General features: G+C 42.4%; 4 protein-coding genes across 5 annotated transcripts; 3 read left to right on the forward strand and 1 right to left on the reverse strand.

The window, feature by feature from the left end:
• Positions 1-2,594: 2,594 nt before the first annotated feature.
• LOC124142957 (metal cation symporter ZIP14-like) lies at positions 2,595-23,050 on the forward strand. The gene is made up of 7 exons (XM_046511725.2): positions 2,595-2,908; positions 10,845-11,022; positions 13,045-13,214; positions 16,095-16,217; positions 20,759-21,083; positions 22,050-22,237; positions 22,751-23,050. Exons 1-7 carry the CDS (start codon positions 2,630-2,632, stop codon positions 22,895-22,897), a joined length of 1,410 nt encoding a protein of 469 aa, XP_046367681.1. The 5' UTR covers positions 2,595-2,629; the 3' UTR covers positions 22,898-23,050.
• Positions 23,051-28,110: 5,060 nt separating this feature from the next.
• Positions 28,111-68,950, reverse strand: LOC124142954 (actin-like protein 6A). 2 transcript variants are annotated; one of them, XM_046511722.2, is made up of 15 exons: positions 68,807-68,950; positions 66,655-66,731; positions 57,449-57,620; positions 51,292-51,392; positions 50,742-50,839; positions 38,376-38,470; positions 36,326-36,432; positions 35,309-35,395; positions 33,953-34,014; positions 33,100-33,214; positions 32,197-32,280; positions 31,329-31,409; positions 30,815-30,910; positions 29,426-29,512; positions 28,111-28,299 (listed from the first exon to the last, which is right to left on the reverse strand). In XM_046511722.2, the coding sequence occupies exons 1-15, from the start codon at positions 68,829-68,831 to the stop codon at positions 28,219-28,221; spliced, it is 1,368 nt and encodes a 455-aa protein (XP_046367678.1). In that variant the 5' UTR covers positions 68,832-68,950; the 3' UTR covers positions 28,111-28,218. The 2 variants fall into 2 exon arrangements, with proteins under 2 accessions (XP_046367678.1, XP_046367679.1); XM_046511723.2 differs by lacking the exon at positions 32,197-32,280.
• On the forward strand, positions 68,939-91,448 carry LOC124142955 (glutamine amidotransferase-like class 1 domain-containing protein 1). The gene is made up of 7 exons (XM_046511724.2): positions 68,939-69,035; positions 74,668-74,744; positions 82,765-82,870; positions 87,029-87,136; positions 87,804-87,901; positions 89,648-89,741; positions 91,221-91,448. The coding sequence occupies exons 1-7, from the start codon at positions 68,981-68,983 to the stop codon at positions 91,334-91,336; spliced, it is 654 nt and encodes a 217-aa protein (XP_046367680.1). The 5' UTR covers positions 68,939-68,980; the 3' UTR covers positions 91,337-91,448.
• Positions 91,449-118,989: 27,541 nt separating this feature from the next.
• LOC124142953 (metal cation symporter ZIP14-like) lies at positions 118,990-126,418 on the forward strand. The gene is made up of 7 exons (XM_046511721.2): positions 118,990-119,408; positions 122,901-123,087; positions 123,401-123,570; positions 123,724-123,852; positions 124,029-124,428; positions 125,125-125,312; positions 125,491-126,418. Exons 1-7 carry the CDS (start codon positions 119,124-119,126, stop codon positions 125,635-125,637), a joined length of 1,506 nt encoding a protein of 501 aa, XP_046367677.2. The 5' UTR covers positions 118,990-119,123; the 3' UTR covers positions 125,638-126,418.
• The last annotated feature ends 4,506 nt before the right edge of the window (positions 126,419-130,924 follow it).

Consider the following 130,924-nt stretch of genomic DNA (forward strand, 5'->3'; position numbering starts at 1 on the left):
ACCTAATGCACTCTATTATGTGCTCTACAATTATTGGAGGAAATAAAGCATGTCTGTCTGTCTGTAAGTTAGCCTAGTCTATATTTGTGCAACACACGTATTGCTATTGAGTTATGAAAAGACATATACGACCCACCTGAAGAAAGGGGACTTTATGGGTGCAAGGATACAATTGCAATGTTAACGTTAACTTTCTTCAGTGAAGATCGCCATGTGTGCAGACTGTAAACAAATATCTTATTTTTCTCTCGTTAGTTCATAATGTAATAAAAACATTATTTCAAAACTTTTCAGCATACATGTCTACTTTTAATTTATCAGACTTTAGGTCTGCAATTATTACATAAACAGTTATGAGTCCAAATGTTTGATGTCATGTATCGCTGTAAATAATTCAATTTTCGTTGTTTTCATTGTAATTCCTGCATTCTGATTAGCTGAACTGGTCACGTGTTAAGCCACGCCCACCGAAGCGGACTACTTTTATTACTACGGAATGTCGGGGAATCCCAATATTACAGTCGAGGTAATTCCCTTTCTGCTCATGTGTTTCGTCATGCACAGGACATTTAGCGACATTCATGCATATTCATTATCCAAACTACCCTTTGAGGCCGGAGGCCGCGAAGGAATGAAACAGCAAACGTGCTGTTGTCGTTGTCGAATTTAATGATAAGGTTATCACTCGAGTGTGTTTTGAGATGGTAAATATCCTGTATAAGGACACAAAAATGGTATTCGGCGAACTCTGGTGAGCTAAATACATAGTGTTTATTCCTAAAACCGGATTTACCATCCAAAAATCTCAAGCGCAATAACCATGGACGGTCATTCGGGTAAAAATACATCAGTTGAAATAAAGGTACCTTTACCAGTACCGGTAGTACATAATAATAGTTAAATGTTTACGAATTAATAACTGGTATTTAATGTTACGAATAATCAAATACCAATTAGAAACGCATAGACCCCATATGCAAGAAAGATCAAAGTGTACTAAAGAACGTTAGTGCACGCAAAAGGACACTAAAGTCCAAAGGACAACATTTACAATAAAGAAAGCCAGATGGCGTTAAATTTGTACAACATTCAGAGTTTAATCGGCTTGTTTCGTTGTGTACGTGGTAAATGCATGCAATGAGCTACACGACGCGGAGGTGCACTGAATAATGAGAGAGAGAGGGGGAGAGAGAGAGAAAGAGAGAGAGGAGAGGGAGAGAGAGAGAATGAGAAAAAGGAACATATAGTGAACATGCAGATATTTACATTTTCTATATAGATATACATTTGTTGAGACAGTTTAAATAGTTGTGGGACATTTCTTTGCAAATTTAGCAATCTTACATAATAAGGGGACGTATTCAGACATTAGTACGTATCTACATCGGTAGGTAATATATTCGAGAAGTGTACAGCTCGCTCTCTCGCTCTCTCGCTCTCTCTCTCTCTCTCTCTCTCTCTCTCTCTCTCTCACACACACCTAGAAATCTACATCGGTAGGTAATATATTCGAGAAGTGTACAGCTCGCTCTCGCTCTCTCTCTCTCTCTCTCTCTCTCTCTCTCTCTCTCTCACCTCTCTCTCTCTCTCTCTCTCACACACCACACACACACACACACACCTAGAAATCTATATCGGTAGGTAATATATTCGAGAAGTGTACAGCTCTCTCTCTCTCTCTCTCTCTCTCTCTCTCTCTCTCTCTCTCTCTCTCTCTCTCTCTCTCTCTCTCTCTCTCTCCTCCCTTCTTTCACACACACACACACACACACACACACACACCTAGAAATCTATATCGGTAGGTAATATATTCGAGAAGTGTACAGCTCTCTCTCTCTCTCTCTCTCTCTCTCTCTCTCTCTCTCTCTCTCTCTCTCTCTCTCTCTCTCTCTCTCTCTCTCTCTCTCTCTCACACACACACACACACACCTAGAAATCTACATCGGTAGGTAATATATTCGAGAAGTGTACAGCTCGCTCTCTCGCTCTCTCGCTCTCTCTCTCTCTCTCTCTCTCTCTCTCCTCTCTCTCTCTCTCACACACACACACCTAGAAATCTACATCGGTAGGTAATATATTCGAGAAGTGCACAGCTCGCTCTCGCTCTCTCTCTCTCTCTCTCTCTCTCTCTCTCTCTCTCTCTCACACACACCTAGAAATCTATATCGGTAGGTAATATATCGAGAAGTGTACAGCTCTCTCTCTCTCTCTCTCTCTCTCTCTCTCTCTCTCTCGTCTCTCTCTCCTCTCTCTCTCTCTCTCTCTTTCTCTCCCTTCTTTCACACACACACACACACACACACACACACACACACACCTAGAAATCTATATCGGTAGGTAATATATTCGAGAAGTGTACAGCTCGCTCTCCTCGCTCTCTCTCGCTCTCTCTGTCTCTCTCTCTCTCTCTCTCTCTCCCTCTCCTCCTCTCTGGGTGGGTTTACGATGACGTACAATGTACAATCTGAGATTCATTCATGTGCGTGACTTTTAATACATGCCTCAAGTAGTGTGACGATATGTTTGACACTTGCAAAAAGCCAGGACATGATTTGAATAAATTACTTAATTAAGAAGGCAGTGGGGAAGTTGGAACCAGCAGAGTTCGACTTGCCACCTACAGGGCAACATGTGGAGGGAACACCTACCTGCCTGCACCCTGTATCTACTGTGTGTAGTCTGCACAGCTGAAGACCGTCACCGGAGCGATGGGGAAACTAGCTCTCTCATGTACTTGGAGAACCTTATCTCTAAGTACACCTCCGGCACTGCTCTCTCCAGGGGTGGGTTCTTGGCCATGTATGCTAGTCTCCAAGTAAAGGACCTGGCGCCAGATCATGTCGAACATGGCCACGATGAAGCGCAATGGTGCCAACAGATGTTTCTTAACTCCTCATGCACTGACAAGGTAGGAACATATACACAGGTGAACTATCTGCGCTCAGAGAACTCGTTTTGTCTTATAGTGCTCTTTGGCTAAGAAGCTTAACTTAAGCTAAGGTGTATTGGTGGTCTGATATCGTTCAATAATGGTAAAATCGCAAATTCCCTTCCACTGATGTACCCCGCTAGAATTATAAGAGACCTCATTTGTTTTATATTTAGGTATATGCGTAAATATATACGATGAAAGTAAAACCAGCCACAAGGCTGTACGATGGGGGTGACTTCAAACTTTCCAATAGCCAGCTCTCAATTTAGGGGCGGACCATTTGATTTCTAGGGGGGGGGGGGGGGGGGGGGGGGGGTGGGGTAAAAAAACCACAATAGCCCATAATACTGTGCAAATAAAAAACTCCATCTGCTAAATAAAAATCGCATCCTCAATAAAAAAGTCTCTACCAAAATATGGCCATCCTCATCAATACAAAATATGTCGTGAGAAATACCATAATCTTCGACATCGAGACAAGACGGACAGTATGCATGTAACATATATCTATTAATCATAACAGCACCAGTGTCAAGGATGTTACATATATTGTCAACAGACATGTATTATCAACATCGTTACAAGGAGTGCCGTGAATGAGAGCAAAAACTATGATATTGGAGGTGGCGTCAGCTGTTCAGTAATCGATCAACCATTAAGACTAAAACCAGCATATGAAACTCCATTTCACACTTCTGAATGTGACAATTGTCAGTCAGTACGATGTATGCCCACCACGGGCATCAGTGCACGCCCCAACTCGGCAACGGAAGAAGATGTTAGACGTCTGATGACAGGGTTACAGATACCGCCTTGACAGGGCTACAGATACCGATTGACAGGGCTACAGATAACGCCTTGACAGGGCTACAGATACCGCCTTGACAGGGCTACAGATACCGCTTGACAGGGCTAAAGATACCGCTTGACAGGGATACAGATACCGCTTGACAGGGATACAGATACAGCCTTGACAGGGCAAAAGATACCGCCTTGACGGGGCTACAGATACCACCTTGACGGGGCTACAAATACCACCTTGACGGGGCTACAAATACCGTCTTGACAGGTCTAAAGATACCGCCTTGACGGGGCTACAGATACCGCCTTGATAGGGCTACAGATACGGCCTTGACAGGGCTACAGATACCGCCTTGACAGGTCTAAAGATTCCGCCTTGACAGGGCTAAAGATACAGCCTTGACAGGGCAAAAGATACCGCCTTGACGGGGCTACAAATACCGTCTTGACAGGTCTAAAGATACCGCCTTGACGGGGCTACAGATACCGCCTTGACAGGGCTACAGATACGGCCTTGACAGGGCTACAGATACCGCCTTGACAGGTCTAAAGATTCCGCCTTGACAGGGCTAAAGATACCGCCTTGACAGGATTACAGATACCGCCTTGACAGGTCTACAGATACCGCCTTGACAGGTCTACAGATACCGCCTTGATAGGTCTACAGATACCGCCTTGACAGGGCTACAGATACCGCCTTGACAGGGCTACAGATACTGCCTTGACAGGGCTACAGATACCGCCTTTACAGGTCTAAAGATACCGCCTTGACGGCGCTACAGATACCGCCTTGACAGGTCTAAAGATACCGCCTCAACAGGGCAACAGATGCTACCTTGACGGGGCTACAGATACCGCATGCCTTAGTTACAGATACCGCCTTGACGGGGCTACAGAAACCGCCTTGACGGCGCTACAGATACCGCCTTGACAGGGCTACAGATACCGCCTTGACGGGGCTACAGATACCGCCTTGAAAGGTCTAAAGATACCGCCTTAACAGGGCTACATATACCGCCTTGATAGGGCTACAGATACGGCCTTGACAGGGCTACAGATACCGCATGGACTTAGTTACAGATACCGCCTTGACGGGGCTACAGATACCACCTTGACAGGGCTACAGATACCGCCTTGATGGGGCTACAGATACCGCCTTGACAGGGCTACAGATAACGCCTTGACGGGGCTACAGATACCGCCTTGACGGGGCTACAAATACCGTCTTGACAGGTCTACAGATACCGCCTTGATAGGGCTACATATACCGCCTTGACAGGGCTACAGATACGGCCTTGACAGGGCTAAAGATACCGCCTTGACAGGGCTAAAGATACCGCCTTGACAGGATTACAGATACGGCCTTGACAGGTCTACAGATACCGCCTTGACATGTCTACAGATACCGCCTTGATAGGTCTACAGATACCGCCTTGACAGGGCTACAGATACGGACTTGACAGGGCTACAGATACTGCCTTGACAGGGCTACAGATACCGCCTTTACAGGTCTAAAGATACCGCCTTGACGGCGCTACAGATACCGCCTTGACAGGGCTACAGATACCGCCTTGACGGGGCTACAGATACCGCCTTGACAGGTCTAAAGATACCGCCTTAACAGGGCTACAGATGCTACCTTGACAGGGCTACAATACCGCATGGACTTAGTTACAGATACCGCCTTGACAGGGCTACAGATACCGCCTTGACGGGGCTAAAGATACCGCCTTGACGTCGCTACAGATACCGCCTTGACAGGGCTACAGATATCGCCTTGACGGGGCTACAGATACCTCCTTGACAGGGCTACAGATACCGCCTTGACGGGGCTACAGATACCGCCTTGACGGCGCTACAGATACTGCCTTGACAGGGCTACAGATACCGCCTTGATGGGGCTACAGATACCGCCTTGACAGGGCTACAGATAACGCCTTGACAGGTGTAAAGATACCGCCTTGACAGGGCTACAGATGCTACCTTGACAGGGCTACAGATACCGCATTGACTTAGTTACAGATACCGGTTCGACATCTTGAACGCAACAACGTCACGTGACACAAATTCGCCTATCTGCTTGGAAAAGCTGGAAATCTGCCCTCTCCTGTGAACGTTACTCTTTGCTAGTTTCTCCCCACCGATGTTGGTGTTCTGGTGTCAGCGTTACGTCTCGTAGTGGTCTGCAAGCTCTGTCCAGTGGCTGACTGAGGCCGTCACCGTGATGGTGCGATTACTCAGATGGAGGATACGTATCTAGATTTTTCCTGGATATCGAATGAACTATCGTGTTCCTTTTATACGCATATCTTTGTGGGTTGTCATGCTGTAAGTGCAGTCAAAGTTTCACTTCAAACTCAAGTTCCACTGAGCTTCTGTAGCAGGAGTATTACTCAGCTGCACGTTTTGGTTGTGTTTGGCGATTGATTCTCAGTTAGTCATTTTGTAACACTACTCGGGGTTTGGACCCAACGTGTCCAAATTTCAGTTTCTTCGTCAGTTTACATCAAAGGTTATGCTATTTATATCCATCATCCACAATCTTAGTAATTGCAAAGTACATTCCTCGAGCAGTTGTGAGTACAAACACGTTAGGTTGACCAGTTTTCTGCCAATCTAAAGAAAACTGCACACTTGGCTCTTCGTACACATGGTGTTGTGTAATATGGTCTTTCATATTTTATCAATAGATATAATTTGAAATTTTACGTAAAAGAATCTCAGCTCTCTTTTATGAACCAAAAAAACATATCAGCCCCTAAAAATGAGAAACAAACCATGACGCTTCCCAAACCACGCCCCAACCCTTAAATAGCAAATGGTCCGCCCCTTATGTCGAGCAATATTTGAGCAGCTCCAGCCCTTGGTGCCACCATTTCACAAATTTTGGGGAACAATCGAACATGTTCTTTCTTCGAAGATTTCAAAGGACATCATACGACTTTGGATCAAAAGTTGTTAATCATGGACACAACATTCATGGCCTCAGTAAAACTTTCAAAAACTTTTATGTTATGCATGTGGATGACATTTTCAAATTTGACACAAAAGTGAATATTAAAAACGTCAACTCAGGGGTTTAATCAGTCTCCATTATCTGCCCAAGAAGATTCCATTGGGCGTAAAAGGCAAAATAGTTGTACAAATTATATGAATGGATCTCTAAAAACCAGCCATGACACCAGGTGTTCCCGAAAAGGGTAAGCATGTCTTGTTTTGACGCTAGCACACGCCACTTATAAAAACAAAACAAAAAACAATAATTCACTATTTTGACATTTGGCTTTTTCAGGTGAACAATTGACTTGCCTTTTCATGTGTTTATGACAGTTACAAACGATGAGACAGGTTTCGACCACCTTTCGCGGTCACCTTGTATCTTCTCCATTTAAACATGATTCAAAAACACATATTCGTCCTGGTACAATGAACTCTTTGATTTCTCATGATTATGGAAAGGCTTTGTCGCTATGATTGGTGTCTAATTCCTACAACTTGCCTATCACTTACACGTTTCAATGTTTGGTTTTCGGTACACACGTGGTCAAAGACTTCCAGAAGATTACGGAATCGTGGGTGTCGCCTACACCGTATCGGTATTGATCACAGTTGAGAAGCGTTTGACTTTTTCACGGCAAGCACAATATCACATGGTATTTTATAGAAAGTATAGAAGACCTTATTTACAAAGTGAAACTCTGCTACATTTTTTAATTGTTAAAATTTCAAAGTTGTCACATTAAGTTTGGTTCTACAAACCTTTAATACATATTCTGGCACAGATCAATTACATACGATTATGTGTTTCTGAGTTAATTTCCCTGAGAGAAGAAATGCCAAGATGTGCAAATGTGGTGCACACAATGATAAGAAATTGTCGATGGGAAAGTAGGTTAAGGGGATACAAAGACGAATAGTAGCTTGAGGAAGCATGCATAAAGATACATGCTGGCTAAATGCCAAATGACGTCAGGCCATCATCTAATCTTTAGTTTGGACACAGTTGGACGATGGTGAAGGCTCTTGTAGACATTCGGGTAACAATTGACACTTGACATGACAGGGTTTGCAGGGGAGTGAGTGACATGTTTCACATTGACACGCATCTTCAACAGTTCTGCATTGACACAACACCAACAGGGCCATAGAAAGACTAAATCTGTCAGTGTGAAAAATGTTCACGTACGTATTAGACTCCGTGGATAAAGAACATCAGACTACTACAGAGTTCCCCTAAGCAGACGCTGCCCATGAGATGCCCCAGGCTCTCAATTGGAAGTAACAAAGCGCTCAGTCAGCACAACTTGATACTGGACCAGCGCAACTGACCAACTGATCCGGTCAGAATGTATTGACCACCCTTACGTCATGTGGTCATTTATCATGAATCACGTTCCACATAAACTAGCCTACTTTTAAATTACCGGGCGTGACTTGATTTCTATTTGTAATGTTCATTTTGACGGTATCGGGTTGCAATAGATGTTGTCAAACGTCACACAGCCGTCTTTAAATGGTCAAAGAAGTCCTGTGTATTGGGTGTGCATGCACACTGTCTGATCAGTTAAACCTGTCCTGTGTTCACCAATAGCGATTTGAGAAATGAAAGGGAAACAATCCAGGTGATATCTGAGAGTCATGGCGCGGATGTCATTACTCCGGCTGTTCTGCAAAGCCGCTTTCTCGGATCCGTGAGATGAAATTGATACTTGTATCCATCACGTTTCGGAACGTTTTAGACAGGAAATAACAGAACTTAAATAAAGACATAACCACAGCCTTTATTTTGGCAATTTCAGGACACAAATATAAGTTAGGGCTATTTAAACTTTGTTTTTGCATGATGCAACTAAATAAACTGACGTCCAAAAGAAACATTACCAGAGTTTGAAATCACTCTTGCTCAAAAACAACAAAACATACATGCATGAAGTAAAGTGTATTGAGAAGATACATATATCAACATAATCAACACTGAAAATGACAATCATACCGCGACCGAGAATGACGTCAGAGCCCCCCAAAGTTGGGTGTGGTACAAAACTCGAGCTTTCAGAATCATGGACAATAGGCAGAGTACATAAACAATCGCTCACGTTCAATAACAAGTCATTAGTAGCGTGTGTGACCACCAAATGCCTTAATACACGCAAAAACTCTTCGACGCACAGAAAAAGTCAGTCGTCTGATGAGGTCATTCTTCTTGGAGGGCCAAGATCAGTTCTTGCCGGTTGGCTGGAGAGTGTGGTCGTTGTCGAACACGACGATCCATCAAGTCCCAGAGGTGTTCTATGGGGGACATGTCGGATGAGCGTGCAGGCCACGGCAGGACGTTGACGTTGTTGGCTGCGAGGAAGTTAGTGACAATTCTGGCTGTATGGGCTCTAGCGTTGTCATGCTGATAAATGACACCACGTGGCTGCTGTTGGAGAAATAGTAGGACAACTGGACGAAGAATGTTATCCATGTTACGCTGAGCTGTCAAGTTTCCGTCAACGATGACCAGCGGTGTCCTCTCCTGCTCACAGATCCCTCCCCACACCATGACACTCCCTCCACCATATGGTACGACCTCCTGCACGCAACACGCCGCCGTTCGTTCACCCCTTCGGCGGTAAACACGTTGTCTTCCATCAGCCCTAAACATACAGAATCGACTTTCGTCAGTGAAGACAACCCTCTGCCAGTCACGTCGTTGTCAACGTCGTACAGTCCGGGCCCATCTCAATCGCAGACGACGATGTTGCGCTGTCAATAGCTGTCCTCTGTATGGTCTAAAAGCCCTGATTCCATGAGCCCTGAGTCTCATGGCCACTGTCTGTCGACTAACCCTGTGACCTAAGGCATTTGTCGCCGATGACGTCACTGTCAGGAAGCGATTTCGGAGGTGCAAGGTACGCAAGTACCGGTCATCATGGGGCGTGGTCACCCTGGGTCTGCCTGTTCTTGGCCTGTCAGCGGTCCGCCCTGTCTGTCTGTAACGTTGCATCAAGTTGGTAACGGCAACACGGGAGCAACCGAAGGTTCGTGCAATATGGGCGTGGGTCGCTCCCATCTGTACCATACCCAAGGCTCGTTCACGTTGTTCGACTGTGAGTCGTGGCATTTCTTTTGTGTTTTTTTTTATCACTGTAGATGTCTTACTTGCCGTTGCAATCGTTTTATACCCTTACACGCACGTGCATTTGCAGTTGTCCGTGGTGCACGTGTTTTTCACTTTTTCGCGTGTTATCTCGCAAACATGTAACAGACGATTAACATTTTCTGCATACACTATTGTTGTATTTAGGTTATGTGTTTTAGATAGACTTCATCGGGAAAAAAATTATACTTTGTCTGAAATTTATATTTTCAGTTGGTAAAGTTTCTGCCAGAAAAAAAGGGTTTTTTTGCATATTAACAGTGTAATCTAAATTATTAAGATGAAACTATGTTCAATGTGTAAATGTTAATTATGCATAAAGTATAAATATTAAATATGCACAATGTATAAAAAGTAATTATACGTTATGTATAAATATTAATTATGAGTAATGTATAAATGTTAATTATCCACAATGTATAAATGTTATATATGTACAATGTATAATACAGTAGAACATGAATATAACGAACTACAAGAGGCCGGAGAAATCAGTTCGTTATATACGTTGTTCGTTATATTCGGAAACGTCCGCCATCTTGGATAAAAGTAAAACACAATACACGTAATTGCAGCATTGACTTGTATTAAAAGTGATTACTTCATAGCATTCAATGAATTACATTTCATAATATTATTTTTATAAAATTAAATCATTCATCATATTTTTGGAACATTGTTCATGAAATATGTATAAAGCATTTTACGATTTACATACGGGAAGATATGTAGTCGGTGATTTTGCTCTGGCCTCGTTTTGCTGACTGCACTCGTGAAACTGCCACAACGAGATCATCCAAAGTATCGAATGATGTGTGTTTCTTTATTTCACTTTGCGGGTAGGTAGGGTAGCATAGTGGGTACAGCGTTGGCTCGTCACGCCAAAGACCTGGGTTCGAGTCTCCATGAGGGTACACTATGTGACCCCTGAAGAGAGTACAACTGATACGTGTTTATTGTCTCCTTCAGTGTGGCACTGGCGAAGATGTATTCACCACGTACGCAGTGGATTCTCACCTGAACGCGTCGATGCTGCTTGACGCACTTCCAGCAGTGGTCATGTCCCTGGAGGCGGACCACTGCAGACACATGGGAGTCCATGGTTTGGGGGAATCCAGACATCGTAAGAAGCCATCGCGAAAGGAAGGTGAGAGCCGTCTGAATGATTCGTGTTTTTCCGTAGTTGTATGCGTCATCTATGAACATTGTTTAGTTTACGAGATGAGAACAGATAGACGGGCGGGCGGCAGGCCGGACAGACAGACTGACAGCTTGCTTTAACATTTATAACATTGATAAGGATATCTCCATGCCTCCATTTTCAATAGTTTTAACAAATATTTCAATAACTTGACCGAAAAGAAACAATAGATATCAACCCGTTTCACCCAGAACAGCCTCATTTGAAACATATATTTACCTTCATCCATAGAACAAATGTACCTTTTCATGACGTCATAATCCTTCATTCCCCAAATTTTTAGAACATACAATAAAATAAGTGCACTTTTACAGTTCACAAAAGTGAACAGGCTCTTGAAAACGTTATTTACATATTTTGTTAAAGAACAACAACCTGTTCACTTTTGTGACTGTAAACTTGTACTTATTTTATGTTCTGAAATTTGGTGAATGAAGTATTTTGATGTCATGGAAAGGTATGTTTATAAAGAAATACACACACCCAGTACAAACCACCATCCAGCCACTACTCTCCAACCCCCAGTGCACACCAACATCCAGCCAAAATTCTCAAACCCCCAGTACACACCAACACCCGGCCAATACTCTCAAACCCCCAGTACACACCAACACCCGGCCAATACTCTCCAACCCCTAAGACACACCAACATCCAGCCACGACTACTCTCCAACCCCTAGTGCACACCAAAATGTAGCCACTACTCTCCAAACCTTAGTGCACACCAACATCAATACACTAGTCTCCAACCCCCAGTGCACACAAACATCCAGCCACTACTCTCCAACCCCAAGCACACACAAACACCCAGCCAATACTCTCTAACCTCCAGTGCACACCAACATCCACATTCGTCGCCACTCGCCTCTTTCCGTAACCTGCAAGAAGAATCGTCCCCTTATCGATGAATGTTATGTACGAAAATACGACAAACCAATCAGAATGCGCGTATGATTTCAAGTTCTTCATCAAAGAATCCCTCAAAAATAATTTCTGTTTTTACATATGTCTTACATCTAAAGATATACCCAAGACACAGTTAAATGTGTTCAATCATACTATATAATTTCGCATGTCCTGATGTGCTTTTAATTGCATCTGAAATATAAATGATATATGGGGAAATGTATGTGAACCATTGTGCAACGAGTTGACAATTGTTTCAGGTATGCCCGTTTGCGCTCAGACGGAACCCGGTCGCAAAAATTGCCACGAGAGGGGCACGAGTCGCTATTCGGCTGGTCCCGGAATAACACGAGTTGGTCACGAATGCAACATCCAGACACTACTACTCTCCAACCCCAAGTGCACACCAACATCCAGACACTACTCTCCAACCCCTAGTTGTCACCAACATCCAGTCACTACTCTCCAACACCAAGTGCACACCAACATCCAGTCACTACTCTCCAACACCAAGTGCACATCAACATCCAGTCACTACTCTCCAACACCAAGTGCGCACCAACCTCGAGCCACTATTTTCCAACCACAAATACGCACCAACAAACAGCAACTACTCTCGAACACAAGTCCAATTAAACAAAACGGTAGTATTTAAATCAAGCCACAATCATTATAACCAAGAACGAACTACAACAACCAAGCAAACCTTTGGCAACCTCATTCCACCAAACACTCCACCCCAAAACACTACGATTACACCCTGTTTAACAATTTACTAACTATCTTATTACCATCTCATCAACACTTAAATAACTTTGTAGGGTGCTCTGTTGCAATTTATCTTATTCTCGACTGTCAATATATTTTTACATGGGGCATTCCTTGTACTAAAGCATTCGTCAACACTGAATACTTAAGGGAACTTTGAAATAGCAAATAATGTTCAGAATTGTACTCCAACCTTTAATTAATAATATCACGATTATACATATTGTGAAAGCAAACATATGAATTAGTATCACGAAACACATTCAGCTCAAATAAAAGCAAATTTGTTTTTAGTTTGGGCATATGGGGTTGGCTTTGTGGTCCTCATCTGCTTCGTTTCCAACCTGGGTGCCTGCCTAGCTCCACTGATGAACTCATCCTTCTTCAAAAAGTTGCTCATGTTCCTGGTGTCTACAGCAGTCGGCACGTTAGCCGCAACAGGGCTACTAGTCCTCATCCCAGAGGTTGGTATGTAAGCCGCAACAAGGCTACTAGTCCTCAGCCGCAACAAGGTTACTAGTCCTCATCCCAGAGGTTGGTATGTTAGCCGCAACAGGGCTACTAGTCCTCATCCAAGAGGTTGGTATGTTAGCCGCAACAAGGCTACTAGTCCTCATCCAAGGGGTATGTGTGAGCCGCAACAAGGCTACTAGTCCTCATCCCAGAGGTAGGTCTGTTACCCGCAACAAGGCTACTAGTCCTCATCCCAGGGGAAGGTATGTTAGCCGCAACAAGGCTACTAGTCCTCATCCCAGGGGTAGGTCTGTTAGCCGCAACAAGGTTACTAGTCCTCATCCCAGAGGTTGGTATGTTAGCCGCAACAAAGTTACTAGTCCTCATCCCACAGGTAGGTCTGTTAGCCGCAACAAGGTTACTAGTCCTCATACCAGAGGTTGGTATGCTAGCCGCAACAAGGCTACTAGTCCTCATCCCAGAGGTAGGTCTGTTAGCCGCAACAAGGCTACTAGTCCTCATCCAAGATGTAGGTCTGTTATCCGCAACAAGGTTACTAGTCCTCATCCCAGAGGTTGGTATGTTAGCCGCAACAAGGTTACTAGTCCTCATCCCAGAGGTTGGTATGTTAGCCGCAACAAGGCTACTGGTCCTCATCCCAGAGGTAGGTCTGTTAGCCGCAACAGGGCTACTAGGCCTCTTCACAGAGTTTGGTATGTTAGCCAAAACAGGGTTACTAGTCCTCATCCCAGAGGTAGGTCTGTTAGCCGCAACAGGGCTACTAGGCCTCATCACAGAGTTTGGTATGTTAGCCACAACAGGGTTACTAGTCCTCATCCCAGGGGTAGGTCTGTTACCTGCAACAAGGTTACTAGTCCTCATCCCAGGGGTAGGTCTCTTAGCCGCAACAAGGCTACTAGTCCTCATCCCAGAGGTAGGTATGTTAGCCGCAACAAGGCTAATAGTCCTCATCCCAGAGGTTGGTATGTTAGCCGCAACAAGGCTACTAGTCCTCATCCCAGAGGTTGGTATGTTAGCCGCAACAAGGCTACTAGTCCTCATCCCAGAGGTAGGTCTGTTAGCCGCAAAGGCTACTATTCCTCATCCCAGAGGTTGGTATGTTAGCCGCAACAAGGTTACTAGTCCTCATCCCAGAGGTAGGTCTGTTAGCCGCAACAAGTCTACTAGTCCTCATCCCAGGGGTAGGTCTGTTAGCCGCAACAAGGCTACAAGTCCTCATCCCAGAGGTAGGTATGTTAGCCGCAACAAGGCTACTAGTCCTCATCCCAGAGGTAGGTATGTTAGCCGCAACAAGGTTACTAGTCCTCATCCCAGAGGTAGGTATGTTAGCCGCAACAAGGCTACTAGTCCTCATCCAAGAGGTAGGTCTGGTAGCCGCAACAGGGCTACTAGTCCTCATCCCAGAGGTTGGTATGTTAGCCGCAACAAGGTTACTAGTCCTCATCCCAGAGGTTGGTATATTAGCCGCAACAAGGCTACTAATCCTCATCCCAGAGGTAGGTCTGTTAGCCGCAACAAGGTTACTAGTCCTCACCCCAGTGGTAGGTCTGTTATCCGCAACAAGGTTACTAGTCCTCATCCCAGGGGTAGGTCTATTACCCGCAACAAGGTTACTAGTCCTCATCCCAGAGGTAGGTCTGTTAGCCGCAACAAGGCTACTAGTCCTCATCCCAGAGGTAGGTCTGTTAGCCGCAACAAGGCTACTAGGCCTCATCACAGAGTTTGGTATGTTAGCCACAACAGGGTTACTAGTCCTCATCCCAGGGGTAGGTCTGTTACCTGCAACAAGGTTACTAGTCCTCATCCCAGGGGTAGGTCTGTTACCCGCAACAAGGCTACTAGTCCTCATCCCAGAGGTAGGTATGTTAGCCGCAACAAGGCTAATAGTCCTCATCCCAGAGGTTGGTATGTTAGCCGCAACAAGGCTACTAGTCCTCATCCCAGAGGTTGGTATGTTAGCCGCAACAAGGCTACTAGTCCTCATCCCAGAGGTAGGTCTGTTAGCCGCAAAGGCTACTATTCCTCATCCCAGAGGTTGGTATGTTAGCCGCAACAAGGTTACTAGTCCTCATCCCAGAGGTAGGTATGTTAGCCGCAACAAGTCTACTAGTCCTCATCCCAGGGGTAGGTCTGTTAGCCGCAACAAGGCTACAAGTCCTCATCCCAGAGGTAGGTATGTTAGCCGCAACAAGGCTACTAGTCCTCATCCCAGAGGTAGGTATGTTAGCCGCAACAAGGTTACTAGTCCTCATCCCAGAGGTAGGTATGTTAGCCGCAACAAGGCTACTAGTCCTCATCCAAGAGGTAGGTCTGGTAGCCGCAACAGGGCTACTAGTCCTCATCCCAGAGGTTGGTATGTTAGCCGCAACAAGGTTACTAGTCCTCATCCCAGAGGTTGGTATGTTAGCCGCAACAAGGCTACTAATCCTCATCCCAGAGGTAGGTCTGTTAGCCGCAACAAGGTTACTAGTCCTCACCCCAGTGGTAGGTCTGTTATCCGCAACAAGGTTACTAGTCCTCATCCCAGGGGTAGGTCTATTACCCGCAACAAGGTTACTAGTCCTCATCCCAGAGGTAGGTCTGTTAGCCGCAACAAGGCTACTAGTCCTCATCCCAGAGGTAGGTCTGTTAGCCGCAACAAGGCTACTAGTCCTCATCCAACAGGTAGGTCTGTTAGCCGCAACAAGGTTACTAGTCCTCATCCCAGAGGTAGGTCTGTTAGCCGCAACAGGGCTACTAGTCCTCATCCCAGGGGTAGGTCTGTTACCCGCAACAAGTTTACTAATCCTCATCCCAGATGTAGGTCTGTAAGAAGCATTGCCTTGCGCATCCTGTGCCCTGTGCTCATCTCAAGTGTTCTGTGTTCACAGGCTCTTGATCTGATGTCTATAGAAGAGACGGCTGATGACTATATCTGGAAAACATCTACAGTGTTAGGCGGTCTTTTCTTCTTTTACATGTCTGAGCGGTTGTTAAAAGTTGCATTCCAAAGAGTGAGTCCTTGCTCCATATAACATCAATATGTTGTATTATAGAGGTGATCTTGTAATGATGCCAGAATACACCTGCGCTGAGTACATTTGTGTGTTTCTTTGTTGCTCTCCGTGAGTGACTGCGCGTCTGTGAGGGTCTCTGTGAGTGACTGTGTCTCTGTGTGCTTCTGTGAGTGATTACGGGTCTGCGTGGGTCTCTGTGAGTGACTGTGTGTCTCTGTGCGCATCTGTGAGTGACTGCGCGTCTGCGTGGGTCTCTGTGAGTGACCGTGGGTCCCTGTGTGCATCTGTGAGTAATTGCGGGTCTGTGACTGTCTCTGTGAGTGACTGTGGGCCTGTGTAGATCTCTGTGAGTGACTGCGGGTCTGTGAGGGTCTCCGTGAGTGACTGTGTGTCTATGTGTGCTTCTGTGAGTGATTGCGGGTCTGTGTGGGTCTCTGTGAGTGACTGTGTGTCTCTGTGTGCCCCTGTGAGTAATTACGGGTCTGCGTGGGTCTCTGTGAGTGACTGCGGGTCTCTGTAGGTCTCTGTGAGTGATTTCGGATCTCTGTAGGTCTCTGTTAGTGACTTCAGGTCTCTGTAGGTCTCTGTGAGTGACTGCTGGTCTGTGTGAGTGCATACTGCTGAGTAATTATGTAAGTGACTGTAGGTTTCTGTTTGTGTCTGTGTGTTACTGAGGGTCTTTATGTATCTGGTTCTGTGTTTATCGCTCTGTGAGTGACTGCTGGTCTGTGTGGGTCTATGTGAGTGACTGCTGGTCTGTTTAGGTATAGTGAGTGTATGTGGTCCTGTGTTGGTCTCTGTGAGTGACTGCTGGTCTTTGTAGTTATAGTGAGTGACTCCTGGTCTGTGTTGGCCTCTGTGAGTGACTGCTGGTCTGTGTAGCTATAGTGAGTGACTGCTGGTCTGGGTAGGTCTCTGTGAGTGACTGCTGGTCTGTGTAGCTATAGTGAGTGACTGCTGGTCTGGGTAGGTCTATGTGAGTGACTGCTGGTCTGTGTAGGTCTGTGTGAGTGACTGCAGGTCTCTGTAGGTCTCTGTGAGTGACTGCGGGTCTCTGTGAGTGCATACTGCTGAGTAATTCTGTAAGTGACTGTAGGTTTCTGTTTGTGTCTGTGTGTGAACGTGACTCTTTGTGTCTGTGTGTCTGTGTTTATCGCTCTGTGAGTGACTGCTGGTCTGTGTGGGTCTATGTGAGTGACTGCTGGTCTGTTTAGCTATAGTGAAACGTGTTGGTCTCTGTGAGTGACTGCTGGTCTGTGTAGTTAAAGTGAGTGACTCCTGGTCTGTGTTGGTCTCTGTGAGTGACTGCTGGTCTGTGTAGCTACAGTGAGTGACTGCTGGTCTGTTTTGGTCTCTGTGAGTGACTGCTGGTCTGGGTGGGTCTATGTGAGTGACTGCTGGTCTGTTTAGCTATAGTGAAACGTGTTGGTCTCTGTGAGTGACTGCTGGTCTGTGTAGTTATAGTGAGTGACTCCTGGTCTGTTTTGGTCTCTGTGAGTGACTGCTGGTCTGTGTAGCTATAGTGAGTGACTGCTGGTCTGTTTTGGTCTCTGTGAGTGACTGCTGGTCTGTGTAGCTATAGTGAGTGACTGTTGGTGTAGGTAGGTCTCTGTGAGTGACTCCTGGTCTGTGTGGGTCTCTGTGAGTGACTGCTGGTCTGGTTGGGTCCCTCTGAGTGACTGCTAGTCTATGAAGCTATAGTGAGTGACTCCTGGTCTGGGTGGGTCTCTGTGAATGACTGCTGGTATGTGTAGGTATAGCGAGTGTCTGCTGGTCTGGGTGGGTCTCTGTGAGTGACTGCTGGTCTGTGTAGCTATAGTGAGTGACTCCTGGTCTGAGTGGGTCTCTGTGAGTGACTGCTAGTCTATGAAGCTATAGTGAGGGACTGCTGGTCTATTTTGGTCTCTGTGAGTGACTGCTGGTCTGGGTGGGTCTCTGTGAGTGACTGCTCGTCTATGAAGCTATAGTGAGCGACTGCTGGTCTGTTTAGGTCTCTGTGAGTGACTGCTGGTCTGGGTGGGTCCCTCTGAGTGACTGCTGGTCTGTGTAGCTATAGTGAGTGACTGCTGGTCTGGGTTGGTCTCTGTGAGTGACTGCTGGTCTGTGTGGGTCTATGTGAGTGACTGCTGGTCTGTTTAGCTATAGTGAAACGTGTTGGTCTCTGTGAGTGACTGCTGGTCTGTGTAGTTATAGTGAGTGACTCCTGGTCTGTGTTGGTCTCTGTGAGTGACTGCTGGTCTGTGTAGCTATAGTGAGTGACTGCTGGTCTGTTTTGGTCTCTGTGAGTGACTGCTGGTCTGTGTAGCTATAGTGAGTGACTGTTGGTGTAGGTAGGTCTCTGTGAGTGACTCCTGGTCTGTGTAGGTATAGCGAGTGTCTGCTGGTCTGGGTTGGTCTCTGTGAGTGACTGCTGGTCTGTGTAGCTATAGTGAGTGACTCCTGGTCTGAGTGGGTCTCTGTGAATGACTGCTGGTCTGTGTAGGTATAGCGAGTGTCTGCTGGTCTGGGTTGGTCTCTGTGAGTGACTGCTGGTCTGTGTAGCTATAGTGAGTGACTCCTGGTCTGGGTGGGTCTCTGTGAGTGACTGCTAGTCTATGAAGCTATAGTGAGGGACTGCTGGTCTATTTTGGTCTCTGTGAGTGACTGCTGGTCTGGGTGGGTCTCTGTGAGTGACTGCTCGTCTATGAAGCTATAGTGAGCGACTGCTGGTCTGTTTTGGTCTCTGTGAGTGACTGCTGGTCTGGGTGGGTCCCTCTGAGTGACTGCTAGTCTATGAAGCTATAGTGAGTGACTGCTGGTCTGTTTAGGTCTCTGTGAGTGACTGCTGGTCTGTGTAGCTATAGTGAGTGTCTGCTGGTCTGTGTTGGTCTCTGCGAGTGTCTGCTGGTCTGTGTAACTGTAGTGAGTCACTGCTGGTCTGGGTTGGTCTCTGTGAGTGACTGCTGGTCTGGGTGTGTCTCTGTGAGTGACTGCTGGTCTGGGTGGGTCTCAGTGAGTGACTGCTGGTCTGTGTAACTGTAGTGAGTGACTGCTGGTCTGTGTTGGTCTCTGTGAGTGACTGCTGGTCTGTGTGACTGTAGTGAGTGACTGCTGTTCTGTGTTGGTCTCTGCGAGTGACTGCTGGTCTGTGTAACTGTAGTGAGTGACTGCTGGTCTGGGTGGGACTCTGTGAGTGACTGCTGGTCTGTAAAGCTATAGTGAGTGACTCCTGGTCTGGGTAGGTCTCTGTGAGTGACTGCTAGTCTATGAAGCTATAATGAGTGACTGCTGGTCTGTTTTGGTCTCTATGAGTGACTGCTGGTCTGGGTGGGTCTCTGTGAGTGACTGCTAGTCTATGAAGCTATAGTGAGTATCTGTGGATCTGTATTGGTCTCTGTGAGTGACTGCTGGTCTGTGTAGGTATAGTGAGTGTCTGCTGGTCTGTGTTGGTCTCTGCGAGTGACTGCTGGTCTGTGTAACTGTAGTGAGTGACTGCTGGTCTGGGTGGGTCTCTGTTAGTGACTGCTAGTCTATGAAGCTATAGTGAAGGACTGCTGGTCTGTTTTGGTCTCTGTGAGTGACTGCTGGTCTGGGTGGGTCTCTGTGAGTGACTCCTGGTCTGGGTGAGTCTCTGTTAGTGACTGCTCGTCTATGAAGCTGTAGTGAGGAACTGCTGGTCTGTTGTGGTCTCTGTGAGTGACTGCTGGTCTGGGTTGGTCTCTGTGAGTGACTGCTGGTCTGGGTGGGTCTCTGTGAGTGACTGCTGGTCTGTTTTGGTCTCTGTGAGTGACTGCTGGTCTGTGTGACTGTAGTGAGTGACTGCTGTTCTGTGTTGGTCTCTGCGAGTGACTGCTGGTCTGTGTAACTGTAGTGAGTGACTGCTTGTCTGGGTGGGTCTCTGTGAGTGACTGCTGGTCTGTAAAGCTATAATGAGTGACTGCTGGTCTGGGTTGGTCTCTGTGAGTGACTGCTGGTCTGGGTGGGTCTCTGTGAGTGACTGCTGGTCTGGGTGGGTCTCTGTGAGTGACTGCTTGTCTGGGTGGGTCTATGTGAGTGACTGCTGGTCTGGGTGGGTCTCTGGGAGTGACTGCTGGTCTGTGTAGCAATAGTGAGTGACTCCTGATGTGATGGGTCTCTGTGAGTGACTGCTAGTCTATGAAGCTATAGTGAGTGACTGCTGGTCTGGGTGGGTCTCTGTGAGTGACTGCTGGTCTGTGCAGCTATAGTGAGTGACTCCTGGTGTGGTGGGTCTCTGTGAGTGACTGCTAGTCTATGAAGCTATAGTGAGTGCCTGTGGATCAAGGTCACATAGTAGCAGCACAAATACATCGACACATTACCGATCTTTACTTTGTCATTTTGGGTTGGAATGAATATATTCAGAATGGAGAATAGCATGGATACGTTTTAGTTGCATTTTGAAATAATTCAAGGACAGGTGATGCTAACAGACAGTGTTCTTTGAATGTCTAATGTTAACACTCACAACTCAATCTCATTACGATCAAATCTAAACCGATTCTATACCTCTCTCTGTTCAGTAAGATTAACTGTTTCAGTCTGGAAAAAAAGAGAATGTTGCTGCTAGTGAAGTGGTGGTGGAGGAGGGTGACCTAGGGACTGAGCTGACTACACTGCAACCTGCTGCTAATGGAACAAGCGACATTGAAGACAAGCAATTACCACCACTCCCAAGTAATCAACCAGGTCCGATCAAGAAAGATAAGAAGCAAGTTCAGACAGTGGCATGGATAATGTTACTTGGAGATGGAATTCACAAGGCTGTAGATGGACTGGCCATTGGTGCTGCCTACTCTAAAAACATTAAAACCGGACTTAGTCTTTCCATTGCCATACTCTGTGAGGAGCTACCCCACGAACTGGGTAAGGCATTGCTAGTGTCTCTAACTGGTTGCAAGTGTCTCTAACTGGTTGCTAGTATCTCTAACTGGTTGCAAGAGTCTCTAACTGGTTGCTAGTATCTCTAACTGGTTGCTAGTATCTCTAACTGGTTGCAAGTGTCTCTAACTGGTTGCAAGAGTCTCTAACTGGTTGCTAGTATCGCTAACTGGTTGCAAGAGTCTCTAACTGGTTGCTAGTATCGCTAACTGGTTGCAAGAGTCTCTAACTGGTTGCTAGTGTCGCTAACTGGTTGCAAGAGTCTCTAACTGGTTGCTAGTGTCTCTAACTGTATCGTCGTGCTATCTGTACTATTGCCGCTGCAGTGCGTCAGAATGGACGGTCTCTAACGGAATGGTAGTTTCCCTAATTGGATGGTAGTGCCTCTAACTGGACGTTCGATTCCTGTTAATGTCATTCGAAACCAAACGCGATAGCGTTCTAAATTCAAACCTATAATAGAAACCACATAGGGTTTATCTCCTAATTCTACCATGCAATTGGGAAATACTCGATTGTGATTGGTCAATCTGACGTTTTACAATATATAGTCCCGTGGCACTGAGGGGGTTGCACATATTCTTGACAGGAAATGTGGATGGAATACACATGTATTCTGTGTGATTCTACAACGAGTTTGGAAATAACTCGCGGTGATGAGGCCGTAAAATCTGAGGTGTTTATTGTGAATCGATACCTCTGGCTGAAACACACTGTGTACACTGTGTACGATCTTTGTGACACTATGTGTACATTGTGTACGATCTGTGTGACACTATGTGGAACACTCCAATCAACCTCCACTCACTCGGAACAATCCCGTAGCCGTTCTGTATGTTGTCTGCGACAATGACCAAGGTTCTGTCTGGCTCACACGAGTAGGACAGAAATACAGCAAATGTGGCCCAATATATTGTGACGTGCGTCTAAAACATAATTATATGTTTACAGGCGACATCGCCATCCTCTTGCATTCGGGAATGTCGATGAAGAAAGCCCTGTTTTACAACACACTGTCAGCTGCTTGTGGAATTCTTGGTCTTGTTGGTGGCATTTCCCTTGGAGAAAACCCGGCAGCAAACCAATGGATATTTGCTATTGCAGGTGGAATATTTCTCTATGTACCACTTGTAGACATGGTAAGTTTGAAGTCAATGATTAATCCAGTTACACATGGATTTGTGTCTTGGATAAAAGCCAGGCCACGCTAGTGGGAAACACTGTAGATAATGAATAAATATTCTATTTCACAATGATACATGCATAACTGAAAATCCGAAATTCTGATTGTGGTACATCAATCTGTATTTTTTAGGAAACGATCAGAAACAAAATAATCTGTTTATCATATACAAATACATCCACGGCATTCCACGAATCATACAAATGGTTGAGGGTGATAATTCTCAAGCACAAAGTGATGCAGACCTTAAACGTTTATCACTTTGTCAAAATCCACGGGCAAGGGTATGGTGCTGAAAAACCTAAACGGGGATTCGAACCAACGACCATTTGTTTCTGGCGAGTTGAAAGCCCTCCACGGCAAACTGTGAGGACTTTAGATGATTGGGCCACTGGTGCCTCAATGTGTAAAGTGAGAGACCTCCTGTTAACACACTAATGTGATGTTGTTAACGTGTGCTATGTTACAGCTTCCCGAGATGAGTGAGGCAGCAGACAAGGCAATCAAGAATGGAGCGAGCGCGTTCGGTATCACACTGATTCAACTTCTTGGTTTGTGCACGGGATTTGGCATTATTCTAATAGTTGCCCTATATGCTGGTGACATACAGGTGTAGATGGACAAGACACACATACGATGGAATATTCAAAAACACATATAATGACTACTATCTAGGACAATTACTTACATAGAATTTAACATTGGTTAGTGTGTATTTGTTCAGTGATGGTCCAGTCAGTTATATGTTTATAGGTTTATTGTGATATGAAGAGCTTAGAGCTAAAAGGGGCCAAAGGCACTTTGGCCCTTTTCGCTTATTATTGAATAAATAACATCTATGAGTTCTTGTCTACCTGTAGAAAAAAATAGAGTATTTTTTCATTGATGCGTTTTTTAAATAAAGCCACTTAAAATTCTATAAAAGGGCCAAAGTCATGTTCCAAAAGGGCCAAAGTCACTTTGCTAGATTTTGGCCCTTTTGGTTCGCATTTTCGTGTGTGGTTGAAACTGGTTGTCTGAGAGAGATTTTGAAAGTTTGGACACCTTATTATTATATTTGAACTATTACAACAATGTTAGTTTAGTTTAAATCAATCAAAAGTACTTTAATAGTATGTGTTTGTACTTTCAGTAGTAGTTATCAATCTCACATGTTAAATCCCATGCAAATACCTGAGGGTCAAAAAGGGCCAAAATATAGACACTGGCCCTTTCCACCCTTACACAAATTAAAACGTAGGTTTATTGGCTTTTTAATTATTTTTTTATAACAACATTTCTATCTCTGCTGTCGGAATGCTTTAATGTTTAGGAATTTATCATAAAAAAAGAAAGTTCAATAACATGCATTATATTATGTGCTTTCATCACTTTCCTCAAAACAAACTCCACATGACATTGGCCCTTATGGCTCTAAGCTCTTCATATGTTCATGCTTGTGTTGTTACTCGAGTTTATTTGGGGCCCACCTTTTAATATTCTGGGGAGGTGACCTGGGGTTTTCTGAAAAATAGATCATCTTTTCCGGAAAATCCTTGGGACAATGATTAAAGCCATTCACAGAACATGCTGAAGAGAAATAATGTATTGATAGTGAAAAAATATGTGTCCCCTTTCAGAGAAAATACTTTGCATGTCTGGAAATCCTGACAGACTTAAAAACTCCCCAGATATTAATTGGTCCGTACATACATTTACATTCATCAAATGTCATGTTACAACCAGATTGTCAGTCATGTTGTATCAAGTCTCATGTTATGATGATTCAGAGCAAGCAGTTCCCCAAACTGAATGTATAGTATCAATGTGACCAGAACATCAGATGCCTGCTGGGTTTCCTTAGTCACGCTGGTCCTGAACTGCAGTTTAACTTGGAGGCGAGTGAATCGGGGAATGTCAACAACCAAGTTTATCAAATTTATGTAGCAGTGAAATAAGTTAAAACATAAAAACAGTTTCTTATTTGTGATGCTTCTAAAGACACCAACAATCTATCATGATAAATATGTGTCAAGATACTGAAGTACTTCTGAACTTAGCTAAGTCGTTACACCATACATACATTACGTGTAAGCAACTTCTATCTACAAAAGAATAAGTACAAGAAGCAATAAACAGAACTGCTTTATTAACTGGCTTTGTTCCTGAACTACAGTTATGATTTCTCATCCACAGTTGTGCTCACAGTTTGTTGTTCACCTCCAGTCATTTGCTAACGAGGTGTGGTAATGTCATTGGAAAATCCTGGACAAATATTTACACAAAACATGTAACCATGGTTGTCATGAGTCGTGTGATCTTGACATGAGTACAAGTTTATGTTCCACTCCCATTGCAATGTCAGGTCAAAGGCATTCAGTATGGAGACAGTTATCGATAGTGCTGGGTAAAATATTGAGTAAAACAGCAAGACTGTCTTAGTGTGGCTTTCAAGCGTGCCAGCTAAAAGTCACAGCAACGTGGGTCTCAGATGTTTACCGTTTTGGTGAACCCACAAGCACCGACATGGTGCTGACAAAGAATCATGACCAGGTCGAAACTGGGATTTGAACCAGTATAGTCATTGGATCCTGGCATGTCTGGGGGACATAACTCTGCACAGCTAATTTCAGGCCACAAGTGACCCATTTAGAAAAGTAGTTGGGGTTGATGAAATGCATCTTTTGTTGCAGTGTTCGAACCTTTGTGACTCGATTATTGTACAAAACACCAGAGGATAATGCATGAAGTGGTTAGCTACATCCAAATCAGAACAAAAACACCTTAAATCACACATACAGTACTAATATTCACACACCTTCCTGAAGATCAAACAGGACATTAAGCTAGGATATCACAAAGTGGTTATATCTTCCCCAGTGTGCTATATGGATATCCCCAGACAGACTACCATTAGAGACATCTGCCCGCACAGAAGAGTGAACAAGGGCATCAACCTAAAACTGACTGTTTCTATTCACGAAAAACAAAATCATGGTCATTACATCCATATTTCTGCGATGCCAAAACAAAAATCTCTTCAACCTTGATGTGGCTTAGGGGATGCCGGACATTGGCTCTGTTTGCTGTCATAGGACCATATTGATAGCATGAGCAACAACCACACAGTTTGTGCCAAAATGTGCCAGGTCAAACAGTAACGACCTGATCCTCCTCCCCAGTTATGTCTGAGACAACCACACATGGCCCTGTGGGCTACACCGTCCTTGGATCCCCACACAGACAAGCACATGGCCCTGTGGACTACACCATCCTTGGCTCCCCACACAGACAAGCACATGGCCTGTGGGCTACACCATCCTTGGATCCCCACACAGACAAGCACATGGCCCTGTGGGCTACATCATCCTTGGATCCCCACACAGACAAGCACATGGCCTGTGGGCTACACTATCCTTGGATCCCCACACAGACAAGCACATGGCCTGTGGGCTACCCCAATCATGGATCCCCACACAGACAAGCACATGGCCCTGTGGGCTACATCATCCTTGGATCCCCACACAGACAAGCACATGGCCTGTGGGCTACACTATCCTTGGATCCCCACACAGACAAGCACATGGCCTGTGGGCTACCCCAATCATGGATCCCCACACAGACAAGCACATGGCTTGTGGGCTACACCATCCTTGGATCCCCACACAGACAAGCACATGGCCTGTGGGCTACACCATTCATGGATCCCCACACAGACAAGCACATGGCCATGTGGACTACACCATCCTTGGCTCCCCACACAGACAAGCACATGGCCTGTGGGCTACACCATCCTTGGATCCCCAAACAAACAAGCACATGGCCCTGTGGGCTACACCATCCTTGGATCCCCACACAAACAAGCACATGGCCCTGTGGGCTACACCGTCCTTGGATCCCCACACAGACAAGCTTGTGGACCTGTGGGCTACCCCATTCGTGGATCCCCACACAAACAAGCACATGGACCTGTGGGCTACACCAGCCTTTGATCCCCACACAGACAAGCACATGGCCCTGTGGGCTACACCATCCTTGGCTCCCCACACAGACAAGCACATGGCCTGTGGGCTACACCATCCTTGGATCCCCAAACAAACAAGCACATGGCCCTGTGGGCTACACCATCCTTGGATCCCCACACAAACAAGCACATGGCCCTGTGGGCTACACCGTCCTTGGCTCCCAACACAGACAAGCTTGTGGACCTGTGGGCTACCCCATTCGTGGATCCCCACACAAACAAGCACGTGGACCTGTGGGCTACACCAGCCTTTGATCCCCACACAGACAAGCACATGGCCCTGTGGGCTACATCGTCCTCGGATGAGGTATATGAATCTGTACTTTTGAATGTTGTGTTACGTCTTGCCACGAACCCTTTACACTTAGCCAAGACAAGCACAACAGGGTTGAGCTCACAGTGTCTGAACGTAAGACAATTTGACCGTGTTGTGCCAGCACATATGTCTTGTACTTTATTGGTTTCTTATTCAGCCGAATTTTCTCCATGAGTTGAACTTTCGTTTCAGATGGTCTGAAGTCGACAATGTCATATATTCCGGTATGGTCGCCTTCATACTACTGATGGTTGGGGCGACAGTATCTGATTCCTGGGCGTTATTCATGACAATAACACTGACGTTGTTTAAAATGGGCAATAGCTGATGTTCTAACCAGTCTGTGAACTCATCACCTCCTGTAATTTCCTTATGAAAATCACCAGGTTTTTTTTTCGCCTCGAAAATTAGCACACATCCACAAATAAGCCCCATGTCATGGTTGGCGGCATGCAAAACAATGACACGATTACCTTTACCCGATGGTCTATGGGTGCTTTTTGTCCACCTGCCGATAGCCACATGTAGTCAGTGGAATGATTCATCAAGGTAAAAATTATTGTGACGCCCTGACAGTAATAGTTATGAATAGTCCAGAGATAATGTGACCTCATAGACAAGATGGAAAATTTTACTGTGAAAACTGCTGTATCAAAATCCTATCTCATGGAGAGCAATAGTTAGTGCAGTCAGGGAAACATTAATTGTATCTTTAATTTCCTCCCTAATTCTACTACATGTCAAGGTTACCTTCTGCTCACAAAGCTTGTACACTATACGCCTAATCACCCAGTATCAAAGCTGTCTAATATCCTTTTACGCCAGGTTTTCTTTATTTTAATACCACCCATATTCTTGTTTTTCATACTGAAGACTTGATGGTATGAATTGAAAACCCCTTAGCTTGGGCAGTTTGGTAATTCACCCTATCCAAATTAATAAATGGTTTCCCCCCTTCTCTCTAAAGTGTGAAGAACTTGTATACATTTCCTAGTACAGACTCCATGTCGTGTACCTTGGTTATGGCTATGCAAGTGTAATGTAACATGCATCATGGGAGCAGTGTTGACAAAACAAACACATTGTCATTTTGTCATTTTAGGTGATGCACGTCTAGAATTTTCTCCAAATGATTTTTGTGTGTGGAGTAGATGTTTCATGAAGACTACATTATTATCATTATAACGGAGACACATGCACATATTTCTATAGTCCGTTTCGGACTGCGATCATTGGACGTAGAATAAATGTTAACTTCCTGGGTTTTTTCGAATTTGACTCCTGTAAACTTGTTGATAGGACTCCTTGTGACTGAAATACTTCAAACCACAGGTAGGTCTATCGGTAGTTACTCGATAATTCAATAACAACAGTCTGTGAAAAATTCTATCCATTTTTAACAGGCAAAAAGCATTTTGCTAGCATTTCCGACAGTATTTTAGACACTCACTACAAAACTTCAATATTCCTTTCCAATTCTGCTGTCAGCAATCAATTAAAAGACAACAACTTTGATGAGCTATTGTGTTTATTCAATGAGTAATGATACAATACTTGATGACAGTGGCTTATAACATGATGTGTTATGGTTCAGTTTCTTCAGTTCTTGTGGTTATAGCTAGGGACATTTCCGCTCCACACAACCTTTGCCCCCTTCATCATACTCTTGCTTGGAGATCCACATCTGCTGGAAGGAGCCCTGCAATGACACATGCTTAGATAATCATCAAAATACTAGACACGAGGAATTAGTTTGTGGATACACACTTTATTTCTTTGGAAAGTGGTTAACTTTCTTCCTAAATATAGTTCCAGCAGAAAAAGTTTGATTGTGTAAAACCTTGGGCAAGGTTAACGCCCACATGCTGCATGCAGGCAACCGAAGTCATGACATGTAAGATTGAACACCCTTTCATCACCTGCCCCTGCTCAGTGGGAAAACAGTAGGTTACAATACTAAACATGGTATGTGAGGTTGCAGGTCATGAAATTTTCATGTGAAAAAACCTTGCTACTTTTAATCAACATTAGATGCATATCAAAAGGCTACTTATACAATATTGTAAAAAAATGTTTTATTATTCAAATGTAAAACCTCTCAGCAGGTCTCACCTATGAGATAGCAAGATACCTACAATACTACACGCAAAAGTGGCAGTTTATAAGCATGTAAGATGTCTATTTCACAATGGCCATCGACAGCCACATGATTAGCCTGTCCCCCTCTGCTGTATCTGGGCTTCAAGGTTGGACTATTGCAAGATGAGATAAATCACTGTTCTTAGAAGCAAGTTGAGTAGTTTCAATATTCAATATTGTTTTGCCTGCAATCACATTAAAATCAGATCTAAGTTCTCGATACTGCAAAATAAAGACCTGAGGTCACTTCAGACAAGTTTTCGCGAACATTGACCATCCAATGAAATGATTAAAAAGGTGTCGACATTAGCCAATCAGAAAGCAGCTTTCTCAAGTCTTATGGCACTAGTTTCAAACTGGCAACTTCCATTCCAGACTACGCTTGAGAAATGTGTTGACAAGGTTCTCGATTAAAAATGTGGAAACTGAACAAAGGACTTTCGCGAATGTTCGAAAGAATCAGTGGTACAGACCGTAACTGTCATTTGGAATACTGTGTGTTCACCTTTTCGGATTGCATGATTCGAAAACATATTCTGACTGTCACTTTCCTTATCTGGTAAGCGATGCTCTGATTGGTCAGATGAAAGGTCGTTCTGACATGACCTGTAATGGGATGTCCTCAGGTCATAGTTTAGCATAAGTGAGAACTAAGATCTGATTGTTTTGCCTGTGACTTGCCGTACCAGAGATGCTAATATTGATCCTCCAATCCAACTGCTAAACCTCCTCTCTGATGAACTGGATGCAGCAATGATCTTCAGACGCATGCTCTGTAAGGAAATATTTTCAATAAACAAAAGATATTGGTCTAAATGATTCACACACGTCTTTCATGGTCATAAATTTTATCTTAATGAAATTGCTGAATTCTTATCGTGCACATATATCAACCTCAACCTAGCATTGTCTTTCCTTGTGTAAAATATGCACCATCCTTTTTCTGGGGAAACATTCTATCTTATTAAAGTGCACAGTCATAAACTACATCGTTTTGCTTTAGCTGGAGCAAACAGGTAATATGAATAATATCAAAGGATGAAATATCAATGTAATTGTTAGTTAAACAGAAAAAAAGTTTGATAATAATAATAGTATTTCCCATTACCATAGGCAAAACTCAAAATCCAGAAATACAGAGAACCCTTTTGATTACAAAATAGTGTGAAAACTGGACTTCAATAAGGATTTAATGACATGCTATATCCGGTGTTACATGCTATCAATGATGTTTTGGCTTTGGGGATAAAAGAAAAATCGAGATATAAATGCATAAAATGCGAGCGGTCTTTGCTTGCATTAATTAAAATTTTGCATTTATATCTCCAAAATGAATCAACAATAAAAAACACATCACTGCACAATTTGTATTGCGGAAATACCGTCCTGAATATATACACAAACATAGTAACAAGTATATAACAATATCAATCAAAGAATAGAAATTACACAATAGGTATCTGGGGAGTTATCACTGCTGGGGTCAAGAGTTCTACCCACTCATGTCAAACTAGGCTTTATTGACCACTCCAGCAGTCCAGACAGACACCACCCATGCAACACTGTGTCAAAGGCCGGCACAACCCAGTGCTTACTGACAGGCTTCATCACACTTATCCTCAGATCTACAGCGTTTGTCCTGTCATCTTTTTTTCTAGTTTGTTGACACCTTCTCTACATACCAATCAGTGAACTGTTGTTGGTTCAATTATTTTATTGCCTTTGAACTTTCTTAATGCCAGTCAACAGAATAAATGTATTAACTGTGTGTTGTTTTTAAGAAAACACTGTTTATTGTCTTTACTGAAGCACTCTACTCAGTGCTAATAAGCAGTTCTATTTGCTGTTTGATTGGATTAAGACAAGGTTGGATTCAGGTAAGGATATGTATCATTCCACTGGGGAGGGGGGGAGAGCGTTGCATGAATATTGAGTTACATTTTTGGCTGGGGGTCAAGGTCGTGTTAATTTGGAGACACATTCATTTCAAGATGTACAGTGTATCTATTCATGCAACTTGAGGAACCCTTCAATGACAGTAAGGAAGGTGGAACTGTTGACTACTACTCTCTTACTGGTGGTGTCTTGGAGCTGAGGTCCCTGTTGAGCCTGTCTGTGAAACCTCCGACCAGGGTGTTACCTCCCACAACTATCACACTGCTGTACAGACTCTGCCAACACAAACACATGGTTCATCACAGGGCACATAGTTTTCAATGATGGATTCAATCATATAGAATTTAATTGTACAGTGGTGAACATAGTTGTGAAAATGGAAGCTTAACTATAGGATTATTATGGATTGTAAATGATATCTGACATGACCAGTACCAAAATAATTCCAAAGAACATTTTCTGATGGCAATAGTCTCAAGAGAGAACCTACCTGCTGCATTCAAATTCTGACAAAAATCAAGATGGGTGACTTTCACAAGACTTTTTAAACCTTTACAAGCTGAATCTATCACTTGCATGTATGACTACAGATATGGCAATGTTTCACTTCATCAGTGTCGACACAATGATCCCTGGTGATATGATCTGTGATGGAGATAAAGTTTAGTTTTGGGACGACGGAGCAGCACGTACCGGCCTGATGTCGATGTCACACATGCCAACGCTAGTGGTGACCACATGACCAACACCAAGCATAGTATTCCCCGGGACATCCTGCAACAAAAGCAACAATATAACCTGTTCTTGTCAGGTGGAGTGAAAACAAAACAAATCAAAACAGGTTTGTGTACTGAAATAACACTATTACTTGATAAATAATTACTTATTTCACTGAGATAGAAATAGATTAACGAAGGAATAAAATCTACATAATATCCCCTTTGTCTGGGGATGTAATGATTGATGTAGCGATAAGTTTTGACAGACAATGAAAAATAAACATATATAATCACCTGCAATAGCTAAGTCAGGTTAAATATAGAGGTACCTGTTACTCTCCAAGTTTGCCAAGTAATCTCCAAAGGAGATGATAATGCAACTATTACATTTCCATCCTCCACACCTCTCTACCAAGCACCCTGTGATAGTCAGTGGCAGTGGCAAATGACTCAAACGCTCCTAAAGATCACATGCTGTAGTGACCAGATTTTAACAGGAAGTGTGATTTACAGTTCCCCCCGCCCCTTGTTTGTTGACAAACACAGTACTGCCAAATGGTTCCAGAAGTAATGCGATGTGACAGTTCCGAGCAGGCTGGCTGTATCTGTATACAAACAATCCCAGAGTGATGTTACAACCTGAGTTGCATTGTCTCTACTCTTCAGCTGGAATGCATTATTCCAGATTCAAGAATTGACCACATGCCTCTTTCAAGACTTTCGACAGTACCCTTACATTGGCCTGTTACTTGTTGCTGCTGCCACATATTAGACCAATTGTTTTGCCTAATACAAGAGTGCTACACGATAAATCGCAAAGAACAATGACAAAACGACTTTACTTTTGAGAGGGAAGTGTCTTGTGACTTCTTCCCCATAGATGTAGCTGGGCAACGTAGATAAACGTAATGGCCAAATGATGGCATCTAAAGGTGGAATACATATGACAATCAGTATTGGGAAAAAGGTACAGATAATCAATGGGAAAATTGTGAGAATACACAGGAAATACCAAACGTAACCCTCCTGTTCATAAAATGGCTTGTCCAATATTGTTGAGGTCGGATTGTATTCAGGTACTCATCATTATTTAAATACAGGTGAAATTTTTTAAAGCTTGTACATTTTATAACATCCTTCAAGAGGCTGTACATAATGCTGAAATCTCATATAAGAAATAAACGACTCTTGGTCGTTTTTTATAGTACTATAAAACACTGCAGGGAGATAAAAAAATGCTCCTCATGATTTATTCTCCCTGTAGGGTTTGATTGTACAATAAACAACAACTATGAGTGGTTAATTGATCACAAACCTAAAACAGTGTCTTTCAATATAATTAATTAATTACTCATTGGTCTTGTGTGGTTTCACTGATTTCACAATCTAGTTCTGTACAAACTGGTTTCTGGGGGTAACCTTTCAAGTTCAGTTTGGAAATCACCTCATAACAATGTTTCCCATATATTTTAATAAAATCACTTTGGAAGAAATATCTGATAATCAATTTATTGTAACCTAAACTAGGCATTCAGCTTCAACAAATATAATTAATAACTGATAGCCAGGTAACTTGAACTCAAATGGTCATCATGACAATCTGGGATTCAAACCCACATCCATCGGATTCCGGCACAGCCAAATGCAGCACCTTTGGCATCTGGGCTACATGTGTCTGAAATGTGTTAAAGAGTGATTGATCCTATTTTATTTTGTTCAGAATGTACTATGCTTCTTTCGGCTACCTTTATAACTGAAGGGTCGAACAGTCCTTCACACACTCGGAATCTCTCTGCTCCAAAATCCTGGTTGTAGCCATTAGGAAACTCGTAGTGCATTGTTGGCATGCTCTCTGCAGTACTGGAAGAACATAGCAGTAGAATGGTAAAACACTGGATGAGAGTCTGGGTCATGGACATTTATTATTAATGTGTGTCTATATTTAAATATTATTAATATTTGCTTCCTGTTTCTTGGCATGTGAGCTAGTGAGTGAGCTAGAGCGTAAGAACTTAGTGAGTTGGGTGTAACCCTTTGATCAGTGTTCCAGTTATATTACAGCAGAGTAAGAACGTAAAATAAAATATGAGAGAGAATATATGCTATGCCCAAGCCCTAGCAGTCGTAGTGATAAAAACTGGAAAAAAAATGAGCAAACTTGAGAAACACCCTTGGTAGGATCATCCATATAGAAGGTTGTCCACACCATAAAGTCCAGAAATGGAGGGACAGCCAGCTGGATGCTGGTAAGAGGCAAGGTGAGCTTGACATCTGTGAACATACCTGTGGTGATGGGGTGTATCAGATGCTTGTATAACAGACTGAACTTATTACCTGGTTAGGTCATAGGGAGTATCAGACACTTGTATAACAGACTGAACTTATTACCTGGTGTCATAGGGAGTATCAGACACTTGTATAACAGACTGAACTTATTACCTGGTTAGGTCATAGGGAGTATCAGACAATTGTATAACAGACTGAACTTATTACCTGGTTAGGTCATAGGGAGTATCAGACAATTGTATAACAGACTGAACTTATTACCTGGTGTCATAGGGTGTATCAGACACTTGTATAACAGACTGAACTTATTACCTGGTATCATAGGGTGTATCAGACACTTGTATAACTGATGCAGCAAAGTCCTGGAACACATCCTGGAATGAAAAACTCTAAGTCTTTTACAGGAACTAAAGTGGGATTGGTCAATCTGTGTCAATGCCTTACCTGAGGCCTGGTGGTGTTACCCCTGTGGCCTGGTGGTGTTACCCGTGTGGCCTGGTGGTGTTACAAGTGTGGCCTGGTGGTGTTATCCCTGTGGTCTGGTGATGTTACACGTGTGGCATGGTGGTGTTACAAGTGTGGCCTGGTGGTGTTACAAGTGTGGCCTGGTGGGGTTAGATGTGTGGCCTGGTGGTGTTACCCCTGTGGCCTGGTGGTGTTACATGTGTGGCCTGGTGGTGTTACCCGTGTGGCCTGGTGGTGTTACCCGTGTGGCCTGGTTGTGTTACCCCTGTGGGCTGGTTGTGTTACACATATGGCCTGGTGGGATTACCCCTGTGGCCTGGTGGTGTTACCCCTGTGACCTGTAGGTGTTACCCCTGTGGCCTGGTTGGGTTACCCTTGTGGCCTGGTGGTGTTACCCATGTGGCCTGGTGGTGTTAACCCTGTGGCCTGGTGGTGTTACCCCTGTGACCTGGTGGTATTACCCCTGTGGCCTGGTGGTGTTACCCATGTGGCCTGGTGGTGTTACCCATGTGGCCTGGTGGTGTTACCCCTGTGGCCTGGTGGTGTTACCCCTGTGGCCTGGTGGTGTTACCCATGTGGCCTGGTGGTGTTACCCATGTGGCCTGGTGGTGTTACCCATGTGGCCTGGTGGTGTTACCCATGTGCCCTGGTGGTGATACCCATGTGGCCTGGTGGTGTTACCCATGTGGCCTGGTGGGGTTACCCATGTGGCCTGGTGGTGTTACCCCTGTGGCCTGGTAGTGTTACCCATGTGGCCTGGTGGTGTTACACCTGTGGCCTGGTGGTGTTACCCCTGTGGCCTGGTAGTGTTACCCATGTGGCCTGGTAGTGTTACCCATGTGGCCTGGTGGTGTTACCGCTGTGGCCTGGTGGTGTTACCCCTGTGGCCTGGTGCTGTTATGCCTGTGGCCTGGTGGTGTTACACATGTGGCCTGGTGGCGTTACCTTGAGCAGTTGTTCATGCATACAGGAATAGACATGGCCATAAGTCTGAGCCTTGTAAAAATCAAGAGGGACTAGTTGTTTTACCCCAATATCTAGTTACACTGCATTAATCTCTTGTCCGAAATGAGCTGCAGGCTGGCCAGGCACACATTCAGTTTGGTCAAATTCAGAAACCAAATGCACTTGTGTGACATCAAGATGGAAATGAATGCCTTAGTGGGATGTTTGTTCCCATATTCCCCAGCCGACTTCACTCACCTTGACCATGTAGTTGTGAAAAGACTTGGTGACACTTGGCACTTCCCTTTTCTGCCAGTTAGCCTTACTCATCTCTTTCACTTCTTCCTGAAATGTCCACACCCAAACAGGTTTAGTAGGCAGAGATAATTTTGTGCCACTGATGCCACATAAAGCCAAATAAACTGTAATTCATTGCCTGTTTCCAAACTGGGTTGAATAGATAGCTTGAAAAACAGGATTTCAGGAGTAAGTCTGAAACCCTTCTTGACTCAGGCCAACCTGAATTTCTGGATTAGGCAGCGATTTAAATCAAGTTAATTAAATGTAGATTAAGATTGAGAACATCTCTACCTGTGTAAACCTCAACCATACAATAGGGAGTAACGTGGACATGGCAAACAAGTGCTTTTACCAACAGAACAAGCCTAATGGCATAAAAAGTATGAGTGAGTGAGTGAGTGAGTGATTGAGTGTGCTTTTACGCCACTTTTAGCAATATTCCAGTAATATCATGGCATGGGACACCAGAAATAGGCGTCACACATTGTACCCATGTAGGGAATCAAACCGGGTCTTTGGCGTGACAAGTGTTCGATTTAACTACCCACCAAAACTATGAACAGAAAATGTACCAGTTTTGCTACTCATGCAAATAACATTTAGCTACATACAAATGCACAGTGTCATCCTCTATATCTCCTGGGATCACATTTCGCAAACCCTCCACTAATCCATGGATCCATTCCCGTGGTTCTCACCATCTCAAATAACCCACACTTGATTTTCTTTAGAATTCTGGATACATTTTTTAAAATTTCTTTTGATCAAGATGACAGTGTTATATTTTCCTCAGAAAAAACAAAGCTTTTATCAAACAATGTTTTCAAATCAGCATCCCGTTCATATTAATCCAAGTATTTTAGACTTTCATTTCAAAACATGCAAAGTTTAGAGTAGGCACATCTGTGAGAAACCAGGAAAATCCCTTTCCTCGTTGAATAAAGCATACTAAACGGTACGAGTTAGTCTTCTCACCTTAGACTTGATCATATAAGGCGGCACAACTTCAATGTCTAGTTCTTCCATTAGTTTCTTGCATTCTATTGTGATGAAGTCTCCTGCTAAGGGGGACTTTACTATACCTGAAAGAAATTAAAGCTAAGCATAAACTGATAACGTCAAGCCTTATTAATCAAAAACATTTGTTTTCCTTCACATGAAGAATGTAAGGCTTATATAATTATGATCCTAACTATGGGTCCCTGGAAATACTTTGCTTTTTAACAAATAAACGACTTGTGGTTGTTTATTGTATAATAAATCATTGCAGGGAGAATAAACCACGAGGGGCACACTGTGCAATAAAACACTGCAGGGAGAATAAACCACGAGGGGCACACTTTGCAATAAAACACTGCAGGGAGAATAAACCACAAGGGGCACACTGTACAATAAAACACTGCAGGGAGAATAAACCACGAGGGGCACACTGTGCAATAAAACACTGCAGGGAGAATAAACCACAAGGGGCACACTGTGCAATAAAACACTGCAGGGAGAATAATCCACAAGGGGCACACTGTGCAATAAAACACTGCAGGGAGAATAAACCACGAGGGGCACACTGTGCAATAAAACACTGCAGGGAGAATAAACCACAAGGGGCACATCACGCAATAAAACACTGCAGGGAGATTAAACCACAAGGGGCACACTGTGCAATAAAACACTGCAGGGAGAATAAACCACGAGGGGCACACTGTGCAATAAAACACTGCAGGGAGAATAAACCACGAGGGGCACACTGTGCAATAAAACACTGCAGGGAGAATAAACCACGAGGGGCACGCTGTGCAATAAAACACTGCAGGGAGAATAAACCACGAGGGGCACACTGTGCAATAAAACACTGCAGGGAGAATAAACCACGAGGGGCACACTGTGCAATAAAACACTGCAGGGAGATTAAACCACAAGGGGCACATCACGCAATAAAACACTGCAGGGAGAATAAACCACGAGGGGCACATCACGCAAAAAAACACTGCAGGGAGAATAAACCACGAGGGGCACGCTGTGCAATAAAACACTGCAGGGAGAATAAACCACGAGGGGCACATCACACAATAAAACCCAACAGGGAGATTAAACCACTGCAGGTATAATCTCCCTGCAGTGTTTTATTTATGATAAACAACAGTCGTTTATTTCTTTTATGAAATATCAACATTAATTACAGCCTCTTTAAGGATGGTAATAAAAGGTACAAGTTTCAAATATATTTGCTCATATTTACTTAATGACTCCTCCCTGAAAACAATCCGTTCCCAGCAATTCATTTCATGAACAGGGGGGTTAGGTTTGGTATTTCATGAGTCAAGACATTTAACAGTAAAAAGAGAAAATGTGCCAAGTGGATAAATGACAGCCATTATATGTACCTTTTTTCCATTATAGATAGCCATATCTCCCCCACTTTTGGATGCAAGTTGTGAGCGTATGTATGAAGCTTAACAAATGACGGACAAGATGATAGAACAATGTTTAAAGTGAAATAAACCATGTCTTGTTCTTCATTGTTCTTCGCAATTTAACAAGTATCTATCTGGTATGTATATAGTAATAATAATGCATAATAATCTTGGGACCCCCTTAATCTTGCCTTTTTATATAAGGGTCATATTACAAAACCCTTTGACTCAGATAATAAATTTCAAACAATATCTAATAATGACATATTAAGAGGAGACCATGCAGACATGGTAAATGGCTCAAACATGGTCTACATTTAGATGTAACAAACTTCTCTACAACTTGAAAAGGCCATTATCGTTATGATGTAATCGAGTGATGTGACGTAGGTCTTACACATAAAACACTTAATCTGGCGATACAGATTAGAAAGGTTGTAGTGGCTATATATGATAATCAGAGCATATCAGGGATTCATTCCCACAATTACCGAACCCCTGCAACCCTAAGGGATGCAACTCTCCATCAAGGAATGCAGCATCTGAAACAACTGGGCACCCTGGCCCCTGCATGGATGCCCGATTGATGCTGTTATATCATGATCCCCACTCACCATGCTGCAGAACATATCCATCGTACACTGGAACTGCCGATGTGTGTGTGGCACCACTGTCCAGAATTAATGCAGTTGAACGACCATTGGCAAAACTGACACCAGATAAGGATTACAAAACTGACAGACAATTTAATAAAAGGTAAATAACTAAAACATATATTATCATTTTATCACATGGATGATCTTCAGCAACTCATGCTTGTCCTAAGAGGTGACCATCAGGATCGGGTGGTCAGGCTTGGTGACATGATTGATGCATGTCATCGTATCCCAATTGTGTAGATTGATGCTCATAATGTCAAACACTGGACTGTCTGGTCCAAACCGCCGTCATACAGCTGGCTGACGTATTAAACAACAAACAAACAAAACATTGATTAGGCTACCTTTGGCTGGACAAAACTTAGATACCCAGAATGCAATATGAACAGAATTTCACCACAACAATATTTGATATCGGTGAAGATGGAAGTGGATCTTGGGGGACAATGAAATTAAGCTCATATTGATGATATCAAGGCAAACTTACAAATCAAAGATTTGAACATCATGATAGTAATCAGACATTCATCCTGTTGAATTTAAGATACGTCAATATCTGTTGCAACTATTGTTGAGAAAATACCCTGAAACAAAAATAAATTTAGTCTGACATTGATAATAGTGACCTATCAGGCTGAAGGTGGAACTACTTGACATGGCTGACATTGATAATAGTGACCTATCGGGGTGAAGGTGGAACTACTTGACATGGCTGACATTGATAATAGTGACCTATCGGGCTGAAGGTGGAACTACTTGACAGGGCTGACATTGATAATAGTGACCTATCGGGGTGAAGGTGGAACTACTTGACATGGCTGACATTGATAATAGTGACCTATCGGGCTGAAGGTGGAACTACTTGACATGGCTAACATTGATAATAGTGACCTATCGGGGTGAAGGTGGAACTACTTGACATGGCTGACATTGATAATAGTGACCTATCGGGCTGAAGGTGGAACTACTTGACAGGGCTGACATTGATAATAGTGACCTATCCGGCTGAAGGTGGAACTACTTGACATGGCTAACATTGATAATAGTGACCTATCAGGCTGAAGGTGGAACTACTTGACATGGCTAACATTGATAATAGTGACCTATCGGGGTGAAGGTGGAACTACTTGACATGGCTGACATTGATAATAGTGACCTATCGGGGTGAAGGTGGAACTACTTGACATGGCTGACATTGATAATAGTGACCTATTGGGGTGAAGGTGGAACTACTTGACATGGCTGACATTGATAATAGTGACCTATCAGGCTGAAGGTGGAACTATTTGACATGGCTGACATTGATAATAGTGACCTATCGGGCTGAAGGTGGAACTACTTGACATGGCTGACATTGATAATAGTGACCTATCGGGGTGAAGGTGGAACTACTTGACATGGCTGACATTGATAATAGTGACCTATCAGGCTGAAGGTGGAACTACTTGACATGGCTGACATTGATAATAGTGACCTATCGGGCTGAAGGTGGAACTACTTGACATGGCTGACATTGATAATAGTGACCTATCGGGGTGAAGGTGGAACTACTTGACATGGCTGACATTGATAATAGTGACCCATTGGGGTGAAGGTGGAACTACTTGACATGGCTGACATTGATAATAGTGACCTATCAGGCTGAAGGTGGAACTATTTGACATGGCTGACATTGATAATAGTGACCTATCGGGCTGAAGGTGGAACTACTTGACATGGCTGACATTGATAATAGTGACCCATTGGGGTGAAGGTGGAACTACTTGACATGGCTGACATTGATAATAGTGACCTATCAGGCTGAAGGTGGAACTATTTGACATGGCTGACATTGATAATAGTGACCTATCGGGCTGAAGGTGGAACTACTTGACATGGCTGACATTGATAATAGTGACCTATCGGGCTGAAGGTGGAACTACTTGACATGGCTGACATTGATAATAGTGACCTATCGGGCTGAAGGTGGAACTACTTGACATGGCTGACATTGATAATAGTGACCTATCGGGCTGAAGGTGGAACTACCTGACATGGCTGACATTGATAATAGTGACCTATCAGGCTGAAGGTGGAACTACTTGACATGGCTGACATTGATAATAGTGACCCATTGGGGTGAAGGTGGAACTACTTGACATGGCTGACATTGATAATAGTGACCTATCAGGCTGAAGGTGGAACTATTTGACATGGCTGACATTGATAATAGTGACCTATCGGGGTGAAGGTGGAACTACTTGACATGGCTGACATTGATAATAGTGACCTATCGGGCTGAAGGTGGAACTACTTGACAGGGCTGACATTGATAATAGTGACCTATCCGGCTGAAGGTGGAACTACTTGACATGGCTAACATTGATAATAGTGACCTATCAGGCTGAAGGTGGAACTACTTGACATGGCTAACATTGATAATAGTGACCTATCGGGGTGAAGGTGGAACTACTTGACATGGCTGACATTGATAATAGTGACCTATCGGGGTGAAGGTGGAACTACTTGACATGGCTGACATTGATAATAGTGACCTATTGGGGTGAAGGTGGAACTACTTGACATGGCTGACATTGATAATAGTGACCTATCAGGCTGAAGGTGGAACTATTTGACATGGCTGACATTGATAATAGTGACCTATCGGGCTGAAGGTGGAACTACTTGACATGGCTGACATTGATAATAGTGACCTATCGGGGTGAAGGTGGAACTACTTGACATGGCTGACATTGATAATAGTGACCTATCAGGCTGAAGGTGGAACTACTTGACATGGCTGACATTGATAATAGTGACCTATCGGGCTGAAGGTGGAACTACTTGACATGGCTGACATTGATAATAGTGACCTATCGGGGTGAAGGTGGAACTACTTGACATGGCTGACATTGATAATAGTGACCCATTGGGGTGAAGGTGGAACTACTTGACATGGCTGACATTGATAATAGTGACCTATCAGGCTGAAGGTGGAACTATTTGACATGGCTGACATTGATAATAGTGACCTATCGGGCTGAAGGTGGAACTACTTGACATGGCTGACATTGATAATAGTGACCCATTGGGGTGAAGGTGGAACTACTTGACATGGCTGACATTGATAATAGTGACCTATCAGGCTGAAGGTGGAACTATTTGACATGGCTGACATTGATAATAGTGACCTATCGGGCTGAAGGTGGAACTACTTGACATGGCTGACATTGATAATAGTGACCTATCGGGCTGAAGGTGGAACTACTTGACATGGCTGACATTGATAATAGTGACCTATCGGGCTGAAGGTGGAACTACTTGACATGGCTGACATTGATAATAGTGACCTATCGGGCTGAAGGTGGAACTACCTGACATGGCTGACATTGATAATAGTGACCTATCAGGCTGAAGGTGGAACTACTTGACATGGCTGACATTGATAATAGTGACCCATTGGGGTGAAGGTGGAACTACTTGACATGGCTGACATTGATAATAGTGACCTATCAGGCTGAAGGTGGAACTATTTGACATGGCTGACATTGATAATAGTGACCTATCGGGCTGAAGGTGGAACTACTTGACATGGCTGACATTGATAATAGTGACCTATCGGGGTGAAGGTGGAACTACTTGACATGGCTGACATTGATAATAGTGACCTATTGGGCTGAAGGTGGAACTACTTGACATGGCTGACATTGATAATAGTGACCTATCGGGCTGAAGGTGGAACTACTTGACATGGCTGACATTGATAATAGTGACCTATCGGGCTGAAGGTGGAACTACTTGACATGGCTGACATTGATAATAGTGACCTATCGGGCTGAAGGTGGAACTACTTGACATGGCTGACATTGATAATAGTGACCTATCGGGCTGAAGGTGGAACTACTTGACATGGCTGACATTGATAATAGTGACCTATCCGGCTGAAGGTGGAACTACTTGACATGGCTGACATTGATAATAGTGACCTATCAGGCTGAAGGTGGAACTACTTGACATGGCTGACATTGATAATAGTGACCTATCGGACTGTAGGTGGAACTATTTAACATGGCTGACATTGATAATAGTGACCTATCGGACTGTAGGTGGAACTACTTGACATGGCTGACATTGATAATAGTGACCTATCCGGCTGAAGGTGGAACTACTTGACATGGCTAACATTGATAATAGTGACCTATCGGGGTGAAGGTGGAACTACTTGACAGGGCTGACAGTGATAATAGTGACCTATCGGACTGAAGGTGGAACTACTTGACATGGCTGACATTGATAATAGTGACCTATCGGGGTGAAGGTGGAACTACTTGACATGGCTGACATTGATAATAGTGACCTATCGGGGTGAAGATGGAACTACTTGACATGGCTAACATTGATAATAGTGACCTATCGGGGTGAAGGTGGAACTACCTGACATGGCTGACATTGATAATAGTGACCTATCGGGCTGAAGGTGGAACTACTTGACATGGCTGACATTGATAATAGTGACCTATCCGGCTGAAGGTGGAACTACTTGACATGGCTGACATTGATAATAGTGACCTATCGGGCTGAAGGTGGAACTACTTGACAGGGCTGACATTGATAATAGTGACCTATCGGGCTGAAGGTGGAACTACTTGACATGGCTGACATTGATAATAGTGACCTATCAGGCTGAAGGTGGAACTACTTGACATGGCTGACATTGATAATAGTGACCTATCGGGGTGAAGGTGGAACTACTTGACATGGCTGACATTGATAATAGTGACCTATCGGACTGTAGGTGGAACTACTTGACATGGCTGACATTGATAATAGTGACCTATCGGACTGAAGGTGGAACTACTTGACATGGCTGACATTGATAATAGTGACCTATCGGGGTGAAGGTGGAACTACTTGACAGGGCTGACATTGATAATAGTGACCTATTGGGCTAAAGGTGGAACTACTTGACATGGCTGACATTGATAATAGTGACCTATCGGGCTGAAGGTGGAACTACTTGACAGGGCTGACATTGATAATAGTGCCCTATCGGGCTGAAGGTGGAACTACTTGACATGGCTGACATTGATAATAGTGACCTATCGGGCTGAAGGTGGAACTACTTGACATGGCTGACATTGATAATAGTGACCTATCCGGCTGAAGGTGGAACTACTTGACATGGCTAACATTGATAATAGTGACCTATCGGGGTGAAGGTGGAACTACTTGACATGGCTGACATTGATGATAGTGACCTATCGGGCTGAAGGTGGAACTACTTGACATGGCTGACATTGATAATAGTGACCTATCCGGCTGAAGGTGGAACTACTTGACATGGCTAACATTGATAATAGTGACCTATCCGGCTGAAGGTGGAACTACTTGACATGGCTGACATTGATAATAGTGACCTATCGGGGTGAAGGTGGAACTACTTGACATGGCTGACATTGATAATAGTGACCTATCGGGGTGAAGGTGGAACTACTTGACATGGCTAACATTGATAATAGTGACCTATCGGGGTGAAGGTGGAACTACCTGACATGGCTGACATTGATAATAGTGACCTATCGGGCTGAAGGTGGAACTACTTGACATGGCTGACATTGATAATAGTGACCTATCCGGCTGAAGGTGGAACTACTTGACATGGCTGACATTGATAATAGTGACCTATCGGGCTGAAGGTGGAACTACTTGACAGGGCTGACATTGATAATAGTGACCTATCGGGCTGAAGGTGGAACTACTTGACATGGCTGACATTGATAATAGTGACCTATCAGGCTGAAGGTGGAACTACTTGACATGGCTGACATTGATAATAGTGACCTATCGGGGTGAAGGTGGAACTACTTGACATGGCTGACATTGATAATAGTGACCTATCGGACTGTAGGTGGAACTACTTGACATGGCTGACATTGATAATAGTGACCTATCGGACTGAAGGTGGAACTACTTGACATGGCTGACATTGATAATAGTGACCTATCGGGGTGAAGGTGGAACTACTTGACAGGGCTGACATTGATAATAGTGACCTATTGGGCTAAAGGTGGAACTACTTGACATGGCTGACATTGATAATAGTGACCTATCGGGCTGAAGGTGGAACTACTTGACAGGGCTGACATTGATAATAGTGACCTATCGGGCTGAAGGTGGAACTACTTGACATGGCTGACATTGATAATAGTGACCTATCGGGCTGAAGGTGGAACTACTTGACATGGCTGACATTGATAATAGTGACCTATCCGGCTGAAGGTGGAACTACTTGACATGGCTAACATTGATAATAGTGACCTATCGGGGTGAAGGTGGAACTACTTGACATGGCTGACATTGATGATAGTGACCTATCGGGCTGAAGGTGGAACTACTTGACATGGCTGACATTGATAATAGTGACCTATCGGGCTGAAGGTGGAACTACTTGACATGGCTAACATTGATAATAGTGACCTATCAGGCTGAAGGTGGAACTACTTGACATGGCTAACATTGATAATAGTGACCTATCGGGGTGAAGGTGGAACTACTTGACATGGCTGACATTGATAATAGTGACCTATCGGGGTGAAGGTGGAACTACTTGACATGGCTGACAGTGATAATAGTGACCTATCGGGGTGAAGGTGGAACTACTTGACATGGCTGACATTGATAATAGTGACCTATCGGGGTGAAGGTGGAACTACTTGACATGGCTGACATTGATAATAGTGACCTATTGGGGTGAAGGTGGAACTACTTGACATGGCTGACATTGATAATAGTGACCTATCAGGCTGAAGGTGGAACTATTTGACATGGCTGACATTGATAATAGTGACCTATCGGGCTGAAGGTGGAACTACTTGACATGGCTGACATTGATAATAGTGACCTATCGGGCTGAAGGTGGAACTACTTGACATGGCTGACATTGATAATAGTGACCTATTGGGCTGAAGGTGGAACTACTTGACATGGCTGACATTGATAATAGTGACCTATCGGGCTGAAGGTGGAACTACTTGACATGGCTGACATTGATAATAGTGACCTATCGGGCTGAAGGTGGAACTACTTGACATGGCTGACATTGATAATAGTGACCTATCAGGCTGAAGGTGGAACTACTTGACATGGCTGACATTGATAATAGTGACCTATCGGACTGTAGGTGGAACTATTTGACATGGCTGACATTGATAATAGTGACCTATCGGACTGTAGGTGGAACTACTTGACATGGCTGACATTGATAATAGTGACCTATCCGGCTGAAGGTGGAACTACTTGACATGGCTAACATTGATAATAGTGACCTATCGGGGTGAAGGTGGAACTACTTGACAGGGCTGACAGTGATAATAGTGACCTATCGGACTGAAGGTGGAACTACTTGACATGGCTGACATTGATAATAGTGACCTATCGGGGTGAAGGTGGAACTACTTGACATGGCTGACATTGATAATAGTGACCTATCGGGGTGAAGGTGGAACTACTTGACATGGCTAACATTGATAATAGTGACCTATCGGGGTGAAGGTGGAACTACCTGACATGGCTGACATTGATAATAGTGACCTATCGGGCTGAAGGTGGAACTACTTGACATGGCTGACATTGATAATAGTGACCTATCGGGGTGAAGGTGGAACTACTTGACATGGCTGACATTGATAATAGTGACCTATCGGGGTGAAGGTGGAACTACTTGACATGGCTAACATTGATAATAGTGACCTATCGGGGTGAAGGTGGAACTACCTGACATGGCTGACATTGATAATAGTGACCTATCGGGCTGAAGGTGGAACTACTTGACATGGCTGACATTGATAATAGTGACCTATCCGGCTGAAGGTGGAACTACTTGACATGGCTGACATTGATAATAGTGACCTATCAAGGTGAAGGTGGAACTACTTGACATGGCTGACATTGATAATAGTGACCTATCGGACTGAAGGTGGAACTACTTGACATGGCTGACATTGATAATAGTGACTTATTGAGGTGAAGGTGGAACTACTTTACATGGCTGACATTGATAATAGTGACCTATCGGGGTGAAGGTGGAACTACTTGACATGGCTGACATTGATAATAGTGACCTATCGGGCTGAAGGTGGAACTACTTGACATGGCTGACATTGATAATAGTGACCTATCGGGCTGAAGGTGGAACTACTTGACATGGCTGACATTGATAATAGTGACCTATCAGGCTGAAGGTGGAACTACTTGACATGGCTGACATTGATAATAGTGACCTATCGGGGTGAAGGTGGAACTACTTGACATGGCTGACATTGATAATAGTGACCTATCGGACTGTAGGTGGAACTACTTGACATGGCTGACATTGATAATAGTGACCTATCGGACTGAAGGTGGAACTACTTGACATGGCTGACATTGATAATAGTGACCTATCGGGGTGAAGGTGGAACTACTTGACATGGCTGACATTGATAATAGTGACCTATCGGGCTGAAGGTGGAACTACTTGACATGGCTGACAGTGATAATAGTGACCTATCGGGGTGAAGGTGGAACTACTTGACATGGCTGACATTGATAATAGTGACCTATCGGGGTGAAGGTGGAACTACTTGACATGGCTGACATTGATAATAGTGACCTATCGGGGTGAAGGCGGAACTATTTGACATGGCTGACATTGATAATAGTGACCTATCGGGCTGAAGGTGGAACTACTTGACATGGCTGACATTGATAATAGTGACCTATCGGGCTGAAGGTGGAACTACTTGACATGGCTGACATTGATAATAGTGACCTATCGGGCTGAAGGTGGAACTACTTGACAGGGCTGACATTGATAATAGTGACCTATCGGGCTGAAGGTGGAACTACTTGACATGGCTGACATTGATAATAGTGACCTATCGGGCTGAAGGTGGAACTACTTGACATGGCTGACATTGATAATAGTGACCTATCCGGCTGAAGGTGGAACTACTTGACATGGCTGACATTGATAATAGTGACCTATCGGGGTGAAGGTGGAACTACTTGACATGGCTGACATTGATAATAGTGACCTATCGGGCTGAAGGTGGAACTACTTGACATGGCTGACATTGATAATAGTGACCTATCAGGCTGAAGGTGGAACTACTTGACATGGCTGACATTGATAATAGTGACCTATTGGGCTGAAGGTGGAGCTACTTGACATGGCTGACATTGATAATAGTGACCTATCGGGCTGAAGGTGGAACTACTTGACATGGCTGACATTGATAATAGTGACCTATCGGGCTGAAGGTGGAACTACTTGACATGGCTGACATTGATAATAGTGACCTATCGGGGTGAAGGTGGAACTACTTGACATGGCTGACATTGATAATAGTGACCTATCGGGGTGAAGGTGGAACTACTTGACATGGCTGACATTGATAATAGTGACCTATCGGGCTGAAGGTGGAACTACTTGACATGGCTGACATTGATAATAGTGACCTATCGGGGTGAAGGTGGAACTACTTGACATGGCTGACATTGATAATAGTGACCTATCGGGGTGAAGGTGGAACTACTTGACATGGCTGACATTGATAATAGTGACCTATCGGGCTGAAGGTGGAACTACTTGACATGGCTGACATTGATAATAGTGACCTATCGGGGTGAAGGTGGAACTACTTGACATGGCTGACAGTGATAATAGTGACCTATCGGGCTGAAGGTGGAACTACTTGACATGGCTGACATTGATAATAGTGACCTATCGGGCTGAAGGTGGAACTACTTGACATGGCTGACATTGATAATAGTGACCTATCGGGGTGAAGGTGGAACTACTTGACATGGCTGACATTGATAATAGTGACCTATCGGGCTGAAGGTGGAACTACTTGACATGGCTGACATTGATAATAGTGACCTATCGGGGTGAAGGCGGAACTACTTGACATGGCTGACATTGATAATAGTGACCTATTGGGCTGAAAGTGGAACTACTTGACATGGCTGACATTGATAATAGTGACCTATTGGACTGAAAGTGGAACTACTTGACATGGCTGACATTGATAATAGTGACCTATTGGGCTGAAGGTGGAACTACTTGTCAGGGCTGACATTGATAATAGTGACCTATCGGGCTGAAGGTGGAACTACTTGACATGGCTGACATTGATAATAGTGACCTATCGGGCTGAAGGTGGAACTACTTGACATGGCTGACATTGATAATAGTGACCTATCAGGCTGAAGGTGGAACTACTTGACATGGCTGACATTGATAATAGTGACCTATCGGGGTGAAGGCGGAACTATTTGACATGGCTGACATTGATAATAGTGACCTATCGGGCTGAAGGTGGAACTACTTGACATGGCTGACATTGATAATAGTGACCTATCGGGCTGAAGGTGGAACTACCTGACATGGCTGACATTGATAATAGTGACCTATCGGGGTGAAGGTGGAACTACTTGACATGGCTGACATTGATAATAGTGACCTATCGGGCTGAAGGTGGAACTACTTGACATGGCTGACCTTGATAATAGTGACCTATCGGGCTGAAGGTGGAACTACTTGACATGGCTGACATTGATAATAGTGACCTATCGGGCTGAAGGTGGAACTACTTGACATGGCTGACATTGATAATAGTGACCTATCGGGCTGAAGGTGGAACTACTTGACATGGCTGACATTGATAATAGTGACCTATCGGGCTGAAGGTGGAACTACTTGACATGGCTGACATTGATAATAGTGACCCATTGGGGTGAAGGTGGAACTACTTGACATGGCTGACATTGATAATAGTGACCTATCGGGCTGAAGGTGGAACTACTTGACATGGCTGACATTGATAATAGTGACCCATTGGGGTGAAGGTGGAACTACTTGACATGGCTGACATTGATAATAGTGACCTATCGGGCTGAAGGTGGAACTACTTGACATGGCTGACATTGATAATAGTGACCAATCGAAATGAAGGTAGAACTACTTGACATGGCTGACAAATTCAGTTTTGTGCAGTTAAATCTACAGGCTACTTAGTTCTACATTGGAAACACGTACAGTATGTTTATCTCCATTCTACCATAACAAAATTAAATGCAAACTTTATGGCGATGTTAAGATATTGAGTGAAGTGGCATGGGTTGATTTCAATGTTTTGCATGGGTTTCCAATCTGAATAAGGGAACACTGATACATTTCTATCAACAAGGTATGGAGCTGTATTTGTTCAAAGTTTATTCATGTATATTTCAGGCAGTGAAATGTGCAGCATAGCTATTTCGTAAGCTAACATAAAGTTGGTGATCCTTGAGAAAACGAAGCAAGCCTTGCAGGGTTTAGTTCTACACTGCATGTCATTAAGATGTCACATCGCTTACTGAGTCGCAAAGGATATGATGTGACAGCTGGTTGTAGAAAGGTGCCACACTATTATTCATGTTAGCCTATCACTTTAAAACGAATGTTAAACCCATGCATCTTTAGGCCTTCATCCAAACACCTACAGCACTTTTCATGTTGGTTACGTCTATGTTTTAAATGCAAATTTGTATTTGTTTAATCCCTTCTATGCATTATGTTTTGTGTAACATGAGTGATGCTCTGATGTAAAAAGAATTCTCTCACAGGCACCAAAGTATTATCTTATATCAATTTCTAGCTCATTGCTGTCCTGAAATCTTGAAATACACACTCTCTGTTTACTGCCCAACATCTATCTCTGAACATGGTACGAACCACAACTCTGCATTTTGTAACCATTACTGTACATTTAATAACCTTAAAATGCCCTACCGACAATCACTGACAGAGAAGTACATCTAAAAATATATTAGCTTCCACTATGATGCTGCCATCAAATAGGCTTTGGTTATAGCGATTTGATACATCTGATGTGACCAATCAAAATCAAGTAATTTCCAAACTCATGGTAGAATTGGCCTTGTACTTAATTTGTTCAAAAGTCATTAATAGTTTTCATAATTATCATTTGGAAAAGTTTAAGATGTTTTGAATAGTCACTGTCATGTGTCCACTGCCGGATCTAATTAAATGCAATCTCAATCCGAAATCAGTCCCAAACCAATAGAAATTACTGTCATCTCAACCTCAGCCTTCTAATACTGACAAAAGCTGCTTAAATGATAGGCTGTGTAATTTCACAGTTGGTCCAAATCCATCCTCAGAAACCAGATCATATAAAGTTATTCTCCTGTAACCAAGATGACATAGTGAGACAGACAACAGATACAGCAGGGGTGTAAATGATATAACCAAAGCGGCTGAAACTCTATAATACGAGGGTGGCACGGAAAGGATACGCTGATAAGACTGAATTTTTACACAGGAAAAACGCAGGGAGGTTGTACTTCTCAAACATCAATTCTGTCAATTTTTCTCGCTTTGCCTTGCTGTTCCACTGAAATGAAATACTACAATCAGTCATTAACCGAAACATGCAAAATGACAAAAAGCATTATAAACCAGGTTATATAATCTTAAATACCACTTGTCTTCATGCCTTGTAAATAGAGTTACAGTACTGCTTTCATAACCTTGTCAAAATACCATAACATGTTTTCATAGCTTGTCATCTTGGGAGGAATCAGCCTGATTAACTGAGACCTGAAGATCACAAAGGACAGAAACTTGAGTCTGTACTTGTATCACAAGGGAAAACAGAGAAAACCAATGATAAATGGTCACCAAAAGAGTCATTGCAATGACTTAAGTTTCAGTGAACATACATGATCACTTGTCTGAAAATAAGATGCAGATATTAACTTCTTCACACCTGTGCAGTTACAGGTGTGATTCCTGACACCAGCTTCTGGCACTGATGGGACTATGGTTATTATGTCAACTGCTTACCGCTGGCTCAGACATCATCACTGGATGGTAGTGGGACTCGGTCTTTATGTGTTTTGTATAGGCGTAGTCAACAACTTTTTCAAAAACGTCCCAATTATCAACTGAAAACAAATATGAAAACATCAAATCACAAGGCTCTGGAAAACAAAGAATTATCATGACAATAGTTCAATACTAGTAAAATCCTAGATATTTTTACATTTTATATTTGTATACTTATCCTGCATTACTCCTTAATGCATATTACTGCTTGTTCTTGACAGAGAAAAGAGCTGTGTGAGGGTCTTTGCTTGAAGAAGTTGCTCCAACTAGCTGAGAGGCCAACCCATCACGCAGCTCCCACGTGACAATAAGTGACGTCACATATCCTTACATTACTCTGTAGTCCGAAACATCGGAAGGCATCGTGGGGAGGTAGATCTGCGATGGGTGGGTCCCTTTAGACGCAGTAATACAGGATAAGTATACAAATATAAAAAATATCTAGGATTTTACTAGATTTTTTACTTATCCGGCATTACTCCTTAATGCATCTTTATCGGACGGAACCGGAGGTGGGCATACCTTCAGATGTGGATTTTCAGCTGTTATTTCCAGACTCTGTTCCCTAGCCAATCCTTGGCTGTGTGGTCGGCATCAGGTGACCACTCCATGTGTGGGAAGCTCCAATTCCCTCAACCCGTCCTCGGCTGTGTGGTCGGCATCAGGTGACCACTCCATGTATAGGAAACTCCGTCTCCTTCAGCCCGTCTTCGGCTGTATGGTGGGCCTGGATGACCATTACATGGAAGGGAAGAGTCAGGTGTGCATTGTGTCCTGGTACTGCGCAGCCTGACAATAACGCTCGATTAGGTCCAGACTGGAGCACCGAGCCAGATGCAAATGAGGCATGAACCTTCTAGTCCAGGGCTTACGCCAGGGGAGGTCGAAAGGCCGTCTCTGGACTTGGAGGCGTAGTTAATGACATGTAGTAGTGGTGACCTGCTGGGCCACTACTAACGGACCAAAGCTGTGCGTGCCTTGCACATCCTCCAATGCAACGTCTTGCAGGTAGTGACTGGCGAAGACCGTGTTTGATCACCAGAAACATCCCTCCATGATGGCGCGTAGAGAGCAGTTGCTGTGTAGTGCCATGGTGGAGGCGACCGCCCGGATCTCATGCAGGTTGTTGGAGCGTGGGGGGTCCAATCCCGCTGCCTCGTAGCCAGAAGGCGATCGTGTTGCGGCTGACTTCCGCTCACGAGGTCGCAGATACCAATATGAAGAGGCGTTGTCGTTGTCTACAGCGTTCCTTGGATCGCCGGATGTAGCAACCAAGTGCTCTAACCGGACATAAACGGAAGTCTAGTTAGTCATCCGCGCCACAATCGATGACGGGGGGGTGAGGAATGATCTATCGGGCTGGCCTGGGAGCTGATTCTTTGCAATGAAGTCCCAGCACAAGCCCAGATGCACGGCTCCTGCTCAGAACGGCCCCGTGTGACGTCTAGGGCATGTAGCTCACTGACACGGGCTGCTGTAGCGAGCGCCAGTAGGAAGACCGTCTTTTTCGTCAGATTGTAGAATGACTAGGTTTCGAGTGTCTCGAAAGCGCGTCTCTCAGCGAGATGAGAATGACGTTCAAGTCCCAGGCCGGGGGACGGAACTTCGCCTTTTGGTCTTCCAGTCTGAATGAGGGGAGCAGTGCCTGGAGTTCCAGGATTTTCGTCATGCGTCGATCTTTTGGTAACTGCCAGGACGGAGTTGAGCGCCACAAGGTAGGTCATGATGGTACTGTCCTTGAGCTTACGCTTGTGTCGCAGATGGAGCATGAACTCTGCCAAGAATTGAGGCGATGCAGATGTGGGGTCTTGGTGCTTACTGCTGCAAAAGCTCTCAAAGGATTGCCACTTGTCATCATAGAAGCTCCTGGTGGTTGGGCGATGTGCCATCGTGATGGCCCTAGCCGGTCTGTCCTAGTAGCCCTCGGCGTTCAATGCTCTCTGTAAATGGACCAGACGTAACCTGTCTGGTCCTGGGTGTGGCTGTCTGCTGTGAGGGTGGATCAGCAGATTTGGCCAATCTGGGAGTGGCAGGGGGTTGACGTAGGACAGCTCTCTGAGGTCGACAAACCAAGCCCTCGCTGGCCACCAGGGCGCGACCAAAGTCAGATCGAGGTTCTGTACATTGAGTGGATCAGACAATTTGTGAAGGCCCTAGGGATCCTCATGCACACATCCAGAGCAGCTGTGCATAGTTCATCGGCAGTTGTAGGGACTGGGTGCACATTGTGCAGACGCCTTTGAACCTCATCCCACAAGTGTTCGATGGGGTTCAGATCAGGGCTGAGGGCTGGCCACGGATGTTGTGTTGTTGCAGAAAGGCCGTGGTAGCTCTGGCAACATGGGGAAGAGCGTTGTCCTGCTGGAAAATGTGTTGTTGATGTTGTGCAAAAAATGGAACAACGTTGGGGCTGATCACTTGGTCGATAAACGGCTAAGCAGTGACGCCGCCTCCCTGACCTTGACCAACATTCAGAAAGCACATGGGTCCAAGTCTCGCGTTAAGTACAATCCCAGCCCATATCATGACACTAGGTCCACCCAATGGATCCCTTTCCACAACGTTTCTGTCAGCGAAACTATCACTTGACGCCGCCAAATTCTGCCACAGTTTTATACCGACTACAGTTCGTGACAGTTCATGCATTTTCGATTTTGCGAGAAATGGGTGCATGATACCCACATATTCATTGAAATGGTGCCTTTTGGCGATTCCTCTTTTATGTTGCGTTTTTACTCGGGGCTTCCAAAATGCAACCAAAAATATTGATAACACCATCCGGCTTCACTACATGCTAAAACTTGTATCAATTTATGGTTCTGGTATTTGTCCACTATGGGTGACGACGTCAGTGGTGGGTCGTCTATAAGCGTTAGTTTGTACCCGTGTCTGATGATGTTGGCGACGTATGGGTCCCCCAGGATCTCCCAGTTCTGCCAGAAGTGAGTCAATCTCCCACCTACTGAGGTGTCGACAACTTTGACGGCTGGGGGTGGGAGGTCCCAGTCGTGCCTGTCCAGCGGTTCACTGGAGGTCCCTGCGGTCAGCCTTACCCCCTTGGGGTAGCAGCGACAGGACTGGTATGTGCCTGAGGACTTTCCTTTCCCCTTGCCTCTGCCTTGAGAGGTTGAGGTGGAGCCCCGCCCCCGAGTCCGGAAGGTGTTGCTTCGTAGCTGGTAGGAGCCCGACTGGGACTCATTAGCAAAGACTGGCCGTGACACCCAGGCCAGGGCCTTGAGAGCCGTCTCATCATGGGCGAAGGCTGAGACCCAGGAGTGTTTCTTAGATATCTGTCCATTAAAAAGGTCAGAGCCGGACCAAGGTTGACGCAAAAGGTCTCTCTTGAACTCTGGGTCCCAACTCGACAAGGCAAGGTACCCCAGGCGTCTAGTGGTAGTGAGTTCGATCAGAGCGTCGCACATGTGGGAGCGCATCTGTTCAAATTGATGTTGGAGGTAGGATACCACGGTAGTTAGATGGTCAATCCTATGGGGGTTGTCCTCCGACAAGTCCTGCAGTATAGCCCTGGAGGACGACGCCATCAGTGAGAGAGGTTTGAGCGTATGGCGAATCTCGGTCTCCACGTAGGCGAGTTTGCTGTCGGAGACTCGGACTGAGGTGGAGCGATTCGATCCCGTCATGCGGTGCATGTCCTCATCTAAGGAGTGAGCATGGTCCGCAACTTGAAGAGAGTGGACTGGGAAGTCATCTCGTCTATAACGTGGGGCCCTGAAGGACGGAGTCAGTGACAGCTCCTTATCCAGAGCTGAGATCATGTCTCTGATCAGTGGGTCAGGAGGGATCGAGGTGGGGTCCGCACTGATGGCCATCTTGCTATTGACCTCTAGGCCAGGCGAGGGAGCGATAGCCTCCAATCTGTCTGCCAGCCAGTCTGCGACTTGGTCAAAACCCAGGTGGGATTCGCCGTCCATAGGGGTGTCATCATAGCAAGGGATGAAGGCGCCCTCCGAGGAGTCGGATCGATAACCCCTGGAGCTTCTGCTAATCGGGGAGCGGCTCCTAGATCTAAGACCCTGACTTGAAATAGAAGGCACCTGTGAGGTTGGCCGGTGCAGCGGAGGCAAAGGCGCGGGTGTCTGTAAGGGCGCTGTGCAGATAGGTGCCATCTGAAAGGACGCTTGAGAAGGCGTCTGCAGAGGGGCTATGGGAGGCGTCTGTAAAGGCGCTGGCGTCGACGGCTGTCTGGCCTGTAAGTACTGAATATACTGGAGGACATCATGGGTGTCAGTGCCATAGGCAGGGGCGCCTGTGGGAGACCGAGCGTCTGTCCAAAGGATAGTAAAGGCGCCGTCTGGTACGCGAGGGCCACGCCGGGCAACACGGGGGTCACCGCCGTAAAGATAGACGCTGTTGTGGTTGTCAAAGTGCTCTGGGTAGAGACTACAACCGTGGGGTCCAACATCAAGGTAGCAATTGAGGTCGGGGGATGGTCATCCGAGATGGCCGATCTAGAAGGTGAAACCTCAGTGTAGTCTGACATCGTGTGCCGGTGTTTCCTGGCCTGCTGTGTTCTGGGTTTTTTACACACACAGAGGTACTGTCTGAAAGCTGTGGGTGAAAGCAGTAAACAGTCTTTACATCGGTGACCCTTGAGGCATTGGATGTACAATTAAGGCACAGGGGGTGGGGATCCCACGACGACATATTACGCCGGCACTTTGAGCAGGAGGGGAATGCTATTTGCAACGAAGCAGTGTAAAATCACAATGCGTCCCCGCCCGATTATGTATGCTATATTTTGTTTATCCCACTGTGGGTTTATGAAACAAATATTACGACAAAACAAAACAAACAATACCTGCCAGGATACGCCAATCGTGGAGTACCAAGCAAAAGAATATAGAAGGCAAACCAGTTCCCTTACTGCTGACAACGCAAAATATTCAAGATGGCTACTTGGAGCAACAAGACGCCTGGCCTTATGTTTTCTTTTGAGAAAACGCCAGTAAGTGTTTAATAAAGTTATGCCCATGTTTATCAAACATAGAATTACAAAATACAAACCGTAGGCACAACACAAAGACAAAAAACATTAACTCAGATAGCAAACACGTGAGGGTTTGAATCAGTTTTATGTTAAGGCAAAGAAAAACAGGTCTTCTCTCATAAAGTGACAAGAGTAATGTGAGGATCCATGACGTCACTTCCTTTGGTCACGTGGGAGCTGCATGATGGGCTGGCCTCTCAGATAGTTGGAGCAACTTCTTCAAGCAAAAACCCTCACACAGCTCTTTTCTCTGTCAAGAACAAGCAGTAATATGCATTAAGGAGAAATGCAGGATAAGACAAAAAATTTGAAATAAGACTAAAAAAAGTTCATGCCAACATTAGACACCATTTGCAGGATCATCCATGCCAAAATTTCAGTTCCATGTCATTGAGTTCTAGTCAAGTGGTTTCCAAGATGTATACAAACACTGACCATGGTGACCATGCGAGTTATGAAGGCCAGGTGACTACAATAGTTCCCCACTGTGACTACAACAGGCCATCCATCTTTCCCCGGCTAGGGAATGAAGATAAATCCCTGGCATGACATAGGCAAATGCAGAGGGGGTTGTCCCCTGCCTGGCGCTCGGCACTGAGGGGCTAAAACAAGGACTGGTCAGCTTGGAGTCAGTATACTGTGTTTGAGTGGGGTTTTCATGCTAAACTGTGGCATGGTATCTCAGTGAGCTAGCACTATAAAAATTGACATTAGTCCGAACTAGTACACGCAGCCACACACACATGCATGCACCTTGCTAAAGAAGCACAAAAGTCTTGGACACAACGTTAAACCTCATTTCACCTCACCTCATTATGTGATGCCTTTGTACCATTATCTAGTATGTATTCTCCTCTTATCATGCTTATCACTAATTTGTTTGATTATTAGCTGTTCTTGTAAGAGAAGGGGATAATAGATGCACAGTGCTATTGTTTAAGCAACATAAAATAAATGTCCTCCTAAAGTGTGATTGAGAGTTCAAATACAATTAACAACACATTTCCAGGTCACAGAATATAGGGTGACGTCAGTCATTAAATTAAGAACATAGATTTTCTCTCACTGACAAATCAGTTTTCCCATGAATTGTCCTGAGATACTTACTCATTCCATCTTTCAGGAAGCTGACCATGTCCATGCCCTTGCGGGCCACCTTAAGGTTGACTGTGTCTATGTAATGTTTCTTATCAGCAATGCTGGGCTTGGAATCTTCTGTCTCCATTGAAGCCACAGCCTCCACTTCCTCAATGAGGCCAACATGGCTCGGGATCTCCGCCTGGTCAAACACAAATTGATTGACTGTCACTTAAATTATTTCACATTATATTTGTGAATAACTCACCATAACTTATTCCACATCATCAGAGATTTATCTAGGACTCAGGCAGACAAATTGCAAAAATACCATAATATTGTTCAAAATTGGGATTTTCCTTATTTTCTCATCTTCTGAGGCAAGGGAGTTAACTGACTGTAAAAGTCCAGTTTCCACCCATGCCAAACTAGGCTGGAATGTCACTGCTCAGTCATAGTGTCAACAGTGGCTATTATGAGTTATGTCCCTTTTATGTCCCATCTATTGACCAATCAGATTACACCTCTCGCATTTCTGACAAACAAAATGATGGCACCCAGTCAAGATGATCTGACAAATAATCCAGATCTATATTGTCATAATATGTGTCTTACCTCCGGCTCGCAAAGTGCATCAAATCACTTGAGCACTTCGATAAAAAGCATGAAAAGAATTGGAAAACATTTGTCTTCACCCAGTTGTCTGTACACGTGTTCTGCAAATTTTGCAAGCAACCAAAATCTGCACAGCAGGCACCATGTTGTTTATGAACTGGATGTTGAAATTGTCACACAATTTTGATTGGACAATGCATGGACTCGTTAGTGCAGCCAAAATATAACTTCAAAATACCAGGTAGGTTCGGCAAGGGTGGAAACTGACTTTAAATTCAATAGTCTGTTAACTCCCTTGCCTCAGAAACAAGTTGTTTTCTTAGTTCAAGGATATTTTTTAAATTTCATTCAAAGCAAAAATGTAAAACTAAACGTTAAACCCTCTTCCTTTTCACCATGTTTATTGGTCCTGTCATCAGTGAAATACCAGTCACCTCTGCATACAATACTATTAGTTATTACTATAATAATACGACTAGGGAAATATTTAATTCCAATTTGGGAATTTGTACTAACGTTTTCGTCAGACTTGGGGTCGACGATCAGCCTCTGAGCAGGTCTTGGTAAGTCCCTGATCACATAAACAAGGTCTGCACCATTTGGATGATTATAAGAATATATGTTGAAAAAGTGAGGGAGTTGGTGGGTGTAACGCCGCTTTTAATAGTATTCCAGTCATATCACGGCGTGTCAGCTTAATGTGGGAGGAAAGACCAAAGTGATGCAGGTCTCAAAATGGGTGTGCGTGCACAATATACCCAAGCAGTCGGTTTACCATGTAAGGTGTCTGAAACACAGGGGCAAGTGCACTCTGCAACCCCTATCTCAATCTGCCAGTGGAGTGAATGAGTGAGTTGGGCTTTATGCCTCTTTCTGCAATATTTCAGCAATACCACAGTGGGGTATAATGTTCTTGAATGATCCTTGCTCTGTTGATAAATGATATGATCCTTGAAGGAGTGAAACGAAGACTTTTATTTGTCATCAGTGCAATGAATACAGGGCGCCGCCATTGATACTGGCTCGCACATGGTCAATCCCAAAACGAGACCCTGACCTCTGACCCATACATATGCATCAGGGGTCCGGAAACCGTCATATGCGCCGGACATGTCCGATTGGGAATCTCAAATGTCCGTTTTAAAATATTGCTTACAGGACATTTTAAAAAGTATTGTCCGGACATTCTTAAATTTTGACCGGACATGATCAACAGTTAGGACTGAGCAGTTTCTGTCTGCAGTTGCAACACAATGAAGATTAACTACACTGACAAGCTTTTGATTGCTGTAAATACATCGTACCTACATGATAGTCCAATCGGTCATTCACTGTAATAGACAATAAACTGAGTTGACACTGATTAATCGAGGATTAATTACAGAGAACATCTTGTTAATTTGAGTGAAAGGTGTTTACAACTGTACATTAATACCTTGCATCATCGATGTACCTCATTATCCTCACAATGCTACGATACGTAACCTCAGACAAGAAGCGAAAGTGTGACGACAGCCAGTCGACCGATGCAGATCAGTCGAGCGGATCTGCCAAACCCTCAAAGTCAGGACGATCATTTTGTAAGTCGTGGCTAACGACTTTCACTTGGTTGACATACAATGAGGATTTGCAGATTTTATTGTTTTCAGTAGCTAGTCGTATATTGAATCTTGATTGACTGCCAATTTGCTTTCTCGGACGATCGATATCCAATTTTTTTTATGGTCAATAAATAAGTACAGATGAAAAAAGTATTCAAATAACTATTGCTATCAACGACATTTTAGTATTTGTGATTAAATTATCTGTCTTGTTTTTAAAAAAATCTTTAGTTTAAAAAAAGAAATTTCCTGTGAGGTCACGTGATAACCATATATGGGATAATAGTCTCGATCCAAATGTTACAACGCGTACACTTGAGCAGACTCATGAATATAACTCATGAATATTAATTAGACCGTTCACTACGTTAACAGATCGTTATTATAACAGAAATAAACGTATGTTTTCCATGTAAATCTAAAATGATATTATTTGTTATTAATTGTCCGGTGAATTAAACAATTTAAATTGAAACAATTCACAACTAGAAAGTGTTTTTACTCGTAAAAACATATGTCTCCCCCCACTCCCCTAACCCCCATTCATTTGTTTACTTCACGTTAAACCCCATCTGTTCATTCCCACAAAAATAATTCACAATATTTTAATTCTAGAATTGCTTTGAATTCAATAATATTGAAAAGATCAAATTCTTAAATTTCATTATAAGCAAAAGACACTGGAACAACAAAGCCCATCCCAATACAGAGTCTAAGTTTAACTTGTCTCCATCAACAAGAAAAAATAAAATGTGAAAAACTTCTAAATAGCAAGAAGCACCACTTCAGGACTTGGTTAATATGTTACAACTTCATGAAATAATATTGAACAGTTTTTGAGTTATGGTCCGGAAACAAAGCTTACCCCCATTCAGAGTCTATGTTCAAGATATCTCCATGGAAACGAGAAAAAATAAAAATGTCAAAAATCTCTAAATAGCAAAAGGCACCACTTCAGTGCTGGGTTAATGTGTATACAAAGTTTCGCGAAAAAATATTAAACGGTTTCTGAGTTATGGTCAGGAAACAAAGCTTACCCCCATTCAGGGCCTATGTTCAAGTTATCTCCATGGAAACGAGAAAAAATAAAAATGTCAAAAATCTCTAAATAGCAAAAGGCACCACTTCAGTGCTGGGTTAATGTGTATACAAAGTTTCGCGAAAAAATATTAAACGGTTTCCGAGTTATGGTCCGGAAAACAAGCTTACCCCCATTCAGAGTCTATGTTCAAGTTATCTCCATGGAAACGAGAAAAAATAAAAATGTCAAAAATCTCTAAATAGCAAAAGGCACCACTTCAGTGCTGGGTTAATGTGTATACAAAGGTTCGCGAAAAAATATCAAACGGTTTCTGAGTTATGGTCCGGAAACCAAGCTTACCCCCATTCAGAGTCTATGTTCAAGTTATCTCCATGGAAACGAGAAAAAATAAAAATGTCAAAAATCTCTAAATAGCAAAAGGCACCACTTCAGTGCTGGGTTAATGTGTATACAAAGGTTCGCGAAAAAATATCAAACGGTTTCTGAGTTATGGTCCGGAAACGGTGGGAACGCCGACGCCAACGCCAACGCCAACGCCAACGCCAACGCCGACGGGAACCGTGCCAAAAACAATATGTCTCCCTCCATTCTGGGGGAGACATAATTCATCATATTATGAATACGTAAACTTGTAATGTGTGTGAAAAGTCGTACTAAAATACGCTATTTGAAGGGGGCGTGGCCTAAATGCAAATGTCCGATTGGGATTTTAAATTTTCCGGACCCCTGATATGCATACAATTATAAACCTTGATTGCATATACACTACAATCCTCCTTTACTTAACATTAAAAAGTAGGGCCACACACAACTGATAAGTAATAATCTAAAGATATAAAAAAACTTACTTGTTAAGCCAGATATCCTGATTGCCTAGAAGAATATTATCTTGAAAACAATCCTATCAGATTATATAAATCACAATATTAACTTAAACTTCTTAAATGATGAACAACCTCAAAAAACTTCCTTAACACTGACATAAATCATTACTTTGCTGAATATTAAGATGATAGGGATACTTTCTTGAACAAACATTAAATCTTCTGTAAGAAATTGAAGAATATACAAATGTATTCTATCTGCATACTAATCAATAAAAGAACTAGACCACTTTTACATGAACTAACCAGTGGAATTATAAATCAACTGTTGTCAACCTTTATGTTCAACCTTTATGCTCCGGATAGAACATATCTTTGATGATCATAATATGTTCAAAAACACTTTCTAAAAGTTCTGATATAGAGATCACACTTCATGTGTACATTTGTGATTTTACATCACTAATGTTTCCGGATATAATGTATCATTTTGTAGTCCAGGAATCGAACTGGCAAAGTGATGGATCTGGTAGAACGTCTGTTTGGTAGTTTCAGGATGGAAGTAGGCGAAATATGTTCTCTTTGAACTTCATCTGATGTTTCACCTGACTGATTTGAATTATCAATTTGAGAGTCACCGTCACCATTATCCATACTATCTGCAGATCTTGCCATCTCCTCTTGTTCATAGTTAGACAGTTCTTTTAACTCAATACTGATTGGTTTGAAATGTGAGGAGTTTCGGGTTATCTTTTGTGCACTACCTACACGCTTTGCAGTTCTAATCCGTGATCACATACGGATGAACATCGAATGCAGGTGTCAGCTTGTTCTACCTCGGTTGGCGTCCAAGTACTGAGTCACCAACACTTAAACTGGATTCCTTAAGTCGATGATGTTGATTTGCGTACAGTCTCATCTTCTCCTTGTTGCTGATGTCGTCCAGTCTTATTTGAATCTCATTCTTGATCTTTGGTTGTAGATTGTGAGTATTCACCTGTGGTAATTGAGTATTCATAGATCTTCCTGTAAGTGCTTCAAATGGGCTTACATTGGTGGTTGAATGTGGAGTTGCCCTATAACTGCGAAGGAATTTGAAAATTTCCTGCTTCCAATAGAGTCCTTCTGCACCTGAAGCTTGTGTACACTTTTTGAAATTGCGCATGAAGCGTTCTGCTTCTCTGTTAGCTTCTGGTCATAGGGGGGTGATTTTGCGATGCTGAAATCCAAGGTAATTTGCGAACTGTGTAAACTCCTTACTGTTGAATGGTGGACCATTGTCTGATTTCACAATTCGAAGTATTCCTTGCCGCGAGAATATGGCATCAAGCTTTGGACAAACAGATTTTGCTGATGTTGATCGAACAAATTCCACTTCTGGATATCGACTATAATCATCTACAACCACTAGCAAGTATTCTCCAGATGGATAAGGTCCTGAGAAGTCAATCGACACATTTTCCCATGGAGATGATGGAAGAATTGTCATTTTGAGTGGTTCTCTGTGAACAGGAGTGTCAATAGTTGACTGACATGCGATGCAGCGCTTGATCTTGTCTTCAACTAGATGATCTATACCAGGAAACCAAACCTTTTCACGTAGGAGCCTCTTGGTCTTTACTATTCCTTCATGTCCCTTATGCGCAAGATCAACTGCCTGATGCTGTAGAATTTGGGGGATCACAATCCTGTGGTCTCTTAAGACTGTTCCTTGTATACAGCATATTCGTCCTTGAATCGTACAAATGGTTCAAGTTCAGGATCCAACCAGTTTTCTGTTTCGACTGCAATGATCACCTTTTGGAGTACTGGATCCAGCTTTGTAGCTGCTTGAATTTCCTGGAACTTGAGAGCCTTGGGTACTGCGTTCATGGTAACGTAGTTTACATAGTCTTCTGCTATGTTAGCTAATGATGAAACCTGGGGTGGATGACGACTTATGTAATCTGCTGGGTTGTTTTTGTCACGAACCGTTTGGTAGGCAAGTTCATACTTGTATGGCATCAGTCGGATGCGCCACCTCTCTATTCTGGCTGAAGTTGGTTTTCGGCTTTTAAAGATTCTGAGAAGCGGTTTGTGGTCTGTGATTATCTGGAACTTCTTCCCGAATGTATACAGGTGAAAGTGTTCAGCTGCCCATATGACTGCCAACGTTCCGTTTGGGAATAACGGGACTCAACATCAGATAATGCACGGCTGGCATAGCTAACAACTTGATTGTCCTGAGTGAGAATTGCACCTAAGCCTGATGGGCTAGCATCTACAAACAGCTTTACCTCCTTCTGGGGTCAAAGTAGCACATCACTTCACTGCTACTAGGAGCGGACTTGAGTTTGGGAGAAGCATTCTGCTCCTTTTCATCCCATTTCCAAATGGCTTGCTGATGTGTAAGCTTCCGGAGAGGTTCCGTGATTTGGGCGTATTTCGGAATGAATCGAGACATGTATTGGGACATGCCAAGTAGAGATTTCACTTCACTTGCCGAATTTGGAGGTTTAGCCTCTACAATTGTTTTAACTTTCTCCGGATCTGGAGCATGCCCTTTACTTGTAAAGATATGTCCATAGAATTTGATCTGAGATTTTGAGTACTCACATTTAGACTTGTTTAGGGTGATGCCATGTTCACGTAGTCTTGTGAATACAGCACAAAGAGTTTGATCATGCTTCTGCTGAGTAGCACCATGAACGATAATGTCATCTTGGATGTTTCCACATCCGGGAATCCCTTGAATAACTTCTGAAATGACATTCTGGAATATCTCTGAAGCAGAATTTATCCCAAAGGAGAGGCGTTTGTATCGTCGGAGTCCTGCATGGGTGCTAAATGTGGCCAGATAGCGACTTTCTGAGCTCAACTCCAACTGATGGAATCCTGCATTCAAGTCTAGCTTGGAGAAGACTGTCGATCCATTTAATTCTGAGATGAGGTCATCAATAGTTGGTGAAATTTGATTTTCACGTCGAATACACTTGTTGACCTCACCCATGTCAACGCATACGCGGATGCCTGATGACTTCTTAGGTACTGCAATGATTGGACTGACCCATGGAGTGGGCTCATTCGGTACTGGCTCCATGATGTCCAGATCTTCTAATCTTTTCAGTTCTTCTTCCACGTCCTTCCGTATGTGGAATGGGATTCCCTGTGTGGTTGCCGGACTGGTTGTACTGATTTGTCAACATGTAGTTTTATCTGTTTGTTCCTGATTTTGCCAATTCCATTGAACAGTTCTGGAAAATCACAAATAATGCCTTCCACCTCAGATGATTTCACATTTCTGGCAATATGAATGATACCCAAAGATTTACCAGATTGATAACTCAAAATCGACCTGATACCACATAAAATTCACAGTCCTGTTTTATGTTTCCATACTGCACAGGTAGAATGGTCTTTCCAACCACATACAGTGGGTCTTGTGATCCATATGCGAAAAAATGTCTCTTAGGGTCTCTAAGATTTCCAATTATGTGCTCTTCCTGTCTGAGGGCATCATATGTTGCTTGGTCAAGCATGTTTTCAGCTGCGCCAGAGTCTATCACACATGGGACAAATTTTCCAGCAATGTTCAGTGCCCGGACTGGAATTTTGTTGTTTCCATTGTCCATTGTCATGTTGACTGAATCCTTACGGGGCGGTCGGGTAGCCTAGTGGTTAAAGCGTTGGCTCGTCACGCCGAAGACCCGGGTTCGATTCCCGACATGGGTACAATGTGTGAAGCCCATTTCTGGTGTCCCCCGCCGTGATATTGCTGGAATACTGCTAAAAGCGGCGTAAAACCATACTCACTCACTCACTGAATCCTTACATTGGATGGAATAAACATATTCTTCATCAGTGTCAGAGTCATGATGGTATTGATTGTCAGAGCTTGTGTGTACAATGTTTATTCTTTCCTTGTTTGTGTGAGAATGTTGCTCATTGTCTCTATTCTTAGAGTGACACATTTTTTCGAAGTGATTTAAAATGCCACAATAGTTGCACTTCTTATCCTTGGCAGGACACTTTCCAACATGGGGATACAAACCTCCTCAGAAATAACAAGTTCGGTTTGACCCACTTAATTGTCTGGCTCTTGATCGTCCGTATCTTGACCTAGATTCTCCTTGCTGCTAGCGGGATCGAATTTTATCCTTCCTATTTCGGCGAGACTGTGATCGAGATTGTCTGTGTGCGGAATGATTATTCTGTGAGTGTGAATGAGATACTGCATTTATTTCTGATTTTTCCACATTACTAGCTTGAAAATTGCTAATTTCAAGAGATCTGCCTGCAGTAAGCAATCTCGTCAAATCAAGATCTTCTCGTAATGCTCGTCTTCTAAGTCTCTGAGACGTACATGTCAAGACGATCTGCAAAATATCTCTTTGTCAACATCGTGAAAGTCACAGGTTTGCGCATATTTTCTCAATCTAGTGCAGTAAGCGTCAATGCTTTCACCTACATTTTGCTTTGCTTGATGGAAGTTATAGATTTCAAAAGTCGTGTTAACGATAGGAATGAAATAGTCAGTGAGTGCTTTGACTGCCTTGTCATACTCTTTTCCATTCCCTGTGTTTGGAATAGTGTCGAATATTTCTGCAACTGTGGGGCCAGCTAGATGTAACAACCATGCACGCTTTTGAGTTGGCTCAACAATGTTCAGACCTACCATAAGTCTTTCAAAACAGGTCAACCATTGCTTCCATCACGGACCACTGTTTCCTTCGGCATGCACATCGAACGCGGGAAACACGGGTACGCTTTGTAATGAAACAGCCATGACAATGATTAGATACTTTTTTTTCTTTTCATCTGTATATCCTCGTCGCCAATATAATGTTCTTGAATGATCCTTGCTCTGTTGATAAATGATATGATCCTTGAAGGAGTGAAACGAAGACTTTTATTCGTCATCAGTGCAATGAATACAGGGTGCCACCATTGATACTGGCTCGCACATGGTCAATTCCAAAACGAGACCCTGACCCATACATATGCATACAATTATAAACCTTGATCGCATATACACTACATGGGGGAAGCCAGAAATAGGCTTCACACATTGTATTCATGTTGGGAATGGAATGTGGGCCTTCGGTGTAATGAGCGAATGCTTTATTCACTAGCTAGGCTGCCCCTCCACCAGTGTAGATTGTATTACACATTTACCTTTGGTGTGTCTTCACCAGCAAAGCCGGCACGTATAGAATAGGATCCGACATCAAACACCAAAGCTCCCACCTCATCTGAAAGACAATGACTTCCTGTTTATTTAATGTGACTGTCTTCCAAAATAATTCAATCCTATTTTCAATGAGTCACATTTGACGAAAGAAATTTCTATTAGTCTATCAGTCACTATAATTTACTAATTTTGTGTACTGTTGCTGGGCCTGCGTACTATTGCTTGGCATGCGTACTATTGCTTGTAATGTGTACTATTGCTTGAAATGTATACTATTGCTTGGCATGTGTAGTATTTCTTGGCACATGTACTATTGCTTGTAATGTGTACTATATCTTGGCATGTGTTGTATTCCTTGGCACATGTACTATTGCTTGATATGTGTACTATATCTTGGCATGTGTTGTATTTCTTGGTATGTGTAGTATTTCTTGGCAGATGTACTATTGCTTGTAATGTGCACTATATCTTGGCATGTGTTGTATTTCTTGGCACATGTACTATTGCTTGATATGTGTACTATATCTTGGCATGTGTTGTATTTCTTGGCACATGTAGTATTTCTTGGCATGTGTAGTTTATCTTGGCATGTGTTGTATTTCTTGGCATGTGTAGTATTTCTTGGCATGTGTACTATATCTTGGCATGTGTAGTATTTCTTGGCATGTGTACTATATCTTGGCATGTGTAGTATTTCTTGGCACATGTACTATTGCTTGTAATGTGTACTATATCTTGGCATGTGTAGTTTATCTTGGCATGTGTAGTATTTCTTGGCACATGTACTATTGCTTGTAATGTGTACTATTGCTTGGCATGTGTAGTATTTCTTGGCACATGTACTATTGCTTGTAATGTGTACTATATCTTGGTATGTGTAGTATTTCTTGGCATGTGTAGTTTATCTTGGCATGTGTAGTATTTCTTGGCATGTGTAGTATTTCTTGGCATGTGTACTATATCTTGGCATGTGTTGTATTTCTTGGCACATGTACTATTGCTTGTAATGTGTACTATTGCTGGGCATGTGTACTATTGCTTGGCATGTGTACTATTGCTTGGCAAGTGTAGTATTTCTTGGCACATGTACTATTGCTTGTAATGTGTACTATTGCTTGGCATGTGTAGTATTTCTTGGCACATGTACTATTGCTTGTAATGTGTACTATTGCTGGGCATGAGTGGGCACATCCATTCCACAATGCTGGTTAGGATGTGGAAACCAACCAAATCTGCAAAGGAACTGGTTCTGTCAGTTGTAGAATGAGGTGCCCTGTCTCCAATGCCATACATCGCCAAGAAAGGTATATATGTGTCTTCAGATAATGGTTGGGGTAGAGTTGACAGAGGGCTGTAGATGAACTGGTAACCCAAATAATTCATAACCATGGAGAATTTGTAGACACATCATCTTGTAGACACAATTCTACGTGGACTCGTAAACAAAACAGAAGTGGTGTCTGCATGGCCGCAGCTAGTTTCTATCACTGTATGATAAAATAAGCCTACAAATTCATTCCCAGTTTTACAACAAATTCTATGAATTCACGGCATTCCATTCAGAATACTCAGGAAACCATGAGAAAATTAAAAAAAGGATTTTCTTCAAATCAATCACTCACACAACAAAAGTTGTTTCAGACAAGGAAATCCCCATCTATAAATAAGCATAAGGCTACACCAGTACTTTATGCATTTGTTGTTTGGACAGTGGCCAACCTGGGCCACGATTTTGTGTCTGACACATTGAAAACATCATCTCCGAAACTTCATAAGACTCATAAATTAAATTAATCTTAAAAATCCCAGTACAAATCCTGACTGAAACCATTTCGCGGCATTTTCAAAACGTAGGCTAAATTAGAAAATGTGAGATAGATATCTGGGCCAATTTGAAGCATACACACCGAAATACTTATTCAGGAATATGGGGTTTATACTATTGTACAGCGAAATGATATGTAAGACTTCGATTGACTCATCACACCGTGAGTGCATGGTATGCCTGACCTGTACAATACAACAATTGTTTTTGTCTGTGAAAACAGATAGGACATAGGTTTATCTGTCTCTACATACAAGGGATTTCCGTCTTTCTCTATTCACTAACTGGTGTCCAAAGAATAAAATGCGTACCTCCTCCGTACACTCCGCCACTCATATCAAAGATCCGGATGCCGCTTCAACTTCTTTGAGATAAATAATAATATAGTGTGCTCGCGTGTGCCTGGCTTTGAATAATAAACTTCCGGTCTTCTAAAATACGCAGTCGAGTTATCCCCCTTGGACTGATCACACTAGCCCTCAAACATGTCAGCCCCCACTCGGCCAAACTTGTTGATGATCGTGAGTTCGGCAGTAGAAGGTATGCCGTATATTTATTTTGTTGTAATGTTTAGACTGAAGTACCCCCTTTCAGTCAGACCAACAAGGCTTCAGAAGATGTCCCTTGTCCCTCTGGCATTACTCCTCTCCGTGCGACGACAGCGTAGACTACCGGACACAGATACAGTAAAATGAAAAGGGGCGTGGCAAATATTACACATTACCCGATGTCCATGTACTTTAGTCAGATTAAGGGTACTTAAAATGATTATATCGGGACACCGGCCAAACACTTTATCTAGTGTATGTAGCGGAATGTAGTTCCACCATATATTTACAGAAAGTAAAATTAATACAAAATTCCAATTTTACGTATGGAAACAATCGTTAAAAGCCGTTAGGCTTTTTGGCTTGTATAAGTCCTAAAAGAAATGAATAAGATTCATCTTACCCAACCAAATTTGTCATGAGGTGCCAACCTTGAAGTATTTCCAGTTGCACTCACTATTTGTGATAGAGAGCAAAAGGGGAATATTACTTTTATTAAATTAAATGTAATTGGATTTAGACTGACAACATTATGTTTTAAGCTTAAACTGCATATGTCTATAACCATATAGCAATTAAGATGATACGTTTTATTGATTTGTATTCTATTTTTTTTATGTGTATGGTTCATGCACACAGGAAAGACGGCGGGAAAACAGTCCCCAAAGTGACTGATTTTAATTTTATTTTTCACTGCAAAATATAGTAACAAGAAAACATTTCTCAAGTGATTTATTGATTATCATCTTCTTTAGTTATTGATCAGGCCAAAATGCATATATCTCACAACCAGACACCCTGCACCTCATCAGTTTATTGACCCCAAGTGCCTGCAGTGTTCCCTTGTTTCTTTACTTGATGAGGTACACCATGTACATTGTCTTCTAAAGCATAATCATAACAGTCATGTTTCCTGTGATTCACATACAGTGACAGGTAATGTACAATGATGCATTGAAAGTTAATATGAAAAAATATTAAAAGTAACATTCTTCATGCAGCACATTTTGAAACATTTGAAGGAAAATGTAATTATTGATGTAATGTGGCCTCCACCACACAAAGACAGTGAAAACATACATGCATAGAACGCAATATAATTTGCATATCAGTTCCTGGTTGTTATAATCTTTAATGGTCTTGTCACACAAAAAAGGTTCTTTAAGGACCATATTCAAATATAAACCTAATGACCTATATGGCATCAGCCAGCCCACATATTGCCACTACCCGCTGCTTTTGGTCAGCTCTAACTGCCTTGGTGTTTTCTGGTAATAATAAGGCGGCATATGTGTACACTTTTACTATATACAGGTCAACATTTACAAGAAGCACTATGTATCTGGTCAGCACATAATTGTTGTGGTGTTGGTGCCCCAGAACACCTAGCCAGCCCTAGATAGGGATAGGGTGAGACCTTCCTCCCTCTGTGTCACAGTCAAGGCCACATGACAAGTATTATGTCTTTAGTATTGTCATGATCAGGAGCTGAGTGTTTGGACGAGGTGTTTTAGAATCGGGTAGGCAGGCGGCAGTGTGCAAACCAGATGGTGGTGGTGTGCAGACAGATAGCATGCATGTGCATCCTTCTTGCTATGTTCAATGCATCTCATATGCATCAGTATATAGTGTCCCTTTCCTGGAGTCAGCTCGGAATAGAGCTGGTTGTGTTTGGGACTGAAGCCCTGTGTTTCGGAATGTTGCCGGGCTCAGTGTTGAGGGGGTCAGTGTTGAGAGGGACAGTGTTCAGGGGGTCAGTGTTGAGAGGGCCAGCGTTCAGGGGGTCAGTGTTAAGAGGGCCAGCACTCAGGGGGTCAGTGCTCAGAGGTCCAGTGTTCAGGGGCCAAGTGTTGAGAGGGCCAGTGTTGAGAGGGCCAGCATTCAGGGGGCCAGTGTTCAGGGGCCAAGTGTTCAGAGGGCCAGTGTTCAGAGGGTCAGTGTTCAGAGGGTCAGTGTTCAGAGGGCCAGTGTTCAGGGGATCAGTGTTGAGAGGGTCAGTGTTCAGGGGGTCAGCGTTCAGTGGGTCAGTGTTTAGAGGGCCAGTGTTCATGGGGGTCAGTGTTGAGAGGGCAAGTGTTCATGGGGGTCAGTGTTGAGAGGGACAGTGTTCAGGGGGTCAGTGTTGAGGCCAGTGTGATGCAGATAATTGTTGTCATGAACAGGTCACTGTGATGCAGATAATGGTTGTCATGAACAGGTCACTGTGATGCAGATAATGGTTGTCATGAACAGGTCACTGTGATGCAGATAATGGTTGTCATGAACAGATCACTGTGATGCAGATAGTGGTTGTCATGAACAGGTCACTGTGATGCAGATTATGGTTGTCACGAACATGTCACTGTGCTGCAGATAATGGTTGTCATGAACAGGTCACTGTGCTGCAGATAATGATTGTCATGAACAGGTCACTATGATGCAGATAATGGCTGTCATGAACATGTCACTCTGCGGCAGATAATGGTTGTCATGAACAGGTCACTGTGATGCAGATAATGGTTGTCATGAACATGTCACTGTGGTGCAGATAGTGGTTGTCATGAACAGGTCACTGTGCTGCAGATAATGGTTGTCATGAACATGTCACTGTGGTGCAGATAGTGGTTGTCATGAACAGGTCACTGTGATGTAGATAATGGTTGCCATAAACAGGTCACTGTGATGTAGATAATGGTTGTCATGAACATGTCACTGTGGTGCAGATAGTGGTTGTCATGAACAGGTCACTGTGATGTAGATAATGGTTGTCATGAACATGTCACTGTGGTGCAGATAATGGTTGTCATGAACATGTCACTGTGGTGCAGATAGTGGTTGCCATGAACAGGTCACTGTGATGCAGATAATGGTTGCCATGAACAGGTCACTGTGATGTAGATAATGGTTGTCATGAACATGTCACTGTGGTGCAGATAGTGGTTGTCATGAACAGGTCACTGTGATGCAGATAATGGTTGTCATGAACATGTCACTGTGGTGCAGATAATGGTTGTCATGAACATGTCACTGTGGTGCAGATAATGGTTGTCATGAACAGGTCACTGTGATGCAGATTATGGTTGTCATGAACAGGTCACTGTGCTGCAGATAATGGTTGTCATGAACAGGTGACTGTGATGCAGATAATGGTTGTCATGAACAGGTCACTATGATGCAGATAATAGCTGTCATGAACATGTCACTCTGCGGCAGATAATGGTTGTCATGAACATGTCACTGTGATGCAGATAATGGTTGTCATGAACAGGTCACTGTGCTGCAGATAATGGTTGTCATGAACAGGTCACTGTGGTGCAGATAATGGTTGTCATGAACATGTCACTGTGATGCAGATAGTGGTTGTCATGAACAGGTCACTGTGCTGCAGATAATGGTTGTCATGAACAGGTCACTCTGTGGCAGATAATGGTTGTCATGAACATGTCACTGTGGTGCAGATAGTGGTTGTCATGAACAGGTCACTGTGCTGCAGATAATGGTTGTCATGAACATGTCACTGTGGTGCAGATAGTGGTTGTCATGAACAGGTCACTGTGATGTAGATAATGGTTGCCATGAACAGGTCACTGTGATGTAGATAATGGTTGTCATGAACATGTCACTGTGGTGCAGATAGTGGTTGTCATGAACAGGTCACTGTGATGTAGATAATGGTTGTCATGAACATGTCACTGTGGTGCAGATAATGGTTGTCATGAACATGTCACTGTGGTGCAGATAGTGGTTGCCATGAACAGGTCACTGTGATGCAGATAGTGGTTGCCATGAACAGGTCACTGTGATGTAGATAATGGTTGTCATGAACATGTCACTGTGCTGCAGATAATGGTTGTCATGAACATGTCACTGTGGTGCAGATAATGGTTGTCATGAACATGTCACTGTGGTGCAGATAGTGGTTGTCATGAACAGGTCACTGTGGTGCAGATAGTGGTTGTCATGAACAGGTCACTGTGATGCAGATAATGGTTGTCATGAACAGGTCACTGTGATGTAGATAATGGTTGCCATGAACAGGTCACTGTGATGCAGATAATGGTTGTCGAGAACAGGTCACTGTGATGCAGATAATGGCTGTCATGAACATGTCACTCTGCGGCAGATAATGGTTGTCATGAACAGGTCACTGTGATGCAGATAATGGTTGTCATGAACAGGTCACTGTGCTGCAGATAATGGTTGTCATGAACAGGTCACTGTGCTGCAGATAATGGTTGTCATGAACATGTCACTGTGGTGCAGATAATGGTTGTCATGAACATGTCACTGTGGTGCAGATAGTGGTTGTCATGAACAGGTCACTGTGGTGCAGATAGTGGTTGTCATGAACAGGTCACTGTGATGCAGATAATGGTTGTCATGAACAGGTCACTGTGATGTAGATAATGGTTGCCATGAACAGGTCACTGTGATGCAGATAATGGTTGTCGAGAACAGGTCACTGTGCTGCAGATGATGGTTGTCATGAACAGGTCACTGTGATGCAGATAATGGTTGTCATGAACAGGTCACTGTGCTGCAGATAATGGTTGTCATGAACAGGTCACTGTGCTGCAGATAATGGTTGTCATGAACATGTCACTGTGGTGCAGATAATGGTTGTCATGAACATGTCACTGTGGTGCAGATAGTGGTTGTCATGAACATGTCACTGTGGTGCAGATAGTGGTTGTCATGAACAGGTCACTGTGATGCAGATAATGGTTGTCATGAACAGGTCACTGTGATGTAGATAATGGTTGCCATGAACAGGTCACTGTGATGCAGATAATGGTTGTCGAGAACAGGTCACTGTGCTGCAGATGATGGTTGTCATGAACAGGTCACTGTGATGCAGATAGTGGTTGTCATGAACATGTCACTGTGGTGCAGATAGTGGTTGTCATGAACAGGTCACTGTGATGTAGATAATGGCTGTCATGAACAGGTCACTGTGATGTAGATAATGGTTGTCATGAACAGGTCACTGTGATGCAGATAATGGTTGTCATGAACAGGTCACTGTGATGTAGATAATGGCTGTCATGAACAGGTCACTGTGATGTAGATAATGGTTGTCATGAACAGGTCACTGTGGTGCAGATAATGGTTGTCATGAACAGGTCACTGTGATGCAGATAATGGTTTTCATGAACAGGTCACTGTGATGTAGATAATGGTTGCCATGAACACGTCACTGTGACGTAGATAATGGTTGCCATGAACAGGTCACTGTGATGCAGATAATGGTTGTCATGAACAGGTCACTGTGATGCAGATAATGGTTGTCATGAACAGGTCACTGTGATGAAGATAATGGTTGCCATGAACATGTCACTGTGGTGCAGATAGTGGTTGTCATGAACAGGTCACTGTGATGTAGATAATGGTTGTCATGAACAGGTCACTGTGATGTAGATAATGGTTGTCATGAACAGGTCACTGTGATGCACGTCAGGCCTGAGTCTCATATAGAAAGTACACTGACATGAGTAGATTGATTTCATGAGATGAAAATGAAGTTGAAAATGAAATCAATCCTGTCTTTTCAGAAATCTGTGGATGTCAATGGAATATTTGTGATGATTTACACAATTTTACCAAATGATTCCATGTAAAGATCTGCATTCTCTCCTTTGTTTCAGGTGTGTCTGCACAGTCATTTGTCCAAGCATACAATTTGGCTATTCCTACCTTCACCATACAGTTGGCTTCTCCTAATGTAAGTCTGTCTTGAACTTAGGTTGTTCACTGGTCTGCATTAAGAGTAGATTCTTTTTCCAAATTAGGTATTATTATGATCTAAATGATTTACTTTTCATTATTGATTCTTTTGCAAAAGGTGTTCTTATTAACAACCACTTTAAATTCACACGTTACTGAAGAGTCATATAGTGAACTCACTCATCTTGTAAATGGTTTTGCCCACAAGAACAACAAATAGTATTTGTCTTTATTCCACATACAGTTTATATTTATAGAAAACCCATCATAATTTATGTTAGTGTGATTTTTAGCAAACAGAAAGAAATGTGCACATTTTCATATTTCCCAAAATTTGTTATGTGCAGCAACATTGTACTGATAATATCATGCATCAAGGTTACAATGCAGTGCTGTGATGTCATGCATCAAGGTTACAATGCAGTGCTGTGATGTCACATAACAAGGTTACAATGCAGTGCTGTGATGTCACGCATCAAGGTTAAAATGCACTGCTATGATGTCACGTATCAAAGTTACAATACAGTGCTGTGATGTCATGTAACAAGGTTACAATGCACTGCTATGATGTCACGCATCAAGGTTACAATGCAGTGCTGTGATGTCACGCATCAAGGTTAAAATGCACTGCTATGATGTCACGTATCAAAGTTACAATGCAGTGCTGTGATGTCATGTAACAAGGTTACAATGCAGTGCTGTGATGTCATACATCAAGGTTACAATGCAGTGCTGTGATGTCATGTATCAAGATTACAATGCAGTGCTGTGATGTAATCCATCAAGGTTACAATGCAGTGCTGTGATGTTATGCATCAAGGTTACAATGAAGTGCTTTGATGTCTCGCATCAAGGTTACAATACAGTGCTGTGATGTCATGTATCAAGATTACAATGCACTGCTGTGATGTCACGCATCAAGGTTACAATGCAGTGCTGTGATGTCACGTAACAAGGTTACACGACAGTGCGCTGATGTCCCATAACAAGGTTACAATGCACTAGTCTGATGTCACGCATCAAGGTTACAATGCAAAGCTGTGATGTCACATAACAAGCTTCCAATGCAGTGCTGTGATGTCATGCATCAAGGAAACAATGCACTGCTGTTATGTCACCCATCAAAGTTACAATACAGTGCTGTGATGTCATGTAACAAGGTTACAATGCACTCCTGTGATGTCACGGTTCAAGGTTACAATGCAGTGCTGTGATGTCATGTAACAAGGTTACAATGTTGTGCTGTGATGTTATGCATCAAGGTTACAATGCAGTGCTGTGATGTCAAGCATCAAGGTTACAATGCAGTGCTGTGATGTCACATAACAAGGTTACAATGCAGTGCTCTGATGTCATCCATCAAGGTTACAATACAGTGTTGTGATGTCATGCATCAAGGTTACAATACAGTGCTTTGATGTCATGCATCAAGGTTACAATGCAGTGCTGTGATGTTATGCATCAAGGTTACAATGCAGTGCTGTGATGTCATCCATCAAGGTTACAATACAGTGCTGTGATGTCATGCATCAAGGTTACAATGTAGTGCTGTGATGTCATGCATCAAGGTTACAATGCGGTGCTGTGATGTCACATAACAAGGTTGCAATGCAGTGCTGTGATGTCATGAATCAAGGTAACAATGCAGTGCTGTGATGTCACATAACAAGGTAACAATGCAGTGCTGTGATGTCACATAACAAGGTTGCAATGCAGTGCTGTGATGTCACATACCAAGGTTACAATGCAGTGCTGTGATGTCATGCATCAAGGTTACAATGCAGTGCTTTGATGTCATGTAACAAGGTTACAATGCAGTGCTGTGATGTCATGCATCAAGGTTACAATGCAGTGCTGTGATGTCATGCATCAAGGTTAAAATGCAGTGCTGTGATGTCATGCATCAAGGTTACAATGCAGTGCTGTGATGTCATCAATCAAGGTTACAATGCAGTGCTGTGATGTCACGTAACAAGGTTACAATGGAGTGCTGTGATGTCATTCATCAAGGATAAATGCAGTGATGTAATGTCATGCATCAAGGTTTCAATGGACATCCACAGATTTCTGTAAAGATAGAGTTGATTTCATTTCCTTCCTAATTTTCATCTCATGATATCAATATATGCATGTTCCTGAGTTGAATCACAGTGACCTGTTCATGACAGCCATTATCTGCATCACAGTGACCTGTTCATGACAACCAATATCTGCAGCACAGTGACCTGTTCATGACAACCATTATCTGCAGCACAGTGACCTGTTCATGACAACCACTATCTGCATCACAGTGACCTGTTCATGACAACCAATATCTGCAGCACAGTGACCTGTTCATGACAACCATTATCTGCAGCACAGTGACCTGTTCATGACAGCCATTATCTGCATCATAGTGACCTGTTCATGACAACCACTATCTGCACCACAGTGACCTGTTCATGACAGCCATTATCTGCATCATAGTGACCTCTTCATGACAACCACTATCTGCACCACAGTGACATGTTCATGACAACTTTTATCTGCACCACAGTGACCTGTTCATGACAACCATTATCTGCCGCAGAGTGACCTGTTCATGACAACCATTATCTGCATCACAGTGACCTGTTCATGACAACCACTATCTGCGGCACAGTGACCTGTTCATGACAGCCATTATCTGCATCATAGTCACCTGTTCATGACAGCCATTATCTGCACCACAGTGACATGTTCATGACAACCATTATCTGCAGCACAGTGACATGTTCATGACAACCACTATCTGCATCACAGTGACATGTTCATGACAACCATTATCTGCAGCACAGTGACATGTTCATGACAACCACTATCTGCATCATAGTGACCTGTTCATGACAGCCATTATCTGCACCACAGTGACCTGTTCATGACAACCACTATCTGCACCACAGTGACCTGTTCATGACAGCCATTATCTGCATCATAGTGACCTGTTCATGACAGCCACTATCTGCACCACAGTGACCTGTTCATGACAACCACTATCTGCACCACAGTGACCTGTTCATGACAACCACTATCTGCACCACAGTGACCTGTTCATGACAACCATTATCTGCAGCACAGTGACCTGTTCATGACAGCCATTATCTGCATCATAGTGACCTGTTCATGACAGCCATTATCTACATCACAGTGACCTGTTCATGACAACCATAATCTGCAGCACAGTGACATGTTCATGACAACCACTATCTGCATCATAGTGACCTGTTCATGACAACCAATATCTGCAGCACAGTGACCTGTTCATGACAGCCATTTTCTGCACCACAGTGACCTGTTCATGACAACCACTATCTGCACCACAGTGACCTGTTCATGACAGCCATTATCTGCATCATAGTGACCTGTTCATGACAGCCACTATCTGCACCACAGTGACCTGTTCATGACAACCACTATCTGCACCACAGTGACCTGTTCATGACAACCACTATCTGCACCACAGTGACCTGTTCATGACAGCCATTATCTGCATCATAGTGACCTGTTCATGACAACCATTATCTACATCACAGTGACCTGTTCATGACAACTTTTATCTGCAGCACAATGACCTGTTCATGACAACCATTATCTGCATCACAGTGACCTGTTCATGACAACCATTAGCAACACATTCAACCACATACACATCCCTGTCAACAGGCTCACATTCAACCACACACATCCCTGTCAACAGGATCACATTCAACCACACACACATCCCTGTCAAAAGCAGCACATTCAACCACACACACATCCCTGTCAACAGCAGCACATTCAACCACACACACATTCCTGTCAACAGCAGCACATTCAACCACATACACATCCCTATCAACAGGAGCACATTCAACCACACACACATTCCTGTCCGCAGCAGCACATTCAACCACACACACATCCTTGCTTACAGGATCACATTCAACCACACACACATTCCTGTCAACAGGATCATATTCAACCACTTACACATTCCTGTCATCAGGATCACATTCAACCACACACACATTCCTGTCCACAGCAGCACATTCAACCACACAAACATTCCTGTCTACAGGATCACATTCAACCACACACACATCCCTGTCAACAGGATCACATTCAACCACAGACACATTCCTGTCAACAGGAGCACACTCAACCACACACACATTCCTGTCTACAGGATCACATTCATACACACACAAATTCCTGTCAACAGGATCACATTCAACCACGCACACATTCCTGTCAACAGCAGCACATTAAACCACACACACATCCCTGTCAACAGCAGCACATTCAACCACACACACATTCCTGTCAACAGGATCACATTCAGCCACACACACATCCCTGTCAACAGGATCACATTCAACCACACACACATCCCTGTCAAAATCATCAAATTCAAGCACACACACGTCCCTGTCAACAGCAGCACATTTAACCACACACACATCCCTGTCAACAGCAGCACATTCAACCACACACACATCCCTGTCAACAGGATCACATTCAACAACACACACATTCCTGTCAACAGCAGCACATTCAACCACATACACATTCCTGTCAAAAGGAGCACATTCAACCACACACACATTCCTGTCCGCAGCAGCACATTCAACCACACACATATCCCTGTCAAAGGGATCACATTCAACCACACACACATTCCTGTCAACAGATTCACATTTGACCACTTACACATTCCTGTCATCAGGATCACATTCATACACACACACATTCCTGTCCACAGCAGCACATTCAACCACACACATCCCTATCAATAGGATCACATTCAACCTCATACACATTCCTGTCAACAGCAGAACATTCAACCACACAGACATTCCTGTCAACAGGATCACATTCAACCACAGACACATCCCTGTCAACAGCAGCACACTCAACCACACACACATTCCTGTCGATAGAATCACATTCATACACACACAAATTCCTGTCAACAGCAGCACATTCAACCACACACACATTCCTGTCAACAGCAGCACATTCAACCGTACACACATCCCTGTCAACAGGATCACATTCAACCACACACTCATTCCTGTCAGCAGCAGCACATTCAACCACACACACATCCCTTTCAACAGCAGCAAATTCAACCACACACACATCCCTGTCAACAGCAGCACATTCAACCACACACATCCCTGTCAACAGCAGCACATTCAACCACATACACATCCCTGTCAACAGCAGCACACTCAACCACACACACACCCCTGTCAACAGGATCACATTCAACCACACACATCCCTGTCAACAGGATCACATTGAACCACACACACATCCCTGTCAAAAGCAGCACATTCAAGCACACACACATTCCTGTCAACAGCAGCACATTCAACCACACACACATTCCTGTCAACAGCAGCACATTCAGCCACATACACATCCCTGTCAACAGCAGCACATTCAACCACACACACATTCCTGACAACAGCAGCACATTCAACCACACACACATCCCTGTCAACAGCAGCACATTCAACCACACTCACATTCCTGTCAACAGCAGCACATTCAACCACACATACATCCCTGTCAACAGGATCACATTCAACCACACACACATTCCTGTCAACAGTAGCACATTCAACCACACACACATCCCTGTGAACAGGATCACATTCAACCACATACACATTCCTGTCAACAGCAGCACATTCAACCACATACACATCCCTGTCAACAGGATCACATTCAACCACACACACATTCCTGTCAACAGGATCACATTCAACCACACACACATTCCTGTCAACAGTAGCACATTCAACCACACACACATCCCTGTCAACAGGATCACATTCAACCACACACACATCCCTGTCAACAGGATCACATTCAACAACACACACATTCCTGTCAACAGCAGCACATTCAACCACATACACATTCCTGTCAAAAGGAGCACATTCAACCACACATACATTCCTGTCCGCAGCAGCACATTCAACCACACACATATCCCTGTCAAAGGGATCACATTCAACCACACACACATTCCTGTCAACAGATTCACATTCGACCACTTACACATTCCTGTCATCAGGATCACATTCATACACACACACATTCCTGTCCACAGCAGCACATTCAACCACACACATCCCTATCAATAGGATCACATTCAACCTCATACACATTCCTGTCAACAGCAGAACATTCAACCACACAGACATTCCTGTCAACAGGATCACATTCAACCACAGACACAACCCTGTCAACAGCAGCACACTCAACCACACACACATTCCTGTCGATAGAATCACATTCATACACACACAAATTCCTGTCAACAGCAGCACATTCAACCACACACACATTCCTGTCAACAGCAGCACATTCAACCGTACACACATCCCTGTCAACAGGATCACATTCAACCACACACACATTCCTGTCAACAGCAGCACATTCAACCACACACACATCCCTTTCAACAGGATCACATTCAACCACACACATATCCCTGTCAAAAGGATCACATTCAACCACATACACATTCCTGTCAACAACAGAACACTCAACCACACACATCCCTGTCAACAGGATCACATTCAACCACACACACATCCCTCTCAAAAGCAGCCGTTCAACCACACACACATCCCTTTCAACAGCAGCACAGTCAACCACACACATTCCTGTCAACAGCAGCACATTCAACCACACATGTGTACATTCCTGACAACAGCAGCACATTCAACCACACACACATCCCTGTCAACAGCAGCACATTCAACCACACTCACATTCCTGTCAACAGCAGCACATTCAACCACATACACATCCCTGTCAACATGATCACATTCAACCACACACACATTCCTGTCAACAGCAGCACATTCAACCACACACACATCCCTGTCAACAGGATCACATTCAACCACATACACATTCCTGTCAACAGCAGCACATTCAACCACACACACATCCCTGTCTATAGGATCACATTCATACACACACACATTCCTGTCAACAGGCTCACATTCATACACACACAAATTCCTGTCAACAGGCTCACATTCAACCACACATACATTCCTGTCAACAGCAGTACATTCAACCGTACACACATCCCTGTCAACAGGATCACATTCAACCACACACACATTCCTGTCAACAGCAGCTAATTCAACCACACTCACATCCCTGTCAACAGCAGCACATTCAACCACATACACATCCCTGTCAACAGGATCACATTCAACCACACACATTCCTGTCAACAGCAACCCATTCAACCACACACACATCCCTGTCAACAGGATCACATTCAACCACACACACATCCCTTTCAACAGCAGCAAATTCAACCACACACACATCCCTGTCAACGGCAGCACATTCAACCACACACATCCCTGTCAACAGCAGCACATTCAACCACATACACATCCCTGTCAACAGCAGCACACTCAACCACACACACATCCCTGTCAACAGGATCACATTCAACCACACACATCCCTGTCAACAGGATCACATTGAACCACACACACATCCCTGTCAAAAGCAGCACATTCAAGCACACACACATTCCTGTCAACAGCAGCACATTCAACCACACACACATTCCTGTCAACAGCAGCACATTCAGCCACATACACATCCCTGTCAACAGCAGCACATTCAACCACACACACATTCCTGACAACAGCAGCACATTCAACCACACACACATCCCTGTCAACAGCAGCACATTCAACCACACTCACATTCCTGTCAACAGCAGCACATTCAACCACACACACATCCCTGTCAACAGGATCACATTCAACCACACACACATTCCTGTCAACAGAAGCACATTCAACCACACACACATCCCTGTCAACAGGATCACATTCAACCACATACACATACCTGTCAACAGCAGCACATTCAACCACATACACATCCCTGTCAACAGGATCACATTCAACCACACACACATTCCTGTCAATGGGTCTGTAAGAGATATATATGTCTTTATGTTTCAGGGTCGTCAGATTGAATATGTACATCAAGATGATTCCAACAGACGCTGGTTTAATGAATTCAGATCAAAAGCTAACTCCATGCCTATTTCTCTTGAATCAATTGATGGTAAGATATAGTCAAAATTATTGAGAATTTTAATGTCATATTAAAGGAAGAATACATAAAATATCAATATTGACACGTGTTTAAAATTGAAAATGGTCAAAGGGAAGCAACTCTTCTTCAATTTTAGAATTTGCATGTGAGAGTTATCTCCCTTGATTATGGAGCAGACGACTTTTCCTGATATATACTACCCATCAAAAGTTTAGATTCACCAGTGTAAATGTAGCCACTCACTATACTCAACTGTTTCAAACCAGATAATGCCAAATATTCTAAACTTTTTACAGGTACTGTTAACACATGAACTGTTGTGGCATAAAACCAAATCTGTAACGGTGAAAAGATTAGAGTTTTTCGTTCATTAATTGATAAAACTCTGTGAAATGTCGCACATTTTTAAACAAAATTCGCACCAAAACGCAGGTGTTCACATGCACGATAATACACGTGTTTTAGCAGCAATTTGACGCGGGATACTCGTGCAATTCATCTTTATAAGGATTGCAGTTGGCTCCTCTGAGTTAGTGGAGAAATTCTTCTTTGATGCAAGCATGGGTAGAGGGAGAAGTCTCCGTATTGAGCAACGACACCAAGCCTTGGCACTGCTACAAGATGGCAGATCACAACTGTATGTTGCCAGACGTCTTGGCGTATCCCAATAGGCAGTTTCCAACCTCTGGGTACGCTTTCAACAGACCAACTCCGTCCAGGATCGACCCAGGTCGGGTAGGTCAAGGGTAACATCAGAGCAAGATGACCGATGCGTCTTTTTGCTGTTTCTCAGGGGCAGAAACATTACAGCCACAGCAGCCAATAATGCTTTCCAACAAGCTACAGGACGACGTGTATCTGTATCAACAATACGCCGCCGATTACGTCACTACGGACTGCGGGCACGTCGTCCAGCTGTAAGACCCCCTCTTACACCACGCCACCGTCAGAACAGACTGAATTGGGGAAATGGACATTTACGCTGGGGTCCCCGCAGATGGGCAAGGGTACTCTTCTCCGACGAATCAAGGTTCAATCTGCATTTCAACGATGGTCGGATCCCAGTCTATGGACGTCAGGGAGAGCGGTATGCTGACGTTGCTGTTGTGGAGCATGATCGATTTGGAGGTGGATCCGTTATCGTCTGGGGAGGTATCACCCTGACTGGAAGAACTGATTTACTGGTACAGGATGGAAATCTGACTGGCCAGAGATACAGGGACGAGATCATCATTCCTATTGTGCTTCCATTCTTAAGGGCCATGCCAGGTCACGCGGTTTTCCAAGATGATAATGCCAGGCCTCACAGAGCTCGCATCGTGTCAGCTTGTTTACAACAAAATGGGGTGAATCGAATGGATTAGCGAGCATTATCGCCCGATATGAACCCCACTGAGCATGTTTGGGATCTGCTGGGACGGCGTGTTTATGCCAGAGTTCCTCCCCCTGCTAACCTTCGCCAACTTCGCAATGCATTGTTTGAGGAGTGGCAAACATTCCCCAGCGGCAGATTGAACTGTTCTTTCGTGGTATGCAACGTCGATGCAATGTCTGTGTTAGAGCCAGGGGTGGTCATACCCGTTATTAAATTTTGCAATTTCACTTTTGTATGGTACTAGCCAATACGGCATTCTGGTTCACTAATCATCAATGCACACGTCCTTGTGAACAAGGATATGAAGACCTAAATGAATGATTTTGTTATTTTTTATTGGTAGCTTTCACAAATACGATTTTCTTACAAGATATAGTGAGTGGTTTCAGTGAGTCTAAACTTTTGATGGGTAGGGAGAAAAGAAGGCTGATTCTACAGCTCCATGATGAAGGCATCACTGATGCTGCTACATTAGCAAAGAGCACAGATACTCCTCTTTCTACAGTGTATAGAGTTAAGAAGAATATTGAGAATGGTTCAGGAATTGAGCACAGAAAAGGAGCAGGTAGACCTCGAAAACTGGTGTTTGGTGATCGTGTCACACTGGGTATTTTGGCTTCTAAAAACAGAAGGGTGAGTATCTCAAACATCCAACATGAAATGGTAAATAGAGGGACAGTAAATGTATCTAAATCTACAGTAAGAAGAAATTTGATTGAACTTGGATGGGAAAAAAAGAAAGGAATTGCCTCTCCGCTCTTGAAACAAAAACACAAGGATAGACGTGTAGAGTGGTGTTTGGCGCATGAAAAGTTTGACTGGAACAGTGTTATTTTCACAGATGAGAGCTCTGTATGGGTGTATCCTAACAATGTTAAAATGTGGACAAAATTTCATTCCGTTCCATTGTACCAGAGACCAAAGTACAGTCGGAAGTTTCATGTTTGGGGAGGGATATCTTCACTTGGAACGACGCCCATGTGTGTCTTTGAGTGTAATTTAACCAGTAAAAGGTATACAGACATTTCGGAAGCTCACCTGATCCCAAATGCAGATGTTTTTTTATGGAAATACTTGGATTTTGCAACAGGATAATGACCCCAAACACACCGCAAGACATGTGCGGCAGTGGTTTGTGGACAACAATGTGACCGTTTTGGACTGGCCTAGCTACAGCCCGGACTCAAATCCCATAGAAAATGTGTGGGGACTCATGAAGGAGTCGATGAACCAAAAGGGATTGACAAAAGTTGATGACATGAAGCGCGAGGTGCTGCAATATTGGGACTCTCTCACCCACGTGACTCTAACCTCTCATAGGAAGTATGCCCAATCGTATAAAACTGTGTTTGGAAGCAAATGGTGGTCTGATAGAAGGTTTGTGCTCACTGAAAATATGTTTTATTTGAGGCGGGGGGGGGGGGGGGGGGGGAATTTTCATATTTACAGTTTTAAAGATTTTTCAATTCTCAATAATTATGACTCAAACTGTATGAATTGCTGGTGCTGCAAGATTGTGATAAAGCTGCATTTAGGATGTCTTGGGTTCCCAAATTAGAAAAACAATTAACAGATGCTTGGGGTGAAATAGATCGCCAAAGAACTTATTTGGAAAATCATAACAAAAATCAATTTTCAGCGCACCTCCACCTTTTGAGTGACCGTATGCCGGTAGTCCATTCATCTATATCAATCCAGTGAAATCTGTTTGACGTAACTGCAGTACACTATTACATGGGTAGACTGAAGGTCCAAGTGAGCCCATCTGGCAGTTGTCTGTTACTGCTACACACTGTTTCCATTGTCATCATCCCTCAATATCTTCACAACAGACACATTGTTTGGAAGATCCCTGCACTGATGCTATAACCAGTTGCTCTCAGAAGTTCCATCAATTTTATCTTAAACTATCTGATTTCATTATTTTCACTTTACATGTCCTTACCACACTTTGTCACTCACTCACTTACTCCCCCACCCACCCACTCACTCACTTACTCCCCTTCCCACTCACTCACTCTCACTCACTCACTCACTTACTCCCCCACCCACTCACTCACTCACTCACTCGCCCAAGTACACACCCACCCACTCACCCACTTACTCCCCAAACCAACCACCCAACGTCCCACTAACTCACTCAGTCACTTACTCCCCCGACCACCCACTCACTCACTCACTTACCCCACGCCTACCCACCCACTCACTTACTTACTCCCCCACCTACCCACCCACTCCCCCACCTACCCACTCACTCACTCACTCACTCACTCACTCACTCACTCACTCACCAACTCTCACTTACTCCCCCACCCACTCACTCACTCACTCGCCCATCCAATACCCACTCACTCCACAAACCAACCACCCAACATCCCACTAACTAACTCAGTCACTTACTCCCCCGACTACCCACCCACCAACCCACTCACTCACTTACTCCCCCGCCTACCCACCCACTCTCTCACTTACTCCCCCGCCTACCCACCCACTCTCTCACTTACTCCCCCGACTACCCACCCACCAACCCACTCAATCACTTACTCCCCCGACTACCCACCCACCAACCCACTCACTCACTTACTCCCCCGCCTACCCACCCACTCTCTCACTTACTCCCCCACCTACCCACCCACTCTCTCACTTACTCCCCCGACTACCCACCCACCAACCCACTCACTCACTTACTCCCCCGCCTACCCACCCACTCTCTCACTTACTCCCCCACCTACCCAACCACTCCCCCACCTACCCACTCACTCACTTACTCACTCACTGTGATATCCTTGTAGCCAACAGATACTCAGCGATGTTGATACCGGCTGCTCCAGGTGCACTCCATGACCTGTTCTCCAGTAAAGACCTAGCTCAGATTGTCCTCCATTTTGTCAAAGAAAAAAGTAAGTGATGTACGTTGTACGTGCTTTCACACAATGAAGGCTGACTGTGTCTGCGTTAAATGAAATAGTTTGGACTTAGTCTCAAATACACTCTGATTGTAAAAATGTATATACCACATCATATTAGACAATGAATACGAGTCATGAAGTATGTATTTAATACCTTATGTAGCAAAAGAAGGTGGTCAGAGCAAGGATTACCACTGCTTTTGAACAACATCTATTAGATATAGAGGCCAGCCAGTTTACCAATGTATCTTCATGTTGAAAGGTAAATGTGTCTGCTGAAAGATGCACACCTGGACAAACTGTGATGATCTCAATACAACATCATTCTCTCATTATTCTCTCATTATTCTCTCTCTTGGGAGCATGGCACGGAATTCAATACAGCGGAGAGTTGTGTCACATGCCAGTACCTGATGACCGTGGTGTACCAGATGGAATGACCGGATCATGATTCCTGGTTTTAGCTACCCTTACCTGGTCTCATTGGTTCTACCGTGTTGGACATCTAAGACTGCATCACTTTGAGCTTTCCTCCCTCATCAAGCTGACACGTCTTGATAAACTTGTATACTGTTCAATGTTAAAGCCAACTCACTTACTATTGTCTCTCACACACTCCATGTGCACAGCTTCCTGCAGCCCTGCTCTTGTGTTGTAGAAGCTATCTGTGCTGTTGGGGATGGTGTGGCAGGTCTGTGTGGTGCCCGGCACCAGGACAACAAAGAATGGTGCTTCCAAGACTACAGCCTCACAGCAGTGAGTAGCTCTCACCCGTTTGTGTACATCATAGACACTGTGGCAAACACCCACTCTGTGTAGCCATCCAACATGGTGGACGCTGTGTCTACCATCCCCTCTGTATAGTCATCTAACATGGTGGACGCTGTGGCTACCATCCCCTCTGTATAGACATCCAACATGGTGGACGCTGTGGCTACCATCCCCTCTGTATAGTCATCCAACATGGTGGACGCTGTGGCTACCATTCCATTATAGTATTCCAACATGGTGGACGCTGTGTCTACCATCCCCTCTGTATAGTCATCCAACATGGTGGACGCTGTGGCTACCATCCCATTATACTCATCGAACATGGTGGACACTGTGGCTACCATCCCCTCTTTTATAGTTATCCAACATGGTGAACGCTGTGGCCACCATTCCATTATAGTCATCCAACATGGTGGACGCTGTGGCTACCATCCCCTCTGTGTAGTCAACCAACATGGTGGACGCTGTGGCTACCATTCCATTATAGTCATCCAACATGGTGGACGCTGTGGCTACCATCCCCTCTGTGTAGTCAACCAACATGGTGGACGCTGTGGCTACCATTCCATTATAGTCATCCAACATGGTGGACGCTGTGGCTACCATCCCCTCTGTGTAGTCAACCAACATGGTGGACGCTGTGGCTACCATTCCCTCTGTGTAGTCATCCAACATGGTGGACGCTGTGGAGAATGTTCAACTTTTCCCTAGGACCTGCTCACGTTTGTTGACTGTTATTGTCTATGTCACCATGATAGCACTAGATTACTTATTTGATCAAAAGTAGTTCATGGTAGTAATGGTTGGATTTTTAATCTTCTCAGTAGCAATAAGTTTTAGATTTGAAACTGAGTGTAAAGATGTGGCAACAATGTTATGCAATATTATAATTAAAATCATTGAAGATTAAAAAGCACTGTTGGAATGTTGTTTCCTGTTTCCTAATTGTTAGTGATTACCTCGCTATCCAGACATGGTCGCAATGTAGTGGCTGCCTTACTGTGTAGATAGACGAAGCTGTTGACTCTGTAGCCAGGCACAGTTTTAAAATGATAACTTCCACATATATAGAAAGTCCCCAATGGAAGCTGGACCAAGTTCAATACCCACCCTTACAATCAATACTGAGAAGGTCAAAGGTTGTATGACCATGATGACCAGGCTTGACAGAAACCAAATGTAATGGGTAGGTTTGCTAAATTGCAAAATGCTTGGATTGTGAAACGTCTCATGATAAGACTAAAACAGTAAAAGAAGGACCGTTGACCTGTTTATATGTAATTTGTTAGGCTAAAAAAATAATAGAACTGGTTCTCAGGCACTGCCCAAATCATCATAAAGTCTTCCGCATATTTTGTTTGTATTTCCATTTTCAAAACTAAAATAATCTTTAGATATTCCATTTCTCGAACACACGATCCCGGCAGTGAAATGCTACAATACTTAAGAACAATATGATTTCCCAAAAATTAGTGTACACCAAATTTGGTTACATACTATCTTGAACCCCCCCCACCCCCAAAATACCAAGACCCGCCTGCCCAATAATTTCAAAAGCCACTGCCTGAGAACCAATTCTATTATTTTTTTAAGCCTTAACACTGACTACATTCTATTACGATCCAAATCAGTCTGTGTTCATTCTCTGTTGGGACTCGTCCCAGACGATGACTGCTGTAACACAGATCTCAGTTCCATCAATATCTGAAAGGATTTCTGGTTTTCTTTCAGACGTCTCTTAATGAGGCTGCAAGGGAGTCACACTTCACTTCCCTACCAGTACTTTTGGAGGATTTTGTCAAAGATCATGGAGGCAATTATAATCGTAAGCCATTTTTCTCCTGTACTGGAACTTTTAAGGATATAGAGTATTTATGGAGTATCAATTCAAGTTGTAGGGAGTAACTAGTGTGCATCCCATAATGTCTGGTCGAAGATGAAGGGAGTGGCCATTAGATTTATGACCTAGATTGGGAAAGGAGATGCGGGGTAGTATTTTATCCTGTAACCACCCTAGAGAGATTACAGCAGTCACTTTATGCTGGTTGTCTGTTTTAGAAATCCTGTATTATCATTGGTTAATGACGCATTGCGAGAACTGCTTTTCCCTATTCATCATGTTCATTAATATTTTTCCACAAACAAATTTCTTTCAATCGAGACTTGTCATTTACAAGAAAAAGGATTCTACAAAATATAATTTTCATCAATCTAAATGAAATATTATTCACACGTGTGGTTTACAATTATGGACTACTCAAAACATAAAGACTGTTTAAGATTTGTAACCATTAAATTTTATAATTTGAATAAATCATCTGCTTATTGCATTTATTCAACAATGTCTACATTCCTATTCCTGGTAAAAGTGAACGAATGATCTTGTGAAGCTTGACATAAATTTGTTGAAAGAATAGTGAACATAACATATAGCCATTGAATAGTTTTATCTGATGGAACACTGTCAACATGCGTTTGTATAAACAATATATATTTATCGTCAAAATTCATTATATTGCTTCAATTGTTAAAGAATTGATGCTGTTCAAACAAACTATATCGCATTTTAATACGGAAGCCTTGTGTTGAGTTTAGACTGTTTGTGATCTGGTAAAATTCCACGAATTCAATGTTGTAAAATGTGACTTTGCCAGTTTTGTTTTGTTTTTGTAGCTTCTTGTTTTAAAACTTGATCATGGGTCATAAGAACAATAGACTACTTGTGACGAGAAATGACGGATTATCTGTCCCTCGTGTTAATGTTGAAAGTCCCTCACCAAGGGACAGATGGTCCGTTTTTCATCTCTCGTAAATTGTTGTCTATGTGTTCCTTACCTGAGTACTTGTGCAAGGTAAAAACATGTTCTACAGGAACTGTCTCATTAAGTCGGGGCTCAAGAGGAGTTAAATGGCCTTGCACCTGAATTGAGCATTTCCAGGTGTAGATTTGAAAATTAATGTTTTTTTAATATTAGTTTGTTTTGTTTGTTTGTGAGTCTGGAAAAGACAATATGTTTATTTGCCTCTTTATGACATAGTCAATATTTGGCATAGTCAAGAATGTCTATCAGTGTGGTTCATGTTGAAGCTTGTATTTAAGTATAGACCAAACTGTGAACTTCCTATACAAATACTACACACAAATGTGTAGGCCTATAGGAAAGTGCTTTTGAGCTTTTGAAGGTCAAAGTTGTTGAATAATGATTTTGTGACATATTGGTTGAAAGGGATCGTAGGCTTCATTCGTTTTTACCTGTAGCACGGAAACAGCATTCTAACTTCTTCGTTTGTGTTATTGTTTCAGGTAGCAAGGCTGATGCAATTCATGTAGTGATAGATCGGCATGTAATAACGGGCCAGAACATACAATCAACACTCACAGCAGTGCAGAACCTCATTCTCATGTGCTCCCAGAAGTAGTGTCTACACAAGGGTGTCTTCAAGTGGGCGACCAGGGGGGATGGCAGTATACAAACAAGAGTGTATGCAGCAAGTCTTATGGTGTTTTGTTTGGAAATACAGATAGATTGCATATAATGTGTGTGTCTTTTGTTCATGATCCTACATATTCATCATCTCACGTCATTCCACTGCCCACTGCTGATGGAGGTCACGGTGATCGTGAGGAGATATTATTCACGTCCATATTTCGAGTTGTCGCCTGAAAGAAAAAACGGGACAAGAAAGGGTGTCAGTATGTTGTCACGATAGTACTGTCCAGTGAACTTTCTTGCCCAATATGGTTTGGGGTTCGCTCAGGCATAGTGATGCCACCCCACACATCTGCTGTGAGGTCTCTGGTTGGCTTGATGTTCATTTTGACGTCACTGTACACGAACACGCCTAAGAAGGAAGTGCAAAGGGAATGGGGACTCATATGAAAACATGACACATGACCAGGGATGATTACCACAGTTTCCATGATATGTACACACCATTGATGTCTGTTGGCAATAAGAAGGTTTGTAAGGGGCGGCACAATACATGACCGTCGAGCATGGGGATGAGCAGCATTAGGCGATTTCTAATCACCTGACCAGTAACTCGAACTACAGTAGCTTGATGAAAGTTTGAAGAACTTGATTCGCCGTTTGAGCCCGATTTCATAGAACCCTGGTTTCAGATCAATGAAGCCTGTACTATTGTTGGGGTCGATCATCAGTATTTTGGGTTCGTTGGTACCTTTGTTTGATGTGTTACCAGGGCATGTGGATGACCTTGTGACCATAGCAGGCCGTCCCACACTGGCAGAAATATTGGACAGTCTGCTGACATTTCTAATAGTACAGGGTACCATACCTGGCCCTAACACACAGGAACTATTAAATTTAACATTTCAACCTCCCTTCTTACTTTCCAGAGGCATCTGCCTATCATGCAAAATGGAGGAAAGACATCAACCTTCACCCATTTCCATTCCATCGGGAATATATGCAAGTGGCGAGCCGATCTTGTCTCAAAATCACATATCGTTTCAGCTGTTGACTGATGCAAGATACTATCTTGACTACCTTGTGTGGACTCAGTGTCTGATTGCAGTGCTTGAGTATCCATAAGTTCCATGGTATCCTAACTAGTCCTCTAGTCCCTTTCATGCGTTATTTTGCATTATCAAGCTTGCATAGCTGTTCATATGGGTTTTCCAATGAGGACACACAGATTGACGACCCACCTGATCGTTGACTTCTCATAGAATCTGATCTTGTGTTGGTAACTCTATTGGAGGCATCCTTCATGCCCAGCTTGCATATGTGAGAGAGAGAGGCTTTCCATCTTGAAATTTTCGTAAGAAACACATTTACTTTCTTCAGATTTATTATAACATATGTCACGAGAACTGCAATAGGGAAGCCATCAGATTAATACCCTGAAATATCTTCTCTATCGCCAATTTCAGCAAAATGTTTTTAATCTTCCTTTTTAAGACAGCTAGATTCTCCTGAATAAGACTTACTTGTGGAGGGGGGTTGATCTGAGTTGGGTCTTGCATTAATTCTGTCTGAAAACCCTTTATATTCTGAAGAATACAATGTTCCTGTGTATTCTTTACCAATTTCTATACCTTCAAACTTTCTATTGCTATTTCCAGTAACATATGGTTTGGCTGTCCAAGATGAACGATATTCAGAATCATGTTTTCTTGAAATTCTATGTCAGAATTGGCAACACCTGAGTCTCTATCTAGTCTAATCTAGACCTACCAGGTCTGACTCCCCTAGTCTCTTTTTATTTAGAAGTTGTATGACGCCTCTTGCCAAGAATTTCCCTGGCTTTCCTTTTGTGTTTCACCTCAGTGAGGAGTGTGTCCAAAATGTTTCACCTGAGTATCAGCAAAGCTCTCATCATGCTCTTATAGCATCTTGTTTTGTTTTTTAAGGGTCTTTAGGGCCTGTGAAAATTTATGGACACATTGGCCTATCCAACAAGGCAAACTGACCTTTCCACCATTCCTTTGTGTCTTGCAATTCATATATACCAGGAATATATTGAAGGGAACACCCAAATTTATTCAGAAATGATGTGAAAAGAAATGACATTGTGGAGATCATTCTTCATATTGAAGTCAATATCTGGTCTATGCCCCGTGAGCATTGGTGCAGGCACAACATCTTCTGGACATATCATACTGGATATCAAATGCCGGATTGTCTCCCCTGTATCCTTCACCATTCTTCTTGTAAGGTCTGCCCAAGCTGTTGCCGATTCCGGGAATGCTGAGCTTGCTTGCGAGCCCTTTGGCCCAGAACAAAGGTGTTTAATCTATGACCAGGCTGGATATTTGGCTGGCCAGTGCAATGTTGTGACACCTTGCTGCGTCAGACAATTGACCGCAACACGAGCTCTTTAAGGACGTATGTTGTCATCCTGGAGCTCAAAGTTCTGACTTACGTGCTGGGCAAATGGACTGACCACTGGACGTAACATTTGGTCCTCATAACATTGACCAGTCATGTTCCCTTGCATGGTCATCAGATCCTTCCAGTTGTTGTATGTGATGCCAAGCAAGACCATGATCTGTCTTTCCACTCCATCTCTAAACACGTTGTCTGTCATTGGTAAAGCATAAACAGAACCTCGATTCATCAGAAAACTTGATTTCAACCCCGCAGTTTTCAAAGTGTTTTGTATTATTGATGTCGAAAGTCGGATTCCTGTTGACGCCCTGAAGCTGTCCCTCAGTTGGGTGCAGAAATGAATCTGTTCCTCAACGCAGTGGAGCAATGGAGTACTCTTTCTTGACCTTCATCTACCCACCCTTATCTTAACCCCACCCGTTTGCCCCTATCGTTCCATCAGTCGGGATATCATACTGTTAGATTTACCAAAGTGTCTGGCAACTGCATTCAGTGATTGTCCAGTTACAGTCATGCCAATTGTGTGCCATTATTCATTTTTTGTCATGTACACTTTTGGACGCATTTTCCTTCTTTGTAGCCGATCAACGAACAGTATGGTTGTGACGTCTATTAGCACACGCCAGTTACCAGGATGTGTCTCTCTGGATGGCATGCTATACATGTACAATGTGCAATGTGCAAAGCCTAAGCGAGTTAGCTATCAGCTATATTCTACTCATGCAACGAATATAGCTGTAATAACAGGGGTTCCCTTAAATATTATTCCTAGTATATGTCCGGATCTGGCGGAGCCTTTCTGCGTCCGTGTTTCTGTCTCACCATAGACAAGGGACACATGACATTCAAACATGCGCTAAATGAATTGCTTTGAGAATTCATGTTTCTACTTGAATGAATTTTCTTTGGCCTCAAAAAGGTCATGTAAGTACCCTTTTCATTCGGTAGTGTCCAAACAATGCTCATTAGGCAAACCATTGTCATATACCATGTTTCCATTTAACACTTTTTCTGTAGTAAGAACTGAATGTGCAAGTTTTTAGCTAAATTATGTGGTTAAGCCCATGCATCTGGTATCTGATCTGTATCTTGTTTGCAGATTGAAAACAGGATGTAATCTTGTTTGATCTATCTCGTTTTGAACTACATCAAAAACAGTTTCTCGTAAATGTTTTACTCAGAAAAATATTCACTTATTTGTTAAGGTTAAACCCAGATATCATAATTTTGTTTCAAGCAAGAACCCTTAGCTATAAAAACTCTTGATTAGCTAATAAATATATTTTTACCAACATGGACACTGACATGATGAACAAGGGTTTATGGGTAATTTAATCTCCTTCTTGTTTACAGTCAAGACCATAACCTTTCAACTTGACCTATTTTTAACATGAGTAGATGAATACATCACTATCACATCTACAAGTGTATTTGTGCTGTGAAATTATTATAATTGTCATCTCATACCTCTTACAGTTAGTATCTCTTTAGAAATTGCTTCAGTATGAAATATCAATCTCAAGTTTGAATTACATTTTGTCAGAGTAAACGGTATCCCTTGTTTTGTATTATAGCCCAGTCGTTTCTGTAGTTAGGATTTTTGTTCAAATTGGTTTCTAAAATATTATGCTCAGTAGGAGATGTACCCAGAGAAGTGTCATCTGCAAACAATCTTGCTGCACAGTCAAAATAATCTGCAAACAATTACTCCTTATCAAGAACATAATTAGACATATATACTGAAAAACCAAATCTGAAACAATTTCGGTTTGCAACAGATAAAAGACTCCTGTAAGTGTTCAAATGGTTTAATTTGCCATACTGACTTCAGAAAATGCGTGATTTCATTAAAAAAAACATGAACATGCCAAAATGTCAATTTACAAATCAATAGCGTGTGTCCACCTCTGGTTGCGATGCAAGCAACACATCTTCGTCTCATGGAATGGACCAGGCGTCACGCAAAGTCCTGTGGGATATCTGTCCATATCTGCTGGAGCATGTTTCGAAGTTCCTGGAGTGTCTGTGGAACACATGGTTGATGTCGAAGGCGCCGATCCATCTCATCCCACATGTGCTCGATTGGTGAGAGATCAGGGGAGCGAGCCGGCCAGGAGATGACATTCACGTTGTTTTGTTGAAGAGAATCCTGAACAAGTCGAGCAATATGAGGCCGGGCGTTGAAAGGTAATGCCTGGGCCATGACGACGCAAAAACGGTAGAACAACAGGGCCGATGATCTCGTTGCGGTAGCGCTGTCCATTGAGATTTCCCTCCACCACTATCAAAAAGGTCCTCTGACTTGCTGTAATCCCACCCCATACCATAACGCTGCCAACCCCAAACCGATCTTCCACGACACAATGATTGACGTAACGTTCACCTCGACGTCGGAACACTCGAATCCGTCCATCGCTGTGGCTGAGATGAAAACGAGACTCGTCAGTGAGTAGAACTTGTCCCCACTGCATGGCTGTCCAGCATAGACGCTGTCTGCACAACTGTAGACGTGCTTGACGATGGTTTCCTGTCAAAATGGGACATCTGGTGGGTCTTCTGGTGACAATCCCTGCACATCTGAGGCGATGATGTACGGTTTGTGAAGATATTCGTCGAAGGCCAGGGATGCTTCTTGCAGTCACTGTTGCTGGCTGAAATTGATTTCGTAGGTGTGTTGTTCGAATCCAGTTGTCTTGTTAGTTATTGGTTACGCGTGGCCTGCCACTCCGAGGATGGTCTCTGACTGCATTCGTCTGTTGCCAACGTTGCCAGAAACACCAAATGGTGTTTCTGTTGACGTTAAATTGTCTCGATCCTGCTTCAAGCATACCAATGGCTCGCAGACGCTCATTTTCGAACAGGCGTGGCATTTCGTGATGTTGAATAATTGCGTAATTTTTTTGTTTTTCTGAATGGTTGTTGTCAGCAAGATGCTAAACAATGCATATGGAATTCCGTTAATGCACATGTATTTAAACCCATTCTTGGGTAGTGAAAAGATTGGTGCTTGCATAAAAGTCAACTTTTGCATGGAATGCATATTTTTCTGTAGCAGTTGCGTTTTTGTGACTTGATTCCATACATGTCCTACAATATTGAAAACCAAACTTTACTTGTTTGAAAAATACACTAAAATTTTGGTGTCACAGGAACTTTTGTTGTTGAGTATACTTTAAAACTACACTTTTACACATATTAAACTAATTAGCGATATTGGTTCAAGCATTTTGTTACTTTTCTTGTAAAGCCGCATGTGCCTCCTTCCACATGTAGGGATACAGGCTAGTAAAGAAAAGACAAAGCGGTTTTCTTATCGAATCTGCCATTTCTTTTAATAAATTGTGGCTTATTCTGTCTGGCCCACATGCCACATTCGTGTTATGTTGAATTGTACCACAAGTAGTGTTACATTGTACTTCCAGTTGGTCTTCCGGGATGGTTGCAAAGAACCTAACATACTTATCAGGGTCCGATTGAATCTCTCCATCATTCCATTTCCTTTTGGGTGGTAAGGTGTGGGTCTTACTCTTGTCTTTTCCATCCAGCTCCACACTTTCTTAATCAGGTGACTGTCAAAGTTGTCACCTTGATCTGCATGTAGTCTTTGAAGAAAACCATAGTATACAAAGAAGTTGGCCCACATGCCACATTCGTGTTATGTTGAATTGTACCACAAGTAGTGTTACATTGTACTTCCAGTTGGTCTTCCGGGATGGTTGCAAAGAACCTAACATACTTATCAGGGTCCGATTGAATCTCTCCATCATTCCATTTCCTTTTGGGTGGTAAGGTGTGGGTCTTACTCTTGTCTTTTCCATCCAGCTCCACACTTTCTTAATCAGGTGACTGTCAAAGTTGTCACCTTGATCTGCATGTAGTCTTTGAAGAAAACCATAGTATACAAAGAAGTTGTTTCATAGAACTTCAGTGGTCTTCACAGTCATGTTCCAAGTAGGGTAAGAAGAATATGCTGATGTCCTCCCTTTGACATCTCCAATGAAAGGAAGTCGATGCACACTACTCAAGAGGCTGTCTGATATTGATGGATGACCTCTGCCTTCTGTTCTTCCCTAGCATCTATCACAGATCTTGATCCACCGGTCCATATTATCCATTCCAGGTAAAATCTATTCTCTCTTCCTAGCTTTCCTAACGCTCTCTTAATAAACTCTGCTGAGAAAAAAACGCTACTTCCTTTCTACTACGTCTGTGAGTAATTCTGTACATCAGAACTAATTATGAAGTTGGATGTGACTGTCTTATTTGATAAGACCTGTAGAAATACCCTGTCTGTAATCTGACAATGGCTCTATGGGGTACTGGATTCCTGTCTTGTGTTTTCTTCTAATCCCTTAGAGTGAAACTGGCTTGTTCCTGTGTTCATGGCCATCTTTCAGTTGCTGGGAGGCTTCCTTTTCTTCCTCCCTTTTGCGGGGAGCAACTGTCTGTGATAGAGGCCAAGCTATATTGGAGAAGTTATTTACATATCTCATGTAGTATCCAGCAAATACAAGGAATTGGCGAACCTTTGAGTTGGACGGTTCAGTACCTTCTTAATCTTTGATGTTACAGTCTGAACGTCTTCTGCTTAGACGATGTGACCAACAAACAATAGTTTGTTCTTGAAAGAAGTCTTATTTCTTGGACACCAAGTTAAATCCACTTTCTCTCAGGGATTGGACAAGCCTTTCTACTCGAATAAAAGATGCTCTTCCAAAGTATGCGAAAACGCAATGAGTTAATCCAAATAAATCATTCAGATTTTCAAATGAAGATCTCCTAACATATATTACACCTGACACTGATTTATAGCTGGGGCACATCCGAGACTAAATGGCAAGCTACTGTATTCGTAAGACCCAAGAGGTCCAACTGTAAAGGGTGTTCTGCTTTGTGATTTTCCTCCATCTCACCTACATTGCTTCATGTCCACATAGTCTGTCAAATAATTCTTCAACACGTGATAATGCATAGGCGTCTTTAACAGTGCAGTGATTAAAGGACCTATAATCGATACACAGACGCAAATAGCCATCACTCCAGCTTATAAGGACAGCATAAGACGTCCATGAGCTATAAAAATGGCTTATGATTCCCCAATAAAGTGACTGTTGGAGATGGTGCTTCACTTCCTGAAACATATAGACCGTAGGATGTGTAGGCTCTGATGTTTCACATCAGTGTAGTGGCCAACATCTAAGTCTCTGTAGAAAACACATCACTGTATATCTTAAATTGCTCTTCACCCAGATTGTTCTGTACGAAATATCTTCACTTTGTCCAGTTGGGTGCTGGTTTGCTAAAGTGGCAATCTTTTCCAAGTTGATGGGTGCATCTTTCTTAATCTGGACAGTCTGTTTCTGGAAGGTGATGGCCCTAGGGGAGACAACTCCTGTTTAATCACTGTCTCGGATGACTAACAATGACGAAAGTACTGTCGGAAATGCTAGAAAACTGCTTGTTGCCTGTTAAAAAAAGGATATAATTTTTCACAGACTGTTTTTATTGAAATATCGAGTTACTACCGATCGCCCTACCTGTGGTTTGAAGTATTTTGGTCACAAGGAGGCCAATCGACAAGTTTACAGGAGACAAATTCGAACGAAAACAGGAGGTTCACATTTATTCTAACTCCAATAATGACAGTCTAAAACGGACTATAGAAATATGCGCACGTGACTCCGTTATAATGATAATAATGTAGTCTTCATAAAACATCTCATCCACACACAAAAATCATTTGGAGAAATTTCTAGATGTGCATCTTCTGAAATGGCAAAATGACGCTGCGGTTTTTTTCTTTGTTAACATAGCTCCCATGATGCATGTTACATTACACTTGCATAGCCATAGCCATGGTATACGATATGGAGTCTGTACTGGGAAATGTATACAAGTTCTTTACACTTTAGAGAGATAGAGGGAAACCATTTATTAATTTAGATGAATTACCGAACTGCCCAAGCTATGGGGTTTTCAATTCATACCATCAAGATGGGATTTCGATACACTGCGCGTGGCGATGACCGAGCAGTTTTCAGGTTAAAATATTCCATCCTGTCTGTGAGGTCACATTATCTCCGGATAATTCATAACTATCACTGTCAGGGCGTCCAGATAATTTACCTTGGTGAATCATTCCACTGACTACATGTGGCTATCGGCAGATGGACAAAAAGCACCCATGGTACCATCAGGTAAAGGTAATCGTGTCATTGTTCTGCACGCTGCAACCCATGATATAGGACTTATTGTGGGTGTGTGCTAGTGTTCGAGGCGAAAACGAAAACTGGTGATTAAGGAAATTACAGTAGGTGATGTGTTCATAGACTGGTTGGAGCTTCAGCTGCAGCCCATTTTAAACAACGTCAGCGTTATTGTCATGGATAACGCCAGTTAATATAACGCCCGGAAATCAGATACCGTCGCCAAAACCATGAGTAGTCTGAAGGAAACCATACAGGGATATATGACATTGGCGACTTCAGACCATCTGAAACGAAAGTTCAACTCATGGAGAAAATTCGGCTGAATAAGAACCCTGAAAAGTCGAGACATATGTGCTGGCGGCACAACACGGTTTCGTTAGCTTACGTACGCCAGTCAGACATTGTGAGCTCAACCCTGTTGTGCACATCTTGGCTGAGTGTAACGGGTTCGAAGCAAGACATAACACAACATTCAAAAGTACAGATTCAAATACGTTATCAGCGGAGATAAATGCTACCTCAAGAAACCATCTGAAGAACAACAAATACTTCTAGATTCCAAAACCGCAACCTTCAAATTCTCATCCCGTTTCAAACTCTTAACTATTTCATCATGTTTCCAAGCAAATATAATGCTGTTCATATCCTAAATTGCTACCCATCAACGCATGTCAATTAAGTACAATAACAGCAATATTTTTTACCAGCCCCAACTCGGTGACATTTGCACCTGGGAGAATGCACGGGACGGTGTGAGGTCATCACCTCGGGACAGGTGTTAGGTAATTACCTCAGGTTGTAGGCCATTTCTTACATGCATGACAACACACGAATATTTCCCTGTAAAGGTACATTTTAAGGGAAATAACAATATCAGTTAGGACAGGCTAGATAAGGTCAACTCGCGTTACTTTGATATATGCTCTTTTTATAGTCCTATGACTCATATTTATTACATGAAGCCAGAAAAGCAGTTTTCTAGCATTTCCGGCAGTACTTTAACAATAAATAATTACCTTTGAGAACTGGAGATCATTTCAATTTGAACTTCAATATACCCCACATGAGAATATGCTTCAACCATGGCACATTCAGTACGAATTAAATCACCTGAGGCCTTAATTTTGACAATGACAATAAACTCTCCTTGTGAAAACCTTTTGCATTAGTTTGTGGTGCTGTTTCTAAGAGTGGTCTTACCATTGATGATGACAGTCATCTCATCAGCCGCTCCAATCTTTTCCACTGGTATCGTGGGACTTCAGTGGGGCGCTGTCTTAAAAAAACCTAATATCAACCCCTTGACATCGGTCCTCTCCTATTTAAAGCTCAATGTATCAGTGTACTGTGACTATAGACTCCAGGCTTTAGTTCAAAAGAATGTGGTAGTTGTGCTGGGCTGCTTTGGAAATTATGTGGTTGTGCCCAAGATTAGGAAGAAGTGGTCTGACATATCCTTTCCTCCATAGTTTCAATCTTGGAAGACAGCTTGTCCACTACTCCCATCAACATTGCTACGTTACGTGTTGATTGAAATTGGGCCATGACCTTGGCAGGGGTAGATTTCTTCTGTACTTCCAGTTTCCTCTGTTCTTTGTGGTAGTGAACCCTCCTAATAGCGACTCGGAGCTGGTCGAAAGGCTGTAAAGTGTCACATCTGTGACCTATTGAGTCCTTCAGTACTTGCAATTGTCTGAGCCCCGACTTGAAGACTGTCCTGAGATCAGAGTCTGATGGACAACATGACTGATGGACTGAGTATACTCTTCAGTATTACGAACTGACATGAGTGAAGCAGTGTGGCCTAATCTCAATACGACACGGGCAGCTTCACCCGTAAGGGATCTCCTAGGCAACTCTCCTAGGTTTCCTGCAAACGAAGCCTTCAAATTGGTATTGCCACACATCAAATGAAGTTTCGTCTTTCGTAGTGTGGTCACCAGAAACACAAGAAAAACGATGTGCTTGTTTGAAACTAAGAGTACTGGGCAACCTTAGGGTTGTGGAATTGCGTTGTACACTGGCATCTCAGATGTAAACCGTGTAAACTGTAGGTGCCTGCAACTCCTGTATGGCTACAATACCTGCTACCCCATCCCTGACTTCACCCTCAGTCTTACTCTTTGGTGTAACACCTAACGTCTCAAATCCCTCAAGAAAAGAGGCCAATTCAACAGATGACAATTGGGGCGTGAGAACAATGCAATGACACACTGACGAATGAGTAACAAGTAAAGGTAACAGCGATACAAAGCACCAGCTTATGTAGCCTTGCCCAACATATATACTGATGGAAGCGAGAGCCGAGCAATATGTGTAACACTTTCAAGACCATCAGGAGAAACAATGCATAATTAAAATATAAGTAATGCAGTATGCAACTAAAGGTTTAAGGGTTAAGAGTTTAAGTTTTACTTATTCAAGTACTGGTATCCAGTTTACGTTGGGTTTTAGTGTGTAACAAAATTAGTTTATTTCAATGTGTGGTTCAGTTAACTTCACCTGCCAACCCATATCATACTATTCCAACTGGCACACAAGACCACACATAAGACCACAAGTCACAGTCTTGCAGAAGTAGTGCAAGCCCACTGTACCCATGTATATTAATGGTAAGCTTACGTTAAATACTAAGGAGTATTGTGAGCACAACCTAACTTAACTGAATATATATTAGTATATGCCAAGACACAGTCTAAATCATTCCACTACCTAATAGTAGAATCAACATTTTTATTCTTTTACAAAATACGTTATATAATGAAACTAAATAATGAATTACTTAATTAGACTAGTCTAATTAAGAAAAGAAGACTCGTGAGAAAAGAAAACTAAGTAAACTAAACTTACTGATATTGACTAAATTAAGAGCCCCTAAATACTAACTATTTACAGCAGCATGAAAGCACAAAAAGCATATCCAGTCTCAAACTGTCATTAACATTATGGATGAAGAAAAAAACCTTATTATACAATAATGGCACCAAAGAATTATGAAAATATTAAATACTGCTGTAAATTTATAGTGGAGCGCAGTATCAATTATCTAAGTACAGATGCAAGTGTCTCTGTTTACGTGTGACTTAAGTTAATGTAAACATATTTGCACATATTCACACTGGGTCAGAAATGACTTCATACACTGTCAATGCAGGGTTTTTCGACGATGTTCCTCTCAGTCTCCTTGCTGACAAAAGCAAGCAGGGCCAGAGACAAGAACTGGGACCTTAATATAAGAAGTAGCTGAACTACCAAGGCTGACTATAGAAATGAGCTTACCACTGAGTTGTGCAACTGTGTGTTTGTTTGTTTGCTGTTTAACGCCGCACTCAGCAATATTCAACTTATATGTCGGCGGTCTGTAAATAATTGAGTCGAGACCAGACAATCCAGTGATTGATATCATGAGCATCAATCCACGCAATTGGGAAACCATGTGCAAGTGAAAATGTTAACACATACACGTATTTAAAGAAATAAATGATAAATATTTAGATCTAGATTACTAATATTATTTAGCAGTTCAATGCTGATTTAAATCCAATCACAAACCATTTACAAACATACAGTGTATACAGGTGAAAAGATAATGGGTGTATACAGGTGTAAAGGTAGTGGGTGTATTCATGTGTAAAGGTAGTGTATACAGGTGTAAAGGTAGTGTATACAGGTGTAAAGGTAGTGAGTGTATCCAGGTGTAAAGGTAGTGAGTGTATACAGGTGTAAAGGTAGTATATGTATACAGGTGTAAATGTAATGGATGTATGCAGGTCTCGTGAGTGTATACAGGTGTAAGGGTAGTGATTGTTTTAAGGTGTATTGTTCAGCTATGCGGGTGTTAATGTAGTGAGTGTATAAAGGTGTAAAGGTAGTGGGTGTATGCAGATGTAAAGGTAGTGAGTGTATACAGGTGTAAATGTAGTTGGTGTAAACCGGTGTAAAGGTAGTGGGTGTATACAGGTGTAAAGTTAGTGTATAAAGGTGTAAAGGTAGCGAGTGTTTACAGATCAAAAGGTAGTGGGTGTATATAGGTGTAAAGGTAGAGGGTGTATACAGGTGTAAAGGTAGTGAATGTATACAGGTGTAAAGGTAGTGAGTGTATACATGTGTAAAGGTAGTGGGTGTATACAGGTCTCGTGAGTGTATACAGGTGTAAGGGTAGTGATTGTATAAAGATGATTAGTTAAGCTATGCAGGTGTAAATGTAGTGAGTGTATAAATTTGTACAGGTAGTGGTCGTATACAGATGTAAAGGTAGTGGGTGTATACAGGTGTATAGGTAGTGAGTGTATACAGGTGTATAGGTAGTAGGTGTATAAATGTGTAAATGTAGTGGGTGTATAAAGGCGTAAAGGTAATGGGTGTATACAGGTGTATAGGTAGTGGGTGTATACAGGTGTATATGTAGTAGGTGTATAAAGATGTAAATGTAGTGGGTGTATACAGGTGTAAAGGTACTGAGTGTACAAAGGTGTAAAGGTAGTGAGTGTATACGGGTGTAAAGGTGGTGGGTGTATACAGGTATGAAGGTAGTGAGTGTATGCAGGTGTTAAGTTAGTGAGTGTATACAGGTCTAAATGTAGTGAGTGTATACAGGTGTAAAGGTAGTGAGTGTATACAGGTGAAAAGGTAGTGGGTGTATAGAGGTGTAAAGGTAGTGGGTGTATAAAAGTGTAAAGGAAGTGAGTGTATAAAGGTGTAAAGGTAGTGAGTGTATACAGGTGTAAAGGTAGTGGGTGTATCCAGGTCTCGTGAGTGTATACAGGTGTAAAGGTAGTGATTGTATAAAGGTGTATAGTGAATGTATACAGGTGTAAAGGCGGTGATTGTATAAAGATGCATAGTATGTGTTGACAGGTGTAAAGGTAGTGGGTGTATGCAGGTCTCGTAAGTGTATACAGGTGTAAAGGTAGTGATTGTATAAAGGAGTATAGTATGTGTATACAGGTGTTAAGGTAGTGAGTGTATACAGATGTAAAGGTAGTGAGTGTATACAGGTGTAAATGTAGTGAGTGTATACAGTTGTAAAGGTAGATGGTGTATGCAGGTCTCGTAAGTGTATACAGGTGTAAAGGTGGTGATTGTTCAAAGGTGTATAGTATGTGTGTACAGGTGTCAAGGTAGTGGGTGTATACAGGTGTAAATGTAGTGAGTGTATGCAGGTGTACATGTAGTGATAGTATAAAGGTGTATAGTATGTGTATACAGGTGTAAAGGTAGTGTGTGTATACTTGTGTAAATGTAGTGAGTGTATACAGGTGTAAAGGTTGTGAGTTTATACAGATGTAATTCTAGTGGGTGTATACAGATGTAAATGTAGTGGGTGTATACAGATGTAAAGGTAGTGGGTGTATACATGTGTATAGGTAGTGGGTGTATACAGGTGTAAAGGTAGTGAGTGTGTACAGATGTAAATGTAGTGGGTGTATACAGATGTAAAGGTAGTGGGTGTATACATGTGTATAGGTAGTGGGTGTATACAGGTGTAAAGGTAGTGAGTGTATACAGATGTAAAGGCAGTGGGTGTATGCAGGTGTAAAGGTAGTGGGTGTATACAGGTGTAAATGTAGTGAGTGTATACCGATGTAAAGGTAGTGGGTGTATGCAGGTCTCGTAAGTGTATACAGGTGTAAAGGTAGTGATTGTATAAAGGTGTATAGTATGTGTATACAGGTGTAAAGGTAGTGGGTGTATACAGGTGTAAAGGTAGTGGGTGTATACAGGTGTAAATGTAGTGAGTGTATACAGATGTAAAGGTAGTGGGTGTATGCAGGTCTCGTAAGTGTATACAGGTGTAAAGGTAGTGATTGTATAAAGGTGTATAGTATGTGTATACATGTGTAAAGGTAGTGGGTGTATACAGGTGTAAATGCAGTGAGTGTATGCAGGTGTAAAGGTAGTGAGTGTATACAGGTGTAAATGTAGTTAGTGTATACAGTTATAAAGGTAGTGATTGTATAATGGTGAATAGTATGTGTATACATGTGTAAAGGTAGTGGGTGTATACAGGTGTAAATGCAGTGAGTGTATGCAGGTGTAAAGGTAGTGAGTGTATACAGGTGTAAATGTAGTGAGTGTATACAGATGTAAAGGTAGTGGGTGTATGCAGGTCTCGTAAGTGTATACAGGTGTAAAGGTGGTGATTGTATAAAGGTGTATAGTATGTGTATACATGTGTCAAGGTAGTGGGTGTATACAGGTGTAAATGTAGTGAGTGTATGCAGGTGTACAGGTAGTGATTGTATAAAGGTGTATAGTATGTGTATACAGGTGTAAAGGTAGTGTGTGTATACTGGTGTAAATGTAGTGAGTGTATGCAGGTGTACATGTAGTGATAGTATAATGGTGTATAGTATGTATACAGGTGTAAATGTAGTGAGTGTATGCAGGTGTAAAGGTTGTGGGTGTATACAGATGTAAAGGCAGTGGGTGTATACAGGTGTAAATGTAGTGGGTGTATACAGTCGTTAAGGTTGTGGGTGTATACAGGTGTAAGGGCAGTGGGTGTATACAGGTGTAAATGTAGTGACTGTATAATGGTGTATAGTATGTGTAAACAGATGTAAAGGTAGTGGGTGTATACAGGTGTAAATGTAGTGACTGTATAATGGTGTATAGTATGTGTATACAGATGTAAAGGTAGTGGGTGTATACAGGTGTAAAGGTAGTGGTTGTATACAGGTGTAAAGGTAGTGGGTGTATACATGTGTATAGGTAGTGGGTGTATGCAGGTGTAAATGTAGTGAGTGTATACAGGTGTAAAGGTAGTGGTTGTATACAGATGTAAAGGTAGTGGTTGTATACAGGTGTAAATGTAGTGACTGTATAATGGTGTATAGTATGTGTATACAGATGTAAATGTAGTGAATGCATACATGTGTAAAGGTAGTGGGTGTATACAGGTGTAAGGGCAGTGGGTGTATACAGGTGTAAATGTAGTGACTGTATAATGGTGTATAGTATGTGTATACAGATGTAAAGGTAGTGGGTGTATACAGGTGTAAATGTAGTGACTGTATAATGGTGTATAGTATGTGTATACAGATGTAAATGTAGTGAGTGTATACAGGTGTAAATGTAGTGACTGTATAATGGTGTATAGTATGTGTATACAGGTGTAAAGGTAGTGGGTGTATACAGGTGTAAATGTAGTGAGTGTATACAGGTGTAAAGGTTGTGATTGTATAATGGTGTATAGTATGTATACAGGTGTAAATGTAGTGAGTGTATACAGATGTAAAGGTAGTGGGTGTATACAGGTGTAAATGTAGTGAGTGTATACAGATGTAAAGGTAGTGGGTGTATACAGGTGTAAAGGTAGTGGGTGTATACAGATGTAAAGGTAGTGGTTGTATACAGATGTAAAGGTAGTGGTTGTATACAGGTGTAAATGTAGCGACTGTATAATGGTGTATAGTATGTGTATACAGATGTAAATGTAGTGAGTGTATACAGATGTAAAGGTAGTGGGTGTATACAGGTGTAAAGGTAGTGGTTGTATACAGGTGTAAAGGTAGTGGGTGTATACATGTGTATAGGTAGTGGGTGTATGCAGGTGTAAAGGTAGTGGGTGTATACAGGTGTAAAGGTAGTGGTTGTATACAGGTGTAAAGGTAGTGGGTGTATACATGTGTATAGGTAGTGGGTGTATACAGGTGTAAATGTAGTGAGTGTATACAGATGTAAAGGTAGTGGCTGTATGCAGGTCTCGTAAGTGTATACAGGTGTAAAGGTAGTGATTGTATAAAGATGTATAGTATGTGTATACAGATGTAATGGTAGTGGGTGTATACAGGTGTAAATGTAGTGACTGTATAAAGATGTATAGTATGTGTATACAGGTGTAAATGTAGTGAGTGTATGCAGGTGTAAAGGTAGTGATTCTATAAAGGTGTATAGTATGTGTATACAGGTGTAAAGGTAGTGGGTGTATACAGGTGTAAACGTAGTTAGTGTATACAGGTGTAAAGGTAGTGATTCTATAACTGTGTATTGTATGTGTATCCAGGTGTAAATGTAGTGAGTGTATACAGGTGTAAAGGTAGTGAGTGTATACAGGTGTAAAGGTAGTGATTGTATAAAGGTGTATTGTATGTGTATCCAGGTGTAAATGTAGTGAGTGTATACAGGTGTAAAGGTAGTGATTGTATAAAGGTGTATTGTATGTGTATCCAGGTGTAAATGTAGTGAGTGTATGCAGGTGTAAAGGTAGTGGGTGTATAAAGGTGTATTGTATGTGTATCCAGATGTAAAGGTAGTGGGTGTATACAGGTGTAAATGTAGTGAGTGTATACAGGTGTAATGGTAGTGATTGTATAAAGGTGTATTGTATGTGTATCCAGATGTAAAGGTAGTGGGTGTATACAGGTGTAAATGTAGTGAGTGTATACAGGTGTAAAGGTAGTGGTTGTATGCAGGTCTCGTGAGTATATACAGGTGTCAAGGCAGTGGGTGTATTCAGGTGCAGACTGTATGTGCAGGGCTGTAGTGTTATGTTATGACAGTGTGTTTATACGGGTGAAGGCTGAGGTGTAGTGATGGTGGTTTTATACTGGTGTTGACACCAGTTGGAGTGGAAGGGACGCTATGGTGCAGGAACGGGAGCAGTGGGTGACATATATGTAGATATAAAGCAACTGATGTGACATCTTGCAGAGTCCGGAATTTAGGATGATGCAATGCCGCCGAGTCATGACCCTCCTCACAGGACCGCGACTCATCTTATACGAGTGTGTGAGCGACCTCGCTGAAGTTCACTTTGCTCATTTTTCGTCTTTGTACTCACAGAACGAGGTGGTGTCGGACAGAGCTACTCAACTGTCTCACAATGAATTATCAGCTAGTGTCTTTAGGCTAATTGCATCATGCCAGATAACTATCAGTCCAGATAATCTGTTATGTATAACTGCACTCATTGGAGAGGTCAGGAACGGCGATTAGAAAACATGTATACAGATATCCTTTCATTAACAAGTAAGAGTTCCAAATATGAAAATTAGAAATAACAAAGATTTTTTGGGGTTAGAGTCATTTAATCAAGATGCTGAAGTTAGTGTAAATAGCACACTTACTAACGCCGGATAAGTTTGGTGTCCTCCAATGTTGACTCTGGAACACAGCCAGTAAACCAACTGTGCGGTTTAATGTGTATACCGCCATGTTTTGGCCGATCTTGAGATGTTTTCAACTGTGCCAAATAACAAGTGAATTTTGGTTATTTGGAGACAAACGAAGACGTATAATTATCGGCTTTTGTGGGAGGGACTGGAATAAGCACATGGTCAGTGACAGATAACTGATAGCAGATTGTGTAAATTCGTTTTAAACTGTGAATCCCACAACTGTATCTATAACACAAAAGCTAATTGAACATTCTTGTTCACAAAAAAATTATTACAACAGTGAACTAGAAGACAAACCAACTGTGTGTTGAATGTAGAGGTAGGTGACGTAGATTAAACCGCGCGATAACGTGGAACCGAGGGAACCCAGCTGTACATTGCAAACACAGTGCGTTCATCCCATTCTACCCTGACACTATAGAACGAGAACTTTCTGGGGCTAGCGAAGAAGTCCAGTTTGTTTAGTGAGTTTTCGATCTGTTTGTTTATTGTTTAACGCCGCACTCAGCAATATTCCAGCTATATGATGGCGATCGTAAATCATCGAGTCTGGACCAGACAATCCGGTGATTGTCATCAAGAGATGCATCAACCAAGTCAGCGAACCTAACCACCCGATCCCATATTTAATGCAAAATAATATGTTGTTCTGTTAAATGTTCATCTATTATTTTCTGCTTTTTTTGTACTCTTCTTTATGGAGGAATAAAAGGTTATATATTCTAATCCGGATCTTCATGGGTGAGCTATCAACGTTGCATGCAACGAAATCAGCGACACCGTTCAGCGCATAAATGCAACACAAGCCCCGCCCATTCTATTATCAGCAGATCCTGTAACAATAGTTCTTTAGTGGGCGTGGCCTATTTTTCGGTTTCTGGGAACGTGAACGCAAAGACATTGCTTAGTTAGCCAATAAAATGCCCCGCACTTGCGATTTATTTAGATTCTCTTAAACCCCGTACATGTGCCAAACATTTGCATAGCATGCAAATTTACATGCATGTAAAAATATTTAGGAATGTAAAGAGTATATTTGCAATCCGTACATGCGACATTTTTCAGGGAGTGCATAAATAATAAATGCATTATACATGATTCCAAGACGTTCAAAGTTCGCATTTGTAGAAGGGCGGAGACACTGATAGGAGGATAAACAGATATTTTCCTTGCCTGAAGTCCGTTTTCGTGATTCTTGGACAGAGAGAGGATGGTGCATCAAAGAGAGAAAGGGAATATATTGTATTGAAAATTTGTAATGAAATTCAGTGGTGGAAATTCACGTCTGTATGAAGAAGGAAACATTTGATTACATCTGCATGGAACTGCAAGCCATCTTACAAACACAAACAAATACTCATGAATCACGAGCTGTGTGTCACCAATAAATATATTCATAACCCATCGTGACAAAATACATGTTCCTTTAAGAGCAAACGAAAATGTACGTACATGCGCCCGAAATATGGCGATAGTAAAATTACACATGTGCAAAAAAACAACAACATTTGCACTACCTCTAAACTTCGCTCGTCACGCCGAAGACCCGGGTTCGATTCCCAACATGGGTACAATGTGTGAAGCCCATTTCTGGTGTCCCCCGCCGTGATATTGCTGGAATATGGCTAAAAGCGGCGTAAAACCATACTCACTCACTCACTCTAAACTTTCTTACCCTGCAAATTTGTCTAACCATGCATTTGCGAACATGCGCCACTTTTTCACACCTGTGAGAAAAAGAATTAAGAGTAATTATACATATATGTGAATTTAGTGGCGCGTTAACGGGGCTTCAGTTGATTACTATCGTGGTCTTTGTACGAAATGTATTGTCACACTTACTTAGAATATTGTAGTAACTGCAACTCTACATTTTGCAACTTATACTTATACATATAATTATTGACAAATACCTACTGACAGTGACTGAGAAAATCATCATTAGGTGAGGCGGCAGTACAATTGGCTGTTTCAATCATAAGTGGTTATTGTGATTTGATACTTCTGATTGGCGAATCAGAATTGGGTAATTTCCAAAATAATTCATTGTAGACAATATTACCTGTCAAGTGTATGTACCTGGTTTGGCTTCGACTCGAAAAAGTTCGGTATGTTCAAAATGTTTTTTAAAAGCAGTTAACATCGTTCATATTGGACGAAATACGGATATGCCACTGGTTCATTATTGAATGCACATTGAAGTCCTGAATAATTTCATTTAAACCGTTTGCACTGTTTGTTTGTTTTATGAAAATCCGACTTGTTTCAGAAATATCTGGTGATCGTCACTATTACACTATTTAGATTTCCAGGTAAACCCCAGGTGCACTGTCTGAGCCTCGTCCATGTTGATAGATTAACACTCAGCCAGAATATCATATAGTACACTGAGGAACATTGATGACAGCACTTCTTAACTTAATCGCCCCATGTTAAACATCCCCTTAATGTCTGTTGTTAGTGTAACATGGAGGACTATACAGGGGTCACCAGGGCGTTTACAGTTGAGACATGCCACATGGGGTTGTTACACGCGACTTTGGTGAGATAATACTGGTAGTAATTGGTCGTAATCCAAGTTCAAATGATTTAACACCCCTAACAAACCCAGACCAACTGAATTTAAAGAACTTTTGACATGTAGAAGTTTTGACATGTCAAAGTTTTAGGCTGTAGAAGTTTAAGTCTGTTGGAGTTTTGGCATGTACAAGTTTTAGTCTGTAGAAGTTTTGACATATAGAAGTTTTAGTCTGTTTAAGTTTTAGTCTGTTGAAGTTTTAGCATGAAGAAGTTTTAGTCTCTTGACGTTTTAACATGAAGAAGTTTTAGTCTGTTGACGTTTTAACATATAGAGGTTTTAGTCTGTTGAAGTTTTAACATGTAGAAGTTTAAGTCTGTAGAAATTTTAACATGTAGAAGTTTTGACATGTAAAAGGTTTTACATGTAGACTTTTTAGTCTCTTGAAGATTTAGTCTCTTAAAGCCTTTAGAAATTTTAACATGTAGAAGTTTTCGTCTGTTGAAGTTTTAACATGTACAAATTTTAGTCTGTAGACATTTTAATATGTAGAAGTTTAAGTCTGTTGACGTTTTGACATGTAGAAGATTTAATCTGTAGAAGTTTTAACATGTAGAAGTTTTAGTCTGAAGAAGTTTAAGTCAGTTGAAGATTTGACATGTAGAAGTTTTAGTCTGTAGAAATTTTAACAAGGAGAAGTTTTGACATGTAAAAGTTTTTACATGTAGACGTTTTAGTCTCTTGAAGTTTTAGTCTCTTAAAGTCTGTAGAAATTCTAACATGTAGAAGTTTTAGTCTCTTGAAGTTTTAATTTGTAGACGTTTTAGTCCGTAGAAGTTTTAACATGTAGAAGTTTTAGTCTGTAGAAGTTTTAATATGTTGAAGTTTTAACATGTAGAAGTTTTAGTCTGTTGAAGTTTTGACATGTAGACGTTTTAGTCTGCAGACGTTTTAGTCTGTAGAAGTGTTAGTCTAACAAGTTTTAGTCTGTAAAAGTTTTAGTCTGAAGAAGTTTTAAAATGTAAAAGTTTTCGTCTGTTGAGGTTTTAACGTGTAGACATTTTAGTCTGTAGAAATTTTAACAAGGAGAAGTTTTGACATGTAAAAGTTTTTACATGTAGACGTTTTAGTCTCTTGAAGCTTTAGTCTCTTAAAGTCTGTAGAAATTCTAACATGTAGAAGTTTTAGTCTCTTGAAGTTTTAATTTGTAGACGTTTTAGTCCGTAGAAGTTTTAACATGTAGAAGTTTTAGTCTGTAGAAGTTTTAACATGTAGAAGATTTAGTCTGCAGAAGTTTTAGTCTGAAGAAGTTTTAACATGTAGAAGGTTTAGCCTGTTGAAGTTTTAACATGTAGAAGTCTTAGGCTGTTAAGTTTTAAAATGTAGAAGTTTTAGAATTATTGCACTTATAAAGCGACGTGCATGTACGTGTGAGTGTTTGTGTGGCTGCTTGTACTAGTCTGGACTGATGCCGATTGATAGTGCTAGCTCACTGAGATACCATGCCGCTGTTTAACATGAATACCCCACTCAGACACAGTATACTGACTCCGAGCCGACCAGTCCTTGTTTCTGCCGAGCGCCAGAGAGGGTAACAACAAATACCATATTTTAACGTCTTTTGGTATGACGCGGCCGGGGATCGAACCCCGGACCACGGAGGCGGGCTAGAATTTTGACATGTAGAAGTTTTAGTCTGTTGAAGTTTTAGTCTGTTAATGTTTTAACATGTAGAAGTTTAAGTCTCTTGAAGTTTTAAAATGTAGAAGTTTTAGTCTGTAGACGTTTTAACATTTAGACGTCTTAACATGTAGAAGTATTAGTCTGTTGAAGTTTTAGTTTGTTGAAGTTTTAGTCTGTTGCATTTTTTTAACATGTGGAAGTTTTAGTCTGTAGAAGTTTTAGTCTGTTGCAGTTTCAGTCTCTTGAAGTTTTAGTCTATAAAATTTTAGTCTGTTGAAGTTTTAGTTTGTTGAAGTTTTAGTCTGTTGAAGTTTTTTTAACATGTAGATGTTTTAAAATGCAGAAGTTTTAGTCTGTTAGAATTTTGACATTTAGACGTTTAAGTCTGTTGAAGTTTTAGTCTCTTGAAGTTTTAAAATGTACACGTTTTAACATGTAGAAGTTTTAGTCTGTAGAAGTGTAAGTCTGTAGCAGTTTCAGTCTGTTGAAGTTTTAGTCTGTAGAAGTTTTAACATGTAGAAGTTTTAGTCTGTTGAAGTTTTAGTTTGTTGAAGTTTTAGTCTGTAGAAGTTTTAACATTTAGACGTGTTAACATGTAGAAGCATTAGTCTGTTGAAGTTAGAATTTTGACATTTAGAAGTTTTAGTCTGTTGAAGTTTTAGTCTCTTGAAGTTTTAAAATCTAGACGTTTTAACATTTAGACGTGTTCACATGCAGAAGTATTAGTCTGTAGAAGTGTTAACATGTAGACGTTCTTGTCTCTTGAAGTTTTAACATGTAGAAGTTTTAGTCTGTAGAAGTCTGTAGCAGTTTCAGTCTGTTGAAGTTTTAGTCTGTAGAAGTTTTAGTCTCCTAACTTTTAACGTGTAGAAGTTTGAGACTGTAAAAGTTTTAACATGTAGAAGTTTTAACATGTAGAGGTTTTTGTCCTTTGAAGTTTTAGTCTCTTGAAGTTTTAACATGTCCAAATTTTAGTCTGTTGAAGTTTTAACTTGTCGAAGTTTTAACATGTAGACGTTTTAACATGTATAAGTCTTAGTCTGTAGAAACTTTAACAAGTAGAAGTTTTAGCCTGTTGAAGTTTTAGTCTGCAGAAATATTGACAAGGTTGAAAGCAGATACTACACTGCCAATGCTAGGGGATATGATCAACACTCCTGACAACAAAATGTTGAGCCAGAATCGGAAATTTATCCATCCGAGGGGAACCCGACAAGTGACACTGCACAGAGACAGTGAGTACTCGCCATTCGTGTCTTGGACTGATGTTCATTTCAGACTGCTCATTTGCACTATTACATTTGCTGTACACCTCTCTGCATCCTTCGCCCTACTCAACCATTTCCAGAAATGAACTTTGATCGGTATTTTTCAAAAGAAAATAGCTCTTTCTGTGTATCATGTGACGTCACTGCGATGGACTATGACCCAGTTTTGTCAAATTACCACGCCTGGCTTGCACGTGAGGTGTCGTCACGGTGTCGACGTGCTGCCCGTTGGGGGTATCACAGAGATCATGTTGTGTTCGAAGGACTATAAAACTTACCCGGGAACAATCTCTCTGCAAGAAGTAAGAGATGCTAACTTGTCGGAGCTACGCGTCTTCAAGTCGGAATTAAGGTCGAAAAGCTCATCTTTAAACAGTGAAGTGAACGCAATCAACTCTAAAAGTGATCAACTTGAGGTATAAGTAACATTTATCAAATCTGATATTCACAACTTGAAACACAATCATGACATCATGTATACTGACATTGAGGCTGTTTTATGATAAAATATTGAAACTTTCGTAGAACGTCATTATCAAAGATTGATGACGATATTGACAAACTGGATTCCTTTAGCGGAAATGATAATGTCATTCTCCATGGTGTTAAAAGGTGAGAAATCGATGGCTAGCAAGGAAACGGTGATGTCAGTTTCTAATGAACACTTTACGTTTAAAACGTGACTATCAACTGACGTTATCCGTGCCCGTCGTCTTGGAATAGAACGCCGAAAAGCGGAGAAAACACGCCCTGTAATTGCCAAACTTCTGATGTCAGACGAGCACTGTAAGCTTGACGCGTGCTTAAGAAAAACGTGAAACCTCGTGAAACTCACTCAAGCTGAAATTGAAACATCGTCGAATAGGCAACTTCCATATATCACATGGATGTAATAAAACAGACACCGGTAACACGATCGATTTTATAAGCGTTATTGTGAGTGAAAGTAAAGAGCTTACTTTTTTGTGTTGCAATGTGAATGGATTGAGTAAACAAGTGGATGACGGCGACCTCTGACCTAAGCAAATTCCAAAAAGTGTGTCTTGTAGAAACATTTATATATTATATGTCAGACATTAATTAGTTAGATGGTTATGTTGTCTTCTACAGCCTCGTAATCAAATTATGGTCGTCTCTCAGGGGCTTTTGCATATGTATCCATCATTAAATTAGTACTTTTTACAGGTTAATAACATCAGACATTGATAACCTTTTGGGCATTAAACTAGCAAAAAGTTGTTCTCGGCTGACAGAAACAAAATTTTGATATGTTCTTTAATCCCACTGCCTGGGTCGCCATATTATAACAATAGTAACTCGAAATGTAACATTCAACTGCTTCATGAGTTCTTATTAGAAAACCTTTCAGAAATGAGTGATTCTTACACAGTTATTTGTGGTGGTATGAATGCACGTACAAATCCTGCTGTAGGAAAACAAATCTGACTTATGTAAATTTAGGCTACCAAAACTCAGTCATACTATCCAAACAAATACGTTCACGTGAAAAACAATCAGACAGAAAAGATAGTTTCTCAAAGTGCTGAGTGGTTAATTCATTTTATAAAAGTTTGTTTTTTTCAAATGACACTGTGTTCAACACTGACAGTGATGTGTTTGACATTATTCTTGATGTTTCCTCTTCATGGTAACTGGGGGCGGTCGGGGAGCCTAGTGGTAAAAGCGTTCACGCGTCACGCCGAAGACCCGGGTTCGATTCCCGACATGGGTACAATGTGTGAAGCCCATTTCTGGTGCCCCCCGCCGTGATATTGCTGGAATATTGCTAAAAGCGGCGTAAAAACATACTCAGTCACTCACGTTATACTGATGTTGACAAAACACCCATATCACAGGATGTAATTCTGGACGCCCATAATGCGCCTATAAAGTGGACAAACGTGTTGGTCATGACCATATTGTGGTTGAAATGATAAAATGTTCCAAATTTTAGATGATGCCTTTTCTTCACAAATATTTCAGTTGGATGTTTGACAGTTGCCCAGTAGCTGCTCGTTTTCGGTAATTATATCAATACTTAAGAAATGAGTTTTTAACAACCCAGACAACTATAGGGGATCATCCTTAATGAGTATTCTTGGAAAGACTTTTACATCGGTACTTAATTCCAGGATTACGAATTGGGCTAATATGCGAGATAAGATTCCCGAAACTCAAGCTGGTTTTAGAAAGATTAACTTAACCTCAGATCATATTTTCACATTTCATGCAACAATCAAAAAATGTCTATCACGTCGTAAACACAAAGTGTACGTAGTCTTTGTCGCTTTTTAAAAGGCTTTTGACTCCGTTGATCATTATAAACTATAAGGCAGTGTTTAAGAACTACTGGTCTGCGGGGGAAAATGTAATCTGTATTAAAAGCTTTGTATTCAAATATCAGATCATGTGTACGATGTGGTGACAATGTAATCGATTTCTTTGAATGTACTTTTGGCTTTCGATATTGTTCTCATTTTGTTTTAGAGAATTGTATTATGAAAGTATGGCTAACAGTAAACATGGTATTCAAATGTTCCCAGATGTGATAGAAATTGTTATGCTTCTTTTGACGATGATGTCATATTATTTGTCATATTCTGTTACTTGACTACAAAAAAAAACTAACTAAACTGTTTAGAATGTTACACCAAAGAGTGGAAATTTTCAGGTAATTACGATAAAACAAACATTGTTATTTTCAGAAGAGGGGTTCAGGTGGTATGGAATGAAAGATATTTCTTCTTTTGTAAATGTGTTAATGTTCTGAATCATTATACATAACTTGGTGTTATGTTTACCTATACAATGAACTTCAGGAAAGTGTTTCGGATTTAACATCACGTGCAAAGAAGGCCTCAAATCAAATAATGTTTTTCACGCAGAAAGTTGGACCTTTTACGTCGAATATATATTTTTATTTGTTTGATGCCCAAATCCAACCAATCCTGTTATAAGGATCAGAAGTATGGGGATTTCATCGATACTATTGTCTCAAAAAGCTACATCTGTAAAAATGTCTTATCCGTTGGTCCATAAACTCCCAATTGTATTGTCTATGGCGAGTGTGGCGGATACCCGTTATATATCAACTCCCAAATTAGATGCTTAAAATACTGGTTTCATATTCTTGTAATGCATGAACGCCGAATCCCCAAACTTGCTTATAATATGCTTGTACATTAGATGACATGGGCAAAGTAACATCGGCATCACGTATTAGAAATGTTTTGTTCTCTCAAGGCTACGGCTTCGTGTGGTTAACCAAACAGTTGGTAAAGTTAAACTCTTTTCGAAACAATTTCGTGAACGATCTATAAATATATTTTACCAAGAATGGCATTCCATTCTAGAAAACAGTTAAAGGTATGACTTGTTTAGAACTTTTAAGTGTCTTATTCAACCAGAAAAGTGCTTTATATATATATATATATTACCGAATATGAAAAACTACTTATATGTAACACATATGTTACACATTTCTATTTGGGTCGAAGGCCTAAAATGCAATATGTATCTTTGACTTGACTTGACATGTAGAAGTTTTAGTCTGCAGAAATTTTGACATGTAGAATGTTTGATACGTAGAAATTTTGACATGTAGACATTTTGACATGTACAAGTTTTAGTTTGTTGAAGTTTAGACATGTAAAAGTTAAGTCTTTGGAGGTTTTGGCATGTAGAAGTTTTGATACGTAAAAATTTTGACATGTAAAAGTTTTAATTTGTTGAAGTTTAGACATGTTAAAGTTTAAGTCTTTGGAAGTTTTGACATGAAGAAGGTTTTGGGGTGATACTGCTCGAACGAACTCTCACTTCAGTAACCTCATTCTGTAGCATCAACTGTCTACATCGCATCGCGCTAAACTATGACTCCCAACAGTTAACAGTTTGCTTATTATTTATTAAAAAAACCTCACCATATTCATAAGAAAATTTTGCTAAAAGCACAATCGATTGTACGTATCCCACTCTACCAACTGCTAAATATTATATGCACCTGTACATGAGGGCCAGCAAAACACACGCCTGTCAACTTACATATTTGTATTAACTCTGAAGTGAGTGTATGTCCTAGATTGAAGTAGGGTCCTACACTATGTAATTATAATCTGTTGTATAATGAAGGTTAAATAACAACAATTACCAGTTTGAAGTTTTCATTCACCCTGAAGATTGATTTCATTGTGACTAGAAATTTCAGCAGTGTGTCAGTGTGTCGATGGGGTTTTGGTGTGGCGCTGTCAGGGTGAAGCGATGACAGTGTAAGCAAATCAGGCTACAACAACAAGTAGGGAATAAATCATCTCCGTGTCCACTGTGGTATCTGAGTGCGGGGAGATACCATGTAGAAGGCAGGTGATTGGACAAACCATGTATGCGCAGGCTTTAAATTTGTACTGCAGTCGCAAACGTCATGTCTCATCATAAAGAAGTTGCTGGTATTAAAGTAGCTGTCACACTCGGCTATACGTAGTTAGCGGGTTGTCGTCGCAGTGAACAGTCGCACTACCAACACGCTGTGCCCCCACTCCTCCCTCCAGCTAGCAGTATGATGTCGTTGTTGCTGCTCCTCCTTGTTGTCCCTGCGGCATCGTCGACGGCTTTGGTTGGTGGCTTCTCACCCTTGTTGAATGCAGACACTCTCATCTCCAAGTACTCCTCCAGTAGCTCCTTAACTAGGGACGAGTTCCACGCTCTGTTCAGTAGTCTCAAGTTGCACGTGAAGCAGAATTTGGACACGGATGGAATCCTGGGGTCGGAGGATGAGGCTCTCAGGGATGCTGATTGGTGCAACACAGTTCTAAACAACACCGCAAACACCACCTGCGGACAGGTAAGTCAAACAACTCCTACACGTCTATTAAGTTCTCCGCGAAGTCTCTTTTCGTTTGCGAAAGAGGTGAGGTTTGACTAACATGACGAAACCTTGGAACAAATGCGAATGGGCTCTATTGCGCTCCACGTACAACAGTTAATGCTTAAAGTAACACTGCAGATGAATACTTTCAATTACTTATTTCGAAAACTAAGATAGGAAATGAACAAATATATCTGTTAATGAAACTAACAGCATGTGCATAATCTGTATAGTGTACGTTTCTCTCATAGTGGGTATGAAAGTTAGCTGGGGCATGTAAGGCTCGCAATTCCTTGTGAAGAGTTGCGTTCCTTAGGCGTGCCAGAATCCTATAAATTTGGGTTAGAATCCCAAATTAACTCTGATTATTGGTTCTGTGATCAGAACCACGCTCGTATTTATGGGTCTCACCAAACTGGTAAACGTCTAATGATTGCATCACTTCGGACTTTCTTCCGACACTAAGCTGGCCGGACTTTATTATTGTTAAAAGCGAAGTAAAACCAAATGCACTGACCTTCCTGTATACTTTTAGTATATTAAAAGGGTTTATTTCTTTTAAATGGCTACACAGGTTCATATACCATGAATGTATAAAGTTAAACTGATACAAAACACTTAACAGTAAATTGTAAATGTTTCATTTTCCACGGTCAGCTTGAACACATACTCAATCAAAGTACATGGCTGTTGTACATGTACACTGTACTAAGTCACAGACAGTGATGTAAAACACATTCACAGTAGACGGCAGACCTATTGCAAACTAGTGGTAAGATGGAATATATGTCTTATGGTCTTTGACCGAAAAAGCACTTATCAACAATGCTAATATTATTTTATTTTTCGACTACCATATACCATAGTAATCTGTAGTCAGGATTGGTGTGTAGGTATGTTTGTGTAGCACGCGTCAAGCAATGGCATTAGGCTGTATGTAGGCATGTTTGTGTAGCACGCGTCAAGCAATGGCATTAGACTGTATGTAGGTATGTTTGTGTAGTACGCGTCAAGCAATGGCATGAGGCTGTATGTAGGTATGTTTGTGTAGCACGCGTCAAGCAATGGCATTAGCTGTATGTAGGTATGTTTGTGTAGCACGCGTCAAGCAATGGCATTAGGCTGTATATGTGCGCCCGACGTAAACACGCAGTACTCATGAACTTCGGGAATAAAAAGTTCCAAACAGATATATCAATACCATCTCGGTGACCATGACCTTAGAGTGTCAAGATGTCATGAGCTGGAGGCATGTCCTTATGATGCATTGTGGGTATAACCTCCAGGATGACCTAGCTCTCTTGTATTCTCCACTCATGCTTAGGGTTATGAATATGCAAGACTACCGATGCACACACATGCTACACAATACACGTCATATCTGAAACAATTGCCCTGTTGTACTCTTATAACCACGCCTCCTCTACTTTGTGTGGACCACCTTCCAATGTTTCCTGACCCGTATTTCAGTTTCCATATTTTTGTTTATGCACAAACATCGTAACCCTGTTAGGAAATTATCTTTCTTTCTTTTCCGAAAACACACAATATTTTTCTCTTGTGTTCTGACATGTGTTGATCTCTCTGCACTGACTGCATGGACATGGTACACGTAATATAATGGGTACTGATAGCTTATTTACGAAATATGATGAAACGTCTATAACGATTTAAAATGGTTGTGTGTTCTTCCAGCGTAGCGAGTATCTAAAGGTGGTCACCAGTGCCGTAGCCAGCCGGGGTGGGGGGTCGGGGAGGGAGGGGAGGGATTTCTATAGAAAACAGTTTTATTTGAATCATGAAAATACAAGTTGGGGACACTTGATACTTCTACAGATATTCACCCCACCCACCCCCACCACACACCGCCACCACACCCCTCACACCCCGTCAAAACAAAAGTTAACAACGGTGGTCTTGGTCACCAGTAAGTTGTTGTAACTGCAGTTTGAAACAGAGAAAAGAATACATGTAACCTTATTGCATAGTTAGATTTAAATACAGATTAATATGCATGTCTATTCGCGAGCCAGAAAACACGGCAATAGTTAGATTCACAGGTCACTTGTTTGTAAGAAGGTTTACAACTCTTCTGTCAGGAGTTTGACAAGTAGAAAAAGTGTATGTTCAGTGCTCACCTCGCCTGCCAGGACTGAGTTAGGACACGTGCAGAGCGACGACATATGTGACGTCATACCTCCTGTTATTTAATAGATGGGTATTACCTTAACGTAGTAAAACACAGATTAATGTCACCTGGAACAGGAAGAACACATCACAGAGCCGTCTCGTGTGGCATTATTTCACAATAACCCAGACTTTACCATTTTTCGAGTGCGAACAATATTTCAACCTTCAAATAGCACATTATAGAGCTAGGACATTTATTTGCATACATTAATTCAGCTATTAAATGTGATGTCCCCATTTTCTCCCACTGTAACCTATTTCACAATTCCATTTTCTTCATTTTGTTAAATACTTTTTTGGTTTACTGTAACGGTCGCTAAGCTAAGAATTAAATAATGTGGATATATGTAGTACGAATAGCATATGAACATGCACATATGAACGAATTGTATATGATCATGCACAAATGAACGAATAGCATATGATCGTGCATATATGAACGAATAGCGTATGAACATGCACATATGAAAGAATAGCATATGATCGTGCACATAACGAATAAATTACATGTGCGAGTAAAATGTTGAATTTGAAAATGTGATGATGGAACGAGACGCTACAGTCGGGCCTCTCCACATACTTGGATGTTTCCTTTTCTGAAACGTCCACTTCACCGTGTCTCACCAAGCTGGCGAATCGCCACATTGTACCGCCAGACCTTAATCTTCCTTCACATGTTACTACCTGCCACCACTGAGACCAAAAGCTATTGTTGTTGATAGAATATAGGCACCACTTCGGGAATTCCTACCTCATCAACCAAACACGCCGTGATACAACTGAAATACTATTCAAAGCGGCATTAAGCTAACTAACTCACTCACATACACTGAAATATCGAATGACGTCATAATATCAAGTTTAGTTTCCGCTTTGAGGGTACTCGTCTCAACCTTAATCGGGATCATGTAAAATGATGCCATAACATAAAGTTGATTAATCAACACAAGAGTTATTACAGCAAGTGAAACAGATTGCATTTTAACAAGTTAGTGTCTATCAGCCTATGCCCACCAGTCAGCCTATTCTCTTCTTCTGTAACTACTGAACCAGAAGGTGTGGAATGTTATTTTTAATTATTCGTCATTTATACAACAACGATACGGTGACGGTGAACGTGAAACGTCATTGGTCTAAACTGAACATAGCACGTATGGTATAGACATCAGGGGATAAACCGTCATTGAACAATTTGGGTTTCCTAGTTTAGTTATGACAATCGAGTTCCTACCCAACTGTGATATTCACGAATAACATGCCATCCGTCCTTGAATATAGGTGGAGTGTGTTCGCAGTGAAGATGTGTTCAACACATACGCTTTGGATGCCCGTATTAACTCATCGTCCCTGCTACACGCGCTGCCGGCTATTGTCATTGCCTTAGAGGAAGACCACTGCCGCGCTTTACAGCTCGCCGACTCCGCATCAGAAGACGAAGGACCTCGCAAACCTACAGATGCAGAAGGTACAAAAAGTAAACGTAAAGATACCGCTAAGTCACTCAGTATTTATGATTCTTGGACGTGAGGTAGTGCTCTCTGTGTGTCTCATCTCTGATGTTATTTGTCCACACAGCATGGGGTTACGGCCTCGGCGTAGTGCTCTCTGTGTGTCTCATCTCTAATGTTTTTTTGTCCACACAGCATGGGGTTACGGCCTCGGCGTAGTGCTCTCTGTGTGTCTCATCTCTAATGTTTTTTTGTCCACACAGCATGGGGTTACGGCCTCGGCGTTGTGCTCTCTGTGTGTCTCATCTCTAATGTTATTTGTCCACACAGCATGGGGTTACGGCCTCGGCGTAGTTCTCACTGTGTGTCTCATCTCCAACCTCGGGGCTTTCCTCACGCCACTGATGAACTCCACCTTCTTCCAGAAACTGCTCATGTTCCTTGTGGCAATTGCTATAGGCACACAGGCTGGAGCCGGCATAGTCGTACTCATACCGGAGGTAGGTCTTCCCGAGTTACATGTAACCAGTAGAAATCTGGAACCATCAGGACAAAAATGTGTTAAATACCATTCATTTACCCACATAATTTGAAGGTATGGAGTCATTTCTACTTTGCGCTTATGTCGCTGATGAGTGTGTGTTGTGTTGTAGTCCATGCACCTGATGTACATAGAGGAGACCAAGGACACGTACCTGTGGAAGGCCTGCTCCGTGCTCGGGGGGATCATCTTTGTTCTTCTGCTCGAGCGAATACTGAAGATATCATTTCACCAAATAAAGGTAGGAATGCCAACGCCAAGAAACGCCTATACCTAGTGTATCACACAAACTACAAGTCTGTCTTTCATGAAAGCAAATCATTCAGATCATTGATCCTACTGCATACCGAAACAATATTTAATGTGACATAAATTCTTGTGTTCATTCATCTAGTGGATTCACATTGTGTTCTTCAGTCTGCTAAAGAGAGGACAATGGCGGAGATCTCGGTGGAGGTCGGGAGCACAGTCACCATGAGCACGACATCGTCCAGCGAGGACACGGACTCCAACTCAAGTGACCTACCTGTTGCTGTAACCACTACCGTGATAGGGAACGGGAAAAGCAACGGCAGCACACACGACGGCAAACACGACAGCAGTAACGGGGTTAAAAGCAGGAAGACGAGCGATGTTGAAGCAGACTCCGAGAAAGTGACACAGCAGATAGCTGCCGTGGCGTGGATGGTTCTCCTAGGGGATGCTATACACAAATTCGTGGACGGTTTGTCTGTCGGCGCAGCTTTCACGGAAAACATCACCACTGGTCTCAGTTTAGCAATCTCCGTGCTGTGTGAAGAACTACCTCATGAGCTAGGTATGTCCTTATATGTCATGGTCTGCTTCATCTGGATATCCATGGCAGGAATGTCCACTGTCAGGATGTCCTTTATCAAGATGTCCTTTATCAGGATGTCTACTATCACAAAGATCAGGTTTATCAGAGGGAGTGGGCCTGGGTGGCCAGTTGTCTAAGGCGGGCAATTCGCTGTGCAGAGTTGCGTGCGGTGGGTTCGAATCTCGGTTCGCCCTGATTATTTTTCTAGGCTTGTCAGAACCAGACCCGTGGGTAAATATCTAAGACCTGTAAGACTTCGGGCTTTCCTCCCGCATTAACTTGCCGGTCCATAATGTAACTGAAATACTCTTTAAAGCGGCGTTAAACCCATTTCACTCACTCATGTACAGCTACTTTCTAGAAGGGAGATGTAGAGCATCTAGACACGAGTGCATCATTAACACATTCTACAACCTGTTGTAGACATACATAACCCAAATGTACAGATTCGTCAATGTTTTGGAATATCTTTCCTATTAACCCAGTCTACTGATATCCTTGATCGCATGACTTTCTTTTCATTTGGACTTGTTTTGCGTGGTTTGTTGAGGTTTCTACCAAGTGAGTTCTTTCATTATCTCAGATTTAAAGCAAAGAATTCTCCAGTAATCAAACCTGCAATTTCAACAAATATCTACCTATGTGCACGAACTAACATGTACTGTATAACGGCAGGCGATGTGTCGATCCTACTGCACTCGGGGATGACGATGAAGCAGGCCTTAACATACAACACTTTGTCAGCCGCTATGGGGATCCCAGGTCTCATTGTGGGCATCTTTGTAGGCGAGACGACTTCTGCAAACCAGTGGATATTTGCAATAGCAGGAGGCATATTCATTTATGTTCCTCTTGCTGACATGGTACGAGCGTGAGCAATCTGTATACATCGTAGAGAACAAACAATTCGCCAATACATAATAGCCCAACCAGTTTCAAAATATGTCAACCCTTTGTGGTCATTAAAATTTATTTGAAGATCAGTCATAAGCACTTTGAATTTGTTCCATGAATAATGTTGATTTTCTTTCTCCTCCACAGATTCCAGAAATGGGCCATGCTGTTGACAAGGCACTGAAAGAGGGGACGGGGGCCATCTTTTTATCGTTTCTACAGCTTCTTGGTTTGATGATAGGCTTTGGCATCATCATCCTTGTAGCAGCATATGCAGGGGAAATCCAGGTGTGATACTATGTTGATTGTAAACTGTCTACCTACGGTTGTGGAGTTGGACCTTCGTCTGAATACAAACTATATACCATTCTTCTTATTCAGAGACAATACAACTACCACCATTCTCCAACCGTATTTCACATACGAAACAATGCAATAAGAGTTGGACATGCACCTTTCTTCTATATAGTTGCCGCTTCTCTCTTTGTTTCATACAAAACAAATGTATATAGAACAATACAGGGAATTATATGTGTAAAGAGTTTTACGAGAATTAATTTTCATACACGATATATTAAAAAAGATGAAAGGGTGTATTTTTCAAAAGCCAACAGTGCCACCTTGATTATTCGAACATCGCCGTAGGGACAGAAGTATTCCTATATTGACACAAAAGAGGCTGACACTGGATTGTATATACCCTGTGGGTTGAAGTAAGTTACATCAATGGAGGAATGTAAACCAATGACTCGAATGGTCGACGTTTGATAAGGTTTAGTTCACAGGTGGAGTAGAAGGAACGACCGGGTCTGATTACATGGTAGTTGTTTCTATAGATAAGAAGTGTGGAGTGTGCACCCGTAAACACATTCTAGATTAGGAATCATGAAATTAGCACAAATGTGATTAGTGACGACGGAGCATTCCGTGGGTGAAGATTTGCAGGACTTGAAGATTTGAAGACTTGCAATATTACTGTTTGTCCTTTGCTCTGTGATAATGAATACTAGTATCTTGTGTGTATTTGAGGTGTTGTGTGAAGCTGTAGCTACACAATAAACTATATTCCATAACACACTCGTCTCATGATTCCTTAGTCACTGACTGACATCACGTCCGTCTTGGAGATATTGATGGTGATGCAGCTATAGCTGTTCACATGCTTCAGGGTACAGTTTGACTCCCAACAATACATGTCTTACTTATCACTGATCAGTTAGTAAAACCTAAAGTACATACACAAAATATATATTGAAAACCTCCCAAAACAATAGAAAACGTATGTAGAAGACAAATTGAGTAACGTAATTGCGCAACGTAAAATAACCACCTGCAGACAAATCATTCTACAATTACCAGATACCGCCAACCATGTCCCCAATATCAGTAAAACAAATACCAGATACACTGTACTGATATACTGACCCCAATAACCCTGATCCCAATACAGTGAAACCAATACGATATACCCTGTAACCCTTTAACCCTGACCCCAATACCAATAGAACCAATACAATATACCCTGTAACTCTGCAATCCTTTAACCCTGACCCAAATACCAGTAGAACCAAAACAAGATGCCATGTAACCCTGACCTCAGTACCAGTAGAACCAAAACAAGATACCATGTAATCCTGACCTCAGTACCAAAAGAACCAAAACAAGATACCATGTAACCCTGACCTCAGTACCAATAGAACCAAAACAAGATACCATGTAATCCTGACATCAGTACCAGTAGATCCAAAACAAGATACCATGTAATCCTGACATCAGTACCAGTAGATCCAAAACAAGATACCATGTAATCCTGACCCCAATACCAATAGAACCAACACAAGATACCATGTAATCCTGACCTCAGTACCAATAGAACCAAAACAAGATACCGAGTAACCCTGACCTCAGTACCAATAGAACCAAAACAAGATATCATATAACCCTGACCCCAATACCAATAGGACTCAAATACGATACACTGTAACCCTGACCTCAGTACCAATAGAACCAAAACAAGATACCATGTTACTATGATACCCTGCCCCAAAACAATTACCAACACAAGATACACTGTAACCCCGACCTCAGTACCAGTAGAACCAGTACAAGAAACACTGTAACCCTGACCTCAGTGCAAATAGAACAAGTATAGGATACACTGTAACCCTGACCTCAGTACAAACAGAACAAGTATAGGATACACTGTAACCCTGACCTCTGTGCCAACAGAACAAGTATAGAATACACTGTAACCCTGAACTCAGTACCAATAGAACCAGTACAGGGAACACTGTGACCCTGACCTCAGTGCCAACAGAACAAGTATAGGATACAATGTAACCCTGACCTCAGTACCAACAGAACAAGTATAGCTTACACTGTAACTCTGACCTCAGTACCAACAGAACAAGCATAGGATACAATGTAACCCTGACCTCAGTACCAACAGAACAAGCATAGAATACACTGTAACCCTGACCTCAGTACCAGTAGAACAAGTATAGCTTACACTGTAACCCTGACCTCAGTACCAACAGAACAAGCATAGGATACACTGTAACCCTGACCTCAATACCAACAGAACAAGCATAGAATACACTGTAACCCTGACCTCAGTACCAGTAGAACAAGTATAGCTTACACTGTAACCCTGACCTCAGTACCAACAGAACAAGCATAGGATACACTGTAACCCTGACCTCAGTACCAACAGAACAAGTATAGAATACACTGTAACCCTGACCTCAGTACCACTAGAACAAGTATAGCTTACACTGTAACCCTGACCTCAGTACCAACAGAACAAGTATAGGATACACTGTAACCCTGAACTCAGTACCAACAGAACAAGCATAGGATACACTGTAACCCTGACCTCAGTGCAAACAGAACATGTACACGATACACTGTTACCCTGACCTCAGTACGGACAGAACAAGCATAGGATACAATGTAACCCTGACCTCAGTACCAACAGAACAAGTATAGGATACACTGTAACTCTGACCTCAGTACCAGTAGAACCAGTACAAGTAACACTGTAACCCTGATCTCAGTACTAACAGAACAAGTATAGGATAGACTGTGACCCTGACCTCAGTACCAACAGAACAAGCATAGAATACACTGTAACCCTGACCTCAGTACCAGTAGAACAAGTATAGCTTACACTGTAACCCTGACCTCAGTACCAACAGAACAAGCATAGGATACACTGTAACCCTGACCTCAGTACCAACAGAACAAGCATAGAATACACTGTAACCCTGACCTCAGTACCACTAGAACAAGTATAGCTTACACTGTAACCCTGACCTCAGTACCAACAGAACAAGTATAGGATACACTGTAACCCTGACCTCAGTACCAACAGAACAAGCATAGGATACACTGTAACCCTGACCTCAGTGCAAACAGAACATGTACACGATACACTGTTACCCTGACCTCAGTACGGACAGAACAAGCATAGGATACACTGTAACCCCGACCTCAGTACCATCAGAACAAGTATAGGATACACTGTAACCCTGACCTCAATACCAACAGAACATGTACACGATACACTGTAACCCTGACTTCAGTACCAGTAGAACCAGTACAAGTAACACTGTAACCCTGACCTCAGTACTAACAGAACAAGTATAGGATAGACTGTAACCCTGACCTCAGTACCAACAGAACAAGCATAGAATACACTATAACCCTGACCTCAGTACCAACAGAACAAGTATAGCTTACACTGTAACCCTGACCTCAGTACCAACAGAACAAGCATAGGATACACTGTAACCCTGACCTCAGTGCAAACAGACCATGTACGTGATACACTGTTACCCTGACCTCAGTACGGACAGAACAAGCATAGGATACACTGTAACCCTGACCTCAGTACCAACAGAACAAGTATAGGATACACTGTAACCCTGACCTCAATACCAACAGAACATGTACACGATACACTGTAACCCTGACTTCAGTACCAGTAGAACCAGTACAAGTAACACTGTAACCCTGATCTCAGTACTAACAGAACAAGTATAGGATACACTGTAACCCTGACCTCAGTACCAACAGAACAAGTATAAGATACACTGTAACCCTGACCTCAGTACCAACAGAACAAGTATAGGATACACTGTAACCCTGACCTCAGTACCAACAGAACAAGTATAGGATACACTGTAACCCTGACCTCAGTACCAACAGAACAAGTATAGGATACACTGTAACCCTGACCTCAGTACCAACAAAACAAGTATAGGATACACTGTAACCCTGACCTCAGTACCAACAGAACACGTATAGGATACACTGTAAAAAACCCTGACCTCAGTACCAGTAGAACCAGTACAGGGAACACTGTAACCCTGACCTCAGTGCCAACAGAATACGTATAGACTACACTGTAATTCTGACCTCAGTACCAATAGAACCAATACAAGATGTCATGTAACACCGACCTAAATATGAGTATATACTTATTTACCCAAATTAGAATAATATACCGTGTCAGCGAACCTGATAATCCTTGCCGCTCTCCAGCTGCTACCATGTCGGAGAACTGCTTATTTCGGGATTTATGAACTGAATCTCGTTGCGCTACTACATATCCTGCCAAAATGTCACCTGTGAAGCTGCTTAAACATGTTTCATGATTTTAATGAGTTCCCTTCATCAAAAGAACTAAATTCCATTTGTATATCTCTAACGAAATCTCAGTGACATCATGGCTCTAGTTTCAGCTCTCTGGTTGCCAAGGGTATAGAACAACACAAATGACCCTATGTTACCTATGTTTTGTGATGATTAAAACAAGTAGTTGATGATGACCACATCTCGAATACAGTAACAGTTCCTTTAATCCAGACTGAACTGCAATATTGGCCATATCCAATATTGTTCAACTGCTAATAGGGGCGTAGGGATTGCCTAGTGGTTAAAGCGTTCGCTCGTCACGCCGAAGACCCGGGTTCGATTTCCAACATGGGTACAATGTTTGATGCCCATTTCTGGTGTCCCTCGCTGTGATATGCCTAAAAGCGGCGTAAAAACATACACACTCATTCACTCACTAAATCCATAGCTTGTATAATGGTCAATGATTCTGTTCTACGAAGCTTCTTGCATATTCACCCAGAATTCAACAAAAAGACACGTAGACGTTGGCATGGTAAAATATAGACGACGAAGCTCCTGTTCTCTTAGTTCTGTCCACATGGTCAGGAGGTATGCTTGAGACGGCCCCTGTGACAGCTGTTAAACTGTCAACTGCGTCATCTGCCGAGCTACAACAGGATACGACGGTGACAGACGCAGGCTGTTAGACTTTATGCCTCATGGCTGTTTATGCAGTCAAGACATGTGCCTCGTCCTGTCACTTTCACTTGCAGGGAGTCCTCTCTCACAATAGCAAACAGCTTTTCACAATAACCAATATACTTCCAACTTCATTAAGTGTCAATAACTGACGACTTGTAAATGGAAGTCAGTGAGCTCATTAATTTCATTTACTTATTTTGTAGCCAAACATGTGTAAGTTACAGAGGCATTTTAGGGCCATTTGCTATTTAACTTCTAC

The sequence above is a fragment of the Haliotis rufescens genome, unplaced genomic scaffold, assembly GCF_023055435.1.
Source record: "Haliotis rufescens isolate VD_foot unplaced genomic scaffold, xgHalRufe1.0.p SCAF_6, whole genome shotgun sequence".
Taxonomy (NCBI): Eukaryota; Metazoa; Mollusca; class Gastropoda; order Lepetellida; family Haliotidae; genus Haliotis; species Haliotis rufescens.

Excerpts from the sequence above, each read along its gene's own strand:
- LOC124142953 (XM_046511721.2), top strand. The coding sequence starts at position 119,124 with ATGATGTCGTTGTTGCTGCTCCTCCTTGTTGTCCCTGCGGCATCGTCG. Across the intron at positions 119,409-122,900 it reads CAAACACCACCTGCGGACAG|GTGGAGTGTGTTCGCAGTGA; the intron begins GTAAGTCAAACA and ends CCTTGAATATAG. Across the intron at positions 124,429-125,124 it reads AGAACTACCTCATGAGCTAG|GCGATGTGTCGATCCTACTG; the intron begins GTATGTCCTTAT and ends GTATAACGGCAG.
- LOC124142957 (XM_046511725.2), top strand. The coding sequence starts at position 2,630 with ATGTGGAGGGAACACCTACCTGCCTGCACCCTGTATCTACTGTGTGTA. Across the intron at positions 11,023-13,044 it reads GAAGCCATCGCGAAAGGAAG|TTTGGGCATATGGGGTTGGC; the intron begins GTGAGAGCCGTC and ends ATTTGTTTTTAG. Across the intron at positions 22,238-22,750 it reads ATGTACCACTTGTAGACATG|CTTCCCGAGATGAGTGAGGC; the intron begins GTAAGTTTGAAG and ends GCTATGTTACAG.
- LOC124142954 (XM_046511722.2), bottom strand. The coding sequence starts at position 68,831 with ATGAGTGGCGGAGTGTACGGAGGAG. Across the intron at positions 35,396-36,325 it reads CTTATATGATCAAGTCTAAG|GAAGAAGTGAAAGAGATGAG; the intron begins GTGAGAAGACTA and ends TGGACATTTCAG. Across the intron at positions 33,215-33,952 it reads GATACACCCTATGATACCAG|TACTGCAGAGAGCATGCCAA; the intron begins GTAATAAGTTCA and ends ATGTTCTTCCAG.
- LOC124142955 (XM_046511724.2), top strand. The coding sequence starts at position 68,981 with ATGTCAGCCCCCACTCGGCCAAACTTGTTGATGATCGTGAGTTCGGCA. Across the intron at positions 74,745-82,764 it reads TACAGTTGGCTTCTCCTAAT|GGTCGTCAGATTGAATATGT; the intron begins GTAAGTCTGTCT and ends TTTATGTTTCAG. Across the intron at positions 82,871-87,028 it reads TTCTCTTGAATCAATTGATG|CCAACAGATACTCAGCGATG; the intron begins GTAAGATATAGT and ends ATATCCTTGTAG.